Here is a 122,283-nt window from a genome sequence, read left to right as displayed (position 1 = left end):
ATGTTAAAAAGCATTATAAGCAAAAGAAGTTATAATGCTTGAAGCAAAGTAGATTTTATTTTAATTTTATGACCGATTTCATACAGACAGCTCAAAGGTTTCCGAACTTTTGTAGCTGCCTATGCGGTAAAGCGTCGACTGCGCAGCTGCAACCGCTGCCACAATGTTGGCGACGTAAAATGGCTGTATTGTTGCTCCTGTTATTGTTGCTATTGCTGCTGTTGTTGTTGTTGTTGTTGTTATTATTATTATTGTCGCTGTTGGCTAGTTCACAGCGTTGGCCCCAAATGAGCTAAGGAAAATAAAAACCCGTACTAAAACTAGAGTACAGTAAAAGCCGTGTTCTGTTTAATTCTATTAATTGGCATGGTCAAGCGACCAACAACGTAAGCCGTCAACTGTGGCAAATACAAATACAAACAATAAACAACATAGTGTGCTTGCAACTGTATCTGTGTCTGTGTCTGCGTATTTGTGCCTGTATCTGTGTGTTGTTCACGTTAACTTAAGTAGAGCTTTTGTGATTATTTTCGTGTGCAATTTATTCTATTTTTTACTTGCGCAGTCATATTTGCCCAGCCAAGAAAAAAAATAAAAGTTGATTGCGACAAGTGGGTGTTAAATCGTATGGAGCAACTTTAAAAGAGATTGAGACCATGAGTTGAGCTTGGAAGTTCTTGCAGTGGGCATATGGCTGGTAAACAGCTTTCGAAGTCGTTCTATATAGTTTTAGTACTTCCATATATACAGATATTTAGCTATGTACATACATATTGAAATGGCAGCTCGAACTTCCGTTCAGTGTTTCAAAAATTAGCATTCGATCGAATGAAAGTTTCCCATTTAGTCCGGCTATGTGGGAAGCTTTCAAAGTTGTAGACAACAACCGACCTGTTTTAAATGATGAATTAACCAGCCATTAAAACTTACACACAATATCCATTACTAGACTATAACGACTACCTCTGCTATGTATATAGCCATGCAGGTAGAATTAGGCAATACGTAGCGCTCATGCATAGTTTCGAAAATGCAATGGTCCGCTCTATGGTTTGTCATTTGCTTTTGTAAATCAAATAATAATAATAATGTGTTGTTGTCGTATGTGCACTCGTACATATGTGTTATGCATCAGTTGGCAAATATTATTTAACATTTTGCAAATGAAATATAAAAAAGAAAAAAATTGAGCGATTGAATTCAAATTTACGCAAGCAATATGCATGAATATGAACTGCTTCTGGGTCTCTCAGTGCTTTTAAAGTTATGCAATCTATATATAAATAGAGTATTGTAAACTATATGCCAAGGTGGAAATTTAATTATACAGTAAACATTCTAAATGAACAACATTCTAATGTGGCAAGCTCTGTATTAGCAATTTTTTTATTCCAAAATTTAACCCTCATTGACAATTTAATTGAAAACTAAATTTGAATTAAATAAATTGTCTTGAAAAAATTATTTAGTAAATTTTAATTATTTTAATTTCATTTAAAATATTTATTTGAATACGCCAATCCCTAGTAAGAGTAATGCTCTTGAGCTTCAGTTTAGTCGATAGTCAATTTAAATCAAAATTGCATTGATACTGATATGATATGATAATTTTAGCTGGTCTTATATTATTAAGTATACAGATGTTATGAATATTTCTTCTATATAAAGTAAAATATGTAAGGCTATGTAAAGTTAATATCGTTGCGTATGACAAACACTATATAAATACTGATAGACATAATATTCTTGTGCTTTGGCACCTAACAGAAGAAACTAGATCGTTACATAATACAAAGAAAGAAACTAATAAAAAAATAGAATTATTCTATTGTAATATTACAGCTCATTTCAATTATTTTGCTTTCTTTCTTAGAAATAATAAATTATATAGAAAAGGGAAAGTTCTTCACTGCGTTTACAAAGAATGCCGCCAAAGATATAAATCTAAGAGCTTTTTTTATTTTGTTGGGCCTTTTGAATAAGGTTGTTAATATTTTTGAGCAATTTTCTTAAGCCTTTCCCAAAATTTAGTCACATAATTTGTAACACCATTGATCTTGATGTTTGTTAAAATTTTTGAATCAAGATCTTGAGGGCTCATGTGAACAAAGAGAAGAATCAAGCATGGGGAGAAAATCTGTAGAAATAATAATAAATGTGAAAATTCCCAAGCCGCTTAACCGCTATCGTGAGCGATCAAATGCTCTCGCTTTTCTCTCAGGCGCTCACAATAGCCAGAGAGACAGACAGCGACAGAGAGAGAGAGAGAGAGAGAGAGAGAGGCACAAGCGTTGTCACACAGTTGGCCATTAAGATAAATGGCTGGTTTATCTGGTCTTGCCACGTCTGCTACATGTTGCAGCAGCAGCAACAGCAGCAACAGCAACAACAGCAACAAGCAAAACCCAACTCGCAACCTTCGCTATGCCACAAACAATGCAAACTAACTTTGTTAACTCCATAGAGAGTCTAGACAGGCAACAAAAGACGCTACAAGTCAGAGTCAGAGCTAGAGTCAGACTCGAGCTGAGACGACGCAAGAGAGAGAGAGAGAGAGCGCGCGCGCGAAAGAGTGAGAGAGTTACAGCGTAGTTAACTGAGCGTTGTATTGGCCTGTTGCTTCGCTTGTTGTTGTTGGTGTGTTGAGCGCAAAATGTAAAATGGCTCGCTTTAAAGCGGGTACAACTGCCGATCGCTGCGAGTTTTTGGTGAGAATTATTTTTAGTTTGTTTTCACCTTTTGGTGCGTACAGTGCAGTTGTAGACGCTTGGCGTGAATTGTTTGCTTTTCTTTTTTTTATTGAGTTTATTTTAATTCGTTGCTGTGTTTATATTTATTGTTTTACTCCACACACACACATACACATACACGTGAGTTTGTATACATGTATTTGTCGCATGTTTATTTCAACTTTCGTTTCGGCTGTAAATTTGGTACAAGAGCCTATGCTCTTTAAAGTTTCTGCTGCTGCTGCTGCTCTGGCGCTTCTGTAAATAAATATACATACATAACATACTGTATGCATGCATATGTGTATGTATGTTTGTATGTATGCTTATTTATGTATGGCTTTAAATAGATCAGAAAGCAAAGTTTGGCAAGAGACAGAATAAAAATTTATTGCTTTGGTAGACTTTAAACTTTACACAACTCTAAACGGAAGTTCATATAGCTATTATATATATGTTTAACGGTCCGTAACGTCCATAAATTTTACACACACACACACACACATGCACACACACTCACGTAATTTGACAAATATGCTGGTGAGTTGGTGATTGTTGTTGCTGTTGTTGTTGATCTCGGCCATCATGATCTGTGGCTTAGAACGTGGCTAAGCTTTAACCAAAAGCTGCGTTGTATGTGTGTGTGTGTGTAAGAGAGCACCAACTGTGTATGTATTTGTTCATTTGTCTATTTATTTACAGGTAATGCGTGCAAAATGAGCATTTGTTTATTGCTGTGGCCAAGAGCGTAATGAAAATGCAACAGCAACAACAACTGAATGACGTGCGTCCCATAAGCACCTATGACAATCTAAATGCCAATGCCAGCAAACAGCAACAACAACAACAGCAACAGCAGCTAAACGCTGGAGAAAGTTCAGGACAGTCAATGTCAGTCATCAACGCCCCACACCAGTCCCGTTACAATAATGAAAGCTCACACTTGCATTGTGATTTCCCCACCAATCCAACCCACACATACGAACTACTGTCCGGCGAGCCGGGCGCGGCGGCAGAGCTCAATGAAACCAGCAACAGCATTGCAGCTGTTAAGGCCGCCTTAAGCGATGCCAAGTCAAAGTTTTTTGGCCTCAACAGCCACGAGAGCCACGAGGCCGAGTCTGAGCCATTGACGCTAACGAAGCCAGCTGCTATTAAAGCGCAGCCCAAGTACCAGAATGTGCCACCAAATGCGCGCATTGCTCAACTCGCCGAGGCAGCCAACATGCAGCTCATGCAGACGACGATAACAACAACAACGCCAGCAGCAGCAGCAACAGCAGCAGCAGCAGCAACAATAACAAAGACACCCTCGCCGGATAAATCGTTGCGTTATGGTTATGCCACCTACGAGCAGATTCCATTGAGCGACTTGGATGCACCGCAGTCATCGCAGGTAGGCCTAACTACATAGCTACAGCTACATAGATATATGAAAACTTACACTATGCTACATAAAAAGCAGGCTGTCTATATGAGCACCACAGTGCCGCAGAACATAAAGGGCATGAAGATCGCTGGACGACATACACCAACCCGGAATAGTCTCAGGCACAGTCGCATGATTGTTGTAAATAATAAGCACCAAGACAGTAAGTGTTAACACTATGCTACAAGCAACAACAACTTGGAAGCTGTCTAAATTCATTTGATTAGTTAATAACAATTACACTTAACGTTATTCTCGATAAGCGATGTTGTTGGTTTTTGAGTAATTTTAGTAATTAAATTATAATTTGTATATATTACGAAATTTGTTCATAGGGCACACCCATGTAACCCGTATATCAATGTTTTATAATTTTAAACTATTCAAAGCAGTTAGCAACATTTGTTGCTGTTCAATTCCAGCTGCAATGATTCACGATTAGCTCATGCAAATTGTTTTAACAAATTCCATTTAATAACGTCACATTTTGTTCTAAAAGTCACGACAAATAACTTTTTCGACTTACTCACAATCAGATGTTTGAAATCGCTTGCACAACTGTGTTGTCTAGTGTAAAATAACGCATTACTAATTGTCTGGTACTATGTCTAACAGGTATACAGGATGCATATTCGACGCATATACGCCAATTGAATATGTCGCGTCAGCTGTTGATATTGCAATTGGCCATTGGCCTGTTGATCGTTGGACTGGCTATATGGGTGCTCATACTGGCGCCCAATGCATCCATACTGATCAATCCCTATTTGAGCGGTCTATCGGTGAGTAGTAGCATATCCATTTGGGAATTACGATTATTTATTTTCTCTGTATTATGTTGCAGCTGTTGCTCGCCAGTATTTCGGGTTTAATACTGCTGGGTCGAGATCGGCGGTCGGATCAGCAGCGCTCACAGAATAACTGCTATAGGGTGCTGCTGGCTGAGTCTTATGTATTCTCTGCCTTGGCGCTCATCTTCTGCTGCTTGGCCCTGGTCTGTGCCGCCATTGAGTTCGCGGAGCTCTCAAACACGGCCACCCTAACGTCTGGCGATGGCGCTGGCTGCGGTCCGGCGACCAGTTCGCTGCTGAGCTATCGCAACTGCACCTGCTTGACGTCATCCGAGCAGCCGGATACTACAGCTGATGAGCTAGTAGCGGAGATCGAAGCCAGGTAACTAGCTATAGACATATTTAATTTCAATTGTTTTAAATAGAACATTTAATTGCAGTAGCAGCAGCAGCAGCGGCAGCGACAGTGCGGAGAGCTGTGAGTCTCTGCGTGGCGAATGGAAGTATCTGTTGGGCTGCTCCATGGCCTTGAACACCTTGGGCATCATTGCCACCTTTTTATACATAACGATATTTATTTGCTGTCAACGCAGCAGCCGCAAACATTTCAATACTTCCGTCTAATTTAATTTCTAAGTATAGTGCATGCATCACGTAGTTAATCTAATTAATTAATTTAGCTCTAGCATCTGGTGGTTAATTACAATACAAACAAAACAAAAGCACTTAATAAATTATTAACAAACATTCAAAAGAAAATATACAAACAATCATACACATAACTCTTGAAGTTCGCCATGAAACCAATTGCTGTTTTACTTTATCATCATAATTACGCACATTGGCCTGCGTTACGGATTAGAGTCCGACGTAATTGCTGGACTGGGCGTCTGGGGTTTTTACTTACACTTGAAAACCTGACTGATTGATTGATTGATGGGGATTATGGAAATCGAAAATACGCATTTTCATTTATTGATTTTATGGCGATAAAAAAAATGTAAGATATTTGTAATACATAATTTGTTTTATATAAAAAATACAATTGGGCACATCCAACCTATTTGATACACTCGACTAGGGCATCGATCGTGCTCGTGGCTACATACAAAACGAATTTGGTGTCTCTAGCTCTTATAATTCCTGAGATCTTGCTGCTCATACAGACAAACAGACAGACAGACAGAGATAGACAATCGGCTTGTCTTGCTGATCAGAAAGATATCAGAATTCTTTTTGCATATTCTATAAAACTTTAAGATGTATAGAAACAAACGTACTAAGCTCCAAGCAAGACAACAGATATTTAAAAAAATATATACTATATATATATATATATATATATATAATATATGTAATAATTTTTTTAGTTACCCGTCGTTAGATCCAAAGATTGCAATCGTACTCATCAATCAATTCACATATTTTAAGCTAAGCTGAGAGCGAGCGAGAACATGAATTAGAGCGAGATAGCAATAGTTTTATAAGCAGCAAACCCAATCCCCAATTTTGAAGATACAAAACAATATTTATATATACATTTTATAGAATTTAATTTCGTGCAGATTTATTTATTAAATTTTGGTTGGTTGGTTGTGTTCTCTTCTCTCTCTCTCTCTCTATCTCTCTCTTTCTATTTATCCTATCAGACAGTTTTGAAGGCTTTTACAATATGTATGTATGTATTTAACTGTTGAACTTTATTTACTTTAAACTATTTAATTATTTATTTATTTAGTGTGGTTTTTTGTTTTGTTTGTTTAAGTACAGTTGAATAAATAAATTGCGGTGGTTTTTGTTGTTGTTGCTTTTGGGTATTCAAGTTGTTTGTTTTAGTTTCGTTGATGCTGATTTGTTTTTATACATTAGTTGTAGTATTATAATATATATTATTATTATTCATAAAAAATTATACAATATTTTTTGGATGATGTTCACTCGCTTAAGGTCTAGGAATTTGATTTAAAAAAAGCATTATCAATAATATATTAATAGTAATAGTAAAAACCTACTGCGATTAACTTATATAATTAATGTAGTTACAATGTCTCTGGCTGTCTGTGTATAAATTTAGTATCAATTTATAGTTTTTGCTGTTAATGTTGTGTGGTGTTTGATAAGCTTTGATTCATATATTACAAAATGAAATGTAAACAAATTAAGGGCAGACATGGGAGCTTATACAACTAAAACCAAAGTGTTAATGATATACATTGTATGAAATGAATAGTTAGATGCCAGGCTTGTGGCTCGCTAGCTCTTGCTCTGGCTGTCTTGTGGTCCACTTGCTGCTGCTGTTGCTGCTGCTGCTAGTCGGGGGCTCGGGGCTGCTGCTGTTGTTGCTGTTGTTGCTAGTGGCGCCTGCACGCGTGAGCAGCGCCTCCGACTTGGACGACTGCAAGCGACGCTCGCAGTGCAGGCGATAGCCCATGGACTGCAGACTGGTGGTGATAAACTTGCAATCATCCGATTCGGGCGACAATGCTCTGGCATCGCCGCTTAGCTGCATCTCTGCGGTAATCGGCATGCTGACCTGGCTGCGATCTCTAATGGGAAATTTATTCTTCGTGCAGCTGAGCTCCAGCGTTTTCATATATTTCCGATTCGCATTTGTTTTTGCTGTTGTTGCTGCTGCTGCTGTTTTTTCCTCTGCTGCTGCTGCTGCTGTTGCTGCTGCTTCTGTCGTTGTGTTTGTTGCTGTTGCTGATGTTATGTGATAACTACTATCGCCAGCATGGAGCACAGTATTGGCTGTGTTAACGCTGCTGGTTTGGGTTACAGCGCCACTACCATCGCATACATCCATCCCATCATCAGACAATGGCTCCTCCTCCCCATCTTCGTGCTCCTGCTCCTGCTCGTCGGCCTGCAGCTCTCTTTGATTTGCAATCAGATCAAGATCATCGGAAAACATGTTATTAGTGAGATCTTTGGCCAACATGTTTTTGACAGCCTGCTCCGCAGCATTGGGCCAGCTGGAGGTGCGCGATCGGCGCGTAGTTCTGCTCCCACTGCTGGCATTCAAGCGTGGCGTCGAATCCAACAGATTCTCCCAGCTGGTCTCGAACACGCTCGCCAGCTTCTGCTGCATCTTGTTGGCCGTCACCATTGTCGGCGCTATCGTCACTGGCGTTGCCGTGCCGCCGATGTTCATGGGTGTGGGCATGCTCATCACCGCCATCGCTATCGTCAAGTTCTTGCTACTGCTCAGCATCGATTCGATTGGTTCATCCGCATGCAGCTTGCGTGAGCTTATGATCAGCTGCGGCTCCGTGTAAAACGTATCAAAGTTCAGATCGAGAAAGAGCTCCTGGAGAAATCGACGGGCGCTCATGCGATAGCTGCTGCGTCCGAGTGTTTTGCACGCCTCCGAGTAGAGGCAAATGTCCTGGAAGGCATGCGGATGCTTTTGCTTCAGCTCCAGCAGTGCCATCTTCGACTGCTTGGCACTCACCGGATTCGCCAAGCGTTGCACATTGTACAATATGGAGGCGGTCAGTTTGTCCGGCAAGTTCTCCTCGCTCAAAATACTCTCCGGCGAATGGAAGCTCATGTCCGCCAGCTGTATGGCGCCACCTTCAGCTCCGCCTGCGCTGCTGCTGTTGGTATTGCTGCTCTTGCGCGCCAACGCCGGACCCGCCTGCATGCCGGCAGCAACCAGCGCTGCCGCTGCGCTGCTATAAAGCTCACATGGCGCTGGAATGCCGCTGCTCAGATCCTGAGCCTGACCCTGACCTTGACCCTGGGCCTGGGTCTGCGCTTGCACTCGCTGCTGGCGTCGCGAGCGGGTGCAGTGGAGGCACTGGCTGCGCGCATGCTTACCACCTTGCTGCCACTTGCTGGGGGGTCGTCGACTGGCCAAGGAGCTGACGTCGGAGAGCGAGGATATGACAGAGGACTCATCGCCCGCCTCGTTGTTGATGGAATCGTTGAGAAACATGGAGACGTGCGGGCGCACATTCAGCAGATTGAGTCCCGTTAGATCCTGGTCCAGTATATCGCAGCTCACATAGGTGCGGTTGAGATTGCGCGTGGGAAACAAGTCGAGTGCGTTCTTGGGCAGGCAAATGCCCGCATAGCAGGGACCCCTCAACACGTTCGGCGGCAAAAAGATGGGCGCATTCAGCGCCGGCAGTGGCAGTGGCAGCTCCTCCGAGGAACGTTGGCTGTGCAAAAAAAAATTCGAGTTGTATTTATGATGCGAATGCGAATGCCAATGGGAATTCGAATGCAACTTACGTAATCATATTGAGCATAGTCTGGCGGTCCAAGCTGCGCACCTTGGTGCGTCGACTCGACTCGCTCCAGGAATACTTGCGCGGTCGCATCTCCGAGCGATCCACAATGTCCATAAAGTCATAAATCTCCGCAGCCGACTCCGAGAACACCGGACGACTGTGCGCACGCAGAGAACGCAGCTGAGTGTAGCCTTTAAGCGAGAGCGGACTGAGCGCATGGGACTGAAAGCTGGTGCCCAGCAGCGAGGTGCGGCGCAGTAGTTTCGTTGGCTGTAGCGTGGGCAGTTCCAGCAGATTGGACATGCTCTGTATGGGGCTCAGCGGGAATTGCTGGAAGTCACCCAAGTTGCCCGCTGCCACAGCTGCAGCGGCTGCAGTGCGTCCGGTAACAGACTCGCAGCTGCTCACCCCCGAGGTATTGGAATCTGTGCAGGAATTGTAGCGTATGCGATGCTGCGCATGCGGCGCCGAGCCCAGAACCAAAGTCCCGCCATGTCCATTGCCGCCAGCGTGCAGACTAATGACATCTGTGGTCTTCGACTCGGAAAGCGAACGCTGATGCTTGCCCTGGCGCAGATTGCTGCCCTCCGGCAAGGTTTTTGACTTGGCAGCCACCCCTTGGGGGCGGCTGGCCACCGGCACGTGCTGCAACAGCTACAGAGGATTAGCAACATTGTAACATTGCACGCATCTGCAGCAGGGCTTACCTCATCCCCAGCGGTGCGCACGCTGTCCGTGGTAGTGGTGGTGGTGGTGGTGGTTGTGGTGTTGACATCCTGCGCCTGCTGCCCACCGCTGCACACTAGCAAATTCCAGAGGCTGCCATTGCCATAGCTGGAGCCATACAGGTGATCGTCCATGCCGATATAATTGTACGGCGGCATCTCCTCATATTGATGACGCATAGGCGTAAATTGACCCGACATCCAATCCTCCGGCTGATGCACTGGCCACATGGTATTGCGATCATGCCGCACGCTCAGCCAGTCTGCAAAATAAATGTACATAAGGCTTTAGCTTTCCAACTTCCCACTTCTCCAAGGGAGAGACCTACTCAGCTTGAAGAGCAGATTGGCGCCCGCTTGAGTGCCTGCAATGAGGCCCAGACCGCTGTAGCAAGTGGCACGCACGGAGTACACCTCGCATTTGGTCACCAGCAGTATGAGCTTCTCATAGAGCCGCGCATTCAGCTCAACGAAGTAATCAATGCTGTCCGAGTGCGTGGAGGCGTGGCAGAGCGCCCAAATGGCCGCTTTCAGCTCGAGGCACTCGGCATCGTCGTGGCACTTGGCACGGGTGAGCACCTCGAGCAGATGAGGCAAATCGCCATGATCGCGCAATGCAGTGAAGCCTTGGCTCGTCTGCACCAGCTGCCCATAGAGATGTGGCGGAATATTTGGCGGCAGTGTCTGCGCACGCTGATTGCAGTTGCGGCGGGAATAGTGGCCATCCTCGTTGCGCACGTGGAGCGTTAAGCTGGCATGGGTGTCCGCTTCGAGGAGCAGCACATAGCGCTTGTTATAGCCACTGGACCAGTACTTAATCTCCGCCTCGACGTGAGCTTTGCTGCAATTGAGGCCACGCGACATGGAATAGAAGCGCGTCATAAGCAGCCGGCCCACATCGCCCAGCTGCTTGAGATTGGGCCACAGCATGATGACCTCCTCCAGATACAAGTTATCATTACAAGCCTCTTCCAGCACCTCCATGGCCGCCAGCACTACGCTGCGATCCACGTCCTTGGTCTGCTGTATAATCAAAGGCAAGCCCCAGACCTCAAAGTTGGGCAGACGTGCACGCAGCAGCACGGCCAGAAATTGCGTAGCATAAAGGCGTCCAGCACGCGCCTTAGCCAAAGTCAATGCCTTCTCCAGCACCTGCCGCGGCTGCTTCTCATACGCGTAGTTCAGACCCGAGACAATCAGCTTCACATAGCACACATGATCCGTCTGACGCACCAACGTAATCAGACTACAATGAGTAAAAAGCAAATATTTAGACTACTACCACTACCACTACCAGTTCATTAAGCACTCACTATTCGAATACGGTTGTGTTCTTGAGCACCTCGATGCCCTTGCTGCTGTGGCACATGCGTCCAATGTAGAGAAAGTACATCTGGCACATGGTATTGTTCATATGCTGCGGACTAAAAAGACAGTCATGGGCGCGACTCGATGTGGTTACCGCCAGCAGCTGCTTGCTTATATCCGAAAAGTAATCCGTTATGCAGCGCATGCATTCCAGCTGAAATATAAAAAATTATTATACATTTGCGACAGTTGTGGAAACAGTGAGTGAGTGAGTGAGTGAGTGAGTGAGCTTACCTCATTGCTGTTGAGCAGCACATCGATGAGGTCCATGCCAGCGCTCACATACGCCGGCAGACTGTGGCCCGGCACGAGCTCCTGGTGCGAGAAGCGTTGATTGCTTGGCTTGAAAAACTCCACCAGACGCTTGAGGAACTTGTTGAAGAACTTGCCGAGCGTAAAGTCCAGTCTGGTTGACTGTACAGAGAGTGATAGAGAGCAATGTAAAATTTATGTGGCCATATGTCAACTTGTATACTTACACGCAGTATGGTGGAGATGACCTCCCAGTCCCAGTTGAGCGGATCCACAGTAAGCACTTGTGATTCAATGAGCAGACGATTAAAGGCGCGAAAGTGATCCAGAAAGAAGACGCGCGGCAAGAACTTGCGCTTTAAGCGAAAGCTCGAGCGCAGCGAGTTGGTTGCCTGCGAGTTGGACTCATCGCTGGAGGACACCGAATCCAGTCTGGGGCGTTCCAAGGTGGCGCTGCCTCTATATGTGGGCGACAAGGAGCTGGATGTGCCCGTTGCACTGGCACCATTTGCGCCATCGGTGCCGTCTCCGCTCCCATCAGCCATGTGTAGCACCTCGCCGCTTTGCTCCGGCAAGGCACTAATGTGGCGTCGAAACAGACGCGTATGGATCAGTGCACCACCCTGTATAATACTATCGAGAAATAGGCTGCAAGCAGCAGGACGTTGTCGGAGCATCTTTTGATAATTCTGCAGCGCAGCGACCGCTGCATTCGCCTGTTGATTGCCCTGTGTGGCATGCGCCACCAGCGTTGGCAGCGCCGGACTAGTGCTGCATATATCCGCCGGCAAATGCGTATGCATCAAGTGCACAATTTTTCCCATCAAAATTGTGGCGCGCACCGACACAAACTGATCGCTGCCAACGGCGACCTCCACAAGTGCATTCAACAGTCCGGTTTCTAAAAAACTATAAAGCAACAGCGCCAAATGCTGTTCGACCACATTAGGCGCACGCCCCGACAGGCTGGGCAATATGGCGCGTCCCTCGGCAGCAACAAAGCCATTGCTCAACAGCCAATTGTCCTGGAAATCCGAGGGATCAACTGTTTGCAATGCCAGCGCGTAGTCATCCGTCCAGCTGGGTTGCGGTATTGAGAGCAGCTCGTAAAGCAAGTCCAATATTGCTTTCTAGAAGCAACAGCAAGAGTATTTCATTTATTTAATGTTCAATGTAAATGCGTATTGGAAATTGTACTCACTCTAACTTCTATTTGATTTAAATATAAAGCGTCAACTATTGCTTTTAAGCCTGAAGGTTTGCTTGGATCACAGAATTCAAGTGTGCCGGTCCAGCTGCGCAGCACCGAAAGCAGCGCCAAGCGACAGCTTGTGTAGCGTAACTCGCGTGCATCTCTGCAAGGAACAAATTATGGTAATGAGCATTCCATTGAGAGCAAGTGAATTTGGTATATACTTGTTTTTATCCATGATGCCCAGTCTATAGGTAAAGTCGCAGTAGGGCGCTGCCAGGCAATCGAGCCGCACGCCGCAGATGTTGCGCGTTTGCGGCCACTCGAGCAGATAGAGGAGCACGCCACATAAGCTTTCTGCAATGCGCGGATTGTGGCACTCGAGCACGTTGCGTGTAATGGAGGTGACACCGCCGCAGACAATAAGCAGCGCCGGATGTAGGACAGCGAATTCAGCAAGCGTTGCTAGGCAGGCGCGCAGTAAATTGTCGCTCTCCTCAATGCCGCTGTCGGCCAGCGACACCAGGCAGCGCATCACAACCGGACTGATCTCCTCGGGCGCAATGGCCAGCATTTTGCGCACCAGCTTTAGGGCCTGCACGCGCTCATCATCGTTCTTCAGCATCAGATCGATGGAGCGACATAACAAATGCTGCAATTGCAGCGAATTGAATGCTCTCACATCCTTCCCCGTGTTCAGCGCATAGCGTATGGTGCGCAGCGATGCGGCACGCACTTGCGTAAACGTATGGACCAGCGATGCGCTCAAGCTGCAAAGGATTAGCTGCATTAAATAACTCTCCGATTTGAACACTTGGCAGTTGGCTTACCAGTAGAGCAGTTCCTCGGTGCTGAAGCGCAGTTGATTGTTCGGCGAGCCGCTGTTGGCCGCCAGGCAAAGTGAAGCAAGCGCATTGAGCAGAAAAAGCCTCTTGGTGTCACGCGTCTCCTCCAGACATAGCTGTCCATAGATATCGTGTGCATTTTCGGCTGCTGACTTTTTTGGGTCCAAGCGATAAAAGTCCTCCGGATCCTGGGAGACTGCAAATGCAATGCAATAATAATCAGTAAATAATTGCTCAAGGTAAGATTGTTAAATGCGGCTTCGCCGTCGCACGTGAAATTGTTGCGTTTGTTTACTGTTGTTGTTGTTGTTGTCGGTACTGTACTTGCCAACGAAATTAATAATAAATGCTATTGTTGTTGTGGTTATAGGTTTTTACGTTTGTTTTTAGAGCTTTGCTGCGTCATCTTTCGAGACACACACACACACACACAATCAAAGACAATAACATATGTATGTATTTATGTATGCACATTTAGCATGGATGGCCATGTACTAAATAGACAAGCTTGTTGTACAAATCTACGTATGTATGTATGTATGTAGGCCAAAATATTTGGTCAAAGTAAATATATAAATATACACAATGGCATGCACGGGTTGATGTACGTTTGCACGCATGTACATGTACATATGTATGCATGCATATGTTTGCTGCTAACAGCAATGCGTGTCGCACTACATTTGTACCGTTATGCGCAATCGACTTAGTGCAACCGTATGCATGCACATACACATGTATGTACATATGTACCTTTAATGCGTAATTGTAATTTGCTTTTCCTTTTGCCTAAACCCCAACTGGAATGTAGGGCGGCCATCACTTAGGTCAGCTGCGAAGATGTTCTACCGTTAACCGATAAATGCGCACGTTAAAAACAAAAATATGTACATATATTGCTTTTAATTTCAGTAGAAGGGACACTTTTTTACTTGCTACATTTTAATAGCATATTTCATCGCACTATTGTTTTTTTAGAGTTGTGTCGTTTCTAGTGTTGCCATTACAGATATATTGCAATCAGATCTGGCGGCTTACAAGTGATGACAGCGGGAAAATTCACAGAAAACGGTTGGTGGCATTTTTTAGGTTTTCCATCTTACAGAAATTGAAATTGTTGTAGATGTTAATATACACATATGTATATCCTATAAACACTCTAATTTTCTACGTAACAATGTATGCATTAAAATTGGCTGAAATGTAATTGTTTACCCATTTACCACTTTGTTTGTTTCATGTAAGTCATATTGGCAGCACTGAAATTTTTCTATATAAAACACCCTTTACATTATTTGTTTGTTTAACATAATTTTATTTTGTGTTTACAGGTCTTAGAAGCAGATTGCCAATTCAGCCAAAGTGAAACTGTTTTAAAATTGCACAGCACTGCTTCGATGTTGCCAGAAATGCATTTTGGTATTAAGCAAAGTATAGACTACGGTCACACTACCAAGTTCAAAAGCGACGCTAAGAAACAAGTTAATGGATTTTAAAATATATATTTTGTTATGAATTTCGATAAGAAGAGCGATGTGCTTATAGCTGTACGCGAGGCACCCTTTCGTGCCAATAAGCTGCAGCAAAATCAAAGTGTCATCCAATTTGCCACTGATTGTAAAAATGTAAGTAATGAAAACTAAATAGTAAATACACATATGTATGTACATCTTTGTTTGAACATACATATGCAAGTGTGTATGCTGTAATAACGGTTGTACCGCCATTTTTTTCAACAATATTGTATTGCTTTTAATTTATTTAGACGCTCGTTGTAAATAATGCAGTACACACTTTCGATGCTGCTTTTAACTCGAGTGTGTCGCAGGCGACGCTTTATGAGACATTGGTGCAACCGCTAGTATCCAAAGTGCTCGCGGGCACCAACTGTACGGCGCTGGCCTATGGGCAAACAGGCACGGGCAAGAGCTACTCCATGGGCATGGGCGCTGAGCCTGTAACAGAGCAGCAAATGGGCATCTTGCCGCGTTGCGCAAAGGACTTGCTAATGCGCATACCCCTGCTGAAGGCGGACAAGGAAAACAATCGCATACCAATGCAGCTGTTTGTCTCGTTTTTGGAGATCTATAACGAAAAGGCCCACGATCTGCTGTCAGCTGAGCCCCAGAAACCGATCGCTGTGCGTGGCCAGCGTTTTACGGGCGCCACAAAGCAACTGCTAAGCAGTTTGAAGGATCTGCAGAGCCTGCTCGAGCTGGGTGCCAAGAAGCGACATGTGCGTGCCACCAATATGAACCAACACAGTTCACGCTCCCATGCTATCGTCACATTCTCTGTGCAGCGCGGGCATCGCGTTAGTCGACTCAACTTGGTGGACTTGGCCGGCTCGGAGGGCGTGCGACGCACCCAAAATGAGGGCATGGCACGCGATGAGGGCGTCTTTATCAATATGGGTCTACTAGCCATAAACAAGGTTCTGCTATCGCTAACAGCGGGTCATGCTGTCATACCCTACCGAGAATCTATATTAACAGCCGTGCTGCAAGGTTTGCTTTCTTTGTGCTTTACAAAACTAAACTATTTATTTAAGCCACTTTTCTTTTTGTAGACTCCTTCATTTCAGATGCTTTTATAACGCTGCTGGCCTGCGTTAGTCCACACGCTGAAGATGTATCTCAGACAAACTCAACGCTTCGCTTTGCCAAGGATGCCAAACGCATGAAGCTCTCGCCCCGGCTTTCGCAACAGCTGCAGCAGCTACAAGCGAAACTGGTATGTGTAACTGCAACTAAATATAATTTAAGTCGACGCAGTCCAGGATAACGTCACGCATGCGCTGTTTATAGCACAACTCATTGCTGGAGGCCAAGAAACCTGCACCTTGTAGATTTGTTGTTGCACCACCTTCAATAAGCTCGCTAATGGCTTGAAGATCAGGCGCTTGCGCGGCACTTAATGTCACTATGGGCAGCACCATCATGGCAAATAGCAAGCCAGCAGCGCCCTTGTCAAGCAGCTGCTGCTCAAAAGCTGAACGCGGCAGCAGCTGATCCGCTTGCACGCCAAGTCGCACCAGCTGCTGGCTGAGCTCCGCATAATAAAGTTGCAGCATTTGTTGATAGTGTTGCTGGCGAAAGTCGCGTGTGGTGCAGCAAAAGAGAAAGTAAACCAGATCTGTAATGGGCGAGGCATAGCGCATGAGCTGCCAGTCAACCAGACGCACCTCCAACGGGCATGGCTGCTGCTCCTCTTGATCCCGCTGCTTACTCTTGTTGTAGCTATACAGAAAATTGTTGTTCCAGCCATCGCCATGGCATACCACGGCATAGGGCTCACAGTTGCTGCCACTGAGCAGCGTGCGCAGCAGCTCAGGGTAGCTGCCACGTTGGAAATAGTTTTGCAGGCGCTGCAGTTGTGTGCCATGTTGTCTGGGGCATAGAGTTGCCAGCGCGCTCTGCTTTAGCTCCTCCAGATAGCTGGCCAGTGCTGCGTCCTCACGTCGCTGCTCGAATATGTCGACCAGCTGTTGATAGTGCTGCAGCACGCTGGGCTGCTGTTGCTTCAAGGCCAAGGAGCTGGCATGCAGCTTAGCATACGCCCGCATTACCAGACGCACATGCGCCGGCGTAAGCGGCTCAAAGCGACTGTGCAGCTGATAGCCTGCTTGGCATAAGTCCTCCAGCACCAAGCACTCATTGGGCTCATCCTGGCGAGTGAGCAAGCAGCAGGCATAGTGCTCAAAGCACTCAGAGGCAGGCACTGATTGCTGCTCCTGGTAACGCTGCAGCAGCGGCAGAAACTGCTCGTAGGCCAAAATCTCGCGCTCAAAGCAGGCACGCGCAAAAAATTGTTTGCGCCTTATGGCGTTCTGTGGCGGCAGCTTTAGCACTAAACTGGGTTGCTGCTCAGGCAGCTGCAGTCGCCATAGCACGCCCAGATAATTATCGCCTCTGGCGCAGGCCAACTCCAGCTTGTAGTCGCTGTGGCCCAGCAGCTGCTCCAGCGTCTGACGCACACTTTCATTCGGCAAATCTTCCAACTGCGACATTTTGATTCAACTACGCGCTAGCCTCAGTCTCTTGGCGCTTTTATAGGACAGCAAGCGACAACCGCAAACCACAGTTTGAGCTCAAGTTTCTTGGTTTATTTTGTTTCTCATTGCAGCGCATTCAGCGTTCCACACCTGGCACGGTGAAACGCCTGCAGTCAAACGTGGAGCTCAGCAAGCGACATGAGCAGGCAACGTGCAAACGGCGCGTGCATAGCACGCCGTTTAAGCGACGATCCATCAATCTTACAAACACCGATGAAACTCCGATGAGAGATAACGAGAAGAAGAAGGAGCAGCAAGTGGATCAGCACACTCTGCGGGCAGTTTCTCCACACTTATCTTTGCTAAACTATAGCAACAGCAATTCGAATCTTGGCTGTATTCCAGAAGAGCTGAACGCGCAACATAACGAGAAGAAGAAGAAGGAGCAGCAAGTGGAACAGCACACGCTGCGGCCAGTTTCTCCACACTTATCTTTGCTCAACTATCCCACACGTATCTTTGCTCAACTACAGCGATTTCAATTCGAATCTTGGCTGCATTCCAGAAGAGCTGAACGCGCAACATAACGTGATCCCCCGAAGGACGCAGCCACAGTGGATCAGCACCCTGCTTGATCTAAGCGGCATTAAGAGATTCTCGCCGTCCTTCTCGGAAAAGCAGCGTGTTATGCCGGCGGCGGTGCCGCCAGTCCGCCGCTCAGTCCGTCTCTCAATGCGTCTTCAAGCCGCTGCGCCATCGCGTCGCAGTCAACGCTTGGCCAACCGCACGCTGTCGGTGGATTTCGTTAAGCCCGAGGTGCCGCCGCTAAAGACTGCGTCCAAGCGGCGTACTACCCGTACTATGGATCTGAACGGTCAGGTTTTGGAGCAGCTTAGCGAAACGAGAGGCAAACTAAGCGCTCGGCTCAAGCTCCATCGCTCCAATATGCTAAGGATGCTAAATAGTGCAAAACCCGAAGATCTTAAAGCACTGCCACAAATTGGAACAAAGACAGCACAGACGCTGCTTATTCAACGGTAAGCGGAAGCAAATAAAAGTTCAGAGTTGCTTTTACAATCATATTTATATTTCAAGCATGCTATTCGGGTCATTTGAAAGCTGGACGCAGGTGCAGAAGCTGCCAATTTGGAATGGTAGGTGGCAACACTTTGCCCTTGCCAACGGACTGGAAATTCCCAAATAAATTTAAGCCAACAGTTTTTTTTTTTTTTTGTGTTTATTAAATAATATTATTTTAGCTATATTTAAATTAAGCATTGTACAAGTTTTCACAAAGTTTCGAATGTGCAATGTTTTAATTGTATTTTATAATGAGTCCAAAGCATAATTTAGTATAGGAATCTCTGTTTATGAATGTATTTTAAATTTGACAAAACTCAATCCAAATAATTATAATAAATACTTAGTTTTTATTCAATTTGAATTGGCAGTGAAACTAATTAAAACAACCAAGAAAATGAGCGCACCACAGTTTTAACTTAAATTGTCAGTGATGTCCACTCCAAAGATTTGGTTTAATTGAACTGTGTGAACACATGTAAAAAATGCGAGATATCACAGCTGTAGCTTAGATTACCTATTTGGCAGCCGAGAAACAACGTCCTCGATAGTATAGTGGTCAGTATCCCCGCCTGTCACGCGGGAGACCGGGGTTCAATTCCCCGTCGGGGAGGAGCAACAATGTTGTGCGATTATCTTTTTTTATTTAATATTATTTTATTGAAATAATAACTGATTAACGTTGAGTTATAATATTTAGTGTATTTTTAGAGCCATTATTATTAGCTTTAATAAATATGTATGCACATATTAATGGCACTGCTGCATACATTCAGGTGCATAATCCGTTAGATGGCGCTGTATCAAAATTGTAATGATATCAAATGCATTTTATAACATTTATTAACCTATTACTTATTATTGGCTTGTGCAACTTATTTTAGCTGCAGTTAACTTGATGTACATATGTACTATTTATTTGTTTTCTGCTAAACAAGATAACAAATAATATGCATAAACATGGACTTTTACATGTACATTTATTTGTATGTATGCAGTATGTATTTAAGAGGTTGAGTACTCAAGCATTTCAGATTGCAAATCGTTAACAGATAAGGTGTAAATTTTTGTGCTAAGTAATTGAACTGAATGACAACAAAAACACAGGCCCGCAATACGTTATTATTGTGGTTAACAAGTGCGTTTTGTGCGAAGTACAAAGTATAATCGTGCAAAGATATAGTCAGCGCAACAACAACTATATATGCCAATAGCAATAAACATAATAAAAATAAAAGCTAAAGAGCACAATCAAAAGAAAACGAAATCAAAATAGCCCCATGAATGACAACAAGGCAAAAAATGAAGTCAAAAGCACAACAAAGACAAAAAGTCAACCAAAAATATTGAAAGCAAAACAAACAAGCGCAAAAGAATGTGTACAACAATGCGAAATGCAGATACGCTGCCCGTTACTCTTTTATATACATACATACATACATGTGTACGCATGTTAATCAGTACGAATGTATGTACTTATTAACATGATAAGCGCTAAGGTCGATAAACTGCATTGCAATTGTCGTACATCACTTGATTTATGTATATTTGTATGTATGTATGTACATATATACGCTTAGGTATGCTAAGCTGCAGGCCACACCCATTTGATATCTCATGATCGGCTGTCGTAGAAGCTTATCCAAATTGGTGTAGGGTGTAGCAACAACGATAACAACATCATCTATTAACTACGCCGCAAAAACCAGCCGATCAAAAGGCAAAGCAGACAAACGACGACCGGCTTCTCTTCGTTTTCTTTTTCGGTTGCTGCTTCTACACACAAGCGTTGGACAAGAGCGCGCGCTGCGCTCACAACGAAGCCACTGGCGGCAGCGGCAGCAGCGCCAATAGCCTCCACTGTTACCCCACATACAAGCTTACCCTGCGATTCTAGCTTGGATTACTTTCCTACACCAACTAGATAGACATAGGACTGATAAATAAATTAGCTTGGTTGTGGCATATAGATATAATTATTTTCTTAATTAAAATAAGATGTTCCATTAACTTAACTCATTACATTAAAAAAGTCATAGCCATGGGGTACTGCTCTCCCAGTTTACTTTTTAGTCAAGAGAACTGCAGGGTTCTGTCTCTCAAAAACACACACATACGTACGCATGCATGCTTTTGTTTGTAGTTGTATGTGCATATGGAAAAGCGCAGGCGCAGCCGAAGAGGGCAAAAACAAACGGCAAACGGCAAACGCAAACGCAAGAGCGATGACGATGACGTTAGCGCACAGTGGGCACACAGTTTAGTCCACTGTGTAGCGTCGGCGTTTAAAATGTCGCATTCACCAACGCGTTGAGCTCAGTCTACAAGCAGCAGTCAAAGCGGATCGTTCAGACAGACACAGAGCTGCAGTACGCTCAGTAATTAAAAGCTAGTCACAGTTGTTGTTGTTATTATCATTGGATGTTGTTGTGATTTTCTTTGATGGCGATTTGAAATACATTTGAGTTTTTAACTTTTGTGAATGTTTTGAAATTTTGCGTTTTTCGTCTGCAAATCAACGAATCTCAAATTCAATCAATTTCAAATCACGAATTAAATAGAAAGACAACAACAAAATGACGCAACCCTTGAAGTTCTATTTTGATTTTCTAAATCAGTCGAGTCGCGCGCTCTACATATTCCTAGAGGCATCCAAAATACCATTCGAAGCGATACCCATATCCATGCTCAAAGGTAAGTCTCGTAAACAGTTTGATCTATTTATATAAAATAAATACATACATTTTATTTATGTACGTGCCTAAATGCACGTACATGGCTCAAAGGTTAAGTAGCTGGCACACATACAGGTACACAAATGCTCTTTGACATGCATGTGTGTGTGTAGCTTAAGTCTATTAATATCTAGCCCGAGTTTTCAAACCAAATTTTCCACTTGCTTAAAATTCAGTTTGTCAACTTTTCAAAGGGGAAAGTGCATTGCGTATTTGTATTTGTGCGTGCGTCTGTGTGTGTGTCGCAATCAAAGTGTTGAGCAATTATAGCAACAAATGATTTATACAAATCGTTAACGAAGCAGTAGCTAGCAATAATTTAAAAACAAACACACAGATTTTCTTAAACATATTTATCTAAAATGCAATAATATCAAGTAAATAATAGTTATTTAAATAGGATTTGTGTTATATTTGGCACACAGCTGCAAACTCTTGTCAAAGTGCAACAACAAAACCAACAAATTGTTTATTTGTTTATTCATTTCGCTGCGCGTGCGTTTAAGCAAAGATTATAGATTATTTAGCGGACCCGGCTTGCCAAGCTAAAAGCCGTTAAAGCCAAGTTTAATATATGGGTGACTGTTTTGTTGCTTGGCCAAGGTTAAACAGGCGGCCGGGCAGACAACTGATGCAGGATGCAAATAGACATATTTATTATAGTTGATGTCGTTAAATAAATAATATATACATATGCATATATATGCAAATTATAGCTAAGCTTAGCTTATGGCTTCCTACTTGATGTTGTTGTTGTTGTTGTTGTTGTTGTTAATGCAAGTGCAATAACAAAAACTGGCTTGCAAACTGGACTTTAAACCCAAAACAATATCAAAATAAAAAGAAGTCGGCAACATTTGCACTAACAATTGGCAACTGGCCCCGAACCAGTGCATTGAGCCCAGCAGCAGTAGCTTAGACAACTAGAGAGAGAGAGAGAGAGATAGAGAGAAAGATAATGCACATACACAAATAAAAATCAAATGTAAAACTATTTTTTTTTTAGATTTTTAATACATTTGTTTGTTCAAATGAAAAACTTGTTAGTTTGTTATACATTACAACTATGTAGACAGGCCTTGGACAGGTTAAAGACACGACTCTGGCGACTGATTTTCTATACTATAGATGCATGCAATACTATAAATATGTCTACTATAATGTTGACTCTCATTGTTGTTGCTGCTGCTGCTGCGAAGCATGACGCTTATCTAACTGTGTATACATTGCTATGCATGTTAAGTGCTTCATAAAAAACGCACTTTTAATCTTTATATATGTACAATATATAGGATTGAATGTGTTTGCTTATCCAAAGCCCACAATTGATAGCACTGGCTATTGAAACAATGATAAAATTAATTGCTGACTACACAAGTTTGCGGCGTTTATCAATTAATTGCCATCGAGAAATAAATCACGTTGCATATTAGTGAATATTTCGAATTAACTAACGATGCTTATCAGCAGCCAATGGCAAATAATTAAATTAATTAAATCGCATACATATTTTTTGAAAAATTACTTTGAACTGCATGCACCAGAGACGAGTGCATGTCGCCTGCTGCTTAATCAGATGAATTTTAGTGCCTACCATATTTAATTATAGCCTTAAATATATACATAAACATTTGTAGCACTTCCTTGTGCTTGTTTTAATTGCCTTCTTGTGGGAGGCCCTACAATTAATATTGGCTCTTAGTTAATTATGGCCAAAAGTTTCTCACATGTCAGCTCAGCTCTATCAGCCAATGATCTCAGATTTCTGCTTTGTCTGCCTATCTCTGAGTTATAAAAATATATAGAACTCATTATTTATCAATTCAATTATCATATACATAGATCTAGCTACAAGTGTATTTAATCTTCGACATAAACAAAGTTCAGCTGTGTTTGTTTTGTTTTCTTTTCTTTTCGTGAGTTTTTGACATTGCCAATGACATTCAAGCAAGCACTTTAATTGCCATACAAAATTCAGTTTCAGTTTTGATAAGAGCTTTGTTTTCAACCCCATTTCGGACTCGGGCACGTTTTTAACTGCTGCTGCTGCATATACATATATAAACAAATATGTATGGATGTGGATTTTGGGGGGCTTGACTGCGTTAGTCACAGACGATATCGCTGGCGCTTTATCTGATTCTTTATGATCACGCCATGCTTGAGCTTTTTCAATAATTTTATTTCTATTTCAATTTTTTTTCGATTTGCAGGCGAGCACTTGACTGGCGAGTTTCGGGATAATGTGAATCGCTTTCGCAAGCTGCCGGCGATCACCGATCATGGCTATCAGCTGGCCGAGAATGTGGCCATCTTTCGGCATCTGGCACGCGAGAAACTGGTACCGGAGCATTGGTATCCACGTCGCCACTTGGGACGCAGTCGCATCGACGAGTATCTCGCCTGGCAGCAGTCCAACATGGGTGTGGCCTGCACCGATTATTTCCAGCAGAAGTGGCTAGTGCCGTATCTACAAAAGACGCGGCCATCCGATAATGCGGTGAGTTGGCCTGGCCAAGTAAACATATGTCAATAAGAGATATCAATAAGCTGCTAAGTACACATAAGTACACAACACAACTTTGATATGATAACACTATGCAACAAATTACAGGCAATGGCTGCAAAATTAGAAATACACACACAAACACACTTAAAGCTTAAGCTTTGACTTGTTTATTGTTCACTTAATAATACATAAATTAGAACGAATTATAGGAATATCAAAATAACGAACTGTCCGTTAGTTTTGGCTATAAAAGTTAAATATCCTTAGCATAAACATTTGTTTATCCAATTCAAAATCTATAAAATCAAATTGATTTCATACTTGTAATATATAAATATTATTTTAAAAATAAGATATACAGGAACAATAAAATAATACATTAATTTTCAATTTAAAAATGGTTAGCATTAAAATAGATTTCTTTCTATGAAAACTCGAGCTAAAAACTTTGTACGTTATCAATTTGTTCAGATCTGCAGAGTATCTTTCTTCTAAAGCATATAGTTAAATTTCAAAATCAAAATGATTTAATAAAAACACAAATTTGAATATATTAATATTATTATTGCAAGTGAATTTAAAGCTTAAGACGGAATTCCAACACTATAATATAATATAATATAATGAAAGCTTATCGGCGTACGTATAATATACATATATGGTAAACAAGTGAACGGATGTTTAATTATAACACAAACACGAATAACACTTGCTCTGAACTTTAAATATAGCACAACTCGATTTTACATGTTTGTACACAAAAAGAAATTAACGCTCTTAAATTGGCAAACAAGTTACCGTACTATGGGAAAATAATAAATTCGGCATTAATGGATTTTAAATTGAATATTGTTGCAGGTAAACGTGGCTAGCAAACAATTGGAGCATACACTGAACGACTTTGAGCAGCTGTTCCTCAATTCGCGCAAGTTCATGATGGGCGATAATATATCCTTTGCCGATCTGAGTGCCATCTGTGAGATTGATCAGCCCAGTAAGTAGCTACACAGTACTCAGCCCAGTCATTGGATTGTTGCCAACTTATTAATTGCAGAGTCCATTGGCTTTACGGCATTCAAGAATCGCAATAAGCTGGCCCGTTGGTATGACTCGGTGCGTGAGGAACTGGGTCCCTACTACAAGAGCGTGCAGGAGGAGTTCGAGACGAAACTGAAGCTGGCCAATGGGCAGCAGGGCGAGGCACAGGCGCACGCCTTGAAGCAATAGTCCGTACTCCCTTCCAGGCTGTTTGTTGTATTTATATAAATATTTGTATATTATGTGAAGCGAACAGATTTAATTGTAAAATTCTTCTTTTTTTTTTTTTGTTAATATGTATATGTACTTATGTATAGCTTAGCTTTTAGTTACTAAACGATTATTATATACTCACCATAAAAGACAGAAATATACGAAAAACAAAACATATTTAAGGTTTTCTGCATTTGCATATTTATTTTCATTGTTTAAATTGTTAATATCTATTTATCATTAATGTTGTTTGGTTTGTTTGAACAACAATTCGCTTGCTTTTTCGAAAATTTCCTTTTGTTGAATTGAACGTTGAAATATTTGTTAAGCTATGTTTGTTCGCTAACTGCATTATACTGTTGTTGTTTGAAATAAGCTAAAAACTAATATTGACAAATAAATATTAAATATATTATACTATATAGTACATATACATAGTTGTTTCAATTTCAATGAAAGCGAAATTCAGTTATCATATTTCGGGTTTTAGTCGATGGTTGTGTTTATCAAGTGATTTGTAAATGCGCTTTAAAAATTTGTTTATAACTATTTGTATATATATCAATACATACATACATACATGTATACACTTTATGTACATGTGTCTGCAATGTCGATTAATCTTGTAATTAACTTATTAATAAGCTTCTCCTTTTGCTAAATATTGCCCTTTATTCTTTTTGGATTGTATCTGCGTGTTGTTTTTATTATAATTTCTTTTTTGTTTGTTGTGTTGCTATCTCTGTCTGGGTCATGCTTATTAAATTTAATATTTCGTTTTTGCTATATCTGTATATACTTTTTTGTTTTATTTTAAGTCGAAAGGCACTGCTGCATTCTAACGCTTTCCTTTTGTTTGCTTCATTTATTTAATGCTCTCTCAATTTTTATTGATTTTTGTTCAAGTCTCATATAGATTTTGTTGTTGTTATTATTCCTGAATGCCTAAACAGTTTTTCTAATATTCCTGCGGAAGAATAAACCCAATGTAAACTATTTATCTAAGCTCTCTACTTGGATTGGTTTGTTATTATTTTTGTTTTCAAGAAGCACATGTATTTGGTTTGTGTCTTAGCTAAGTTTTTTTTATTTAAAAAAAAGTGTTGTCTGCCGTGTGTTTTTATAACTTTATGGCTTGCTTGTTTTTAATTTTAATTGTGTTTCATTTTTGTTTTTGTTTGTAGGAACACGATCGATCATTTGCAGTGTGTGAAGCCCAACATTTAATGCATTAACACATATTTGTTTTCAATTTGTGCATTTGTTTTTTTTATCACTATAACCAAAAAATACCAAAAACAAATATCTGGGGAAGCAGCTCTTGGGAAAATACCCTGTTAATTTGCTAATTGACTTGGGTATTTTTTTTTTGAAATACTGAAACGGTTCCAAAACAGAATGAAAATCCGCATAAGTAATTAATTTGAAATTTTGGTATTTCTGGTAAGCATTTTGACTACTACAAAAACATTTCTCGTTCGCAGCTTACAACTAAGGCTGACCCTAACCCAGCTGCCGGCATTATTCCAGCTGCTCACCCTCCGGGCCGGACTCATCGATGGCATCCTCGTCATGCTCATTCAGCAGCGGACTATCATCGCCCAGGCGATTGGGCGGCAAGCTGCTGCCGGGCGTCGTCGGAGCCGAGCGTGAGATCCAGCCCTTGCGTGCGACGCGGCCACGGTTCACAAAGAAGCTGGCGCCGCTGACGACGCTGCTGACGGGACTCTTGAGCACACAGCGCTGGGCAGCGGGTGTGGCCAACGCTGCCATCGGTATATAGAGCGCCTTGTTGGGCGGCTTAGGCGGCGCATAAAACTTTTTGCTTTTGCTGCCCGCGGCGGCGGCGGCTGCAGCTGCAGCTGCAAAGCTGGAAGCGGAAGTGGAAGCGGAGGTGGAGGATGCAGATTGCTGCTGTTGCTGCTGCTGTGGCATTGGCGTGGACAGCGTGTGTTGCAGTCGAGGCTTGGCGCCACCGTTAAGCAGCAGCTGCTCATAGCTAACTCCCGCCTGGAGCTGACGTATCTGGTCGAGAATCTCGCGCACCTCGCCTGTCGGACTGGTGGCCTGTGGCGGCGAACCTGGCGTGCCAACGTTCGCAAGGCTGCTGACGCCGCTTACCGTGCTGGCGCTGTTGGGCGCAGGAGCCACTGCCACGCCCACACCCGCCGTGGCAGCCAGCTGGCAGCAGTTCTCCAGGCTATGCAGCGGATTGGGCTGTATGCTGCCATGACTATAGATCACAGGCTGCGTCTGTAGGCTGCACAGCGAGGCCGCCTGACTTGCCCCATCGACTGCTGCGGCGCCGGCACCAACGCCAACTCCAGTGCCACCGCCAGCGCCAGCGCCACTGAGTCCTGCCACACAGCTGTTGTTCACAAATATATCACTGAGGCTGCTGCTGCTGTTGCCCATATAGCGGAAGTGCTGATCGCTTTGCGACTGCAGGAAAGCGCCGCCTCCTCCACCCGCTTCCATCGAATCAGCCGGCGAGCAGTGGCCGCTGTGCGAGGCGTGCAGCCGCGTGCTGTAATGGGGCGTGGCGCTGCCTGGGGCAATGGCGTAGTGCGCCTGCAGCGCCTGACGCGGCTGGTACTCCGTCTCGACCAGCTGAGAGGCGGACCGTGGCAGTCCGTGGTATTGAGTGGCGCCCAGCTGAAGCGTGTGCATGCCCAGCTCTGGGCTGGCGGCACGCGAATAAGGCGGCGGCACCAGTGTATTCGCCTCATTGGCATGACATATGAAGCTGGAGCTGAGCGAGTCCACTGTGCTGGCCGCGCTCAAGGAGCCAGCCGGACGCACTATATAGTTCCGGAAGTACTGCACCATGAGGTAGCTCGAGCCGGCGTTACCCTTTCCATTGTCGCTGTTGCAGCTGAAGACAAGCGGATAGAGATCCGGTTTGGAGGTGACCTGATGAAAATATCAATACATCAATAAAAGTTTGGCAATATATAATCGTAATCAAATCAAATATTATATAAGTATCTAAAAATTACGACTCAGCAAACAAAGTATTTGAATAAATGTTATATTTAATTTTAAATCAAATCAAATATGAGCAACTAATCTAATCTATAGCCTACATATGTTTTCGAGTTTCTTGTATAAAAAAAGTTGCGTATTTAGTCTGAGTTGTTTTATAAATTTTATAAGTTAAGATATTCGAATAATATCGTTTAATATTTCTATTTCTATAAGTAACTACAATAGAATTTTGATATTTTATATTGCTTTAATATATTATACATAATTAAAGTTGATATTTATTTATAGAAAGTAAGCTTCAAGAATATCCCAATAATAAAATATTCAATTTACTTTAGAGTTTGGTAAATGTTAGTTCTAAATTAAGAACTTGGCTTACTATCAAATGTGATGAGATGAGGGAAAAACAATTTCCAAATGAGTGCGACTACAGCTTATAGATTATTCCTATGAGGCTTAACTAAATTTAAATTGCCTATGAAAAATGCGAATCTCGAATATAAGAAAATTACCTCTTACTTAGTTTATGACTTATTAATTTTTAGAGCTTTTTACCTCAGTGTATGGCGGCGGCGGATGATGAAACGAATTGCAGCGACTGTATTGAGGCGGCGCATAGCACGATCCGGCGGAATCTCCCTCGGATTGGGTGTGATGCTCATTAAAGCCCCAGCCGCAAAGTGTGCGTCGCTTTTTCCACAGCGAGTAGGCGCAAAGTATGGCCAAGATGACAGCAACAACCACGCACCTGAGCGAAAGAGAGAGAGAGAGAAAGCGGGCATTGATTAGTCGCAAGTTAAGAGTGTCTTGAGCTCCAAGCTTACTGCTCCGTTTGCAGTTGGCGCGACTGTATGAAGAAGCCCATGGTCAGGTCAGGACGCGGCCTGCTGCTTTGCTCGTAAGCGAATGCAAACTAAATGGGCTCTGGGCACACGCTTGGCTTTTGGGTGACTCGAGATTTGATTATGTGACTGACTGTGTATGGCGGTTGCCGATAGGCGAAGGGGAAGAGGGGGTGAGAGGCCAATCGGTTGCCCCCGTCTAGTGTCTCATTAGTTGGCAATGCCATTTGGCGCTCTCTGTCTCGTCTGGGGACCCCAGAGTGCACTTGCATAAGGTCTCAGTCTCGACTTGACTTGACTTGACTTGACGCAATCCAGTCGGGGGTTGCTGCCAAGCATTAGGGGATGGCGCGGGGGGCAACATGTATGCTGCCAATAATAATACTCTTGCTCATGCCACTCACACAAACACACACACACACACACACACACACACACAATGTCAATCAACCTTGAACGACCAAAGCAACGGTCGAGCAACTTACCAGAAGAACCAGTGACTAATGAAGAACAGGTTGAGCACATGCTCCGACGACGGCGGCGGCGGCGGCACTAGCTGTCGTGGTCCACCCTGGTACGGCGGACAGCAGCCTTGGGTGCAGCATTCACGTGGCAGCGAACAGATGTTGCCGCCCTCGCAGAAGCGCGCCATCACCTGTAAAACAAAAAGTACGTAGCAATTAGCTTTCTATCAATATCAATGTCTTGCCCTACATATACATTTACATGTGCGTCTGTCTGTCTCTGTCTGTGTGTGTGTGCGTGTGCGTGTGAGTCGGGGCCAAGCAGCGAGGGGGCCAAATTGGAATGTCATTGTCAATAGCGCAACGCCAATGGCAAACAGAAACAACAACAAAACAAAAACGGCAAAAACAATCGGCAAAATAAATGTCAAACAAAGAAAAAGCTACAAATTATGCAAATGCAAGACTAAAGTTGTTCCTTAGCATAGCAAATCATAAAAATAAAAAGTACATATATTGAAACCAATTTGCAAAGCATATGCAATTGAAAAGAAAAATGTGTCGTATTGTATAATAAAAGAAATAGCAAGCTTAAGTAGCTTAAGGGTATAACAAGAGGTTAATGCATATATACATATATATAAACTTTAATAAAAGCAATGGCTATGTGCATTTGCTTGACTATAAATATATTCTGTATAAGATTAGGATCACAAAATATTTTGAGCAATCGGAATAAAATTATAATCAGTTGCTCCCTATTAAATAAATAAATTAAATAACATTTAATCTGCTGCATTGCGTGATATATGAAATCTATTTATAGCCTCTGGCTAGCGATCTGTTGCTTTTAAATTTCATAATATTGCACCTTGCGCTCAACAGTCCTCGATAGTATAGTGGTTAGTATCCCCGCCTGTCACGCGGGAGACCGGGGTTCAATTCCCCGTCGGGGAGTGCTGTCAATTGCTTTTTTTATTATTAATTTTTTAATCAAATTGCATGCGTGCACACCAAAATACGTGTTTCTAGTTATAGTGCTTGCTCTTGGTCCCACATTTATTATTTATATGTATGTATATTTAAATATTGGTTTTGGTTTTCTAGTGCTTACATGAAGGGGTAACGGCAACAGGAGCAGCAGCAACAGCACGGGTTGGAGCAGCGGCAGCATTATCGAAGAATGTAGCCACATGGTTACTGGCTGGCTTTGTTGTTCAACTGGCGCCAAATGTCGTCGGTTATTTTTTTGGGGGATGCCAGGAATGGGGGTTGATTTGCTAACCCCAGGGGTTGCTGCTTGGGCGTTTGGATGGTCGAGTGTGTTGCAGCCTCCGTTCTTGTTGTTGTTGTTGTTGTCGTTTGTGATGTGATTTGTCCTTTGGCTTAGCTTTGTTTTATTTTTATTATGCTTTTTTTCTTTCTGTTTTTTTGCTGTTTCTGTGTGTATTTTTGCTGCTGGTTGGCTTGTGCTACTTTCTAGCCTTGCTGCTGCTGTTGCTGCCTCACTTTGAGCACACACACATGCACACACTCACACACACTCACACACACGCACACGGACAGGATGCACGCTAGGCGCTACATGGCAGTACGTTTTGTTTTGTCCTTGACAGACAATGCAATTTTTCGCTGCATACTTTTAAGCGTCGTTTTCCAGTTGTTATCGCACACACATACACTCTCTTTCTTTCTCGCTGTCTGTCTCTGCCTTTATCTTTGCTGCTGTTCACCTACATTAATTATTATTGAATTGAATGCTTTATTGCAACTTTATCTCACATTTATTTACATGCATACATATGTATGCTTGTATGTGTGTGTATATGCAAATATATGACAGCATACACACACACACACACACACACACAGACGCAAACAATGGCAAGCAGCAAGTACATATGTATGTATGTGTTGCTTGTTATTGTTGTTGTTCTTGCTAATTGTGTACAAGTTTTTTATGTGAGTTTAGTTGCTGCTTTTTTATTATTATTTTTATTAGCTAAGCAAACACATACACGCTCAAATAACAACTAACATAATAGCAAAGCAAATGTTGTTGTTATTCCTTTGTTTGCTGCGTATGACGCCACTTCATGGTGTTGTACTTTTATTGAAAAACATGGATACTTTTAAATAAATGCAGGATGAAATAAAAAAAATCTTTATTGTTGCCCGCGCCTTGCGCTCAAAGCATACACAAGCACTAGCACTATAAAGCGGATGGCAAGTCACGGATACGAATGCGAATACGGATACGGCCAGCGTGTTATTTGCAAGTGCGCAAAGTTCGTTGTCGAATTTGAAATCCAAATGGAACAAAAACACACACACACACACACACACCCATACACATACATATATATGTACATACACTTTTAGAATTAAAATCAGTTTTTCACTCGTGTGCGTCTCTTTCCCTCGCACACACACGCGTACCCATACATATGAACGTACACACACAGCCGAATAGCAACAACTGAAAATAACTGCAAATTTTGGATATCGCCAAGGGACTGCCAATGGTTGCAGCGAGGAACCCCGCCTGTCTACCAGCTAAGCGCTAGCAGCCCTAACAGCTGTTCGAAAGCTTGGCTTGACGAGCTTCAGTAGCTTTTTAAAATTCAACAGTCCATAAAGGACAAGGGCTGTCGACAAGCTATCGATAGTAAGCGCATGCGATATTTGGTATTCGGCATTTCACAATACTAGCCGAATTGCAATCGATTGCAATCGATGGGTGCAAAGCTCGGCTGTAAATTGAATTGTAACTGTAAAATTTTTTCTATATACGTTTGCGCTCTCTATCAAAAAGAGTTTGTTCGTTTATTTGCATGAATTTTAATGAAATTAGTTGGTAAGTGCCAATTGCTGATACTTATAAGCTATGTATGCGTTTGAGTCTGTCCATTGAGGCAGTGCCCAGTCTAGGTTTATGGAGTTGAGCTTATTGGAAGCTCTTCTCGTTTTGCCAGACGGTGTGCATGCCGTGGTAGCTGCTCTGCTTCTGGGCAGGGGCGTTGCGACCGAAGGGGCTCTTGGGGTTGACCTGGAGCATGTAGTCGCCCTCAATGTCGTAGGCGGCATCGATGCCCATGTAGGCGCGCTTGCCGAAGCCATCGTTCTCCTTGTACTGCTTCAGCGAGTTGGCGGGTACGGCGGGGAAGGCGCGCTCATTGCCTGGGCGGACAGACTCGGCGAAGTAGCGGGTGGCACGCATGGTAGCCTCCACAACATTGTCAGCGCCGGGAACACCGGTCGAGGGGCCATTGGGGTAGAAGTCAACATCGCCGCTGCGGATGGGGGTGCCCATGCCGTAGACTGAGGTGTGGATAACATCAACGAACTCGGCATCGCCGCGGGCCAGGCCGATCAGAGTGTTGCGGTACTTGGCGATGATGCTGCTGGGGTCCAAGCCGGTAACGCGACGCAGCTTGTGTCCGGTAAGGCGGGTGAACTCATTGGCGGCAGCGCCGGCAACATGGGCACCAACATTCTGGCCGATCATGTGGATGGTCTCATAGGGCAGTCTCAGTTCGCTGGTCAGCTGAGCGATCCACTTGCCGATCTTGTTGCCGGTCTTCTCAATGTCGAGCATGGCGTAGCGCTTGAAGGTGGTCAGCTGGGAGCCCAAATCGATGACGATGATGTCGCCGGTGTTGGTGTTGGCATTCTTGGCCAGCTCATTGTAGTCCTCCTCGCTGGAGCTGCGCTGGTTCTTGTTCTTGGTCTCATCATCTAAATCGTTGGTGTACTTCTGGGCCTGCTGCTGCTGAGCCTGCAGGTTGTAACGCTGCATGTAGGCGGCGACAAGCTTGCGGTTGGCCTTCTTGACGGTCTCAACGGTGTTGGGCAGACCGGTCACAATAACGGTCACCTCATCCTCGCCGAAGTTCTGCTGCTGCTTCAGACGCTGGATCATCTCGTTGAAGGGGGCAACAATCTTCTCACCGTTGGGCTGGGGCCAGTACACCTGAATGTTGCTGGGCACATAGTTGGGCTCCACATCGTGGTTGATCTGCGACAAGTGGTCTGCAAAGCAAAATGCGCCACAAGTTAAACTCACACCTAATGTCACGATCTGTGGACTGCGCTATACTTACACACTTGCTGCAAAAGCTCGGCGCCCTTCTGGAGAGGCATGCTCTCCAAACGGTCCAGCGTCAGCTCATCAACAGCGGGAATAGCCTCCAGTTCGCGGGGCGTCAGCCACTCCATTGGCTTCAACGACTGGTTGGCGGTGCTTGTGGGCGAGGCCATTGCAGCCATCGCCAAGCAGGCGACCACGCTGAGCACTCTCAGGGGATTCATTTTGTGTTATTGGTAGACCGGTCACAACAAGGACTTCAACTAACTGCGGCGAAGCTGTAAGTTGAACTGCCCTCCACTAGCTCCAAGCTCACTTTTTATACCATTCTCAAGCTCATGAATTTTATTTTTTCAAAACATTTTTGCACCGTCAAGCGTCTTGCACACTTGCTGGCATTTTCCGCAGACGTTTGCAGTTCGTTTAGTTGCATATAGAAATATATAGCGAATGTATAAATTATATATAGAAATTGAATTAGCCTAATCAAAGTGTTTAAAGTGCGCTGCAACAAAATTGGAAAACTCTTGATAAGCTATGACTGTGTAAATTAATCAATCTTCGGCCTGTCATTATAATCTCTGACGATAATGATCAATCAATGAACTTGGCTTAAGTTTAGCTAATTAATGTCAACCATACAAACTTGCAGATTTTACTTTTAAAATAAATTTTAAGTATAAGTATAGTATAAAAGTTTGTTGTATGTTTGTATATGCAGAATATGTAGAATAAGGATAGATATAGCTTAAAGCTGCATTAGATAAAAATATGTAAATAAGTTAAATTTAAGAATAAAATTTAATTGCGATGCACTAAGTTGATATTTAAAAGCAATGCGTTCTAGCCTAATATAAATAACAGAATGCAATTTAGTTATGCACAACAAATCTTTAAATTTGAATACACTAAATTCAATTTGGTTAAAGCCCTGCTCCTTGCCTTCTAGAATACTTAAGTCTCTATATAAGTATATGTTAATTTCTGTAATTCATAATGAACTTTTTTTTATTCAACAGCGTACAAAATATGCATATTTACACTAAATTTAATTATAAGCCTAAGCGTTGTTCAAATATTAAAAAAAAAAAGCTGTTGACTTGGCAATTTCCATCACATTGATCACATGAATTACTCGTGATATATATCATGTTCTTTCTTTTTTTTTTTTGTTCTGCAGACATCGAATGCGTGAGAAAAAATAATGCGATTGGGAAAAGTTAAGAAAGTTCTAGCAGAGCAGCAGAAAAATTGATTATGGAGCAGGTAATCTATAAAAATAACTGATGATGATTTCTCAACGCGTGAGACAGTTCAATGGACTGATTATGTAAGCAGAGGTTACACGAGCTGGGGAGCTCAGGTATATGCACTGGGAACGGAACAAAGTTGCCAAATTGGCAAACACTGTTTGCTGATTAGGAATAAACTGAACTGATAATGCGAAAATGCAGCGTTCGATTTGAATGATCAGCAATTGGCAAAAAGCGTTTAACGGAAAATGAAAAAAAAAATGAAAAACTGCTGAGCTGGAGCTGGAAGCTCACTGAGTTGCACTATAAAATGCCCGAGGGCCGAGTGTGGATTATGCAGTTCAGTTTGGTACTCTGTGTCGACAATTAGCTCTGATCTGAAACAAGAATGAATCCACTGCGTATGCTCTGCGTTGTGGCGTGCCTGCTGGGCGCCACACTGGCGACTCCCAACGGCGGCGCCAACGTCCACAAGCACCACTTCAACTCGGTGGCCAGCAACGGCAATCCCAGCAACTGGGTGAGCCCCAACGAGATTGAGCAGCTGCCTATGCTTAAGGATGTGACGCTGCGTCGCCTCGAGGACATGACCAGTGATGAGGGCGCTACCCTTTTGGACAGACTATGTAAGTTTCCAGCACTCTAATCAACTAGCAGCTGTGCTAATAATTTGTTCTTGTTGGCAGACCACTTGGGCCAGTTCAACCGCGTGTTCCAGCCTTCATACACCCCAGAGCCCAGCCAGGTGCAGGGTTACATTGTGGGCGAGCGTGGCCAGAAGATCGAGTTCAATTTGGACAACTTTGTGCAGACTGTGAAGCGTCAGCCCAACTTTGGCAACGATGAGGTCACCATTTTCATCCAAGGTCTGCCCCAGAGCTGGACCCAAGTGCAGAAGGCCAACCACAAGTTGGTTGATGCCTATGTCCAGCGTTACAACCTCCAGCCCTATCCCGGCCAGCAGTCCGACAGCAGCGAGGAGCAGACCCCCAAGCGTCGCCAGCAGAACCAGCAGCAGGACGATACCAAGACCGGTGATCTGGTCGTGATCAAGCTGGGCGATCTCATCCAGGACTTCGAGCAGTATGTTACATTGAATGTGGAGCGCATTGGTGAAATCATTGGCAACCGTCTGGTGCAGCTGACCAACGAGGTCAATGTGCCACAGGAGATCATCCATTTGATTGGTCAGGGTCCCGCTGCTCATGTTGCCGGCATTGCTGGTCGCCAGTTCACCCGCCAAACCGGACACAAGCTGCGCCGCATCACCGGTCTGGATGCCCCCAAACTGTACGCCAAGCCCGAGAGCCGTCTGACCGGTCTGGCCCGCGGCGATGCTGACTTCGTTGATGCCATCCACACCTCTGCCTACGGCATGGGCACCCAGGCTCGCCTTGGCGATGTTGACTTCTACCCCAACGGACCCTCGACCGGTGTGCCCGGCGCTGACAACGTTGTGGAGGCTTCTCTGCGCGCTACCCGCTACTACGCCGAGTCTGTGCGTCCAGGTAATGAGCGCAACTTCCCCGCCGTCGCCGCCAGCTCCTACGAGGAGTACAAGCAGAACAAGGGCTATGGCAAGCGCGCCTACATGGGCTTCGCTACCAACTATGACATCCGCGGCGACTACATGCTCCAGGTCAACTCCAAGAGCCCCTTCGGCCGCAACACACCCGCCCAGGTCCAGCGCGGCTTCCACGCTGTCCATGAGCCATGGAACAACCAGCACCAGCAGAAGAACTTTGCTTAAGCTCAACACGTAGCATGATGACCCAATCACCACCTCAACCGCTAACAACAATAACAACAAGAACGAGCAAATACATTTCCTTTTACATTGACTAACTAACATATTTTACGCTTAGTTTTCAAATACAAATTGCGCATTTTTTACAACATTAAAATTGTTAAAAACTTTAACATATTCAGCCTCAAGTCTTTACAAAACAGTTAAGCTCCACAGAAATTCAAAATCGAACAGAGCCCAACATTTAATCACGGAATGGATCACTTTCGAAAGAATAATATCTCTAAAATGTTGCCAATGTAAGCAGTAAAAAGTTTTAGTAAGAACATTAATCCTAATCCGCAGAAGATGGCTGCCAAAAATAGAGATAGAGAGAGAAAGCAGCGATTATCATCGCTCGCAATTGAAGAAGCAAACAGCATTCGTTGGAATGCACTCTCAGTGCACTCTCTCTATCTTTCTGCTAAGATGACAGTGTGCGCTTATTTGAAATCTCTCTCTAAAAGCCAGAGTTGAAATTTTCGAAGCTCCTACTTTAATTGCTGAAGACACCAAACAAACGGCTGAAGCTGCTCGCTAAGTATACCAAAGTTAAAGTTTTTCGATTTCAAATTGAGTTCTTGCATTCAACATGAATTTACTTCCTTATATAAACGCAATTTTGTCAAGTTTTATTATTTATTGGCATAGTTACAAAAATATTTATTTAATTTACAGATTTCTTCTTTGCAAACTCTTTATATTCTAGAATTATATTCCAAATGATCCAGCTGACGACTGAAGCACTGATACCCTGCATCGCTGGGTGTGATTTGATTGGACAGCAGTTTGCATCGCGTGTTAGCTGATGTTACACACTAACAATAACATTTAACATAAATATTTAGCTAACATTTAAATAGGTTATATTATATGGGTTACAGGCTAGCTCCGTTGAGCCAAGCAGCAGCAGATTGGTGTACAGCTGAAGAAAGCAAATAAGCAATCTGAGCTTAAGCCCTTTGCACTCGGAGAGCGAGACAAGGATAATTAGAAAGGATAGGATGATCAGCCTCATACATAATGCTTTTGTTTTTGCTAAATGGTGAATGAAACAAATTTGCATTTTTACACTTAGTTTTTAATATTATTCAATTTAACTGTCAGTTTTATATTCATTATTCATTGAACTGAAGTTCAATTTGGTTCTTGGCAGTGGCTATATGCTAAAAAAGTTAAAATTATTATCCAGAGTAAAAAAAAATAAATTCAATTGTCCTTAGATTTATAGTTTTTTTTGATTTATTATTTATTTCCAAGAAGTTTATTAGTGTTTCTGCCTTTGAGATCTGAAATTGTAGTTAAAAAAAATTACAAAAAATATTGTAAATTTTGATTGAAGCTTTATGTAATTTTCTCGTTTATGTTCTGACATCCAGATCGCATACAATTTCTCATACATTTCATGTTTTTAAAGTTACGTTTATAACAAGCATTCTTAATTTGGTTCAACATCTTACATTATTATTGTATATGGATGGGTATCAGCAACAAGATTATATTAAAAATTACAAGTTAGTTGACAGATTTGTTTCTTTTTAATTTTATTCTTAAAAACGAGCAATATTTTAAGCTTATACATATTTTTATTCTGATTTCAGCTTTTTAATAAACAAAAAGCCATCTATGTTCCTTTGGGACAACAATATCTTAAATAAGCTGTAGATAAATTTTTGTAATTATGTACATATGCATATTTATAGAAGTTTTTAATCTTCTTCTTTCATTGAAACCAATGTTCACCATTTTAACAATATTTCTTTTTAAAATTTGCATTTTACATATGAAAATTAGAATAGTTTTCTGAGTTATAGATCACATTTTCATATTGATTTAGTTGCGCATTTAATATAATATAAATTTACTTATTTATTATGTCGATACAACAGTTTAACCAGGAGTTGGCAAGAAAGTCAGTCGATAATTAATATGTCTTATAAAGTCTTATGTTCAATTGTAGAATCAATTGTATTCAATTTGTAGCATCAAATTAATGAAATAGGGGCCGAGCTGACTTTTTTGGCAACCCAATAAATTGTATTTCGTATTTATACACTGGAGTCAAAACATGTCAGAAACGCACCTCTAAGAGCACCCGGGAGTTTATAAGGTTACATATACGAACCTCTCAGTCGATTTTCGGGGTGGACGTTGCGGGGCATTTCCAATACTTGGAGTACATGAGACTACGCCCTCTGACGAATGTGTGGATGATGTGGACGATAGGCGCTTTTTGGTCCGGGGTGGTACATATGGATAAGTGCTTTCATTGCTCTTAGCCCCATGGGCTATGCTGAGATTAACAAAAGAAACAATAATTATTAGCAATTGATGGATGCAAATAAATTTACCTGTTGGCTCGAGAGAAATCCGCTGGCGTCGCAACATGTCCCAGCAATGCAGCACTTTTGGTTCTAGGCATACCATTGGCCTGCCCAATGATTAAATCAATTTCCTCTATTTTAGTAGCGTGGACGTGATCCAGGGCAATGTTGCTTTGACCGAATTGCACCGAGAGATTGTCAGTGCCTTCGTCGCTGCAGGAGCTGTCCTCGGGCAGAAAGCTGTTTTGAGCTATGAGACGACTATTGTCGATTGCACCTACAAGTAATAGACTTTGTTCAATATAATAGTTCAGTATTGGGTTTGAAAAATGAAAGAGAAAAAATTATTGTTGTTTAACATATGTCTATGAAAATGGAAATGTTTATGAAAGCCAATTGCGGGAAATTCTGTATTGTTTGCTAACTAAAATTAATTTCTACGAAATAACATAGCTTAAATATAATGGAAAATATTAGCACAAATAATAAAATTAAAGCTGTTTTTTTTATTTATTCCTCTAACTAAAATTTACAAAACTTTTACAACTAAAACAAAAAGCAATAACTTTATGTTTTGTGGCTAACTGAGAGTCACTGTTGTGTCGTTGTCGTTGCTGTCGTTTGCTGTCATATTTAAAAGTCCCCAACTGCCTCTCGTTCCACGGGGGAACACTACGGATTACCTGATGGCAAGCAGATCCTTATGATCTGGACTCGGTTGCAGTTGCTTCTAGCTGGCTGAGCTTTTGTTGAGATGAAGTAGCACAAAACTCCTTGGCTAAAGCTGAGTTCACAAACTACAATAGCTATTGCTATATCATTGCACAATAGATAGATAGATATAAAGAACAACTCACCTTGCCACAGCGCCGAGAATATCTGCAATCCCAGAGCGAGCTCTTCAGCTGCGAGGTCTCTGAGAACAAAGTTAGTTAAGGACAAAAGTCTCACAATAAAATAATTCATGCCCATGCGCACACCGAAACTTACATGACTTATGCCCACATAGCTCTGACTGCATCACAGTCGCCTCTTTGAGCCCTTGATCCAGTCTGTCTATCTGTCCGCAAATGAAAGTGGCCGCTTTTTTTACTACTACAGAAGTAACCAAGAAGCAACCGCTGCAAGTTCGCTTTCAACCTATTGCGGTTAACGCCACCATTTAGACCTATTAGACCTTGTAAAAAGTCATTTAAGTCAGGTTATGCTATTCAAATGTGAATATTGAATATAAATAGCAGATTCGCTGACGAAACAGCCATTCGAGAATCGGGAACCGCAAAATTAATGAAAATCTTGCAATCATAAGCAAAAGCTCAAGTGACTGCTGTAAATTACAGCCTGTAATATTGTATTTTGCGAAAATAAAAAGTAATACAATTGATTTGTGTACTTTTGTTCATTGTTTTTATTATTAGTATGAATAAACCAACTTAGATTAAATTAAAGTGTATAAATATATAGATAAGAGATAAGAACATAAACTACTTTTAATACTAAACAAAAAAAAAATGGAAAAGAAATCAGCCACTGGCTGCTTAAAGTATTTACGCGAAATTAAAAAGAATTTAATTGAAATATACTCGTATACTCATTTCGTTTTGAAAATGGAAAACTGCACCTAGAAGCACAATATTTCTTCAATTGTTTTTTGCTAGAAACAACGACTTTAATACAATTTTATAAATACAATAATCACTTCGCCCGAAACCTTTATTTTTCAACTACCACAGGAGTATTCGAAATCTTTGAAACATAATACATCAACAACAATGACAAAGGCAACATAATTTCGAGAATAAGCTGAAGTGGACACAAATAAAATAGAATATGCTTAGAAATTAATACAGCAAGGGGGCAAACGAATTATTTTAGTCTAAATATTTGCAGAAAAACAAAAATAAAATAGGAACAATTAAAAGGAACCGAATGTGAGATTACAAAGATAGGAAGCAAAATGAAGTGCATTAGATTCCAATATAAAATACATGGAAGAGACAACAAGATATAAAGCCAATTTGAAAAACACAAATCGAACATAAGATATTACATATTATGAAATGATATTTAGGACGAAATTTGTTTAAGTACACACAAAAATGTAAATGTGTTTGCCACATTTATGAGAGGATAAGAGAGATAGATGTAGATTGGCTAGATAATAATATATGGAAGAAACCAATATTCTAAAAAAAAACATATAGATGAGCTAATTCAGCAACCGTTCGAATAAGAAAGTCGGAATATCACAAACCACACCTGACCTGACGAATTCGACACAAATATATATTAAGTTTTTCATAGATAATACGTATGAAGAAAAAATTGTGCTTTAGGAAACGAATCTTAGCTGCATAAATATTTCTTAAAAAAATATATTGAGAATGTAATATAAAAGGCTTGTATTGATTGATTTATATATATATATATATATTTATGCTAAAATTTTATTAACTTGCTTTTTCGTTTAAAACCTTGTATAACGGTATAGGAATATATATATATGTATATCAAAAATGGGTTAGTAAAAAAAAATATACCTCCAAAAGCCCATAGCTTACATATTTAAATATTGCTTAACTATTTTATTATTGCTTTACAGCCTTACTGATTTATTTATAAATATTTTAAGTTACTCGTTTCTCATTATTAAATAATTAAGCATTTTATATAATTTTTTCATGCATGAATAAAAGACACTTTCTTAATGCATCATTAACTAAGTTTTTCGAAAGAACATGATCATATATTGCTATTTTTCTCACAAGTACCGTTTGGAACGGTTTGTTTTTATGTTTTTTGTTTTCTGGTTTTGCTTCTAGTTTTAGACAAGCAGCTAGTAAATTTTCGTGTACATGATTCAAAGAAATAAATTTACATATTTGTATATGGTTCACTTAAATGGATTTGTCCAGTGGAAGAAGATTTACCTTCTAAATGCGGGCATGTGGTTATTCCGTGGCAAGCAGTGAAAAATTCTCAAAATTCAGCTTACCTTGTAGTGACTCATCGTCCAGATCATCAGTGCTATTTGTGATCCGTGCTGTAATTACAATACACATTAGCTACAGATATTTGCAATTCTATTAAAGTATAGCCTGCTAGTTACCTCTGGAGCCCTTAGTAGAACTACCCGAGCTGCTGCCAATGTTGCCATTACGATTATAAAGCACATTTTCCAAGTAAGACAAGCCATTATTGTTGACAATATTAATGCCTAAGCACGATTCAATCTGTTTCCAGCGATGCAGACGCTCCTGCAGCTCATTAGTGACTTCGCCCAGCGAGTTACGCGCCTCCACTATTGAGCGATCCACGTCATCAATGCTCTTGCCATGCGTTGATACAAACGCTCCCACCAGACTTGAACGCTTCTTGCGCAACTTTTCGCATGCCTCTCGCGCTGATTGCAGCTGCTTCTCCGCGGACACACGCTTCTTTTGATGATTCTTACTTTCCAGCTCATAGGTGTACTGCAGCCAGGACTGCAGCTGCTGTGGCGGCGCCCAGCAGTTATCAACCAGCTCGAACTCCGCACGTGATAGCTCACTACGCAACATTTCGATTTCTTTCTTCAGCTGCTGCACCTCCAAATCGGAACTGGACGAGCTAAGCGATGGCACTTCTTTCAAACGACGCTCCAGATCCAATTTCTCAGTAGCCACATTCTCCTGTTCCATGCGTGCCAGCTCAAGCTCCTATTTTAAAGACACATTTATGAATATATATTCATTTAGACTTGAGTGTTCTTAAGCAACCTTTTGCATTTCCTGTAGACTTTGCTCCGCGCGCTGTAGTCCTTCCATATCCTGTGCCATGCGCCTCAAGTGCCGCTTGGCATTCTTATTCTGTTGATAGGCATACCAACAGCCGATAATTGCGCTTAGTAACAGTGTTACCAGAATATAATCCTTCCAGCGAGTTCCAGTTTCTGTGAATTTACATTGATTGTGTTAAATGACGACAAAGCTTTAGATTCAACCTTTACATTCACAATATGCTTGGCAAATAATAATTTACTATCATTACATATCAAATATAATTTCTGAAACTTTTTTAATTTTGTTAATGTTTGCATTGTACTTACCTCTTGGTGGACCGAAAAGTACAACGTCCATTGCCTTTAGTGATATTTTTTGTTTATGTATTGGATCCTTAATGCCAAGCACATTGCTTACATAGTGTAAATTATTAACAGCCAACCTATAGCAATGAATAATGCTTATTAACAAATTCGTTCCTTTAATTAGTTAGTTAGTTACCTAGGCAATGCAGCACCAGTTACTTTGTGTAACCTGAAGAGATCCACATATTGTGGAAGTTGAACAGACTGAGCCAGCCAGTCAGTGGTTTGCTCAATGGTCCAGTTGTGTACTTCTGATCGGAGCCAAGCATTCCAAAGTTCTTTCACTGATATATGCATGTCATCGTTGAAATGGAATGCCTTCTGACGCTTCTCATAACCAGAATCATACTTCAGTTCCTCGCGCAGAAACTAAATGAATACAAAAATAGATACATATATTTCAGTAATATAGGTTTATAAGAATTTATATAAGTTATAATTAAATGCTAGTAGATTAAGAGAATTTTGTACTCATGGTTAAGCGATCCAGGGCACATCGTATTAAATGAATTCAACACATTTTAAGATTTCTAACATTTATTAATGACTGTTGTAATTTAAAGAGGCTTAGTTGATAAGCGCTTTGTCTAAAAAGCTTAACAACTTTATAACTATTGTCAGATGTTAAGAATTTGGAAACAGTAGGAAAATAGACGAGACGAGATAAGCATTTACATACGTCATCCGATTCGCTCAAATCGATATTTCCGTTATCATCATCATCTAGTTGGCGATGCAAGCTAGCAATTGCTTCCATGCCAAATCGATCCTGCACACTACCGCTATAACAATCCAGATCATCGGCACTACAGGCTCCATCCGCTGAGCCACTATTGACAGTGCCTGCAGAACAAGTATATGAAAATATTAATAACTAAATAAATTGAATACACTTAACATAATACTACAAAGTAGTCTCATGCAACTTACTGAATTCATTGCTAACCGCCAGAGACATCGCCTCACTTAGCAAGTTGTATGAACTTTTTGGTCTTTGTGGTTCTAGATTTGTACCACTACTGTCCCCACTTCCACCAGTTTGCACTTGGGTAGATATTGCTTGTGATCCTTGTACAACTATCGATGCTGCTGTTGATATTGGTGTGGCATGGTCTTCTTTATTTGTAGAGTGTACCGGATTGATTTGTTGCTCCGAATTTCTCTTATATAGATTTCGCGTATGTTCAGCTTCTGAATTAACGCTTTTAGCACTGTTTTCGGCCAATTGACAATTAGTTAAGGACATTGTTGACAATAGAACGAGCAGCATACAGTTCCAAAGACACTTTTTGGCCATGTTGAAACACAAAAACTTTCCTTAACTCAGTATCACAAAACTTAAAATATTTTTATTTACAACTATGTTTTATTTTTTGTAACTTTTGTTGCTTCTGAGCTTGTGCAAACTTATGTTTCGTTAATATCCGTGCCAAACAATAATCCTGTAAATAAAATGTAATAAACTGTTGAGCAATTTGTTTTTAAGTGTATATGAATGATCTCTACTTTACATAGGCATACATAAAAGATTCTTTTACCGATTTTAGTAAAAGCTGCATAAAATTTGAGCTTACCAGATCATTTTTTTTTATATTTGTTTTCATGCCAAAATTTTTTTACTAAAAAATAATGAGTCCCAATTCATTAATTTTGGATTAAAGTATCATGAGTTAAGTGTCAGTGCAAATATAAACAATATTTAGAAATGTAGCTTATCTAATAGCTATGCAGGCTTATTCAATAAACATTGGCACCATGCAATTATAAATTGCACAACTAGTTTGTGAAGGATCCAATAGACAATGCGAACAGTGAGGGAAGGCGTATTCGTATGCTATAAAGGATAAACCATAACAAATGTCGCGAGACGAAAGGACACGTGTCACTGTTGAATGGAATTTTCAGGAACAGTTTCATTCTAAGCATTCAGGCGTGGACAGCAGAATGAAAACGGCAGTTCAAATTGGATATTTGTTTAGGAATTGCAAGAGCACAGGTAAACGCAAACCGTAGTCTACAAAAAGGCGAATAAACCAAACCGGGTATGGTGAACTCTTCCGAATCGTTGGTGAATAGGGGAGTATCGATACCAGTTGCACATCGCATGTACAATTATTCGATAAAATGCAACGTATCCTTCAAAAAACACTGAAGGATTTGCCAGTTATAAAACTATTTAAATAATTAAATCAATTGATGATATATGATAGTCAACTAAAAAGTAAATTACCACACGTTTAATCAATTGAATTGAAAAAATAAAATATGGGAGGAAATTTCGAACTAGTGAAAATTAGAATTATGAAATATGTTAATGCGAAAAATTCGACTATCAAATTTATTTAGTTATGGCTTTAGCATTAGGACAGCTTGTGCTTTGGTTGTGGTATATAACTAGTAATTGATGGTTGTAGTAATTAAATGCTCACTTTAAATGTGTTCAGAACCAAACGTTAATATTATTTCCGTAAAAAGTCCTATTACGGTTTTAGTTTCCGAATACGTTTTGGACTTGCATTGGACTATGTGTTTGTTCGTTTGCTCAACAGCTGATATTTGTTGTCTTTGTTTTAGTATGTAGTTATGAACACTTAGTCGATATACTAAAACATCTCTAATATCGAATAAACACAATCGTAAAGCAGTTCTCTTTTGTTATTTTGCCACCACTGGTTTGGATTTCAAAGGAATAGTACAACTTAATAAACAACACAGCATTGTGGCAAAATATTAGTAAGGGTAGAAAAACAATAGTTAGTCTATAAGTTCCAATTGTTAAATAGACTGTCGCACCGATACGTATATAATGGCACCAATATCTACTCATAATTTCTTACCGTTCCTTTTGCCTTTTATCAATTTTTTAATATCATTCAAAGCTATCATTTATTAATGTTTATATCATACGATAAGACTTACTACCAAGCCCAAATGACGGAAATTTGAATAGATAGGCTGCATTTACTGATTTGCGTGGATTTCATGCTAAGGTCGTTTGTTCGTTATTGAAATACTCTAATTGAAAGGTCATAACAGGCAAATTGGATTCAAAACAAAAGCTGTCAACTTTCTCTATTAAAGCAATTGCATTTTATAATGGTTCCATGCTCATAAAATAAAAATGTAACAATTTAACATGATAGTTCATTATCTTTTTATATGAGAATTAACTTTGTTTACTTCAGAAATATTTATATTTCTTTATTATGTTGGGTTTGTACAATTATTTATCACTTAACCGCTTTTATGGCAATTGCGGTTAAAGTAAACACATTTATACGGCAAGTGCCACACTCCTATATACAATGCATACATGAACAAGTGACACATATGTATGTATGTACATGCATATGTATGCTTGTAAGATTTTTCACATACATATGTATATATATGTATGAACTGCCATATATAGAATTTAATCAATCATATAAACAAATTTCATTTAATTCTTTTGTAAGTACGTAAATACACTTGCGATAATGTAAATCTATATCACTTAAGTTCACTTGCTATTGTATTTATGTATGTACAAACTCATGAAACAAATTATACCTACGCAGGTACATACATATGTACGTGCATATGTATGTACATATACATATGTGTAAATATTTATACAGCACGTGAACATCCGAATTATTCGACAAAGACTTACGTATATTTGCAATGTTTTTTTAAGAATCTACGTTAACGCCTTTGAAACTCATGAATAAATCAAATTGCTTAAGCAAAATACATTACAGTGACATGTATATATGAACATATACATACATACGCATGTATTGTGGCTTTATGGTAGTTATTCTTATATAGCAGTATATGGTTTGACTTGCACACGCTATAAATTATCGTTTTTTGCTGGGATACTCTTATAATTATAGGTAACACAAATTGTTAATATTGCAATAAAATAATAAAATAACAATCAGCACTTTATGTACTAATGCATACATACGTATTAAAAACAAAAAAAACCAAAATTGTATAAGAGTTGATTTTCGATTACGGTAGCGGTGCTAGACATCTTAGTGAATCGACTTTTACTGGTGATTCAAGTTGTTGGTAAAGATAGCTGTGCAATATGTATAGAATATTGTTTAAGGAACGTCGGAATTGATATCAATTTGGATTTATTGAATGTTAATCGATAATGGTTTGCAATCCATAATAATTATTATGGAATGTTTACATATCAACTCAAATATTTACGATACATATTAAAATAGAGTATTTGTACAATCAAATCAAATTTTAAGTACTAAATATGAACGCAATTAAGTTGGGCTCGTTATGAACAGGGGCGAAATATCGATTAGAAAAATATCGATAGTGCCATTTTTATATTCACGCGCCACATCACTAATCAATTGATCATGCTCTAAGCACAACAAGTTAATAGAAAGAGCGCCAATTTATTATTATTTATTTTAGTCGAGTGTAAATAATATATGTATAATGGATCAAAATTTGTTTACCGATTCATTGGCACTCCATGTTTCTGAGACCTCAACACTATACGGTGTGTGTTTAATATGATAATCTCCATATTTTGTTTCAACTAACAAACACATGTATTTATGAGCAGCTGTTGGTAATCAAGCCTTTGCCAGCGATAGAAAATCAATAGTAAAATTGCCCCGAGGAGGCCGCCACAAAAAAGTGCATGGATTTGAACTTAGCCAACAAGTTGTGTTGGTTTATGGCGAAAATGAGTTCTCTCTCTTCACATATAAGTCGAAGTCGGAGTCGGATAACTTTCAAATGTTATACGAAGGAGAGACTAAAGATTGGATTGGCACGGCTAAATTTCTACCAGATGAAGAAGGCTGTCAGTTTATACTACATATGGCTCATAGTGCAATGTTGCGCATACAATTCGTGCAAAATACAGAATTGAAATATGTATGTATTATAATGGAGTTGGCACATTCTACCGACTTTTCCTTGTTGTATCATACCTGGGTGCAAGGTACACGCTATAATGATCTTTTAATTATGAGCGGCAATGGATTTGGTGAAATTCTGATTTGGCAACCAAAAGATCCTATTATTCTTGATCCAACTAGACTTTTGAAGTGCTATCGACTTAACTTGCGTGTCAAAGCCCATAATGGTGTCATCTTTTCCATAAACTATAAAATGAGTGCTAATCTCTTGGTAACCACATCTGATGACCGATCATTAAAGTTTTGGAAGCTTGACACTAAGCCCTTGTCGGTGAAGCCCATCTTAAGCTGCTTTGGACATACGGCACGTGTTTACTGTGCAATGATTGTAGATTATGGTAAGTTTTATTTATTGATTTGGCGCTTACATTTTTTGTGTAATCCTTATCTATATTGACATTTTGCAGAAGACCAAATGCTAATCATTAGCGGTGGCGAGGACTCATTTATATGCATTTGGAACCCCGAAGGTAAATTATTATTGAAACACCGTTTACAGTTTGGAGCACCAATATGGAAACTTGGATTCGATGCAGTCAACTCAATGATCTACTGCACAGGCGCTACAGGAAATATATTGGGCATAAATATACAAACGATATTTAAACAAGAGCAGCTGCATATATCACAGCTAAGCTCAACTGAATACATGCGCAAAGTTAAATATATTACCAAATCTGTAGCGATTGGTTTAAGCAACAAGAACTCTTTGTATCACATAAATGTAAACACAGAGTCAGCAATTTGGAAATTAGTTTCCGAGTTTCCAGCTTATAAGTGTAGTGTGTTGGAAGTTTTCGATGGCATGATTGCCACTTGTGGGGCCGAACGCGTTACCTTGCTGAGATTTAATGCTGACACTGGAAGTTTTGTAAAAGTCTATGATGGTGGCATTATGGAAAGCATTGTGCGTTCTTTTCATTTTCTAAACAAAGAGCTTTATCTAATATCAGATGAGCAGGGAAATTGCTTGCTGCTTAAAGGTGACGAATTACAAGTTGTGGGCAGGTTTAATAATGCTGCTGGTAGAGATGAAAGCTGTATAACAGCTGCAGTGCTTATATTACCCCAATGTATATTGCTTAGCCGACGTAATGGGAATCTCATGCTCTACACTCAAGAGCCAGACGCAACGGAATTTGTGATGAGAGACAAAATCAGACACTTGCATGGATATATGGGTTCGACTGTATTGCAATTGCTTAGAATCCATGGAGAACATGCTCACATCTTGAGCGCTGGACATGGCCCAGCTTTGATATACTTGCGTATAAATTTAAATGATTATCAATTGAGTGTCTTGCGACGTGAGTATGTGCCATTGGCCTGGGTGGAAGCCGCGCCCACTTCAGATATTTTAATAGGCTTCAATGACAATCACATTGTGGCATGGTCACGTCAGCATGGTGTGATTTTGCAGCTAAAATGTGGCGGTGGCCATCGTTGCTGGGACTTTGAGCTAACTAATGAAGCGCTTGATATAATATTTGTGCAAAAGAAGGAAGTGATTTTTTATCGCGAGCAACTTTACCCCGAAAGCAAACGCAGCCTATTGCCACGCAATAGTTGGCATACAAAGAGCTGCAACACTATGCAGCTGTTGCTGCCCAAAGCAGCAAATGGAAAGAAATATTTGCTTTCGGCTGGCGAAGATAATATTATCCAGATCAATCTAGTTATTGATGATTCGCTGTTCCCGCGCCTGGAACTGCATACACACTTGTCGAATGTTAAGTATTTGGCAGCAATTGCTGTCTTAGGAACTCCGGGATCTTGGCTTATCTTCTCTGTTGGAGGACGCGCGCAGCTGTGCATCAATGAATTTGATAGTGTCACTGGCAGCGTCACAGAGCTGGGCTCACACACGCTGCTTTCAATAACACCAAATAACAATGCACGTCTCATGTCCATTGTTGTGCTTAGACAAGAAAATACAAATGGTTTCTCATTATATGTAGCTAGCTCTGATGGCAGAGTACTCTTGTACACATGGCAATTGGCAAAGGCAGCTATGCTCAATTTCATACGGCTCATAGATGTAAAGCGTTGTCCACTGCAGCTCAAATGCTTGCCAGAGTTAGATCTAATGATTGTGGCAACAACAAGTGGTGAGCTTTATGGCTATAATCATACTCTTGACTTGCAGAAGTTCAAGCTTCAGTTGCATTCAGGCGGCATAAATGTCCTGGATGCATTTGTTGAGCAGCAGCACACTTTGCATATTGTAACAGGCGGCGATGATGAGAACGTTAAGCATACTACGATAAAACTGAATGATTTGCAATTAGAAGAAACCATTGAGCACGCCAAGCTACATAATGCACAGGTTAATGCTTTAACTATACAGTCGGAATCAGCAGGTTTATTTGTCTATACATGCGGCGTGGATAAACAAATATACAAGATTCATTTAAGCACTCAGCAACGGACTCATTTGGGCTACACTTGCATAGCCGACACTAAGGGCATGCTGCTGCATGAAAATGAGTGTTTATTTGTTTATGGCTCTGGCTTACAAGCAATTAAGCTAGTAGAATATTAAGCTATTCGAGTAATAGCAACTGTTACATGTTTATGTAGAAGCTAAGCTTACTTTACTTTTAAATGACAATTAAAGCTTGCATTTTTTTTACGTAGTTTAAGCCCACTGTTAGTTAAATGCTGTTACTGTTTCACAATTCATAATAAAAGCCAAAAAATATGTAATTTTATACATAGTTTTTTATTTATGTTGCATAGTGTAATTATAATTTTAAAAATTCTTTCCACTGAAATATACATATTTTTAAATATATTAGAAAAGTAAAATTCTTATCAATGTAGCAAAAGTGTTATCAGTCTGAGACTTCCGGAATTGAGTTTTTTCTTTTTTACATTTAGTAATATAGATACAAAAAAAATTTGGTTCTCAATTAATAAAAACAAGAGACACTTTTTGTTTAAACTGTTTTCTCGGTGAGACTTTTTGTGTGAGACAAATGTTTGGGGCAAAAACCAAATCATGTGTGAATGTGAGCGTTGGGGGCATGCATTACTCGATATTCAATCAATCTATCCAATTGAATCAAAACTTTATTTCCTGCAATTCCTTCTGGGCTTGTGCCTGCATTTTGCACGTCTGTGCAAGTTTTGGTAATATAGTAGTTTTCGGTTTCTGACGATGCAGCTGATACTGTTTATGCCGATACCGGCAGTTATAATATCCGTTCAATGAAGGCGAGTTCTCTGTATTGATTAAAAATGGCTGCAATTTGTGCCGGTGTTCGTCGAATATGGATTCCATTTGCAGCATGCATTCCTCAAGTTGATCCTTTAAAGAAAATAAACGTATATATATATATATATATAAAAATACATATACATATATATGTATTGCAAAACGGTTTGCTTTGCAGTTACAAACCTGTTCTGTATTGGTTAAAACAGTCAGACGACTCAACAAAAAGTGAATGTTATGACCTGAGCACAAATGCCATCTGAGTCCATTCATGGATGCGGCAATGCTAGATGCCGCTATAGTGCTGGGCGCATATTTTGAAAAATGATGTTCTGCGAGAATGAAAATATATGCATACTTAGAAACATAAGCAGCTTTAATTTCAAGTTGAATACATTTACCTTTGGCCGCTAATGATATAAATGCCTGTGCGTGTCGGCGCACTTTTTCAATTGTGAGTTCGGAGAACCTTTTGTTACTTATGGGTAGACGTATAATCAATAGATCTAAAAAATCTAAAGCGGTCACTGTTGAAAGATCCCAGCCTAGGAGGCTCAATACATAAAGTTCCCACTTCTGTCAAACAATGCAATTAATTGTATTTATAATGACAACAAAAAGACTCTATGTTTAAGCTTACAATTAAATCCTCTTTGTATATACTATTATCGGTGTAGAAGACCAAAAGATCCACAGACAATGCGCGACAATTGGGCTCGCGTAGTTTGGATGCAAGTAGTAAGCAGGCAGCGCCTAAAATTTGTAGATTTGTTTTTCGCAGTGATTTTGTTGACAGAAATCGATCAAAATAGTTGAGTGCTAATAAAATAACTCCTTCCTGGCACTTTTGCTCGGCGCAAACCTGTAAAAATTATTTTCAAACATTTAAGAAGTAATCTAAGCAGTTCATAAACTACTGCGTAAAAAATGACCGGTGAACTGTAGAATAAACTAACGCGTGAACTAAGAACTTCTTTGTAACTGGTTCACTGATGTTGATGCTAAAATTGTAACTGTAATATTGGTGCATTGCTCTTTTACTCACCTCCATCATCCATTCTACCACAATCTTGCGCATCGGTGGGGTTATATCCTTTTGAACCGTGTGAAAATAGGTTTCGGCATTCTGCTGGTGATTTTCTTCAGATTTTAATGCGTTTTGTAGACAGCGATCAGATTTTAACATTGAATAATCCTTTACAGTATTGCACTGCTCTTGGCTTATATTTATAGTGCCGTTAATATGGTTAGTAATCAATGGACACGTTATTTCTGCATCGCTGTCTGCAATTATCGCATCCGCATTGGCATTTTCATTTGTTGTAACTTCTAATTTCGAGCAACAATCTGGCTGATCGGCATTTTTCATGTTCTCTTTTGAATTAACTTGTGGGGCATCAGTCGTTGGTTTATTATGTATGTATGATAGTATTTCCGAATCACCAACTAGGCTTTCTGAACAAAGCAGATCCATGTTTGTCGATCGAGCCGTCGCCTTTTGATTTATGTATGTATTGTTATGTTAAGAAACGTATTTACATACATAGTTATATACACATTTTCCACAGTATTTAATAACGTGTTTAGATTCGCCTGATATTTTTTATTGCTCTTTTGTACATATAAAAAATGTCTTGAGCATGCTTTACTTGCACACTAATGCATGTGTTTATGTATGACCATACAACATACATACATAAATATGTATTTAAGTATAAACGCACGCACGCACGCAGGTATTGAACAATATACACTTGTTCAATTTACCAATTCACTGCACTTTGCAATGTTCAAGTAACTAAACTGGTTAATTATTTTGACGATGTGAATATTTGTAATACTTTTAACCGATTACCGGTCCGCTATATTTTGTATATATATGCATGATTTAAGAGCAAATAACCTTAGTCTTCGTGATGGGATATTCACAACGAAAATGCATGAATGCTTTTAAATGTAAATCGGGATCTTTTGTGACAATGTAACCGGGCATATCACGATTAGTTGGAAATGAAACAAATTCGATTAATTATCGGTTAAATTTCTTGTACCGCACCGCACTAATTGTATTTGAATGAATTTGTTTCAAATAATAATAATAATAATAATTAAATACCTGTTTGTCTATTGACAAGATAAGCTTATAAAATGGTCACGAAACACATAAACGCATCGAATTTTTGTTAGTATGAATTAAGAACTAAAATCAGTAACTTTTTTATTATTAAACATAGTTCAGGTCTAAAAGTGCACTAATTGAAAAAAAAAAAACAAGTCCAATTTTTGAATTTTTCTTGTCATCACAGGCTTTGTATTCGATCACACAAAATGTTGATGCAACTTCCGTGGACTGCAATGACAAGTGTTCCAAACTTCTTTTTAATTAATTCATTAAAAATATTAATTTTAAATATATAGTACTATAAAATAAAAAGAATTTTGTATACATATAAATTTATTGACTTACGGACAAAAAGATTTTCCTTAATATTTAATTTCATTGTAGAAGCTGCACTATTACTGATAATAGTTACTGCGATTCATTCGATAACGCTATGCAATATCATATTTTTGTCACAATTTAAAAAGCACACACTAACCGATTTTTAAATTTCAGTAAAATTAGAGAAACAACCTAAACAGTTGCTTATAAAAAATAAAAGCAATCTTTATATTAATTTGTTCTTTCAACAAATTGCAAATAGGAGATTGAATTTAAAAATTTGTAATAAAATAAATACATTAAATCATTAACATATTATTATTGTTTTAGTAAATAGTTTCAAGCAGGGAAATATAATATTTTATTTTTATATTATATGTATGGCAATACTTCTTAGAAGATTTCATTAATTTTTGATATTAGTGTTGTCAGGACAGCAAAATAAAAATACTTAATCTTTCACATTACCATAATGTTCCATATGTATGTTCTCTTAAGTAGTGCTGCTAGTTTATGGGATAATTGTCGGTTACAGCTTTAGACATGCCTGTTAATTAATTAATAAGGAGAATACAAAACGGGAAACGGAGTAAACGAGTAAAAAGACTTTTAGACTGTTATTAGAAATAATTCTATTATTATTATATTTTTGATTTATATACATTACCGGTATAACAAATATTACACCTGGAAAAACACAATTCTGGATTGGAATGTGGTATAATTTCATAAGTTGCTAGATGGTAGAATACAACAATTTTATTCAAAAATTGATTGCGTATTTTATGTTAAACGTATGCATGTGTATATATATAAATATAATTATATTTGTATATATTAAAACGTATGCCTATGTATGTACAATCTAATTATCAGTATATATGCTCGCATTACATATATGTTCATTAAATTTTACATATTACAAATAATACAAATGCACGAAATTTATATACGCAAAACTAAACAGCTCATCTAATAGGTTTCGGTGTTATAAGATTAAAGACTTATTGATGTATAAACGAGAGTATGAATGTGCTGTTTGCTTTGTTTCATTGTTTTTTTTTGTATTTTTTTTTTTTTTGTTTTTTTGTAATTAATATTTTGTTGTTTTGTTTGCGTGGGTAGACGTTAGTGGGAAGCAATTATTACCCGAAAGATTATGGCTCGCAGAAAAAATTCGGAGAAAATGGAAAGTGGGTATTTCCATCATTCTAATAATTTTGGTTTTATAGTATATATATATGATAAAAATCTAAAATTTCTTATATGCGACATTATTAACCTTGCCGTATTAAAAATAAATTAATAAATATAAATATATATTTTATATATTACAACAGCTTATTCGCTTATTATCTCTGATTTTCTTTTCTGTGTCTATGTGTATGAGTGTGTGGTATTTGCTTTTCTTTACGTTTCAGGCTAATTATGTGCTGGGTAGAGGTAGGAGATAAAATAGTTCTGTTACAACATTTATTGACATTGCGGGGTAAAATGGTAAATGGTAATGGTACGTGGTGCTAGAAATTTTACAAATTTCTGTGATTTCTCTGATTTTTATTTGCTATTTATAATGATGCTATTGCGAGAGTACTCATCGACTTGGCGTGACCGGTGAGGGTGATATACCAATGACATTACCAGGCATACTATTATGGCTGCCAACATTACCAGGCGCGTTCACCACAATGCCGATGCTGTGGTCGGGCTCCTTTTTGGCCGTTAACGGCGCATGGCTAAGAGAGTCAACAGTTATCATATGCTGCACTGACATGCCCATGGGTGGAGGTGCCTGCAACTGCACCTTGCCCATACCCATTTGAGTACCCATTTGCGATTGCATTGATGGCGGCGGCGCAGATGCACTGGAAGCGGCGATCACACCCACACTGGATGGTTGCATGCGTAAATGCGTAGGAGGTGGACCTAAGGAGCCCACTGATGGCGGCGGTATAGGACTGGGCTCCTTACCACGCAAGTGTGCTGTGGATTGCGCAGCATATATGGCCTCCATCATAGGATTGTATCTCAGTATTTGGCCATACGGATCGCGGCCATATGGATCAATGCCCCACGAGGGGCCAGCAGAAGAAAAATGCGTCATTGGCCCACCAACACCCAGGGGCATCATGCCGCGCGACATATGTGGTGAGGGCGGAGGTATCCCATGTGGAGGTCCGTGTCGACCCGTCACCATAAAATTGGCATGATGATGTGCTGCAGCAACAGCATTCGCTTGAGCCGCCGCCAGCGAGGATGGATGATATCGCGGATCCCCAACACCTGCCGATGAGACTGACGCGGCGCGCATCATCATGACATCTTGTTCTTCTTTCGAGCGCGGATGTTCCTCTTTGATGCGTATTTCGACATTATGATCGCTAAGGCTACGATGGGGCGAGCGATCTCGTGGCGTGCCCATTGAGGCAGCCACAGCTGCTGCCTGTTTGCTACTTTCATTGATTCGTTGTTGCTGCAGCATTCGCTCACGTTCCATTTCTCGTCGTTCCAGCTCGCGACGCTCGCGTTCCTTACGCTCCCGTTCTCGCTCTCGTTCGCGCTCTCGCTCCTGTTGCTCACGTTTCATTTTCTCTTCTTTCTCCTTGCGATCTCGTTCCTCGCGCTCTCGTCTCTGACGATCGCGTTCGCGCTGCTCCCGTTCCCGTATCTCACGCTCCCGTTCTCGCTCCTCTGCTTCGCGACGCGCGTTTTCCAAAGCTGGGTCCCCTTTGATGGACCAGCCACCGGGACCAACGGACGCTGCCGGATGGTAAGCTACAGAGCGCGGTATAGAGCCGGATCTGCAAAGCATACATGGGAAAATATTTATTTATTAGTATGATTGTATGATCTTTAAGCATTTCATTTTCAATTACCTCCATGCATCTAAATGACCGCCCAATGAAATATCTCGTCCGAATGGCGACAGACCGGGAAATCCGAATGAGCCAACGTAGCGTCCAAAGGGCGATACCGCCGTACCTGTAAAAAGGTTTAGTTTTAGTTTGGTTTTATTTCAAATTTTTCGTCATTTACCTATATGACTGGGAGGTGCACCAATAAAACTGGCAGCAAGTGGCGACGCTTCGAAGGGAGATCTCGTGTAGCCTGGCGTTGATGTCATCTCTCCTGGCCTATGCATTAAATGAGGCGATGTTGAACTGAGTGCCAATGCTGGTGTCGCCTTCATGCCAATTGACGCTGCCGAAGCACTGACCGATGTCGGCGGCCCACTCGCTCCGGCGGCAGAGGGACAAAGATTGCTTGTGCCCACAGAACCGCTGCAACCCGGACCAATGTTCATGTTCATCGTACTGCCTGGTGCACTGGAGGTTACGCATATGTTGTTGCAATTCATACTATTATTGCCACCACTTCCGCTAGCAGCAGCAGCGGCAGCTGCAGCTCCGGCCGCTGCAGCTGCACCAGATTTCTCTGAGCTCTGCTTATTTTGATGGTAATAAATCTCCCAGGCAATGCGAACATGCATAGCATTCCAGCGTCCAGTTTTCTGTAAAGTTTATTGAAAGAACGAAAGCCAGTTTATAAAAGTTCCAAGCACGCAAGTGTTAGCCACGCTCACCTTTGGCGCAAATGATGTCAAGTGGTTGGGCGGCATAAAGGGTGTGGGTCCGCCCAGGCCAGCGTGCAGCAAACTGGCCGGATTGTAGCCCGAATAGCCGGGCGGCAGGCCCATGCCTGCGCGATAGATTTGCGAATCGACGGCTGACAGTTTGGGGATGTCTTTGTAGAGTGGCGGGAAGATTTGCGCTGGAGTTGGCGGTGTGGGCGGCGGTATAGCGGTTGTGGCAACTGACATTGGTGTCGCCGACAGCATCTGTGGATGCTGATGGAGATGCGTATGCTGATGCTGATGGTGATGTAACTCTTGCCGCAAATACGAGGCAGCCGTGGAAGTGGGCGGCGGCGGAGGAGGCTGTGCCAGGCCCGAGCGATCCAAGAACCGACTGTCCAGCTCGCGGCGTAACAAATCTGCTTGATCATCTGCAATGCAAATACAAATACATTAATTATTTAACACACATGAGAGCTTTAGATAAAATACTTTTGTTTGGCTGGAAGAGCGACTCGGCTGAGAATGGATGCGATGCGATTGTCGCTGCGCTGGATGACACCGTTGATGCTGTTGCCGCCGCTGCTGATGAAGCTTGTTGCGTGTTGCTGCTCAAGCTGCTGACCGATGTTGTTGTTGTTGTGGCAGTGGGCATGGTCGCAATGCCGGCGGATGTTGTGGACGTTAACGGTAAATGCGTTGTAGAATTATTGCTAATAGAAGACGTTATCGAAATAGTCGATGCTGGCGAAGATTGCGAGGGTCCCGGCGGCGGCAGAAATGTAGCCTGGTAGTTGGATACAGGTATGTTGTGTGCCGTGGCTAGTCCAGGATGCGGCGAAATAGAATTTCCAGCTATTCTCGCTCCTCCAGGCACACCAGCATTCAGCGGAGATACAGTTGGTCGCGTATTGCCGCTGGACATAATGGGCACCGATGAGCTACACGCAACCGCTGTCGTTGGCATTCCCGAGGCGCTGCAAGAGGAACAGAAAAGTTAGTTAAGCTGTAGGCTGGAATGCTTGGCAATTCATCTACTCACTTAAGCCAGGTGCCCGTTTTGGGGGAATAGGATTGTATTTGATTCGCGCCCGCTGCTCCTGGCAGCCCAGTATGCGTTGCCGTTGACAAAATCGTGCCCGATCCACTGCTATATGGTGTCGAAGGCACAAGGCTGCAAAGTGGAGGCACTAGCGTCATGCCCTGCGGCATGCCGCCCATTGATGCTGCAGCAGGATTGCCAGGACGCATGTTTGCAAGGCTGCAAAATAATTGAAAATCCAATTCAAAATCTCCATCAATAATTATATAGCAAAAACACACTTACCTGTTGTAATTGGTTTCCCGTTCTCTGCTGTTGCCCTCGATCTTGGGCGAGAGCACTTTTTGGATCACAGACGAAGATGATGACGACGAAGACGAGGATGATGATGATGACGCTATCGCAGACGTTATCGATGACGTGGGCATGGCTGTTGTTAAACTCTTGACGGCAAGCACTGCATTGGGGGCATTGCTGCTGTTAATGGCTGCTGGACCGACGCCACGTAAATTCGTCGGAGCGGTCGACGAAACAAATTGTGGATGCGAGCCTGAGGATGCGGAGGAGACTTGTATCATCTGCTGCACGGGCAAAGCACCGCCAGGTAGGATTTGCATAGGCGCCGACAGTAACAATTGCTGCCCACCGGCAGCACTAACCGTTGTGCTCGTCTGCATCGGCGCCATAATGGAGGCGCTGGAGACACCAAAGCTGCCCGCGGTATACAATGGCATTTGCGCATGCTGCGCTCCATGTGGATGATGCGTGGCGAGCGAAGTGCTTAGCGCATGGCCTGCTGCATTCATTTGAGGTAATACAGTTGCTGTTGACGAAGACACAACGGCAACATTGCCGTTGTTATTATTGCGCATCATATAGCTCAGCGGCGTCATGGGTCGCAGTCCAGGCGAGCTGCTTACAGATTGCTGCTGCTGCTGTTGCTGCTGTGATGTTGGATTGCCCGTTGGTGGCGCTTTGAGCGTTGTTGTTGGCGCTGCTGAGGACATATCACGACCGCTGCTGCTGCTGCGTTGCGGAGATTGCGCTGAGATTGTTGGCGCTGCCACGGGCAACACCGACGACAGGTACTGACCATGTGCCAAGCTGCCATAGGGAGCATAGAGCGGATAGTTGGCATAAGGCGTGCGATAGGGCGCTGCTTGTATTAGCATTGGCAGACCCATGCCCATGCCCACGCCCATATGTGGTCCCAGCGGCGGCCCCGGTGCAGCACCATGAAAAACCAAAGACGAGCCGCCGATGCTGTTCGCTGCCGTGCTGAACGTTGGCTTGCCACCCATTACGCCCATTGGGCCCATTGAGCTCATCGAGCTCATAACTGTCGCCGCATTGGCACTTGTGATGGTCGCCGCATGCAGCTTGCTGGCATTTACGCCATGCGGCGATATGCGCGTCAGCATGCCACCAGACATGCTTGTGGCACAATTAACGGGCGCATAGCCGGCAATGAATCCGTTGGGCACATGCGTTGTAGTCGTCCCCGTGCTTTTCGTGCTTGCTTCCACTGCTGTTCCCGTCACATCTATCAGTTGCTGCTGCTGCTGTTGTTGTTGTTGTTGGTGTTGCTGCTGCTGATGTTGATGCTGTAGCTGCAGCTGTGCGCTTTCATTCGCTTTAAGTAACGCGTGCTGCTGCGCCGCTCGCTCGCTGACAAAGCCGCTGCTCATTCCCATAGGCGATGCCATCGTCGCTGGCGTTAATTGATTAGGCATTAATGAAACCGTTGACCGCATGGCTATTGCATCCAGCTCGTGTCCGGGTGGTGCGCCTGTTCCAGCTCCCGCTCCTGCTGTACTTGTTGCCATCTTTGTGCTTAAAATTACGCCCTGAGCATTGGTAGATGAAGTCAGACTGAGTGAGGATAATGCTGTCATATGGCTATCGCAGTTAAAGGCCTAGAAAACAAATTATAGTTAGTTATAAGCATCAATGGATAGACAGCTACTGTATATATCGGTTATAGGCAAATGCATAGCATAACTATCAAGTTTATGCCCAAAAGCGATTACTTTTGACTGCACGCTTACCTGTCCCGCGGCGCCGTCCGCTCTCCCATGACTGAGCATGAGATTATGCAAGGAAGTGTCTGTGGCAGCTTTGGGTGAAGCAACGTCGCACTTTTCCAGCATCGGGCTTGTGGCTAAGATTGCATTGGGATTAACAGCAGCTTTGCACTTTGTACTAATGCCATTACCATCGCTTAGCTTCTCGTTGCCATCGGTTGCCATGGCGGCAACGGCAACAATTGCGTCGCTTAAAGGACTCTTAAGCGCCACTGGTGATGTCCTTGAAACGGAATCATCATTATCACTTGGCGCGCATTCCGTTCGTGCCATCTGGTGTGCATAGTCTGAGGATTTGCGTTGCGTCGCACTTTGTCGCGGTGAAATGAGCGTTTGTGTTGGTTTTGGGGGAAAAACAAAAGCTAACATGTTGTCCGAATTCTGTAAATTGAAAGCAAGCAGACATATATAATATTAATCATCATAGCAATAATATGCACTAAAGTCTATTGGGTTTTAAATTTCATTAAACTAATATAAAGACAAAAAATTTAAGCTTTGCTTACCTTATTTTCGCCATTAGCATTATCACACTAAACAGAAAGAAACAAAAAGAAAGAAAAATATGCTTAGTTAATGTTTGCGAATTGAATAAGTCAATTAACTTACGATATTAGTTTCTTTGTTGTTGCTGCTACAGTGAATTGAATTCTGTAAAAATAATTATATAACATAAAGGGATTAAGATTAGTTTTTAGATTTGACTCAGATGCTAATTGCTAATAAATTAAATAATTAATATTATATAGCCCAGCAACTCAGCTAACTGTTCAAATGTAAACACAAGTAGTATAGTCTAGTGTTGTTCATTCATATTTCTAAGAATTAATATCCACGTGACATAGAAAGAGATGCATGACTATTAGAAAGAGAGAGAGACAGAGATACCGGCCGGCGCGTGTGTAAAACGGATTACAATTGCTTCACAGGCGGTCGTCGGTCCACCTTGTCATCGGTCCACCCCCCCGTTTTTGTTCTCAGAATTGTGAGTGATGAACTTGAAAACCGGAACATGCGGATGCTCGCAGCATCTCGTGTTACATTAATTGATGAATGTCAATGTCAATAGATAGTTTCATTCATAGGTGCGCACTTGCAAGGAGTTCGCTAAGTGAGTGGATGAATGAATTTTGTAGCGAGTGCGAATCTAATATATATATATACCCAAGCTGTTGTTCAGCACTACTTAACGCTTGCTTTAATTAATTAATATGAAATTAAAAGCATACAACATATAGATTGAAAATTAGGTGAGTTTTTAGCAGTTTTGAGCGAGTTACTTACATCCAAAAAACGAACACTTAGATCACTATCCTTTTGAAGTAGGATGCTGGCCTCAGCGACCTGCGCTGTACCATTTACCAGATTTTCAGCAGCAATCTCCAGCTTCAGATTGCAGATTGGAAGTGTGGCAGTCGTATGCATTTTAGATTCGCTGCTTTCTAAACTGTTTAACTTCTGCAATGGGAATTAATTTGCAAATTATAAGAGCAACTAAAAATTGTGTATTTACTCACTTTAACTTTCGGACATGAGGCAGATGTTAGCATTACACTTAAATGATTGTTAACTGTTGCAACAACAGTTGCCTCAGTTAATTTTGTGTTCTTTAAACTAATATATTCGGCAACCATACTCTTGGTTTGATTATTTGTTGCATTACAAAAGGAGTTTTGAGATTTGGCAATGTTGTTGTTGCTGCTGCTGCTGCCGGCAACAGTTGCAGCTGTTGCATCCATATGCGACGGCAACATTGTGCGGTTAGCAGTCATTAAGTCATTGCCACCATTCTCTAGTAAGCTGCCCCTCATCACCACTGGGCCCGCTTCAGTCTGCTTAATGTGTGAGTTTTGTATTGCATTGTTGCTGTTTAGCAGATGCTGCTGCTGCTGCTGGTGTTGCTGCTGATGTTGCTGCTGCTGCTGCTGCTGCTGATTTTGATATTGCTCTCCTGTCCAAGACATTTCGTTCTCAGCATCGGGTGCTGTGCACATGTTCGTCAATGGCACGGGATAAACTACGCTATTGCTGTTATTAATTGAAGTACTTTGTGTGTGATTGTTGTTGTTGCTATTATTATTGTTATTATTGCTTATTGATGCTGCTGTTGCGGCAACCACAACGTGGTGGTGACGATGATGATGATTGCTATTATCCTTGACGGACATACTATGATTGTTATTATTATTATTGTTGTTGTTGTTGTGTATGTTGTTCGGGCGTATTGGATGCGGCTGGCCCGTATCTATAATCTTTGGCATTTTCATTTCTTCTATGCTATAGGTGCAAGTTAACTCCTCCAGCGCCGAGAGCCGCTTCTCCTTGCGTTTTTGTCCCAATTTCATTGCAAACTGTGTAAGTGTAAGTAACAAAAGTCAAATCATATGCAAATAAATAAGCAAACTAATATAATTGAATTGTTCGCTTACCTCGAGATCTTCATATGTTTTAAACTCCAATATGGCAAAGCCATCAATGATTTCCTCTTCGAGCACAGGTGAACGCGGCAATTTGCGTCGCACTGGAGGTGGCGGACGCGGCGGAGGCTTATCGCGCGGCAGCAATAAAGTGGATGAGGATGATGTGGAGAGCAAATCCTCGTCCAGGGATTCACCCTCGCTATCGCTTGGCGTTGCCATGAGACCTGAGTTACACTCCGGCGAATGCGGCGGATTTAACAGCAGCGAGGCTATGCTATCGGTTGGCGGTAGCAAATTATTGCTGCCATTGCTGCTGCTGGTGAAATTGCCATTCGAATTATTGCTATCTTCGCCCACGCTCCCAGCGCTATTCAGATGATAGAGTATGCCATTGCCTGGACCCAAGACACTACTTGTATTGCTTAGCATAGCAGCTGGCGCCATAGTGGCCACAGTGCCATTGATCGTGGGAGCAGGATTGCTCAAACCAACAATCGTCATAGCACCGCCACCGCCAACACCAACACCACCGCCTCCGCCTCCGCCGCTGCCAGCGCTCGCAGCAGCACCAACAGCTCCGCCCGTTGCTCCAGCTGCAATCAATGCATTTGATATGCAACGATTATCGCGCTCTGCCTGCAGACGCTGTGCACGCTCACGTCGACGTTTCTGCTGACGCTGCTGTTTACTATTGAGACCCGATCCCGATCCCGTTCCTCTTTCCGTTCCCGTTCCTGTTTGGTGTGTATTGTTGTTGTTGTTGCTGCTGCTGCTGCTGCAGGTGTGACCATTGGTGATAGCGTTGGTAATACCACTCGGTGCGACTGCAGCAGCAGCAGCAGTCCCAGTCGATGCTGCTAACGTTGGCGGCGGCGGCGTTAGAGACTTTTCCCTTATCCCGTGCCCGCCTCAGTTGGATCAATACTGTGCTTGTGCATCTGCCGCTGCGCGGCTGCTGCCGCGACAACAGATAGCTCCGTATCTGAATCGAAATCGCTGGCACTTGGACCTATGGAAGCTGGAGCTGAAGGCATATCTGTTGTACTGGATTGCTCTAAAGATGCTGCTGCTGTCGCCGTCGCTGTCGGCGTCGGCGCTGATGCTATTGTCGGCGCTGGCAGTAAAGCAACACAACTTAAGGAAGCAGCAGCTGCCTCGCCTGCGGAACTAAAAAGTTGTGGCGTAGGCGGCGGCAGGTTAAGCGTTGCTGCAGTTAAACCTGCTGCTGATGATGATGATGATGATGCGGCAGCTGCCGCTGCTGCGGACGTTATTGTCGCTGCTGCTGCTGCGGCTGTCATCATCGTCGTCGTCGTCGTCGTAGTCGCGCAATCCATGCCAGCGGTAGTCTCAGCCGCCGCTAGACTATCCTGTGGCGTTGTTGCAAGCGACTCCGTCTGACTGCTACATGCAACGCTAGCAACGGCCGCACCGGTGCCGGCAGTGCCGGCACTAGGCGGCTTCAACTCCGGCATATCCGTGTTGCTGTTGCTAGAGCTATCCATTCTTATAATGCAGCCACCAAATACATGCGTACGCTGTGTGTCTGGGTCGGCGGTGGCGATGTCTGTGTATGTGCCAGTTTGCGTTTGTGTTTGTTTTTGCTTTGATTTTGCTTTGTTTTGTTATTATTTGTTGTTTGTGTTTTTTGTTGCGTTTGCTCATCTACAATATCAATAATACTTTCGTGTAACATTTGCTGCTCTGCTGCGACGCCTGCAATCAAAACTGTAATCAACAATGCTGTCTCTGTCGTTGTCCATGTGAACGTCCATTGGGTTTCACCACAAATTTCTTGGCTGAAATTACATACATACAAACATTATACATAGACGTTACAATCATGCTTGTCGAATCTTATTGCTTTTTTATACAATATGCATGCATAAATAGTATACACACATACACACACACACGCAGCCTCAAACAATTAATTTTCCTTAAAGTTGCTCATTTGTCCATAGAATTTTGTTGCAAAAGTATGCAGTTTTTTTTATTTTTTTTTTAACGAATATAGCACATTAGTTAGTCGCATGCCGAAGGCTAACCGGTATATTATACATAGTATGTATGTATATGTTTTCACTATTATCAATATTCACAAACACACAAAAAAAAAACACTCAAAATAAACTTTGAATTTTGTGCGTTTTTTTATTTAATTTTTTTTTTTTTGTAAATCGCTTGCGAACGCACATAAATATTCGTACATATATACATATTGAAATATATCAATACACGAGTATATTGTAATACACACACTTTTGTATACTTATCTATGTATGCACGTAGTATGTAGTATGATGTATGTAGTATGTACATACATATATACATACGCAAGTATGTTGCTTGGTTTTGCATTCATATGTACAAATGTACTTACAGCTTTCAAAGTATATGCATACATACATACGTATGTATATAAATATATATATGTATATATATATATATATATACGGCATGTTTATTACATGCACATGTACATACATGCGTGTACATGTATAAATAAATTTGTATATATTCCTATTTCATATGCATAATGCTGCATTAATTGTTCACTATGTCATTCGGCATTTATGTAGTTTAGTACGGTGTTCATTTGTCAATATTTCTCACATATATGCAAGGAGTGCACAAAACGTTTTTTTAATTCATTTAATTTCTTTTTTATGTTAAGCAGTGCTGACAAGTCGGCTGCGAGAGCGCTGGCGCGCTACTTGCTTTGTTTTATGTATGTATATATGTATGTATACAATGATTCTAGCAGCCAATAGCCATCTCGCTTGCACTTTATAAGAGTAGTCACTATCAAAGTGCTCCCGAAGTGTTTTGTTCGTAGCAACAGCTACACTGCCGCAAGTTAGCAGCTTACTTTGAAGGACTTGTTAATAGGCTGCAAATTATGTTTCATACATTTTCACTGAATTTACACAGCACACGTACATTCATTCCGATTAACATGAACACATTGAATTTTGCATATTTGCTTTAAATGTGTTAATCTTCAGCATAGAAAACATTAATGAGTTCCGAAACTTTTTACCACAAATCGAAAACACTGCAGTAAATACACAAATATCGATACCCCGCTGTGTTACGAAACTAATCGCTATCGCTTTATTATATCTATGCTTAGTATATTTGCAACAGGAATACGGAATCGAACAGAAAATGACTTGATATTTGTTCCATTTTCATGTTCAATTTTCAATATATCCACGACCATATGTGTAAATTATTATCTATAAGAACAATTTACAAAGGAAATTAATATTTTCAACAGTTTGCTCGAGGGTTGTATTTAATTCAATATGATAAGTTAAAAACCTTCAAAAGCAACATCAACTTCATCATTAAAAATTTTTGAAAACTTAAAATTTCTAAGCAATATTATGATAGCAATGGTATTATCATTTAATTTGGTTAATAAATTTTACTTTTAATTTTTATATACTCTATAAGAAAAAAATTTACATGAAGCAATATTCAGGATCTACGTCAGACTAGTTGCACTTTTTATACGAAATGATATATCGATACAAATCAAAAATAAATTGGGGAAAGTCCTTGATAAATCTGTTACATGAAGCAATATTCAGGATCTACGTCAGACTAGTTGCACTTTTTATACGAAATGATATATCGATACAAATCAAAAATAAATTGGGGAAAGTCCTTGATAAATCTGTTATATGTAGCTATAGTACAAAATTCAGATCTGTTTCTCATTATTTTCTTCCATATTGGGTATTAAGTTTTCACTTAATTTGTTTAATATCGATAGTTATTTATAAAGTTACTCCTTAACGCAGGCTTTTGATCTATGTATAATTCTTGATTATTAGGTATAATATAACTGCTATTTATGGTACATATTAAATGTTTGCAATAAAAAGTGCTGCAAGAAGGTATTTATGAGGAATATTTATTCTATACATTGTGTGTAATTGCGAAACCCTAAAAAATTAATAGTATATAGTTATCAAAAAATGTTTATATTCATTTATACAGCTGACTATAACAAAATAATGAGTTTCTAAATTAAAAAAGGGTCACAATAGGCTGTAAAACGTATTTTCATGTGGCAACCTTGGTCTCCCATCACTTCGGAAATAATGAATATATCGATAATTCATAAGTTCTGAAGACAGACAAAATATATGTATTCGACTGCGATAAGAACGTACGATTAGTATTGTAAGAGACCATCACTAGATATGCGAAAAAGACAACTAAAATTTGATAAGTATTATTATTGATGGGCAATACATTGGCAGGGTGCGAAGAAGCAAGGACATCTCAAATAACTGAGAGTGTAGTAACAAAAACCTGTCCTCCAAATAATGAATTAATCGATACTAAGAAAAGCATTGCCGAACTAGCAAGAAAAATACATGAAAACACAGTGATAAAGGAGGTGCAACCATTAGAACAACAAACAAGTGTAATAACAATTGCCAGCTGCTCAAGCAGCGCCAAATATCCACAAAGAGCCAAAACAGTTCACTTTGCACCTTTACCTAACGCTGATAGTTGCACGCCCACTGTTTTAAATATACATCGTTTACACCAGGTGAGTCAAAATATTGTATCTCGCAATGCGCAATAGCTGTTAACACGTAAATAAAAGGCTTGAAAGTAGTCTAAAAAGTACTTAAATCATCCAAAAAGGATAATCTTACAGCTCAACTCATTTGTATTACTAAAAAACTTGTTAAGCTGCAAATCCTAAGAGTTGTATTCCTTTTGTTACATGTACATATGTATGTATCTATCAATGTAACATGCGTACATATAAATACATATGTATGTATGTACATACTTACATACACATGTGTACGTTAGATTAGCGTGCTCTTCAGTAGTATATAGTAAATATATATGTATATGTATATGTTTGTTTTCGCTGCGATTTGCGAGTTTCATTCAAGTACACAATGTGTAACAAAAATTTGTATAGAAGTAGAACAACATTTAAATGTATATAATAGATATATTTTTGACTAAGATAATAAATAATTAAATATTTAATTAATGTGTTCTATTAAAAAATGTCTTTCTTATGTTTAACAATAATGTAATAAGCCATTATCTAAATTGATAGAAGTTTGCACGTGTGTTGTGCGAATTTTAAGAGCAAAACAAAATAATGTAGAAAACAACATCAAGTGCTAGCTTTTGAATCACAACAAATTTTGCTTATGCGCTTAACAATATTTTATATTATATTTTGCAGATTTCATCTCTGAGGCGCTGCCTAAGCTTAAACTTCTTAGATAACCCCATACAAACGCGTAGAGAAAAACAAAACATAGAGTAAGCAGACTAATTCTCTGATATTGATTTTTATTTTTTAAATACTAATTAAACTATTTTTTTTGTAGATCTACACAATTACGAAGCTCGGGAAGTCGGTCCACAACTCGTTGGCATCGACCAATTACTAATATAATCTTCAGCTCTCACTTCAAGCAGTCACAGCGCATATTAGAGTTTCCAGACAAGCAAATAATTGCAAAAGGTGCTTTCGGTGTAGTATACAAAGTGAACGAGGAAAGCAAGAGCACATGTTATGCCTTAAAAGTGTTGAAGAAATCCAAGGTATAGAGACACATCTAATAAATTAAACACGCGCTTAGTAATTGGTATGTAAAACTTGTTCTAGATTATTGAAGACACTTGCGTGCGTCAGATTAAAAACGAGGCTGATATACAAAAGGCGTGCGGTCATTATCCATTCATAGTCAAACAAATAGATCTTTGGCAGAACCGCTGCAATCTTTTTATATGTAAGTATACTGAAACACAATGTTAACTAGAACTAACTTAATCGATACATAATATATAGAGATACCTTTTTAACAAAGCAAAATATTTTCTATAAATTTCTTGTAGTATCTGAGTACCTGCCCAATGGTGAACTGTTTGCCAAAATCAAAAGGTTTTCCCTCGATTTAGTGCGGCTATATGTGGCAGAGATTGCTTTAGCTATAGGTAAGTAATGCAATAGAGTTATTCAAACAATTTTAGTTTTATTTAGTATTTGTATTTTTGTTTATAGATTTTTTGCATAATGCTGGTATTATATATCGTGATGTCAAGCCGGAAAACATTCTAATAACCTACGAGTTTCACATCAAGTTGACGGATTTTGGTTTAAGCAAGTGGCTTAAACTTGGTGCTAAAACACGCACAATCTGTGGCACGCCTAAATATATGGGTACGATTTAAATAATGTAAAACTTGATATGATCAGATCCTAATGTGTAAGCGAGGCTTAAACCAGATAGTAACTGAGAGCATGTGAAATGAAAATACAAAAAAACCCAATAACAATAACTAATATTCTCAATATATAGAGCGAGATACACACACATACGTATATATATATATATATATATATATATATATAGAAATATAAAGATTGTGCGTAGAAACTTTAGTAATAGCCTATTTGATTGCTGTAGTTGTAAGAGTTTAAGTTAAAGTTTAGCCATGAACGCGCGTTCGCAACTATTTGAGTTAACGATGGAGGGCAGACAGGTGGACGAGGCAGTCGCGAGTATCTTCCATACAGTGCTCTTCCATCGCTGCTTGGGGAAATATATGTACACAGGAGATGCTCAATATTCGATTGGCACTGTCGGTTACACAGACGTCGACTGTGATTTTATGGACCTGACCTACGTATGTTGCACCTCCGATAGTCTGTCCAAGAAAGTGAAGCGTGCTATTAATTTGTTTAGCGAAAAGCTGCGATCAAATGAAAGCTGTGGGTCGGGACAAATTAGTCTGGAGTTCTTTCAGAAAAAGAAAACACGCTGGCCGTTCCAGCAAGAGTCCATACCCTGGGAGGTGTGGACAGTGCATTTGGATTTAATCAAACATGAAAATGAAGATGATCGTCAGCTTTGTCGAGAGAACGTGTCCGATTTACTTACCGAGAAAATTATATATATAACGGAGCTAATGAACCGCTATGACTATGTGCCCAAAACTCCTAGTCAAAGCGAGCTCGACTTAATTTTTGATACTTCATTCCCCGATGTACAACCTTATTTATTTAAATTTGATTACTCTACCTCTGGCTCCACGGCGCCATCCATGGGTAACGCAATGAAAAAGATTATTAAAGAGACGCTTGCAATGTGACGGGATATGTTCATAATGCTGACAATAATAATCTTTGCCCAACCCCATTACCTGGCGCTAGCGATACTCAATTCCGTCTCTTCATACACTGCAATATCAACTTTCACACTTCCTTAAACATATTCCGACTGAATATATATCAAATATTACACGTACAGAAGTGTGATTTACGTTTTCCAAAATAAACTAATTACTCTCAGTTCTCATTTTGAATAAGATCTCTCTCATATTGTATTAGATAAAAACACTCGCACTTTGAGAGAATTCCAACTAAAATGCACATAAGCCAAAGATAATAGTAATCTTTGTTTTAAAAAAAACACGCGATGCTGATGTTGGAATTTATATATCTAGAAGATAACAAGCTTTTTGTGGAACATGAAAATATGAAAAACAAAATATAAATATGTAAATGTCTTCGTGTTCACGTCACATCATAAAGAACAAAAGTCAAATTCAATTAAGTTGTCGTCTTAACCCACCAATAGTACATTAGTTTATAAATTTTCAAGTAAACGTCTTCGATTGGCAGCTGTGAGAAACTGGGTAGAAACAATATCAATGAATTTGATTAAAGCTACAGCTTAAGTTAGTTTGCTCTTTATTTTATGTAAATATTATATAAATCATTTACACTAAGTTTATATGAAAATGTCTCATTTTTATTGTAATCATTGAGCAGAAACAGAGACATTAAAATTTGCCGGTAAAGCTAAAATTATAATTAAGAGCTTGTTCGTTATATAGTATATGTCTACATATATATTTATATGTCTATCTATATAAAACGAAGAAAATAATAACTTTATTGTGATTGAAATTAATAACTAAACTAAACTATAAAGAACTGTATGTAAGAAAGAAACAAACATATTCATTTATATATGTCTATTATGTTTAAGAACTGTAAAATAGAAGAAATCTGTGTTTAGCTGTATGTCGTAGTATATATGTATATGTACTATTGTCCACGTTGTAACTGTTACTTTGGGGGGGCAAAAATTAAGTATAAATTACAAATTTATTGTTGTTGTAAACTTTTAATTCAGCAGGAAAATAAATATTAAGAATGCAATTTCAATCCCACATTTATTTTTACTTAGTATCCATTTCACAAACCTACCCAGTAGTAATTATTTCCTTTTTTTTTGTTTATTTCACTATTTTCCGGGTGGGTAAAAAAAATCTTTGCTTTTTACTTTAATTACAGCTCCGGAAATTCTCTTAGGCACACCCTACGGCCATTCAGTGGATTGGTGGTCCTTAGGCGTTATCGTCTGTCAAATGCTCACACAAGAGGTAAATTTGTATAAGCTCCCAAATATGTATATGAATCAGATAGGAAAAATCAGATAGGAAGTCCTTCTTATCATTGGCCGCGTACACAACTTTTTTTTATGTGCTTTCTTTCTTTTTGGTGAACAACTTCAATGGTAACATGACATAGAAGAATGCAGAGAATCCTGTAATGTCTCAGTAACTTACCCTTCTTTTCCATAAGCCTTTGTACGTTTCTGTTTTTGCATTTCTTATTGTAGTGCCCCAATATTGATCCTTATTTACGATATGAACGTCATAAGGCCTGCAACAATGATATAATACCAGGCCTTGTCGATGATCACGATGCACTCAAGGATATCAATATTCTGCCGCTTGCTGTAAATAATCTAAGGCATGAAGAGCAGGACGTTATACGTCGGCTTCTCGTAATAACGGCGAATGAGCGCATAAGAAGTATTCTGTCACTTCAGCGCATAGCACTTTATATGGACTATAAAATAGACGCCAAGCGATTGTCAAATGTAAGAGCACATTGCCCACTTTTTGCCAAACTATATCCCACAGCGATATCCTGCTATATTAAATTGTCATATTATATTAATTTCTCATAGGTTTCCGCATTGGAGATTATTAAGAGGGATCGCATTCACATTAGAGGCGTAAGTTCCCCACAGTTGAACAACGACAATGCATTCCAGAACTTTTAAATCTAACATAAGTCACGAAATAAAGCAAGATAAATGTATTTTTAATTACAACACTCGTTTATTTATTTGGGTTAAGTAATTGTCAGAAAAAAAAACATAGTCATGTGCCACACGATGCTTAATAATAAAGCAGGAAAGAGGATTTTATTTTCAACGGCACTAATTGGTGAGGTGAGGTGAGATGTTGGTATTGCTATTGGTATAATTTTATTGCTGGGGAGAGCTTTGTCATTGATAATAAGTGGACACATTATTTTCCGGAATTTGGTCTTACTATGTCACTTTCGCATCTTATCATTAAAAGTCTTTCATACACAGGCCTGTTCCAAATAACAACTCGAAAATGAAAACGAATCGGTTCGAAACCAGATTTCAAATAAATTTCATATGAAATAATTTGATTTAAAGGTATATTTATGATTAAAATCGAAATCTAGAACAGGTCTGTTGCATGTACATGTAGATGAAGAGATTAAAATTATTTTTATATATTTTGCTATACATTTTAATTAATAACTGAATGATTACAATAAAATGTTTATATACTTGGAGATATTATGGCTTTACAATTACCTAAAAATAAATATGTATGTTGCATTAATATCTTACAATATTATAACTGTAACTTACTTTAAAGATAACAGTAAATGTATATTAAAACTAATGCAAGCTGCTCAATTAGGTTTATTCTACAGTGAACATAATAAACGAATTAAATAAAATATTCACATAAAATTTACAAAATACAGCAATTTGTGGAACAGCATCGTCCAGAGCCCCCTTTACTCTTTTGTCTTTGATCTGCAAGCAAAATCCAAGATAATCAAATGCTTTATAATAACGATATTTAAGCAATACCTTGTGAATTGGGCTCTGGTAAATTATCACGGGGTACTAAATGCATAACAGTCGTTTTACCCAGTGGAAGTCCCAATGCACCCAAAGTCACATTGCAGTGTAGAAAACGGCCTTGGTAAATTAACCTTAAGATTTCGGCCTTGGAAACAGCTTCCTGTGACCAATCTAAAATACAAATAATGTCAATGTCAATATCCCAAATTGCATGTATCAAACTATCTTAATGCTAAGGTACTTATGGACGAGATAAAAGTTATTATTAGACAAACTATCGTAAGCTTCCGTTCAAGTTTAATTTTAAAACGCATTTATTTACATACCTTCTGGCCAATTTTCAAACACTGTTTGGGCTATATCACCAGCAGAATCAGAGGGATTAAATAAAAATTCTTTCGTTTTACCGCAAACTAAGATTAAGCGCAAGTTGATCTGTTAATACAATATAGTTATTTAATATGTTGTTTATTTATTTATGAAACATTAAGTTTTTACCTTGTCGGATGGTATAGTCCGCATAGCTTTATGAGTAATTAAAGGAATTACGTTGGCATTAATTTTATTACAACAGAACTGTGTGGGCGGCAGCTGCAAAGGAACATCAACAGAGGCTGAGGCTGATGGCGATGATGTAAATGTTGCTTGTTGTGAATCCTTTACCAATTCATCATCATTATCACAACACTCCATAGATGCTTGCTGCTTAAGCATGTAGTGGCGATGTTGTTTGTGTTGTTTGTTTTGCTGCTGATGGTGCACGGCCGCTATTGTGGGCTGCCCATTTATGCACGTTGCCAAGGATGATGAGGAGGAAGGAGTAGTGTATGAAGAGCGTGTTGTAACAACAGATGCGTTCATGTCAAGGGCACCAGAGAATGCATTTGGTAATTTATCGTGCTGTTTTTTTTCAACTGTCGTCGTCGTCTTCGTTTGATGATACACAGCCTTTTCTCTTGCTGTTTCTCTTTCTCTGCTATCACTTGTAACTATAACTGTTGTTTTATTAGTTGCAGTAGTAGTTGACATGCTATTACATATTGCTTTTGCGACGATGACGATTCTCTTGTAAACAGCAACCTCTAAGCACATACATTTGTACGTGCGTATGTATTTTCAAAGTCATTTACATGAGCATATTGTGCTCGTTGGCCTTGCAGCATATGAGTAAATATGAAAACGAATACACAGCGTACATATGTACATATATTATAGCATTAAGGAAAATTACACAAAAAGTTAAAAAAATATTTATGTTTACTTTTATGGAGCAAAACTTTTCAGTATTAGTTTTTATTGGTTCGTAGGAATCACTTTGTATTCACATTGTAAGTAAATTTGTTTATGTTCAAGATGTGTGTATGTGTATGTATGTATGTCAATTTGTATACACTGAATAATTATTTATGTACGTATATATATTTTCTTTTGTTTATTTAATATTTAAATTCATATAAGCATTCAATGTACACTGCTTGTAATCGAAATGGGGATATATATACTCTCACGCTTGCGCAGATTGCAAGTGTTATGCTAAAGTTATAATTGTCACAAAAATACAAGTAGTATTATCATACTACGTTACTTCACATTAATCACATCAATATTCGCATTCCCACGTACCCGTTGTACTCAGTTATGTACATTACATAATTCGAAAACAGTTTAGCGTTCAAGAAGTCAATTTAAATAACTGCTTTCCCCGACGATGAAAATAATTTCACTGGGAGTCAAAATTTACACAGATTAATGTATAAATTTAGTTCAGGCTCTGAGCTGCACATCTATCGAGCTATGCATATATCGATGCACGAAATATATAATCGATAGCCCAATTACAATCGGTAAAAGTGAAAGCTTGTCTTAAGCGTTTTGTTTTTTTTTTAACTCAAACTAAATTTTCATAAATTCCAAAAACATTATTTTAATAGGTAAATGGTTTCATATAATATGGACCAGATTATTATGAGAAGTCTTTTATCGATAGTCATTACATTGGGTCTAGAATATTTCTACGTAGAACTAATCGATAATCATATCGTATACATAATCCACCGAAACATTGAGTACCAAAAATCTTAAAAAACAATAACTATTATTAGAAAAATAAAAAACAATGTACCCAAAATAAAAATGCTTTGTAACTTTTTAATTGACCTTAAAGTCAGAATGTCGTTTCCTTATTATTTATTTTGGTCCAGGGATTTTCTGTATTGCTCTTCTGTTACCATTACACCATTCATATCAACAAAACGTGTGTGCAGGCCTCGAGCAATAAACCGTTGTGTTGCCTGAATATCAAGATGTTGCATGGATTTACTATCATTTAGCTCCTTATCACGGGCTAAACAATCCTTAGCACGAGCCAAATCATGTAAAATATAGTGCTGCAATTTAAAAATGGTTAATAATATTTTGAATAACGTGTAAATTTATTGTCCTACCTTTGAAATATCAACGCCTTTTAATTTAAGGTGCATCCAATATAATGTACTAGTCGCATAAGCAATGTAGGTATCAATTTTAATTTCTTGATCAGTTGTTAATCTTTTAGATTCACGCGCTTTTATAGCTTTCTTTAGATCTTTTTCCAACGTGTTCAGGGCTAAAGCGAAATTGTCCTCTATGGCATCTATTTTCTCATTTTTTAAGTCTTTTGTTGATAAAAGACGCATTCCATCAGTACTGAACTGATCTCTTAATTTAGACATGTTTTCAATTCGCATATCTTCTAATTTTATCTAAACAACATCTAGAGATATATTTCATAAAAAAAACTAAAAGAGATGATAAACTCTCGATTGCTTTAAAGTATCGATGTTTGGTCTTAGCAAATATTTTCCTAAGAACTTACCATCAGTATTTTAACAAATCCAAAAATCATGCTACTATCAACTATCGATGTTTAAGCGTGAACTTGAGCATTTTCGCACCATCGAATAATGCCAAGGTTTCTTTTTTTCTAAGCCTGCATATAGCTTTACATGTACAAAATTGAGCATAAGAATTTGTGTATTTTAAGAAATAATTTTTTTATTTCATCGTATATACTAGCACTCATAACATTCATATTTTTATAAAATACTATTGAAATATTCGCTTAGTAATACATTTTTATTAAAAATTATGTACTTATTATTATAGGAAATATTGAACATATTGCATATAAATGCAGATGCGGCATTAATGGAGAAGTTCCATTCTATCGATAAGATTGTATTAATCTGCTTGTGGAAACGAGAATGTTGGCATGTAATCGATAGTATAGGTTATGCCTGCGATTGTTTTGCTATAACATTAGCTTGTTATGGCTAAGTGCTTGAACTAACTAATTTGATTGTTTTTGTTGAAAATATTCGCACGGCGTCTAAGAATTTTTGCGCGTTGTAGGTGGTTAAGAGCCACAGAAAGAGATTTGTTCAACATACAGCACACTTTAAATTCATAATGGTACAGATTCAAGTTATAAAGTTAACTACGTATAATTTATTGTACAAGCAACTACAATTATTACAATGCACATATGTATTGCATACGGCATATAGAATAATACAAAACAAAACATAAAACAAACAACGAATTTAATTTATTATTTTTAAATACACTGGATTAAGCTTATGTTTACATACATCTTTATTTACATGCGCTAAATAAACTCTTGTTAACATATGAGTTACTCAAGCTACGAAGGAACAGTCCAAAGTAAACATAATTGCGACTTACGATGCTAAAAAATGAAGCTGAAAGCTTTATTTACATGCAAAATATCACATAAATAGCACATATGCATTTTTGCGCAAGTGTTTTCACCAACGCGTATTTAAATTAAAACCCTACCAGCAAACATGTATGTACATGAATTCTTATTTATAACTTACAGGAAATTCAACAGCTTGAAATTTTGTGCAAGCAACTTTACGAAGCTACGGACTCTATTATACGGTCAGATGCTGAAAAGAGACTTGTTACGTTTGTAAATAGTCAGGATGCATTACCCAAGTGTCAGCTATTGTTGGATCGTGCTAATTCTAGCTATGCGCAGCTACTTGCTGCGTCTACACTCACCAAGCTAATACAAGGACTAACACTAGAGCAGCGTATTGATATACGTAGTTATGCCCTAAACTATTTGGCCACTCGGCCAAATTTACAACATTTTGTGGTGCAAGCACTTGTTACTTTATTGGCAAAAATCACAAAATTTGGTTGGTTTGATTCCTATAAGGGTGAATTAGTATTTCAAAACTTGCTGGAAGATGTCAAAAAGTTTTTGCAGGTAATGAATACAGTCATGTACAGATTTCTTATATTTGTTAATAATTTATTCATTTTTAGGGCTCTGCCGAACATTGCACAATCGGAGTGCAAATTCTCTCACAACTTGTTTCTGAAATGAATTCAATTGTTGAGCCGGATGGTCATTTATCATTTTCAAAAAATCGTAAAATAGCTACATCCTACCGAGATCAACAGCTCTATGATACCTTCCTACTTTCCTGCTCACTTTTGATTACAGCACGTGAAAATAGTAAAAACTTGAATTTTTTGGACGAGTCTCAAAAGTCGTAAGTTAAATATAGTACATATAACAATATTAAGAAACGACGCCAAGAATTCTGAATTCAAAATGTATATTATTTAATAATTTTAGGTTAATATCACAAGTTTTGCGACTTACAAAGAATTGTCTGAGCTTTGACTTTATTGGTAGCTCTACAGATGAATCAGCAGACGATATGAACAATGTGCAGGTAAAGTAAATATGCAGCTTCTCAAAGTGGAAACATTTAAATAATACGCCTTAATTATGCGCAGATACCGACAGCCTGGCGTCCAGCATTTCTAGATAGCAACACGTTAAAGTTGTTTTTTGATTTGTACCAAATACTACCGAATGGACTGGCGAGCTACTCATTATCGTGTCTGGTGCAAATGACATCTGTAAGACGTTCTTTGTTTAGTAACTCGGAGCGTACGAAATTTCTAACCAATTTGGTTGAAGGTGTTAGAGATATACTTACCAATTTACATGTAAGTATATTCGAGTAGATTTCTATACTGCTCGCGTACTAACATGTTTCTAAACAGGGCTTAAGTGATCCTGATAACTATCATGAGTTCTGCCGCTTGCTTGCGAGATTAAAGTCCAACTATCAGTTGGGTGAGCTAATTGCTGTACCTTGTTACCCTGAAGCCATAGATCTGATAGCCAAGTTCACCGTACAATCGTTGCATGTAAGTACGTATTAAATGTAGTTAATTAAAAAAAAGTTCCTTATATGCATATATGTACGCAGATGTGGCTCTTTGCACCAAACAGTGTGCATTATCTGCTGACACTTTGGCAACGCATGGTCGCTTCAGTACCGTATGTTAAATCACCGGATCCACATCTGCTTGGCACATATACGCCTGAAGTCATTAAAGCCTACATTGAGTCGCGTCTCGATGCGGTGCCGCTGATTGTGCGTGATAATATGGAGGATCCTTTGGATGATCTGTGTATGGTCCAGCAACAGCTTGAACAATTGTCCGTTATCGAGCGCTGCGAATACAACAAAACCTGCAATTTGCTAGTCCAGCATTTTGATCAAAAAGCACGCGAGTATGAGAATCTTATACAAACGCTCAACGCCAATCCGATTGATGTAACGGTGCATGAGTTGCAGCTAACGTGGCTGGTTTATATTATTGGCTCGGCTATTGTCGGCCGACTATCTGTGACGACTAGCGATGAGCACGACAACATGGACGCTGAGCTTGTCATACGCGTGCTGCAGCTGATGAGCTTAACTGACTCACGGTTACCTCAGACGGGCTGCGAGAAACTCGAATTGGCCATACTGAGCTTCTTGGATCAGGTGCGCAAGATGCACAGCAGCGATCAGGCACAGAAGGCCACTGTATACAAGCGACTGAGTGAAGTATTTGGACTGAATGATGAACAGATGCTCCTGAGTTTTATAAACCGCAAAATGTATGTACATATGTATAAATCTTTAGACCGTATTTTAAATTTTTTATATTTCAGCATAACAAATTTAAAGTTTTGGGGTCGCTCTGAACAAATAATCACAAAAACTTTAATGCTATTAACTGATCTCTCTGTGCACTTTAATTCAGTGCGCAAGCTGGCGCGCCTGGAAGAAGTGCAATTCATGTTAACTCATCACACAAGCGAACATTTCCCATTTCTTGGCACGAGCTCCTCACCTAACGAAATGCGTTGCCGCACAATGTTTTATACATCACTTAGTCGCCTGCTAATGTTTGATTTGGGCGAGGACGAGGAACGTTTCTACACCTTCTTAACCCCACTTACTAGTAAGTCCACTCAGCTGTACAATGTTAGTTCATAACAAATATAAAATATTTCCTTTTTGCTACAGATCAATTCGAGTCATTAGGAACTGTACTAATGGACACGAATAATATCCCAAATGAAGAAGCTAAGAAAGCAATTATTGGCTTGGCGCGGGACCTTCGCGGACTGGCATTGCCCTTAAATGCTCGTGTACAATATACGATGCTTTTTGAATGGCTGTAAGTAGAATGAAAGTATGAACGAAAGCATTTCTCAGAGTCTCTAACATCGATTACAGTTACTATACGGACTACCTACCAATTCTGCTACGCGCTGTTGAGCTGTGGGCACATGAGCCGGCTATAACAACTCCAGTTTTAAAGCTATTCGCTGAGCTCGTACATTGTCGCACGCAACGATTAGCCGGAAATGTATCCAGTCCCATGGGCATTTTGTTGTTCCGTGAGGCATCAAAATTGATTTGCATTTATGGCAATCGAATTTTGCATCTGGAGGTCGCAAATGATCAGCTTTATCCCATGAAACTAAAAGGCATATCAATATGCTTTTTGATTTTAAAGAACGCCCTTGGCGGTAATTATGTAAATTGTTGCGTTTTTAAATTGTATGGTGACGACACTTTGCACAATGTGCTTGACATTATAGCCAAGCTAATACTTTCTATACGTCAGAGTGATTTATTGGTAAGCAAAACATTACATTACATATAAGTATTAAACTTAATCAACTTTATCCATTCATCAGGAATATCCAAAACTATCATCGGCTTATTATAATTTATTAAACTGTCTATCTCAAGATCATGTCACATATCTTGCTGCATTAGAGCCTCGTGCCTTTGTCTATATATTGGAAAGCTTGGCTAAAGGACTTGCAGCCTTAGGTAAATATTATATGCATACAGCTCTTCGAGTTATAAAATATTGTTTATTTGTTTATTTACTTGCAGCCATAGGTAAAATTAATAATGATATTATATGCGTAAATTTCTTCAAGTTATAAAATATGGTTTATTTTTACAGATTCCTCCATCTATATCAGTTGTTGTACAATTTTGGACAGCATTGTTTCCTACATATTTAAGCAGCTTCAATTAAAAGGTTTAAACAATAAACTAAGCTTATTTGTTTGGATTTTATTTACAAGTTTTTACAAATTTTTACAAATTGCAGTTTCCACATTTCCAAACAAAAAAATACGCAATTTAACTCGTGAAAATTCCCAATTCCTAAAGGCAAGCTCTAATTGTTAATATTGTAACTTAACTATATTTGCTTAAAACATATTGTTTGCTCCTAGGTGGTCGAAATGAACTCTGAGCTCCTACAGAACATGATGTCAGTGTTGTTAAACAATGTACTTGCTGAGGATTGCCGAAACCAATGGTCCATGTCCCGCCCTTTGCTAGTACTGATACTTCTCTATGAAGACTATTATCGGTAATATACAATTTGCTTATACACATGGGGAAATTTAATAAACAAATTTTGAATACAGGGGTCTGAAAGAAAGCATAATACGTGGGCAGCCGCTTGAAAAGCAGCAGACAATGGCGCAGTGGTTCGATGACTTAATGCTGGGCATAGAACGCAATGTTTCCAGCAAGAATAAAGAAAAGTAAATATGCACACTTATTTATTAAATACTACGATTTACCTAAATACGTATTATTCAAATTAATTTAAGATTCACACAAAATTTGTCAACATTTCGACGTGACGTAGTTAATCTCCCAAAAACATCGACTTATGGAGCAGGTAATAATATTTCCAAATTATGCATTATTATTATTTATTTATTTAATGCATTTTTTCCAGAAAATGCATACCAGGTGTACACAGAAACAAGCTATTCAATATCGGTGTAATAGGCGGGATACAATAACAAGCTGCTTCCCCACTGGTGTTACCTGCCAACTACCGTCATTATAAATTTTCCAGAGTTATTATTAATTTTTTATTATGTACTGCGTCTGAACAATGTATAGATAAGAAAATAAATAATTTTTAACATCTCTGAGCAACATACGTATCGACAACAAATGTTAAATAAAAGAAAATATATATTTTAAAAGTATTAGTTATTTTTAAATTCAATTAATTAACAAATCGATTAGTCAACGACACCAAAAAGTTGTTATGGAAACTAATGAGCTATGTGATTTGAATTTTGCATATCAAACATCGATAAGTATCGACTGACATTTTTTGCAGCCCTACCGCGAAGTACATATGCTGTTTGATAAAACTCGCGTAAAGTGGATTCTAATATGTTTAAACAATCTTTTAAGTATTATAAGCAGAAAACACCGCTGCCCGATCTACAGGATGTAATTGATTTAGATTCATATGGAGATAATCCCGGTATCGCTGCTCGACCATGGTTCACTGTGAGTAAAATAGTTGGCTATCATATTTTGCTGCTAAGGCATGAATGAATGTATGTTTAACTGTCCATCATACATAGCTGGTAAATCCCATGAGCATCTGTGAATTGAACAAAAATAAGGCTGCAGAGCTAGCACTACCTGTTGGTTTGAAACCAACGCACGCATGGCAGTGTTATACGCTAATGCAACATCCTGGCCTGATTGTCATACGGAATCCATTTATGGCCTTGGGCCAGCGTTATTGGATGAGTCGCTGTCTACGTGACTATCCGCAGAAACCAAACATATCCAACTTGGATGCAAATCCTGCAATGGCAGATTTTTCAACGGACTGGTGGATGGAGCTGCAGCGTTCTACGGACAAGCAAGCAAAACAACGTATTAAAACTTCTATGCGTTGGACGACATTGGGCTATCACCACAATTGGGATACCAAGGTGTACGATGAGGCAATGCACAACAAATTTCCAGATGATTTAAAAGCTCTATGCCAATTCTTTTCACTTGCCATTGGATTTGCCAATTATGAGCCACAGGCTGCTATTGTCAATTACTATCCAATTGGTACTACTTTATCTGGGCACACAGATCATTCGGAGTTGAACCTCAAAGCTCCCTTGTTTTCCTTTAGGTAGTATTCCATGCGTACACTAACATTCACACACATATGCTATTAACCCGCTTGCAGTTTTGGACAAGCTGCTATATTTCTTATAGGCGGCACCACCGTAGACGAAAAGCCCTCAGCGCTGTTTCTTCGTAGTGGAGACGTTTTAGTCATGTCGGAACAGTCCAGACTCTGCTATCACGCAGTTCCACGCATCCTACCAACGGACTTAAAGCCCTGGAATGACTGTCTACCACCAACCAAAGATGATGATAAGGCTGTAGGACATTGCATGGATACCGTGTTGTACAGCAATGTTTATGACGATCAATTTTGGCTGCCATTTGAGGACTATATAACTGACTCGCGTATCAATGTAAATGTTCGTCAAGTACTAGAATTTGGCAAAACCGAATTTAAATAACTCATAAATCGAATGTGTGTATGTGTCTATATTTATATATTTCTGTGTGCCTATATTATATATGTATATATGTCTATATTTAACCAGCAAAGCGTAAAGGTTGTGACTACAGTTTAGGAAATATGTATACAAAATTTTTTTTTACTACCAATCATAACTTGATTAGTAGAGGCTATATTCTAGTTGGGCAGCATCGAATGTGACCTCAAAGTTATTATTTAGTATTAAATTATTTTTAGTATATATATTTTGGAATATATTGTATTTATTAAAAAACAATTTTTTGTTTTTATATTTTACTTGTCACGAAGTAATCCCTTGAAATTTACCAAAGTCATGCAAATATAAGCTGGATATGTGTATGTACAAAATAACTCGTGTTTTTATTCAAATTTTATTAACTGGGGTGAGAGCTTCAACAAGGATATACATATGGGATATGTGAAGAACGCATTTAGAATCGAATTTGGTTTAGCATTGGATCAGAAACAATAAATATGTCTTGGTGTGTCGCTGACGAATATAATCGATGTAAAAAAATAATGTATTTATATATGTACAATACAATGTAGAATATTAGGCTTTTATCGTTTATATTAAAATATAATTTTTCTCTGTTTTGTACGTCTCCAACTCCGTATACATACTATGATACACATGTAAAAACTCTACTCATTCGAAAAAGTAACTTGTTTTTTTTTTTTTGTGAGCACTGAAGGTACGAAATTACAAATTCTACTTCTGCTTCTCGAAATTCAAAGAACGTGGCGCCAACGCGAAATTCTCTAGGCATGCATAGGCCTGTGCTTCCATAAAAAGTTGATCTTTGGTTTTGCCGCAAGCCACTTTAGCCCACTTCGGATCGAGCAATTGACGATCGTTTGACAGATTGCGCAATTTATGACAATATGGACGATTCTCTTTCTTGCCCTCATCGAAGAGCATACCCTGGTCATTGCACAATGAGTCCTTGATGAAATTACTTGGTGAGAATGGTGCAATCGATTGGCTCGATGTAAGAAACTTGCTCGGTGTCTCTGTCTCAAACGGCTGAACTTTCTTCCCATACGGCACAAAGTTGTTGCGCCAATCGGACAGCAACGATTTCCGTGCTCGCTTTGGTGCCGGAGACTGTGATCGGAGACTGCTGGAATGCTCGGACAAATTGCGACGTTCTAGATTCTCATCACCGCCGCCTTGACTGTAGTTCGCTTCAGATTCTGACATCCTCTCCTCATGCAAGATCTCAGCAAGATCCTCTGCCAGACTGGATGGGCTAGACGGTATAAGAGCGCGACCATTATGCTTTTTACCAAATGCAGCAAGCGCATTTTTAAATGGAGTCGGCGTGCGTGGACCAATTAAGCCTAAAATAAAACAACAAATTAATATGTATGTATAATATATTGGTTGCATTTCGCTTACTCTTATGCGGCGTTTCAATTGACGAGGTCTCCAGCTCCTTTTTGATTTCCATGCCAACGCGATTGTATACTTTTTGAACTGGCGTGCTGGCTCGCAGATTCATATCCTCGAATGTCGTTAGACAGGGTGATTTTAAGAATTGACTGGGCGAAAACGGTAACGTTTTGATGGGTGTTATTACTGGTGAATCTGGAATTTTTGGCTTAACATCAACAGTTGGGTCGTTGTTGTCAGCATCAAGCGATTGCAATGTTGTATCTGGCATTTGTTTGCGGGCGCGTTTAAGTATATTCGGCGTTGGCCTGCTGAGCTTCATATCTTGTGTATACTGTATTGTAGGTAAAGCTAGCGAGGATACACTACTCTGCAGATTAGAAAGCACAGCTCTACTGACATCAACTGATGAATCTTGTGATCTTGAAGAAGAATCGCATGCAAGCTCTTGCAAGTCAAGCTGATGCACAACTGATTCGATGCTAGGTGCTTTTGGATTGGAATTATTAGAGCCATTTATGGTAATTGGTTTGCACTTGGGCTGTAGCCCACTATTGTTCATGCTGGCACCGGCTTTAATTAGCGATATAAGATGAGTGCGTGAACTCTTTAAATCGCCACCAGTTGATGTTCCACCGCAAGAGCGCTCGGCATCGTATTTGCGTCTCATTGTGGAGTTCCAATGATTTTTGATCGCATTATCCGTGCGTCCCGGCAGCAGCTTTGCTATTTTGGCCCACTGATTGCCTAGTTTCATGTGTGCATTGTATATAATTTTATCCTCTTCCTCAGTCCAGGCGGTTTTTTTTATGTTCGGATTGAGATGGTTGTGCCAACGTTCGCGACATTGTTTGCCTATGCGTCCATTAAGAAAGCGCGCTATGAGCGTCCATTTTTTGGGGCCAAAGCGACGCACCAGCTCTATAACTTTCTCATCCTCATCACGTGTCCAGGGTCCCTTGATAAGCTCGGGATTTAAGACCTTCGCCCAACGCTGCTGCACTTGCTGCTCCAGACGATCTTTAAAATGTGGCCCAATAAAATCCCATTTTTCACCGTGTTTTTCCACCAACGACTTGAGCAATATATCCTCCGATTTAGACCAGCGTTTACCAAAGCCATAGTTCACCCCAGAGCCAGTTGCTGCTGCTGTTTTTGTTTGTGTCTGCAATGGTAAGGCATCTGAGCTGCTACCGCCTTCTCTTTGTACTGTGGGAGCATCATGATCGTAAGCACTACGGCTATCCTCATTGTCCTGATCGGAATATTCAGATGCATCCGATGCTTCAGATCCAATATCATCCAAGTCAGTATCAGCCAGTTTGTTCGTCATATTCTTTAAGAAATAAGCTCCTCTGTTAATCAATTTTAGGCACTCTTCGTGGCGAGCAAAAGTGAAAGATTTCAGGTTTCACCTTGGCAGGATGTATATAATAATGAACGCTGCCCTTACAATATAAGCACTTCTCCAAACTTTCTATATGTCTTTTGAATGTATAGTGTGCGCAAATATCACTAAATAATGTTGAAGAAAACCTCTCTTTACAAGTTAAGCATTGCAAGACGTCGACGGCTTGCCTATCAGATCGCAATAATGGGTGTGTCGCATCACTTTCAGTGCAGCCGGGGTCAGTTGTAGCTTCTCCAGAACGTTCACTTGTTAATTTGAAATTATTCGACTGCTGTTTTGCATTCAAATGATCATCCATTTAACTGAAGAATACATTTGAATATTAACATGGCACTGGTTTTGTTGCTATATTGCGCATGTGTTTCCAAACACACATTTAATTAGTTTATTTAGATCTCGTTTTGTATTTTACACAAACACAGAATTCATGTGTAACTTTGATTTCGTATATTTGCGTAACTTTCTCGATTATGTGCTGCCCTTAAAAGAGTGAATAATTTCTTTTATTGTTTAATATTAATATTTTTTAGACTACAAGTGATAAATTTGGTTTTAACTGATTGTTGCGGCGTCGATTATTTTTTTACTATCGAGCTCATGGCTTTATTGAGCTACCACTCTTTATATAGCAACGTAATTTTGTTCCAATGGAATTGAAACGATACGGTCGGTTGATATATTTGCCGATTACACCGATACTTTAGGATTGTAAGTTACCATTTAAACAGCTTTTTATTTTCTTATTGTATAACCCAAGATTTTATGTAAAATGATTAAAAATAATATGAAGACTAATTAACGAAATCAGAAGACAAAACGAGAATGACATTGGGGTCTTAATCGAGAGCCGTCTTTTCGCGTTGTTCACCCATTTTAAAATATCCCGAGTTCCTATTTTACTGATAAAATCTTTTATGATTTTATATAAATAAGACGTTATATTTGACTTTTGATAGCATGATATTCTAATTTTATCTTTTATTAAGTATTTTAATTTTTCGGTATCGAAATTCGATTAAAGTGCTAAATCGATATGACGCTGTATAATCAATATTTAAGATCCCAAAGCAAGCCTGGGCATAAATAATATCGAAAGCCAGATATTAGTATGGTCATCGATAGTAGTTTCACGATAGTTTTTAGTCTGCAGCCTATTTTCGTGAAAATTCAATTTTCATACAAATAAAAATATAAAAAATTGATAATTTGAATAAACAAGTGAATGGAGTGGCTAGTGACGTATGACATATAAAGCTTGAACTATGCGCAATAAGTGTTGTCCAAATGGTGAAGTTTGTTTTGAAGAATAAGTGTTAATATTTTCTTGCAAGTGTCAACAATATGTGTGGGCGGTACAAAAAAATAAGAAGTTCTTACCATGAGCACTAAAAAACATACAAACACACATATTTATGTAAAAATAGATGCTAACGTATGTAAGTGCTTGAAGAAGAAAAAAGAAAAATTATGATTTTTCACTTATACCCCATTTACATACATGCATACATAAGTACATACATATGCATGTATGACTGCTGTTATGTCTGCATATATGTATGTATGTACATCTGATACACATCTGTTTACTCAAGTGCAAACATACATATACATTTGCATATAGAACATAAGTTGATAATTATTTGTCACTATTTTTTTTTATAATTTTTTGTTCTTGTGCAGAAGTTTTCATGCGTTTACATATGCGCAAGTGCATAAACAAAAAAAGTATATACGTATGTATATATACATTTTCAATGGCACGATGAATACTTCATACATATATGTACATACATGCAGTATGTGTGTAGATATTTATGCACAGGAGCATTAATTGTAACTATGGATGTGGATATATGTACGTATGCATGTATATACATATATGTATATGCACCCTATGTGTGTGTGTGTGTGTATGTGTATGTGTGTAATTTGAGTGAAATCAAAGCGAGTGTCGACAGTGCAGACGCATTTTAAAATATATAGGTCATGTTTTAGTCAAATTCAATAATAATAAAATTGGATTAATTAGATTTGAACTTGTTCCAATTGGAGCCCAGTGATTTCCAATTGCTTTTTGATTGACAATAATATGCAAATATTGTGCATTTCGTTTTTTTAATAGGGACTTCATGGACAGCAGCATTCGATATTTTACGTATCGCTGAATCCATTGGGGATTGACGAAATCGCGGATATTTAAAGCCCATTTGCCAAAAGTAATCCAGCAAAATGGGCGCAAATACCTCCAACGGTGGATATCCAATGGCAGGTGCTGAGCACGCAGCTGGCAGTGAAAATTGCACGGGCTCAGTATCTGTGCTGCTGCCAACTAGTACGACTAATGTGTCCACAGCAGCGGGCTCAACTGGCAGCGGTGGCGGACCTGGTGGCAACAACAGTGGCAGTGGAGCAACAAGTCTTGCATTTAACGGTGTGCACTTTCATCGAGATCAGCGGCGGAAGCGCGTAACGGGATTTGCGACGCTAAAGCGTAAATTCATACGTCGTCGACGTTCATCCAAAGCCTGTGATCATGCACGTGTCCTACGTGACTTTGTCTCAGACTGGACACCGCTTGAATTGGCTGCACTTTGCGAGGAGTTTGAAGCATTGGCAGCTTTACGGGATTTATCGGTAAGTAAACGGCAATTATGTTTTTATGTTTATGCTTCATATCTCCATATGCTATATATCGATGCTCAGTAACATGCATAATCCTTGCATCTTTGCAGGTACAAGCAGAACTGGCGCGACCACCAGCCACAACATACAAACAGGATTTAGCTGCGTTATATGACTTGAATGTCTGTACCGATTGCGATTTAGTATTTCGAGGCACCGTCTTTCCGGTACATCGTTCCATATTGTCATCACGTTGTACATATTTTCGTGATCTGCTGTCGGGCTGTCCCGGCTATGGCGCACGCATTTGCTTGGAACTGCCCACATCCCCAATTGATGTGCAATTGTTTTCATCGTTGCTACGCTATCTATACACCGGTGATCTTTGTCCACACGATCCGACTATAAACATTAATTTGCTGCGCCAGCTGGGCGAAGATTTTGGTGCTCCCAATCCGCTAGAGCACGATCTAAGATATTTATTGGAAACAGGCGATTATGCAGACGCTGCCCTCGTATTTACAGCCGAGGCCGGCAACGATTATCTGCGCCAAGATTCTGGCAACTCTGAGTATGGCTTTCGGCCAAAACTTGAGCTTCCATGTCATAAAGCGATACTGAGCGCACGCTCACCATTTTTCCGTAATCTCATTGCCCGCCGCACGCGCAACATTGATGAATATGTTGAACGCTCCATACATGTGCCCACGCGCATTGTGCTCGACGAGCTGGTCATACCAAAAAGATATGCACGCGTGCTACTCCATGCCATATACTTGGATACTGTTGACCTGGCGCTCATTATGCGTGGCGCTGGCTCTGGCACTGCGGCAGGTTCGTTGGGTGAAGTGCACGCATTAACCAATACTGGTCGCGTTCGACCCACCACCATTGAGGAGGCCATGGAACTCTATCAGATCGGCCGCTTTCTCGAACTGGACATTTTGGCGCAAGGCTGTGAAGATTTAATACTCGAGTGGCTATCACTGGACACGCTATCAATGGTACTCAAATGGGGCTGTCAGCCACATGGCTCCGCCTGGGTCTTCCGCCAGGCCTGCCAATACTTGAGAGAAGAGTTCGCAGCGGTTAGCGCCTCGCCAGTGCTAAATCAGTTGGACAAAGGGCAGCTAATTCACATTTTGCACAGCAACTTTTTGCAAGCCTCGGAGCTGGAGGTGCTGCAGGCAGTTCTTAAATGGGGCGAACAAGAACTCATACGCCGCATGGAGGATCGCGAGCCAAATCTATTATCGCATACAGCGCACTCGGTGTCACGCAAGGGGATCAAGAAGCGCGACCTGAGCGATGTGGAGTTGCGTGAAATATTGTCGGAGCTGTTGCCTTTAGTGCGCATGGATCATGTGCTGCCACCGAATAGCGATATACTCTGCCAGGCGATACGTCGTGGCCTGGTGAGCACACCACCCTCGCACATGATTGGTGATGAGCGTGAGAACCTGCGCGTCAACGCTTGGATACGCGGTGGCAAGAATCAAGGGCTCTTTGTGCGTCCGCGTCTCTTTATGCCCTACTACGAGGAAGTGAAGGCCTTGCTAGAGGATCGCATGGCCTCGTCGCACCATCAAGTGGAGCTCATGCGCATGCGGCGGCCCAAGCATTTCCCCGACATTCCCGATACCCTTTATATGGTATCGCGCATGAATGCTGTGGCCGCCGCTCAGCACGGCGGCGTTGGCAGCTCACACGAGGCGGAGCAGCAGGGAAATGAGCCCATAGCCATACCACCACCAGATAGCCATACGCTGGCCGCAATGCGTAAGCGCGAGCACAAGCTACGCCAATCGCCCATGTGTCAAAGAGCTTTGTTGTTGCCCTTGTCGGCCAAGCATGAGATCGACAGGCAAATACGTCTGCGTGTTGTCAGAGAGTTCAATCTGCCGGATGAAGTATCCAAGCTGCTGGATAATACACAGCTGCGGAACCAAACAGGCGCTAGCGTCGGTGGCGTTGGCACAGGCGGCGGCGGCGTCGGCGGCATCAACGAGGAATGCTCCACGGGCGTACCAACGACAACTTCCCAAACCGAGAACTGTCTATTGGATGATGAGAATCAAAGTCCGCCACCATCACCAGCGGCCGCTGGTTCTGCGCGGCATACCACAGTGGGTGCTTCGTTTCTGTCGACCTCATCCATGGCCTCGTCAACATCATCCATGTGCGGCACAGACGGCGTGCAGCCGTGCTATAGTCAAAATTTAACATTTCCACGTCAGCATCCAAGCGGTTTGCTTGGTGTAACCAATCTGTTCACAGGCAGCTCCGGTTCTGGCTTGCAGTCAAGCTATGCACGACTCTCGGCTTCAGTGCACCATCGCAACGAATTGCCCGCCTTGATCACTGAAGGTGATTTTCGTTTTCCGCACGGCAATGCTTTGAATATGGGCGCTCAAGGTGCCGGTGCCTGTGGCCTAGACACGGGCAACGGACATCTATCGGATATGATGCCAGATGTGGCCATGGCAACGGCCTCTTTGGGGCAACTACATCTCAATGCAGGCGTGAGCAGCGCTGCCAGCAGCAATCAGCCCAATGGCAGCAACAGCGACATGTCCGAGAGTCTGCAGCTTGATTTGGGCGATGGCCCAACTCCGCATATAATTAACAATGCGCCGGGCATAGTATCTTTTCGCAATTTACAGGCAAGCGCAAACTTCAGTTCACCCAACCATATTCATTTTGCATTTATTTATAAATAACATTTTTTTATTGCAGCAGTACCAAATGCCGCAGAGCAACTATCATCGTATGATGCAACAGCGCTCAAACTCACCGTTTGATATATTACGCCAAGAACAGCATTCGCCCGATCCTCAACCGCCCTCAGCAGGATCATACAATTCCGGGCCACCTAGATTTTTATAGAGGCTGCAAGTTGCTCCCGACCAGGGGCTTTATTTTAGCACGCCTTTCTAAACACTCACACACAGACACACACACTCAGACACACAAAACAAAATTAAATTAATATTTCAAAAATAAAATTCTTAGAAATTAGATAAATTAAATACAAAATAATGTAAGTAGCGTGCAAATATTAAGTTGCAACAAAGAAAAAAACAAAAACGAATAATTACCTTCGCAAAAAAAGAAAACAAAACAAAACAAATATACATATACACTTTACATCCAATGACTTGTTAATCTCAATACTCTTTTCATGCAAGTGGGTCAAAACCGAAGTAGGGGTATGCCTCAAACTGATTGTGAATTGGCCTATGGATAAATAAATGTGTAATTATAATCGTTTTGGGCATACGCCTTATATTCATGTGCTAAACTAAAATATCAATAGTAACCGACGCAAACGCTAGTTTTCTGTACACTTTTGGTTTTTATATTATATTATTTTCTCTTTAGCCAAGCCCAACAAGTACAATTTAACATTCCTCATTTTCTTAATTTCAAATTAAATGCCATTTACATATATGAAGTTACTGCAGAGATCAAAATTAAATCAACATAATTAATAGTTATTATTAAGCTTATGCAAAAGACTTAAATTTCAATGAGACGAAAAATTAAACAAAAGTTATTTAAAAAGAGACATTTGAAATCTATTAAGCATTTAAGTTTCCTTATTGAATTCAGCTAAAGGAATATTGCGAGTTTGCACAAATAAAATAAAAATAAGTTATTGAATGTACTCGACAATACCTTTTAAATTCAAACTTCAATATTGTATTGTTTCTGCTTCATCATCCAATAACAGTAATAATATACTTACATACATATAAAGTCGACGTTGTTCAATCTTGTAAATGGGCCAAAAACGATTTCTCTTTTTCGTCCAAAGATAGCTATAACAAAATTAAATTATAATAAACATTAAGCAAATAAGGACTTGCGAGACTTGTTTTTAGCTTATAAACTATTGGCATTGCTACCTTAGTCCGAGTTAATCAAATTTCGTGAGTCGACAATGAGTTCTCTCTGTTCTCTCATTCAATTTAAACCAATGTACATTAATATCGATGTGAAGCTCCTGAAAGCAGTACTATCCCGAAACTCCCGATAATTGAGGGTTATAAAACATCCATAGTAAAAGGAACTACAAAATAATCAATTTGCAAATCGTCGTCTATGTAAAGCGCAGTAACTCCGGAATTAGAGAGAGTGCACAATAGACCTCTCTCAGTAATAATAAAAATAAAAAAAAATTGTAAAAAAAAATACAAAGCAAATAAATAATGTACCAAATTAAATTATTTAAGTTGATAAATGAACGTTGCGATACAAAAGATAAATAAATAATACAAATTATTTGAATGAATTGAAAATAAAAACAATGAAAATTAAAAAATTGTGCTTATCCTCTTCTTCTACCTTTCTTGTTTGTAGTGGGATATGTCCTCAAAAATTTGGATCGACTACGATAATTATACGCTTTGATAAATATATGGCCAGTAGTAGTTTCCAAACTACTTTCGTATCATTTGAGTATTGCTCTGACTACATCGCTCTAAATGTTTTTGAGGGAAAAAGAGAAAGCAAGAAAGAAAGAGAGAGAGAGAGCGATAGAGAGCACCGAAATGAGCAGGCAAGAATTATATAGCAACAGTCACCAGGTGCCAGGATAAATGATACAGCTATACGTTGTTTAATTTTCACTTCCGTAATGCTGGTATATACATACTTACATATATGTACATTTGTATATGTATATGTGCAGGCATAAATATATATGTATCAATGTGTATATAAAGATGCATGGGCCTCATATACTTTCTTATATCGCCATCAATTACATGAATAGCTTGTTACTTAACTGCTAAGCTAAAATAAGCAGGTAACATGCATTCGGCTTTGAGTTATACGTTTTCTTACAATATGTATGTATATGTAAAATAAAACTTCGTTACTTTAACTGTCTGTTAATCAGTGTTGAAAATTTTGTAAATGAAAAGGAATGGAAATTGGATAAAATATTTACAAGCTTCATTATTTTTAATTTTACATTACAAGCTTTTTTAAAAACGTCGTAAACAAAATTATATAATAAAAAGGCATGTAAGAAATCGATCAATATAAAGGTATTTAATTTTATTTTTATAATGATTTATTTAAGGAAGGTTTTATTATTTTTAATTATAATACTATCAAAAAATTTAAAATAATTTTGTAAGGAAATAATATTTGAATACAACGAAAATGTTCTTAAGTTCCATAATTTACGCTCGTATGCTTATGTGCCAATCGAAATTAATGTATCGTTATTTCTTGTATATGCAACCTGGCCACACCTAGAGTCAAGGCTGTGATAAATAGGCTGATTTTAACCGAAGTATATGTAAAAATTGGTTAATATCTGGTTTTACTTTTAATAAAAATGTTACATTGTCAGTAAACATCATCTGGAATGACGCGAGCAGAATAAAAATTTAAAAACATAATGGTGAATTTGCTTAAAAATGTACTCAAAAATACCAATACATTAAGCATATCGGTACTCCCGAAATACTATCGATATTTTGAAAATTGTGAGTACTCGATATGGATTTTCTTTTCTCTCGCTCGCGCTTACTAAACACTTTGTAATGCTGCACTGCTCGCACGAGCTTCAAACAATAAAATTAGTTCTAGTTGTGCTGCTCACACTTTATTATTCTGGAACGCTCTGACCAATCAGAATCTTCTTATTAGTGTACTGCTTGCACACTATATTGTGGATAATAAATGAAAATTCCGGCACATACGGTATTTATACTAAGCTTAGATTCAAAAATCTGACTCTCGATTTTATTGCTTGCAAACGTTTGCAAGCAATAAAAATAAATACAAAAATAGCTAAAATTCATTAAAGTCAAATATTTAATAAAGTAAAAAGCGTTAGAACTTTTTGAGATATATTTGTTTTCATTTTAGCTTAAGAGATTGTTATTGTTTATGTAGAATTAGTAAGAAAAATACAGATTTTGTTCGATAGTTGATCGATGTTTTTCCCCAGCCCTGCTCGATATATAATCGATATTTGAAATGCATACCTGAACGCTTGTAGGTGTTGGCTGCCAATTGTAGAGTGCAAATGAGAAGTTGTGGTGAGTTTGGCATGCAGTGAAAATCGTCGGATCTGCTGGCGATTAGTTGACAATTATCAATATCTATATTAATAAATAAATAGCTTTTATTATAAAGCCGATTGCAGTGTATACGGATCTTATGTATGATAATGTATATACTCCAGTGAAGATACAGACAAATTTGCGAAGCGACCGCTAGGTATGTGTGTGAGTGGATGTGGTTCTGTGTGTATGTGTACTAATAATGCGTTTAATATATGTATGCATACATATATAAATGTATATGTATGCATGTGTACATATTCTTTTTTTTATTTAAATCACATTGAAACAATTTAGCATGTTGAAAAAACATACAATGTGTTTATTGATAAACAATTTGCGTGCTAGTGTTAAAATGTAAAGTGAACAATCCGGTGCGGGTGCGGAAAAGTTAAAATAAGTGTAATCCTAAGTAATATTTTAGTATTTAAAATTGATTTTTCCCTTTTATTTCTCTCTCGCTCTTTGTCTATTTCATGGAACGTCACTTTGCGTTGGTGCAAACGGGATAACCGGCGCATTCACATTACTTGCCTGCTATATAATTCGAACCTGTTTTCGCGCACATACATCTACAATATGGTTGTACTGCTCGCTCCGATTAGTTTCACTGCTATTAACATCGGTGGTGCGAAAATTGCAATTTTGGTGTACCAAAAAAAGCAAATTGAGCCGAGCCATCTAGGAAAAGGCAACGGACCAAACGGGGAGCATACAAGATCAAAAGGGAAAAATTATTGTTTCAAACGCTGCAATTAAAACATCAAGCCTAAAGTTCAAATACTTAAAGGCCGCTGTGCAAATTCCAAGTGTGACTAGTAGTGCTTAAAAAAAGTCTAAATCTAAAGCTAATTGCTGCTTAAATGACGAACAATTGACAATTAAAAAAAGAGTCAAAAAAAAAGGAGAATTCACCGTATTCACCGTCATCCAACCAAAAATCTACGAAACGAATATATACAAATAAAAGAGGTCACCAAAAAAAAAAAAAAAAAAAAGCAAAAATTGTTATAAAAAAGTCACACAGCTTTATATTCTACGAGACCACAGAACCAAAGAAAACAAAGAGAACAGACCTCCCAGGCGCACAGAAGTTGTGTGTTTAGAAAATTTTGCACAAAAACCCCAAGTGAAAACTCATAAAACTTCCGTATTTGCTAAAGTCGGCTGGAAAAAACACATATATAAACATATATATATATATAAAATTTATACGGGCCGCTTATATGTTTAAATCGTCAACCTGCGGAATTTACTCGCGTTAACAAAGGCGGTAGCAATCAAAATATTTTAAAAGTGAGTTGAACTTTGTAAATATTTGTAATTGTTTTAATTTTGTGATAACACTGTTTTATTTATTTATATTATTAGCTTTGAAAGCACGAATTGCCACGTCGAAGCAGGAGCCGCTGCGACTCAGTGAGAGGACAGACAGACACGCGAAGAGCGAGCGAGAGTGAGTGAGAGAGCGCAAGCGAAACGAAGAAAATTATTAGAAGCAAAGCAAGAAAGGAAGGAGCCAGACTCTTTGGAAATATAAGATGAATGAGCTAGACAGTCTCAGACAAGAAGCGGAATCTCTTAAGAATGCCATTCGAGATGCACGAAAGGCGGCATGCGACACGTCCCTATTGCAGGCGGCATCAACACTGGAACCAATTGGCCGCATACAAATGCGCACACGCCGTACACTGCGCGGTCATTTGGCCAAAATCTATGCCATGCATTGGGGCAATGACTCCAGGAATTTAGTTTCGGCCTCACAGGATGGTAAACTGATCGTCTGGGATTCGCATACCACAAACAAAGTGCATGCCATACCGCTGCGCTCGTCCTGGGTGATGACATGCGCATACGCTCCATCGGGAAGCTATGTGGCCTGCGGTGGCCTCGATAATATGTGTTCAATCTATAACCTAAAAACGCGCGAGGGTAATGTGCGTGTGTCCCGCGAGCTGCCCGGCCATGGCGGCTATCTGTCATGTTGCCGTTTCCTGGACGACAATCAAATTGTGACCAGCTCAGGTGATATGTCGTGCGGTCTATGGGACATCGAAACCGGCTTACAGGTCACCTCATTTCTGGGACATACGGGAGATGTGATGGCTCTATCTCTTGCACCCCAATGTAAAACATTTGTATCCGGCGCCTGCGATGCATCCGCCAAATTGTGGGATATACGAGAAGGTGTATGCAAGCAAACGTTCCCTGGCCACGAGTCTGATATCAATGCTGTCACCTTCTTCCCCAATGGACAAGCGTTTGCGACAGGGTCCGATGATGCCACCTGCCGTCTCTTCGATATACGCGCCGATCAAGAGTTGGCCATGTATTCGCATGACAACATCATATGCGGCATCACCTCCGTTGCGTTCTCAAAAAGTGGACGCCTCTTACTAGCGGGCTATGATGATTTCAACTGCAATGTCTGGGACACAATGAAGGCAGAGCGCTCCGGCATCTTGGCTGGCCACGATAATCGCGTCTCATGTCTGGGCGTCACCGAGAACGGCATGGCAGTGGCAACAGGATCGTGGGACTCGTTCTTGCGCGTGTGGAACTAAGCTCGCTCTTGGTCCTTGGCACAAATATGCGTATTCATGGGCAGAAGAGCAGCAGAAGTAAAATATAATAGATGAAGAAGCAAAAATATAAGAAGGGTAGGGTCAACGTGATGGTGGTTGCACGTAGTCAGCGTTTAAGCAGCAGCAGCGGCAGCAACGTCGGCGGCAGCAGCAGCGACAATAACAACAGCAACAACACGACATCCCCCGTTTATGATGGGTTTAGAATTACACACATATGTCGCACCACACAAAACATCATCATCATTGTGCTTTGGTGTCAATGGTTCCTCGTTACTGTTGTTTGTCTATAAAACAGGGACGCATAGCATACATTTATTAAACAAATACAACAAAACAAAAAAAAAAAACAAAATACAACATAAATTAAAAAAACGTTTGGCGCCCCACAATGAATAACAGCAGCGATTATAAAGAAGAAACAAATATATATAAATATATATATATATGTATATATATATTTATATATATATATATATATGTATATGTATATGGAAAAAACGACGTTGACTGCAACGTAGACCACAGCAAAACAAGAACTTTATATACAAAAAAATTATTTATATTACTATATACTTATTATACTTATACAACCAACCAAAATCACAACCACAGAGACATACAACGGCATACATACAACTACACACACACACACACATACGCGAATAAAACCACACACACACGCAAGTATATTATTATATTATTAGTGTAAATGAAACAATTTATGCAGAACAAACAAACAAACCAACATACGTCTCGCATACGTCAGTTGTTTAGTCAGAAATTGCAGTAAGTCAGACAAGAGAGCGAGAGCGGCAGATAGAGAGAGCTTCATATACTACATACATACATACATACATACATATACATTTATACCTACATAGTAAAGTGCACCACACGTTATTACTATGATAGCACCAGCACAAAAACAAAACAAAACAAAACAAACAAAAACAAGAACAACAACAGCAGCAGCAGCAACAGCATAAATATATATTATATATGATGGTGATTAAACTGGTAAAGCGCATTGAATGCGGTTGATGCGTCAGTCAGTCTTAATCGTCAGATTTCAAAATCCTTACATGCATGTATGTGTGCATGTGTGTGTGTGTGTGTGTGTGACTTCATCTGCATACACGCATACATACATCATACAAACAAACGCACACATAAACACGCACACACAAACAAACAAACACACACACACATAAACACGATTACAAGTTGGTCTTAATGAAGCAAAGTCAAATAAAATTGAGGCATTTACAAAAATAAATAAAAACAAAATGAAAAAAAAAACAAAATAAAAAAAAACAAATTTAGAAAATAAACAGCAACTAAATATTGCGTAAATTACAAAAAAAAAAAAAACTTAATGTAATCCAGAAGAATAGAAAAACAAAAAAACCAACAAGTAAATCGAAAAACACAAACGGTAAACTTTATAAAACATTTTTCTTATTACGTTTAAGTCCTTAATTTATATACAAGCAAAAAATAAGAATGATTTAAATAACATACTTATTAGTGAAAATAAAACTATTTACATATTAATTGAATGCCATATAAGCTACAATAATAAATGGAAAAAAACAAAAAATTAACTAAACCTAAAAAAATTTATAAATGTTTAACGAAATCTTAACATATAGACTAACAGAAGTAACGATCGCGAAAGTTCAACAACACTCACAGCATGGATATATAAACAAGTATATATGATGACATCTCTCGTGTATGAAAATATATATTTTGTATTTATTGTCGCTGGCACATAAAAACAATTTATCAATCGTTACAGGATAAGTGTATTCGAAAGATCTGCAACTAGGCTCCATACCATACAAGTGGAATGGTTTGCAATTTATAATTATATAGTTTTTGTTATAGGCTTTTCTTTGTCTTTGTTATCTCTTTGTCTTTTTGTTTCTTTTGTTGTTGGCTATAAGACAGGACTATCTAAATTAATTACAACAAGCTCTTAAACATAAATAATATACTATCATCTATAACTACTTGTGCATTATTTTGCAAAACAAACGCGCAAAAAACCAAAACAACTGAAAAACTAGTACTTCTTGCTAATCGTATATATATGTATATAAATATATATATATATTTATATATATATCTATATGTATATCGTACATCTATCTGTATGTATGTAAGCCGCATTTCCTTCCGTAACTTATTTTATATACTACTTGTATTATTTAACAACAAGAACAAAAACAACATAAGAAAGCTGGTGCACACCAAAACATAAACTTTGGCTTTTCCTAAGCGTGTTGGTGTGAGCATATATATTAGTATTGTTTTTAATATTTAAAAGTACACAATATATAGTTACGCATAGCTAAACCTCATACTATGGCAAAAAAAATAAAGAAAACCAAAAAAAAATTTATAATGATCATAGTCCTGCCTTGACCTAAGCTATAAACATAACATTTCAACAAATATGAACACAATTTAATTTGTTTTCGAATATAAAACGTGCGCTGTGCTAAAGTTTCTGACCCAATTTTTTTTTTTTTTTTTGTTATCATTTTGTTGTTAATTTCTGTATGGAAAGCAAGCCTAAAATTAAAGAAAATAAAAAAATCATTGTGCAGTGTGTATGCTATTTATCATATATTTCAAATTATGTAAAAATCAAGTTGATCAACAAGAGCGTGCAAATTAATAATAATGTTAAACGACATGTAACGCTATTCGCAATTTAATTTTTATTTTTTGTTGTTGTGGGGTCGCGCAGCAAACAATTTAATAAATTGTGTTTCTTTATCCGGAATCCTTTCATATGCATACACATACATACATATACGATGCGTATATTTATATACAAATAAAAAACAAAAAAAAAAATGAAAGAAAGAAAAGAAAACACACACATGTAAATGTAAAGCTCTAAACGTACATATACATGAAATATACTTATACAAATACATACTTATTAAGTTTTTATATACATACATATATGCCACAAACAAAAAAATTCACGAATGCATGCATAACATACATACATACGTACGTACATACTTACGTACAACATTGATTATGATTTCTTATGTACAATTTATACCTAAATCAAAAGTAATAAATAAAATTAATGTCTGTAATTAGCTGAATTCATCAACAAAAAAAAAAAAACAAAACAAACAACTCAATAACCAGATGCTTATGGTATTATCAATAAAAAAAAAAACAAAAACAAATAGATAACGAAATTAAAAATACATGTTCATGTTAAAACAACATTAAAAAACAAAAAAAAAAAAGAAATACAAATTTTTTTGCTTACATACGTTTGTACACATGTATGTACCACTTATGTCAAATGCTTGAACTTGGCATTTACCAAAACAAGTGTAAGAATTTGATTTTCGTTAAGTAAAAGTGGAACCCATTTCTTAGCTGCTCGGGAGCTAGTTAATTAAGTTAGTATGTTGTCATTGATGATGATGGGCAGAATTGGGGACTTAAGATGTATGTGAAGTATGTAGGTATTTATAGCAATAAATTAACATCCCAAATACACTTACTCGTATGTATATGTAACAACAAACTAATTTTTACATTTTGTGAAATTGCTTAAAGGCTGGCGCCCTCTTTCATACTGTTCCATATGTAAGTACTGACATACAAATACAAATATACATATACATACATGTATGTATGTATGTTCATGCGTACTACTGTTGCTGTTCTAGAGGTTTCTTTGGTTTCGTAATGGGAACAAGTGACTAACAAGGCTACTATAAATTATAGTTGAAGGCGAGCCCATTGCTCCTAACATAAGTTTGTATGTACATATGTAATGATTGCAATGCACTTTCGTATGGGTCAACGTATGTATGTATGTATGTTTGTATGTACAGAGTACACGTAAAGTTTTATAAATGCTGATACAAGTTGTGCATTAAAAATTATGTATGAATAATCAACAGCCATGCACGCATACATACGTACATGTATAAGTAAACTCGAGTATAACAAATTTTGTTTAAATCTCAAATCAACTTTAATAAATTCATACAAACTATGCTACAATTTTGGCACTTTTTTTTTTGCAACTTGTATGCCAACCGGTTTAAGCAAATAAATGAAAAATTTATTGTACGGGTAAATTAAAAAAAAAATATATCACCGGTTGTCTTAAAGTTAATTGTAACTGAACTGGGCTAACGGCTAACCTTTGCTATGAATTTTGCGGTCGAATCAACTGAATTGGTAATTTGATTTACAAATCACAAATTCAAAAGCGGGGCGGATACTTAATATTCGTATACGTATTATTAAGTGTTAGATCTATAAAGAGTTGGGCGTAAGTAATGGCTACTAATGTGCAAATTTGAAGACTTCCATGCAGATGATATGATAAAGTAAACATTTATTGGCTTGGCTAAGAAAAATAAACAAACTAAAATGATGTTGCTAGCTCTAGCAGTCGTAACGGACAGCGTTAAAACATATCGATGTATGATCGGCTTACATATTAGTAAGAGTTTGTGTAATTAATCTGAAATCGATGATTTTTATTTTGAATATCAGTATATTTATCGAGCAGCATACTTTTCTCAAAGCTTATGTTAGTTTACAGAAGTTATCGATCTTGTCGATTCATTTGCTAAGGTTGGCACGAGATTAACTACTTATATGTAAATATCGATACTTGGATTTATATGCAACACTGCACTAAAACGAACAAGATCAAATTTCAAGTTTCTTCTGTGAATGAGTTTTTATTTGGATTACATTGAAACTTATTCACTTAAAAATTCAATTGCATGTAGGTATGTATAAAAACGTATATTATAAAAGGTCATAAAATTATAAAAACCAAATGCAATGCATGGTAAAGCTGTCTAGCTGACTGTAAAGAATGCATTGTTAATCATGTACTCCGTTTGCCACATTAACTGTTTTGATGACATACATACAAATGTTGGTATGCATACATACATTTGCATATACATAAGTATGTCTGTAACTACGTGTAAATGTAGTTTAACAAATAAACTCAAAGTTTCAAATTGTGAATAGTTTAATCTTATTAATTGTATGTTTTCTGATTAGAATTTACATATGTGTGTATGTTATCAGTGAAAGACTGGCCAAAGTGAATCATCTTGCATAAATTAAACAAAGAACAAAATAAACAATTATCACTTTTATGAAGCAATTAATATTGTTAGCTGACTTTTCAAGAGAGAAGGCGTGAGGGGTACATGAAAACTGTCAAATACATATAATGAAAAGTTTATTGAAAGGCCAGTAGCTGGTGATCGGTAGGTAGAAATATATCAATGTAGCTGTTCGTACAAAATTTCTTAAGTAATAGTTTTTGTGGCAACAAATTATCTTATGCAGTTATCACTCTTGTAACTTAAAACCAACATTACATAAAAAACTGTTATATACAATAACAAATAATTTAACGAGCAAATTTAAACTGCGGTGCTAATTGTCTTCTGATTGTGTTCATCAGATTATCGCTAATTGAACTGATTGTGTTTTATTCTGTTAATGGTAAATATAGCGTCTTATCAGAATCAGCTGTTAGAAATGTTATCGTTGTGGCACGCAAGAATTATCGAGCAAAAGGACAAGCATTAGTCACAGAAACTATCATTTGAATTATTTATAAGCTGAGCGTGTTTTTAACAAAAAATATAAATATTTATATTGTTTAACAACAAAATTAAGTCGCACTGCACTTAAATTTAATGCACATCTTTGTGATCTTGAATGTAGTAAGTATTCTTTTATATCCTAAGCTCTGCAACGCAGCAGGTTGTTTGGACAGGTGTTTCAGTTCCTCATTGGTCTCTATAGAGGAACTGCAAATGTTTTGGCTGTGAATTAGTGCCCATTAACATTGCTCTCTAATCGACGAAAGGAATTGGCATAGAAATAGCCTAATAAAATGACAATCCGAATCAGATGTATAAAAGAACACAATTAGGTCGAACGATGAATAACTTGTGTTTTTTTTATATTTTTAACGATCACCGAAACTTATGAATGCATTAATTATTTTGTTTGCTTTTAGTTGGCGTTTTTTAAATATTTATCAACATGACAGAGCTTCGTGGCACTAAAGCATTGGAGATGTGGTGTCGACGTGTGACAAAAGGTTATAACAATGTTAACATTGAAAATATGACAACATCCTGGCGTGATGGACTTGGATTTTGTGCAATTATTCATCATTTCCGTCCAGATTTAATGTAAGTTCGATGCTTCGTGTGCCTAATGTACACTGATAAAGCTATTTATAATTATTTTCAGTGATTTTGATAAATTACAAAGCTCGGACATTTATCATAATAATGACTTGGCCTTTACAACAGCTGAAAAATATCTCAGTATACCAGCCTTACTTGATGCTGCCGACATGGCTGCCTATACAGTACCTGATAGACTATCAATACTTACCTATTTATCACAGCTTTATCAAGCATTTAGTCATGCTCGAGGTAAGCTAATGGAATGTTATTGTTGATTAGAGCTTGCAACAATTTTAATTTCAGTGCCAGATGTTGACAAAACAAAATTGAAGCGAGATTTCCACGAAAGCAACGAACAAAGCCATACTTCGGACATAAAAGTAAGTAACTCCTTGAGCCTAATAATAAATCTTTCTATTCATTGTGCAATTGCTTTTAGATAAAGCCCGAGATCAATCAATTGAAACGCAATTGCTGTCACGAATGCATGCTGCCGGTTTATTTAACGGAACGCATATTTGTTGATAAACAAGTCTATCATCGCAATTGCCTAAAGTGCAAGCACTGCTCAGCACAATTGACAATCGACAATATAATTAGAAGCGATGATCAAAATATGTATTGCTCCAAAAAATGTTCTCAGGCGACAATGGGTGGACTAAGTTTTAATTATTCAGATGATGAGGCTGCATTAAAAGATGTAATGCACACAAAATCCATTGACGAACCAAATGATCAAAATGCCATTACATATACAGATATGCCAGAAATACAGTCACATACTACTATTAAGGAGTCGCCTACAGAAGAAACTGTTGTTCATACAAAAGAATCACGTCATATAGCACATTTAAATGTACAGCTTGTACGGCAAGCGTCGCCAGTAATATTCGAGCACAAAAAATACTCAGAGATTGATGGAAACTATGAAGGCAAGGAAGAGCTAACTGAAACAGAAGCACCACATAACACAGCAGTCGATTTACCCACTGAGGAAACAACAGCTGAAATTGAGGATGCTGTGCAGTTAGAAGCGGAAATTCCACAACAATCTCCAACACTTGAAAGCTCTAGCCATATTAATATAACTTTACATCAAGTAACTGATGATGATCTCATCGAAGCAACTAAAGAACAGCAGGATGATGAATTGAAGCCTGTATTTGACACTAGCATAAAAACAGAGGATAATCTCACACTTGTGCCTGAAACTACACCCCATGAAATGAAAGCAGAAGACCAGATTGATATTAAAGTTGAAGATACACCAAGCAAAATTAAAGCAAAGGATAATCTAAATCCGTTTGATAGTTCAGATGATGAAGTGGAGCTGGAAAAGCCAGACAATGATAAATCGTAAGTGTAGATTGTTTTAGGCTTGTGAAGCAAATTAACTTTTTAATTCTCATAGGGTCTCCAAATCATCCGAGACAATCGACGTACGGCATAAGCGCGAGCAAGAGGTCAGTAAAAATCCATTTGAAATGGATGATGATGATGAACAGTCCCCACATAAGAAACATGTTTACAAACGCAATAAAAAGCCAGCTCCAGCACCGCCTAAATCTGCGCAAAAGGAGACACAATTAGAAAATGATACAACAAGCTCAAAGAGTGCTTCCTTGGAGAGGGAGAGTGCTAGAAGCGCTATTGAACAAATACCAACATTACCTGCCGTTGAACGGCCACCACGCGGTCAGAAGCTAGTGCCACTGGACAAGAAACTTCTATCCGATATGAATCTTGAACATTCAACTACTAACATTCCATTACATCATTCCTACATAAACGAACGTCAAACATACAAATCGAGCAATGAGAAGCTGTCACAACCTAAGTGGGCGCATCGTAAAGGACCTGCCCCGCCCATACCAATTTCAACGCGCAGTAAACTGGACTCTATTAATCTGCAAGGCATTGGCCATGAGCTAAATATTATCGAAGTGCAACAGCAGGGATTGGAGAAGCAAGGTGTTATTTTGGAGAAAATGATACGCGAGCGTTGTGAGGCAAACTCCGAGAGCATGCACTTAAATCCAACAAAATTAAAAGTGTCCTCTGCGAAGAATACAAAAGAGGTGGAGGACTTGATATTACAACTCTTTGAGTTGGTTAATGAGAAAAACGAACTGTTTCGGCGACAGGCGGAGCTAGTGCATTTGTAAGTTACTCCCCATTGTAAAAATGTGCATATTTTTATACTATGTATATTGTATTTGTAGGCGTAAGTTACACCGTTTAGAGCAGGAGCAAACCAACATTGAGCAGCAGCTACGCACACTTATAAGCCAGCCTGATCATAACAAGACCGATTCGGATAAAGCACAAGAAGAGAGTCTTATCTCACGACTTATAACTCTTGTAGACTTGCGCAATAATGTAATAGATTGCTTGGAAATCGATCGCATACGTGAAGCTAAAGAAGATATGGTAAACTTACAATTCAAAGTTAAGTATTTAATTGATTGCATGTACTTAATATTATATTTGCAGAGTATTAAACAAACCCTGGCCGAATATAATGCGGAGCGTGTTCCACCACCGCAGGCATCGAAATTTAAGCTGTCAAAAAAAGTAAAACTGCTGAAAAGAGACAAAAACAAATCTTGAGTGTGTGTGCGCCATGGTAAATATAATTCACCATACAATGTAGTTAATTACCTTATATCAAAAACATTGTCATACTTTGTGCTAGGCAACAATTCTGTCGCGCTTTTGTATGCACTCAACAATGAGATAGGTAAGACAATTTTTTATGGCGTAGCGTTTTTAGATTCTTATTTGCATCTAAATATAATATTTAACTTGACAATAGCGTATGCATGTCTGAAAGTAAAATAGAGCAATTATAATGTTGGCTCCGTAGATATGAAATTTTTTGAAAGCAAGCGAGCACTTGGAGTGCTTATTTTTTATTTGGTAGTCTCGTGTCTATTTCCTGTTTATCTCTGACAATTTTCTGTGATTTCTGTTCTTATGTTGGGTACTTAATTTCTATTTCATTTATTTTTTGTAATACATATTTTATTTGTTGTTGATATGCTATGGCCATAAAGAATTGTTTAGCCATATTTACTTTCTCTGAAATGCGAATACAAAGTGTAAAGATTGTTGCATTGTTATATCAACGTAATGCTGTATATAAACTTTATAATAGAGTAATGTTGACAGCTCACAAAGTGTATTTAAAATAAAGCCATAAGCCGAGCTTGTCGCTGTTCATTCCACTTTCATCGAATGTAATTTTAGTTTGCTTGCAAGAAAAAATTTTTATATATTTTTGTTTATTGATAAGTACCCCGCCCTACTCTTTAAAATAATAAACACAAATACGTTATTTGCAAATATAAAACTGTTTTTATAAATCTCATTTATGATTATATTTGCTTGTTAATCTTTACAAATATCCTGAGAAAGTTAATCCATTTCACATTTTTGTAACTGGCTTCAAGCCCAAAATATTAAAGCAGCTGCGCAAAACTGTGGCTGTTGCCTCGCACAGTAAAATACGGCTGTGATTAATTTTAACAATTTCGCCAGCCTTGTTCTTCTCAATACAATAGCAACTGTCATAGAATTCTGTAAATACAATGCAGATTTCATAGCAGAACTCACAAAGGAAATGCAGATAGAGTCCATTGGCACACTTCACGAGCACATCGTGCACCTTAAGCAGTGTTTTGGCTAGCTTCCATTCCTTTTCATGGTCCAATGCAAGAGCGTGTGTATTCAGGACATCACTCAAGTTACTAAAATCTGTACCAGAGTTGCGAGCTATAGAGGCAATACGTGTGTAGGTGTACAACAAATATACGGCAGTATTTCCACGATCGTCCAGCATCTTTTCAAAGGAGAACACGTAGTCACTTATGCGATTATGACACAGATCTGTGTATTTAATGCAACCATATGCTACGGCTTCTTGTGCGTTGAGCAGCTCTTCGGGTGTTAGCACTTGGTCACGGCCTCTGGCCTGTAGTTTTTGCAGCGATTGCTTCATGCCCTCGTCGAGCAAGTCGGACAGCTTGACGGTGTCGCCCGAACGTGTCTTAAATTTCTTGCCATCCTCGCCCAGCACCACACCAAACTGCACGTGATCGACACGATGCAGTGACGGGTCGACAATACCACAACGTTCGGCTGCCTTAAAAATGGAATTGAAGTGCGTACTTTGACCAGAGTCCACAACATAAATCAACCAATTAGCCTGCTCCTCTTCAATACGATGTCTTATGGCCGCCATATCTGAAGTGTCATAGGTAAAGCCACCATCAGACTTGATGATTGTTAACGGTATGCCGGTTTTCTCACTATCCTGCCACATAATCTCTCGGCCTTCATCCAATTCCAACAGCTGTTTGCTACGCAACAAATCGACCACAGACAACATGCGCGATTGGTAAAAGGATTCGCCGCGTTCCTTGAGTGTGACATTTAAACGATCATAAATCTTTTGAAACTCCTGCCTCGAAACATCACAAATAAGTGTCCAAGCCTTGATTGAATTGGGATCACCGCTTTGCAGCGTAACAACGCGATTGTAAGCACGCTTCTTAAAGGCTTCATCCTCGTCAAAGCTAAAGCAAATATCAAATACAATAAATATGTTAAGCCTAAGTGAATTGTGCTCACCGTTTTTTAGATTCCTTGTAAAATGCCTGCAGATCGCCAATAGGCGGGCTCTCATTCAAAAAGTTGGGAAAGCGATCTTCTAAGTGTGCAATAAGCATACCAAATTGCGTGCCCCAATCTCCCAGATGATTTATGCGTATAACATCATGCTGCAAGAACTCAAGCAGGCGGCAAATGGACTCACCAATAATGGTAGAACGCAAATGTCCAACATGCATTTGCTTTGCGATGTTTGGCGACGAAAAGTCAACGAGGACACGTCTTTTAGGCACAGCTGGTGGCTTCAGACCATTGCGCAGCAGGTTTGTTAAAGCGTCCACTGCATAATTCCTAAAAATTCATATTGAATTAAAATAATTCGCGAAAAAAGAAAGCACTTGAATTACTTATTCAGAAATATGTTGACAAAACCTGCACCAGCTACTTCAATTTTTTCAATTATTGGCGAGGCTGGGCAGCACTTGAGTATCTCTATTGCAATTTCTCGTGGTGGCTTACTAATGCCCTTCTCTTTCATCTGCTTGGCCAGACCCATGGCATTGTTGCATTGATAATCTCCAAATTTTGCTGATACATTATTCACAGGTGCAACCAGCACGGGCACATCACTGTATGCAGGATATGCAGTGGCTATGGCTTGTGCAAAGATCTTTTCCAAGTGCTCAGTAATAGACAGAGTATCTTCAGAGTGAGAATCTCCCGTCATTTTTAACTCGTCCGTTATTGACTGTAAGTAATTAAAATAGTAAGTACGTAAAAATACTACTGTATTTGTAGGCTTGCTATACTGATGCAATTTTAATTCTAAGTGCAAATTTGCAGATTTCATCATTCCGATTAGATATCATTGTGAAATGTCTGCGATATATTCTCTTCCTTATCTATATAAACAAACCTGATTAATGACGCTAAGGCGAAGCTTAAGCTTGTTATTTTCCATACGTAGCTTCTGAAGATCATCGGGGCTGTCATCAATGCTTGGCTGCTCTGCAGATGCAAATTTACATTGGAGCTTAGTCGTTGAAACTTCCTGTTAATTGTTCACATTGATAAGCACATGTTTTGTAAGCAACTAATTTAAATCAGCTAATATACATACCAACTCAGAGAGTTTGCTTAACTCAGTATCCATACCGGTGTGCGTTTTAATATACTCAAAAATTCACCGAATTATATTCGTGCCACATGTCAACAGGGCTGTCAATTTAAGAAAAAGTAAACACTACAAGTTCTATCGATAGTAGGTGTTATAACGATAAGGTGCTGGTTTCTGTAAGCTGCCGACGCGAACAGTAAGCATTACGATAGTTCGTGTTTTGTTTCAGCTTGGCTGAACATTTTATATTTAACGACTTAACATAGGGCATATTGATATTCACTGAAAGTTCTATCGATATTTTGCCAATCGCTACCGATATTGTTCATTCGCAATGAAACAGACTCAATTGCTCAGCTCAATGAGCCGGTGAAATGAACTTGTTCTACACGAAACGACACGAAACAACCCTACTACTTTCCAAATAATTTATAAAGAATTCACTTGAGTCATAAGTTTAAGACAATCGGTTTTTTTTTTTTAAAGAATTGTAAGTGTCTTCCAAAACATATGCATTGTGCTGTGTAATAACATTAATGCAAACAAGTAATCTGAAAGTCGGTTTTGCAGCACTAACAACACCATATGCATGTCTTACTGCGTGCAAACATTTATATTTGCATATTTATGTATGCGTACGAATATTTTTATTAAAGAATGTATGCTATTTACATTCCGATATGTGCAATAAAACCTTCCGTGTGGATAACGCTCGTACATTATCATTTCTTTTTGGACAATCAATATCGGTGTTCATGAAATAAGTATACATATTTTTTTTTTGTATACATTAGATCATATGTACATATGGTGTATACACGCACATAGACACTGCAAGTAACATACATACATATGTATCTAGATACTTAGGCCTATGTTTTAAATGTGCTAAAATTGTTGCTTAATTAATACAAATGCAAATTTGATGCGAGTTCAAGTATAAAACATTAATATTATTCATATATTTGTAGACGCTGTTAATAGTACTTCAGCTGTCGTTAGGTCAAGCAATGTTGAAGCATTTATACGCCATAATCGTTGGTTAAATAAATGGCCCCATATTGTTTATAATTAATCAATATAAAACGCATTTGCCATGGACACATCAAACGCAACCGGCAGAAGACGAAACAATGTGCGTGTCAACGCAGAGGATAATGCTCTCGATCAAATTACAAAAGAGGTAAGCGGCATAAGTGATATCATTAAATAAATTTAATTAATTTTAGACGAGTAAGCAACATATGTACATGCATACAATTTAGAATGCTTAAAATAGACTAAAAAGAAAGCATTTAGCCTGAGCAAATAGGCATTGTAATGTGCCGATGAACAGACACATACATACATGTACATGTACATTGAAGTACATACAAATACTATATTAAATATTACAATTACTTATACTATGTTTGTATTATTTAGGCCGAGGCACGCCTCGCCGCTCGTCGTCAAGCGCGAGCCGAGGCTCGAGAGATACGTATGCGGGAGCTTGAACGTCAACAGAAGGAGCTAGAACAGAATGCTGACCGTGCCTTTGACATGCAAAATATAACGACAAATGTTATTAGCGACACTCATTCATCACATCCATCGCGTCTCGTTTATGGTGGACTCTTAAATTTGTCACGTACTGCAGCATCGCGACGCAGTAGTGAGGATTCACTCGAAGACGAGGGTCGCAGTTTGCGTGATATTAAACATGAGCTTAAAGTGAGTATATCTATATATGTTAGCATGGTAGTGTGTACAGTAAATCGCATTTGTTATCAGAGTTCTTTCGATTTCTATTTCTGTTGTTGCGCTATCTGACAAATGGCATTACCAAAGAACTTCGGCTATGGGGCTGACTAATTTTGTTTTAAAGTACATCTACTAACTCTTATTCTTTGTTCATTTTCAGGACGTTGAAGAACGCTTCCGTAAAGCAATGATTACGAATGCCCAGTTGGATAATGATCGCTCATGCCAAACATATGAAGTCAAACTACTTAAGGATAAGAGCGAAAATATGCTAGAATCGTTTGCACAGCTACAGCGAGAGCTGAAAAACAAAACGAAGGATTGCAATGCCCTCAAACGTAATTTAGATCGAACAACACTTGAACTGAAGCTTGTGCAGGGTCAGCTCAATGAGCGAGATACGCTTATAGAGGAACATGGGCTTGTTATAGTTGCCATTGAAAATAGTGATGGTAGTGATGCCAAACGTGCTTTAGTTAGTGTGGAAAATGCCAATATACTAGCATCGGTGCAAGGATCTCTGGGTAAGTAGCCGAGCAGCATATGCAAGTGGTATGCAATAAGTAAACGGTTTGCTTTTCAGATGTAAGGCTTCATCAGTTTTCCGAGGAAAAGCAGCGACTTGCAGTGGAAGTGCAGAAATTGCATGAGCAGCTGGATGCTTATAAGGCGGAAGGCAGAGGAGGACGTGGCAGCTTAATAAACGGTACTCTAGACAACGACGATGATTATGAGGTTCAAAGTGAGTTCTCTTAACAATATAAGGCCAATATGTGTACACAGCTAATATAACTTTATGTTCTGCAGGAGAAGCAAACAAGATCATATCAGATTATAAATATAAATTACAAAAGGCTGAACAGGAAATCGCTAGTCTTCAAGCAAGCTTAGCACGTTCAGAAACGCAAGTTATACGTTACAAGAGCACAGCCGAAGCGGCGGAGAAGGCAGAGGCTGAACTCAAAGTGGAAAGGCGTAAATTACAACGAGAAGTATGTCACATTATTTCCAATATAAACAATTGATTTTAAATTAGAAATTCTTTGATATGCGCAGCACCGTGAAGTTTTGGAGCGTCTGGAGGAAACTGAAACAGCCAACAATCATTTGTTAAAGCGTTTGGATAAGCTTAAAACGGCTAAGAGCGCGATTTTGAAAGACTTATGACCGCTAAGGGAAAGTATTCAATGAGCAACGCAAATGCACGAACATTGGACAGCGCCGACTCAATTGCCGCCAGTGATTGTTGTAAGCAATCCAGCATGAGCATTTAAAAAGTGGATATTAATTAATGAGAAACAACAAAAAACAAATATGCATCAACTTTTACTAAAACCAATATCTACTTTTTAATTGGATACAATTGGATGCTCCTAACATGTTCAGTATATTGTAAATCGATATAAAATAAATGCATTCATATGTACGCCCTCATACATAACTGTTTGACAAATAAAAGACAAGTGTTTAGCTCAGTTTGGAGTTGAAAGTCCAACAATAAAGCGATTATGTCAATGATTTGTTATATTTATTTAATTCATATTAACTATATTTATTTACATTGAGTTAACGTTTAATTTTAATTGTGCAATCTGAACTTTTGCTTATATAACTAAGGTGAGCATGGCTCTTAATAGAGGACCATTGCTCTCAATTAAAGGAACATACAGAGTTTGCTTATGCAGATTTGCCTCTCTAGGCTTCTCTCAAATCTTGTTCAAAATTCTCTCACGATAAACTCGGAACTGGAAACTCTGACGTTTCTCAAAACTTGGTTCCGGTTTGTTTACTTCTAACACTTATTTGAAATGTGGTTGCCACAACACAAGAATAAATCGAAAAGTAACTCTGTAGCATTGGTTCAATTGTCAATTGTCATTGTGAAAACACACGCCATATATTTATTATATATATAGCAAAGAAACTGTTCAGTCGTATTTTTTGCTGTTTTTATTCAATATTCTCTTAAATTGAGACTAACAATAAGTTTAAAAATCGTATAACTAAACATTATCTAACAGTTCCTTTGGAATGTTTTAGAAAGGCACGTTCCTAGATTCCATTGCTGGAAGACACAGCCTTGTCAGCCCTCGCGCGGATTAGGATTCGAAGAAAGCTTGCTGTAGTATTTTTCCTTGTGCTCAGCTATTACATCTCTGACTGAAACCTAATGCTGCACAAGGGCTGACTACAGACAATGAGCTGGCTAGTGGCCTTGCTGCTCCAAGGCAGAAAAGCGCCGTTTGTCTTAATGATGCAATCACCAAAGTTTATCTCACGCAAATGTGGCATATCATCAAAGGCTGTGGTCACCTTTGCAGAGTAAGTTTAAGGCCCTCGGCCAGCGCTCAACTCATTTGAATTCTATGGCTTGAATACTTTTGATATAGGCGTAGCATCCACATTCTCTAGGCGATTATTCCGGCAAGTGGTGTGTCCGCCGCTTTGGCATTTGCATGCAGATCCAGCATGACCCACAGGACCCAAGATGCGTCTCATGGAACTCTTAAATCAGACGCCATTTCGCTGACATACAGCTTATCAACTAAGTGTGATATTCAACAGAAAGTTGTCTTGTTTGTTTACTCTTTTGTTCATAACTTCGCCAATTCATGTTGATATTATACAATTTTATACGCTAGAATAATGATATATAAAATCTCTGAATCGGATTTTGTTATACATTCTGAAAGATTGAAATTAAACAGATTTGGTTTTATTGCTATAAAATTGCCAAACAAATTTTTCATTAATCAAACACAACAGCATGTTTATTATTAATTAAGCCTAAAAACTCTGTTTTCCGATTTTTTTTTAGTTTCAAGTTTTCAACTGATAGACGGTAAAATTTTTAGCAATTGTTGTTGCAAATGTTGAGGGACTAACGACACTTTAAAATAAATTGAGAATTCTTTTTGGCATGCCAGCTGCTTAGTAGCATTTTATATATTATATTAAAGAAAGAAGGGAGTATAAAAAAATAGCAGTCCAGGATAACAGTAGTTGAAAATTGTACTTAAAATTGGCTGCACTACACAGGCGAAAAGTGCAAATTGTGTAAATTGTTTAATGGTCACTGCCAGAGCCAGAGCCAGAGCCAGAGCCAGAGCCAGAGCCAGTGTGGATTGCAAAATGTTGCAAAGTGCCACAACGAAGGAAATGCTGCGTTAAATATTATGTTTGAGCTACCCCCAACTATTTCCAAGCGAATTTGCCGCTGCCGCTACCAACGAGCTCAGCCATCCAACAAGCAAAGTATATTCATGACATTTATAAAAGTCATTTAGAGCAGTCGACGTTATGAAGGGCAAACGCAAACCCAAGCCCAAACCAAAGTCCAAGCCCAACCACCCGCTCCACCCGTTTGACTTCAGTAACCTGGCATATGCAAAAATGCGGCCATTATGTAATTTAGTGCACTACAATCCCAAAATACAGAACAAACAGCATTATAAATTCTTAATCATATCAATAATTTATTCAGTGGTGCCACAGAAATAGTCGGAAATACTGGAAGACAGAGCTTTGGAAATAATTTATTGTTCAGAATAATAAGTGAAGAGTTGCTTCGATTCATACAATTTTCTTAAAATGTACGTCTTGGCTCTAAAAGAGAAATTCTGACAGCTTGTAGCTATTTTTGTTTTGCTTTGAGAATGATTATAAAATTATGTTTTAAACATACATTTTCATATAGCTAATCAGTTTGCATCAGAATGCTGCTGCTATAAGCCGATGTTGTTTGCCTGTAGAGTGTGCAAGGCAAATTACTTTGACTTTCGTTGCGCTTTTCGACAGTTTTTTTTTATTTTTTTATATTTTATAGTATACACTTTGCCATTAAAAAAGTTAGAAGCGGCGTACAGTGTGCACTAAACAGCTTGCAAGCTTCGACTGTGTTTTTAAATTGTTTGCTTAGCTCAAGTCTCACTTAAGTGTATTTTGTAGTTGAGTGCGTGCGACTACAGCCATTATGCTTGTTTCTTTTTTATTGCGTTGTGGCCATTTTGGCACATTTCCACAGCCAAGTGCTGGCGCAAAATGTTTATAATTAAACTTTAATGCGTATTTAATGAGCTCTGAATTGGGCCTTGAAAAAAATTATGCAACTTTATATAAATGCGAATATGAATCTGAAAGCATTTTACAGCGTCCCACAAATTGTGAATTATATATACAAATTATATTATATAAAAATACAAAAAAAATTGCAGCAAAGAATTAATTTCTTATGAATTCACTAATTATTTAAAATTTTTATGCATATCTAAATTCTTTGCTGACTTTAAGCTTTGTAAAACTGTAGTTACTTTAATTTATTTTGATTAAAATTGTTAACATTTTTATTATTTTTATTTCAAATTATTGCCGTTAAAGCTAAAAGATTAGCGCACACAAGCAATAGATGGCGCCACCAGTCTTAGATGCTGAGTGACCTGTAGCTACTTTGAGCAGTACAATGGCCACTTCATAATCACATTGATAGTATCGTTAACAGCAAATATAAGTAAAAGAAGAGAAAAGTATCTTATGCTTCTTTCTCATTGCGTAAGGCGAGAAAACTTTTGCCAGCTACTTTCACAGTTATTATTGAAAGCTGCAAAAACTTTGGCTTATTTCATTACGCCAAACTTTTCATTGCACACTCACACACACACACACACACCTACGCAAAATCTACGCGCCAAGGAGACATTACTCATATGCAACGCTTTCGTTGCTCATCTCATTGTGCTGCTCTCCTTGTCAGCTCCTGCCCCTTTTTTATAACATACATCCATGCCAGTTATCAATGCGAAAGTTTGGGCTTGGAAGCAAAAACTTGAATGTATACGAGCACGAGTAGTTTGTGGTGAGGACTCATTTAATCGCAAATAAGCAGGAATGGGGGGAAATCCATTTGAAACGTCAGAACAAATTGAATTGTGATTCTACTTCAATAGACCAAACACACACACACACACACATAATTGGGCTTAACGCTTGTCACTTTGGCTAAAATATCACTCGTCACACACACATGCATATGAAAGAAGCAGAGGTTGTAGGTGCTTAGGTTATCAGCTTGAGCTTATAGAACTAGCTAGGAGTTATAAGAAAGATTTTGAAATTACACAAGTTATTGGAACTAGTGAAATATTTTTGTTAATTCGATTTTTGATTAAACAACATTTTACACTTTACAAATTCATATCACGTAAACGAATAAATTCTTTGACTAAAGCTTAAATTGATTGATTAAATTTTGTTATGTGACTTTTTCAATTTAAGTTTGTTAACTGAAGTTTAAAAATATATATTTTTTTACTATATAATTACATTCTATGTTTACTTGGCGTATACGTAACAATGCGTATTCGTTCAAAGAACTTTTAGCTTACACTCATTCAATTAAATTAGAAAATTATTTTATTTATTTTATTTTCTTTATATTACTTTGCATAAGCAAGCATTTGCTACAAAAAGAATTATTTTATATAATCATTAGTCTTGTGGACGTTATCAAAGTGATTTGCAGTCAACTAAAGCATGCCAGTTATTGCTTTTATCTTTCTCTCTTTTCTCTTATATGCACGACACATGCTCGTTAAGTTACTTATTTTGTTTTGTTTAGCTTGCTTTGCTTTACTTAAGCGAAAAACTGAAGAGACAATTGGTATGAATTGTGTGCTGTGTAGAAATTGAGTGTCAACCGCTAAAAGGTCGTTAAGTGTTTTATTTCCCCTCGAAATATAATTTATATGCTGGCGCCCACAGACCTATCGCTCTCTCTCTCTCTCTCTCGCTCTCTCTCTGTTTATGCGTTTAAAGCGTTGGATTTGCGTCGCTTTGGCTAAAATGATTTGTATTTTAAGTACTTGCAGCTTAACGCGGCTTTGGGTTTATTCATTTGTTTGTCTTTCCACTGCGTCTGACATGATTACTTTTCTCATTTCGCAAATTGACTTGATGACATTTTTGTGTAACTTTGTAATTTGCGCAAACTGAAATTTGCATACAAATGTAATGTGTTTTTCTCTCAGTAATCATTGCCAGTTAATTTGTAGTGCAGCCGACCACTGAATGCGAGCCTGGCTAATTATTGAGTTGAAGCGTTAAACGCCACTTAAGAGACACACATACAGTGCTAGACAGCAGTATTGTGATATGCAATGCTTTCTGTTTTCCAGGAATTGCAAATAACAGTTATGAGCTCACGATAAAAGTTAAATGGCGAAATGCGAGAAGCAAAGATAGAAATTATTATTAAAGTATAAACTAAAGATGTTTTATTTAAATTTTTGGCTAAAATAAAATCAATCTGCATGCGTATACGTAATATATGTTGTGTGCATACAAAATTGCGTATACGCAGCAACAATTATATTATTTAGACATGCCAACGCTTCTGCTTTTCTCTAAATACCTTTGTTTAGTTATAAGTCAGTCCTCCTTGTGTATTCTCCCATCCACCATCCCCACACACTTTTCTCAGTAAATTAAAATATTTTAATGAGCGCAATTAATAACGCGCCACCGTCCCGTGTTACAACTTTAATTTTGGCTCGCACATCTAAATTGACATTGTGCTAGCTTCAGAGTTATTTGGTGGCTCTTGTCAACTTGTTGCGACAACATTTAATTATTGGTGACAGGATAATCAAGTAAACTTTGCAAGAATTTCAATTTCGTTTAATCGTTTAACACGACCAAGCAGCAACCCAGAGAAAGGACCGCACTGGAATGTGGCACGCAGCATGCGGCATGTTGCAAGATGTTGCTGGTAATGGGAGCGGGCAGCAGGGAGAGCGTTAAGCCCTAAATGTAATGTTAACGCCAACAAACGCAAAAATAAAAGGCTTAATGCTTAATATTGGGGCTGCTTTGGGGCTTAAGCCCTTTGCTTCTTATCATTTGACAATTAGCAATGAAGGCAACAACAACAATTAACACACACACACACACACAACCATACAAGCACAAACAATAGAGTTTTATGATTGCGAATGCGTGTGAAAGGGATAATAGAGTTAAATTGAGTAAAGGGGCAAACGGTGGGGGCTGCTGCTGTTTGATTGAAGCCTGACTAAGGCTCTGAAGCAATTATGAATTATGAAATTAGTATAAAGCGTTCAATTAATTAGATTATAAAGCAACATGTGGGCGTAGTTAGCCATTAATTTTAGGGTGAGCTTTGGGGTTACACATTATCATTTATTGCTTTAATTTTTATCGTATCCTACACCTGACTGGGATACAAACAAAATAAGTCGCTAGCATAGCAATTTACAACATTTAAAATAAATAACAGAAATAATTGAAAGGTAGAGAGGCTATGCCACTTACAAACTATTTTGTATGTCAAAGTAAACTAATTAAATGCATTTGGAAAACGATTATTTGTCGTAATATTCTTGCTGTGAAATTATTTTGCAAATTCGTTGTTAGGATTATCAGCTGCGCTGACTTAAGCTTTAGCTCTGTTTGCTGCTTTCAGTTAACCAACATATTTGCCATGGTAATTATATATTTTGAAACTGCACTTCGTATACGTAGACGTATTTTGATTTTATTTTTGTTAGCGCCATTGCCTGCTTGGCTAATTCAAATAAGTATTTTTTGGTTAAAAACATTGCCAGCTAACACGTCGACGCCTGAGCAGACGGAAGTTGTTACGACAGGCAGCAGGAAGCTCTAACTCACAGCAACAGACGAAACCACCCATGTGAGTTGAGCGTCTGGGGCCAAAGGTAGAAGTAGTGCTACTCAAAAGATTTCAAACGGATATGTTGGCTATATGTAAGTGTATGTTATGTTGCATACGCAAGTTGCCGAATTTTAAGGCTCGAGAATTCGTGGCAAATGTATTTACGTTACATGCTGTAATTAAGGTTAAGACATGGGCAGGGAACATCATCATTCAAGCGCAGCAGATTAGACCGGAACAGTTCCTTTATCTTAACCTGACTCTTCCTCTTGCTCACACTCATTTATATGCATACATACATACATACATATTATATCTTAACACATTCTGTTAGCCTGGCTTCCGTTCCATCACCCCTTGCCCCAACTCTCTCTCTCTCTCTCTCACTCTCTTTGCCCTTTCGCCACGGGCTGCGTGTACGCGTCTACTTAACGAGAATTTATGGATTCACTGCCGCTGACATATTTACCACTTCAGCACTGTGGTAGAGCCCAATAATAACCCACCCCACCCAACCTCCTACTGCTTATTGTCAGAACTCTAACCACACACAGAGACCCCGCCCCGCCCCCTGCCCGACACAGTTAGTGCAATTACAGCAGCGGAAAACCGTCTTGTCCAACAATCCATTGCTTGCGTGCTTACTTGCTGCGAGTAATTTAATGGAAAAATTGAAAGAAAAGGGTAGAGCTCAGAGGGCTGCGCTTACGATTAAGATTCAAGTCGAGAATTATGAATGGCAGAGCTTGACTGGTGCTTAATCTGCTCAGTAGTTTGCCATTGTCCAAAACATATAAACAAAAGCAATGGGCAGAGTACTGCTGAGCTCATGTAAATCTTAAGCCAAACCTGTGCCAATGCCAAAATTCTCACAACATAAATTCCGCTTAATAATATTTTAATTTAAAAAATTTTTTTTTGTTTTCCCACTGCCAAATAAATCGAACATTTCTTTTATGTAGCTCGAGCTCTAGTACAAAAAACTTTACTATCATAAATACTATTATTGATGTAAGCAAAAACAGTGAAAGGCAATGTAACTTTGTTTTTCGGAGAACAAAAAAAAAAGAAGAAGAAAAACGTTGCATTTTATGTTGCATTACACACACAGAAAAACACTCGCAAACATTACATTACATTACAAATATTTTGGGTTAATCTCTAGCACATTGTCTGGCGCTTCTTGCGTTGACTGCATCCGTTTTATTTTTTTCGTCGCTCTTGTTGTTATACACTTTGTTAGCTAAAACATGTAGTTGGGCAGTGCACAGTTAGTGCTAGAGCTAGATAAAGAATATGACTGAAAAGCTGTAAGTGCATTCTGTTTTTATTTAGATACATTTCTGATCATTGTACTACAATTTGTAGTAGGATGACAGTCACTAACATAAGACCTATCGATCATAAAGTATCGAACAGAGCTGGATAGGCTAGATATATCACGCTCTTGAAGTCGAACTGTGAAATATGCGTAAATAATTATATTAAGTTTTAATTCTATAATTTTTAAAGCTTATTGTTTTAGATTTATATATTTTTTATTTTATAAAATCTAACAAATAAATTTGAAAAAATTATGCCTAGAGCATAAAAATGTTAAATGTTAGACCAGGGACTAAATATTTAAGCCGCAAGTCAAGCTGATTGAATCAAGTTGTTTTACGACTTTAATATCTCAAAAGTGTATAACATATTTAGGCGCACTCGCTTGTGGCTCGCTTCCTTTTTTTCCGTATCTTGTTACCGCCGTTGTTAAGGTTGCTGTCTTATTTCTTTGCTTGTACGCTGCGGGCAGAGCACAAACATTTCCAGCATCAGTCAGTGCCAACATGGGGAAAAAAGCAAACACATGCAGGTATATACTATATACTAAAGATAATCAAGTTTCCGACAAGCATCAACATGACGCCTAGCAAAAACAAAAAAGTGTTTGACAGGCGTTGATGTTGACTTCAATGAAGCGCTAATAACTAATGTGTAATTGCTTAGCAAATCCATTTGTTTAAATCATTGTCATTGTCATCTAGCTAACTACTCACTAACTACATCTGTTACATTTGACTTGAGCTTATATTTATTTAAGCCATTTATGTTTAAAGTAAAGCAATTGGTTGCATTTAGCCCTTTCAATCTAAAAGTGCGATTCTATCAATTGCTCTTCGGCTTGAAACAATCTAGCCATAATTCTTTTTCAATCGAAAAAAATGCTAAAAGTTGTGCGCAGCCGACATTACGAGACCCGGTACATAGGTGGAATATGCTTAAATAAGTTACACATAATAAATAAAATTAAAAAAATTGTTCAACTTGAATTGCATCAGCCGAAACAAATGCTTTGCTAAACTTACAGTTTGAGCATTAAGTTGGAAATTTTAGCCAGTATAAAGAAACTTTTTAACATGATTATCAGCTTTGGCTGTATGAAAACGCAGTGTGAACCAAGCTTGGAGTCCTTAGTTCTTGTAGTTGCTGAAATCAAAACGTTCATACAGACATGGTCTGGCTGATTAGCTATATAGATAGACTTATAGACCATGTGACTAACTTTTGAGACTCTTTGTGGAATTTTATGTACCGGGTCTAAAAGATAAGGCGTTGCATACATTGAGACGCTGTTTGAATTTTTGCTGAATTTAATATTTTTATAATTCCATTAAGCGACTGCTCATGTGCTTATATGAATGACTATGTGGGTCTCGTTGGGTGTGTGTGTGTGTGTGTGTGTCTTTTTGACTGTATGCAACCGCCCCGAGGCTGCTCATGTCACACTGGCAACAACAACAATAATATTAGGGTGGTAACCAAATGGTTCCGCAAAGTTGGGGAAAAACTTTTTGCATTCATAAATCATTTCTTGCACACATATACACACAGGCACACACACCTTCGTTTGTAGTGTGGCGTTATCCCACTTTTAGAGGTGAAAAAATATTTTGTGCTGAGTTTGTAGAAATTCCAGGCAACGGCACAAGATGTAGCCCCAAAAGGCAGGTAGGTGCCACTTCTGGATTCAAGTGGCCAACAAAAGGAGGCAGCGCTACGTAGGCAGTTCTAGTGTTTCATTTGCCAGCCAGACACACACACACACACATGGCCAGAGATGGGCTGAGGGGCAGCTGTTGGCGTAGGTCGAAGCTGAACGCGAGAAAGTTGCTACTTGTTGCCCTTGCCTTGGAGTCGCACATGCTGGCAGCAGCAGCATATCCTTGTCATTTTTAATTTATTTGCAAAATTCAAAGAAGCTGAAACAGCAACAGAGCTAAACTTGAACTTTGTCTTAGCTTGTTACCAAGCCCAGATATGCAGCAATGTTTGTGGCTGACTTATGGCCAATAGAATTTGTAGGTCCTTTGTCTAAACCCTTGCCTGATAGTAGTGGCTTTAAATTTAATTGCGGCTTTGTGGCATTTGTCCCCTTGGCGGGCTGGGGGTGTTGTGGCAGCTATTAATAATTTCATTAAATTTGTACAAAGAGCGCTTCAAGTGGAACAAATGAAAATATCCTTTGGGCATCAAAGAGTGCGCATATGAATAAAAATTGTGGCGGGCAGAATAAACAATTTGTTGGAAGCTGTTTGCCATAAAAGAGCTGATTCGGCTCTGCAGCTTTTAGTTTCCAGCTTATAGCTTACATTTCTCAGCCGCGATGCACAGATGCAGTCAGAATCACATGCATGAGTGCGCGCCTATGTGTAATCCACGCATGCATCCATACACTGACAATAATCGGTTGTGGCCATAATAAAAAGAAATCCTCACTTACGCAATTGTGCGTGCTCAGCGGTTTTGCAGGCTGGAACATAAACTCATCACAACACTCACATTATCTTGCTTAAGCTGTACAAATTTATTTCAACTTAGCAGTCCTAAAGTTATCACGATCCCAAGAATTTAAATAGGCGAATCAAGAAGTGATTGTTGTCATCAACGTGCCAGCATATAAATAATTATATATAATTGTTCGTAGGACTGATCACCTATGAATTGCTTCTAGCTCTGGCTGTTCATTTTTCAGAGAGATCTGTTAATTCTGCACTGCTGCTAATCTATCATGCATTTGATAAAAACAATTGGACAAATTAAAGTTGGGCGCAACCAACCGTTGTCTTTATTGAAAATTAAAATGTGAATAATTCCTAATTTATTTATCCGAATGTTCTGAAATTTCGGCATCGGTCGAAAACATGACCATGATTTATTTCAGAATTTTATATATTTTTTTTTGGCTTAAAATCGTTTAATTAAAAAAAATAAAATAAAAACGATTTGTTCTGGGTATAGGACTATCTCTTATAGTT

At 39.0% G+C, this 122,283-nt stretch overlaps 25 protein-coding genes and 2 non-coding genes across 41 annotated transcripts; 15 read left to right on the top strand and 12 right to left on the bottom strand.

Moving 5' to 3' along the window:
• Positions 1 to 3,436: 3,436 nt before the first annotated feature.
• LOC108605712 lies at positions 3,437 to 5,845 on the top strand. Of its 3 annotated transcripts, none has more exons than XM_017995506.1 (5): positions 3,437 to 4,125; positions 4,192 to 4,321; positions 4,774 to 4,940; positions 5,003 to 5,331; positions 5,393 to 5,845. In XM_017995506.1, the coding sequence occupies exons 1-5, from the start codon at positions 3,481 to 3,483 to the stop codon at positions 5,571 to 5,573; spliced, it is 1,452 nt and encodes a 483-aa protein (XP_017850995.1). In that variant the 5' UTR covers positions 3,437 to 3,480; the 3' UTR covers positions 5,574 to 5,845. The 3 variants fall into 3 exon arrangements, with proteins under 3 accessions (XP_017850995.1, XP_017850993.1, XP_017850994.1); XM_017995504.1 differs by having other exon boundaries at positions 5,390 to 5,841; XM_017995505.1 differs by having other exon boundaries at positions 4,195 to 4,321; positions 5,390 to 5,840.
• A 1,045-nt stretch (positions 5,846 to 6,890) lies between these two features.
• On the bottom strand, positions 6,891 to 14,454 carry LOC108606843 (rapamycin-insensitive companion of mTOR). The gene is made up of 11 exons (XM_017997336.2): positions 14,323 to 14,454; positions 13,555 to 13,765; positions 12,949 to 13,494; positions 12,734 to 12,887; positions 11,760 to 12,662; positions 11,515 to 11,694; positions 11,226 to 11,434; positions 10,242 to 11,158; positions 9,895 to 10,175; positions 9,189 to 9,841; positions 6,891 to 9,115 (listed from the first exon to the last, which is right to left on the bottom strand). Exons 1-11 carry the CDS (start codon positions 14,387 to 14,389, stop codon positions 7,180 to 7,182), a joined length of 6,057 nt encoding a protein of 2,018 aa, XP_017852825.1. The 5' UTR covers positions 14,390 to 14,454; the 3' UTR covers positions 6,891 to 7,179.
• Positions 14,455 to 15,080: 626 nt separating this feature from the next.
• LOC108605370 (kinesin-like protein Nod) lies at positions 15,081 to 18,767 on the top strand. Its single transcript, XM_033294379.1, has 6 exons — positions 15,081 to 15,194; positions 15,335 to 16,076; positions 16,139 to 16,302; positions 17,695 to 18,076; positions 18,129 to 18,600; positions 18,659 to 18,767. Exons 1-6 carry the CDS (start codon positions 15,081 to 15,083, stop codon positions 18,765 to 18,767), a joined length of 1,983 nt encoding a protein of 660 aa, XP_033150270.1.
• On the bottom strand, positions 16,136 to 17,600 carry LOC108607251. Its single transcript, XM_017997934.2, has one exon. The coding sequence runs from the start codon at positions 17,576 to 17,578 to the stop codon at positions 16,319 to 16,321; it is 1,260 nt and encodes a 419-aa protein (XP_017853423.1). The 5' UTR covers positions 17,579 to 17,600; the 3' UTR covers positions 16,136 to 16,318.
• Positions 18,768 to 19,184: 417 nt separating the features above from the next.
• Trnad-guc lies at positions 19,185 to 19,256 on the top strand. The gene has a single exon. It is a non-coding gene; the product is annotated as a tRNA-Asp (tRNA).
• A 1,700-nt stretch (positions 19,257 to 20,956) lies between these two features.
• LOC108606462 (glutathione S-transferase theta-3) lies at positions 20,957 to 25,315 on the top strand. The gene is made up of 4 exons (XM_017996584.1): positions 20,957 to 21,337; positions 23,592 to 23,878; positions 24,746 to 24,881; positions 24,942 to 25,315. The coding sequence occupies exons 1-4, from the start codon at positions 21,220 to 21,222 to the stop codon at positions 25,112 to 25,114; spliced, it is 714 nt and encodes a 237-aa protein (XP_017852073.1). The 5' UTR covers positions 20,957 to 21,219; the 3' UTR covers positions 25,115 to 25,315.
• Positions 25,316 to 25,898: 583 nt separating this feature from the next.
• Positions 25,899 to 37,536, bottom strand: LOC108606461. Of its 5 annotated transcripts, XM_017996582.1 has the most exons (6): positions 37,527 to 37,536; positions 35,392 to 35,394; positions 30,547 to 31,013; positions 29,454 to 29,623; positions 28,682 to 28,874; positions 25,899 to 28,051 (listed from the first exon to the last, which is right to left on the bottom strand). In XM_017996582.1, exons 3-6 carry the CDS (start codon positions 30,625 to 30,627, stop codon positions 26,660 to 26,662), a joined length of 1,836 nt encoding a protein of 611 aa, XP_017852071.1. In that variant the 5' UTR covers positions 30,628 to 31,013; positions 35,392 to 35,394; positions 37,527 to 37,536; the 3' UTR covers positions 25,899 to 26,659. The 5 variants fall into 5 exon arrangements, with proteins under 5 accessions (XP_017852071.1, XP_017852067.1, XP_017852068.1 ...); XM_017996578.2 differs by lacking the exons at positions 35,392 to 35,394; positions 37,527 to 37,536 and adding an exon at positions 31,807 to 31,930 and having other exon boundaries at positions 30,547 to 31,165; XM_017996579.2 differs by lacking the exons at positions 35,392 to 35,394; positions 37,527 to 37,536 and adding an exon at positions 31,451 to 31,668 and having other exon boundaries at positions 30,547 to 31,165.
• On the top strand, positions 30,318 to 30,389 carry Trnad-guc. The gene has a single exon. It is a non-coding gene; the product is annotated as a tRNA-Asp (tRNA).
• On the bottom strand, positions 32,380 to 33,743 carry LOC108605371 (vitellogenin-1). The gene is made up of 2 exons (XM_017995040.1): positions 33,536 to 33,743; positions 32,380 to 33,464 (listed from the first exon to the last, which is right to left on the bottom strand). The coding sequence occupies exons 1-2, from the start codon at positions 33,741 to 33,743 to the stop codon at positions 32,380 to 32,382; spliced, it is 1,293 nt and encodes a 430-aa protein (XP_017850529.1).
• On the top strand, positions 35,107 to 36,522 carry LOC108605372 (vitellogenin-2). Its single transcript, XM_017995041.1, has 2 exons — positions 35,107 to 35,398; positions 35,459 to 36,522. The coding sequence occupies exons 1-2, from the start codon at positions 35,161 to 35,163 to the stop codon at positions 36,520 to 36,522; spliced, it is 1,302 nt and encodes a 433-aa protein (XP_017850530.1). The 5' UTR covers positions 35,107 to 35,160.
• Positions 37,537 to 37,757: 221 nt separating the features above from the next.
• Positions 37,758 to 47,053, bottom strand: LOC108606459 (stromal interaction molecule homolog). Of its 3 annotated transcripts, none has more exons than XM_017996575.2 (11): positions 46,964 to 47,053; positions 43,939 to 44,450; positions 43,688 to 43,851; positions 43,145 to 43,377; positions 42,970 to 43,085; positions 42,641 to 42,813; positions 41,992 to 42,580; positions 41,878 to 41,925; positions 38,910 to 39,159; positions 38,684 to 38,851; positions 37,758 to 37,847 (listed from the first exon to the last, which is right to left on the bottom strand). In XM_017996575.2, the coding sequence occupies exons 2-11, from the start codon at positions 44,303 to 44,305 to the stop codon at positions 37,826 to 37,828; spliced, it is 2,130 nt and encodes a 709-aa protein (XP_017852064.1). In that variant the 5' UTR covers positions 44,306 to 44,450; positions 46,964 to 47,053; the 3' UTR covers positions 37,758 to 37,825. The 3 variants fall into 3 exon arrangements, with proteins under 3 accessions (XP_017852064.1, XP_017852065.1, XP_017852066.1); XM_017996576.1 differs by lacking the exon at positions 46,964 to 47,053 and adding an exon at positions 45,438 to 45,503; XM_017996577.2 differs by lacking the exons at positions 37,758 to 37,847; positions 38,684 to 38,851; positions 38,910 to 39,159 and adding an exon at positions 41,544 to 41,815 and having other exon boundaries at positions 46,964 to 47,050.
• Positions 47,054 to 47,266: 213 nt separating this feature from the next.
• Positions 47,267 to 50,642, top strand: LOC108605575 (WD repeat-containing protein 6). Of its 3 annotated transcripts, none has more exons than XM_017995346.2 (3): positions 47,267 to 47,527; positions 47,594 to 47,910; positions 47,978 to 48,025. In XM_017995346.2, exons 1-3 carry the CDS (start codon positions 47,464 to 47,466, stop codon positions 47,999 to 48,001), a joined length of 405 nt encoding a protein of 134 aa, XP_017850835.1. In that variant the 5' UTR covers positions 47,267 to 47,463; the 3' UTR covers positions 48,002 to 48,025. The 3 variants fall into 3 exon arrangements, with proteins under 3 accessions (XP_017850835.1, XP_017850834.1, XP_033150207.1); XM_017995345.1 differs by adding an exon at positions 48,362 to 50,642 and having other exon boundaries at positions 47,272 to 47,527; positions 47,594 to 48,292; XM_033294316.1 differs by lacking the exon at positions 47,267 to 47,527 and adding an exon at positions 48,362 to 50,642 and having other exon boundaries at positions 47,853 to 47,910; positions 47,978 to 48,292.
• Positions 50,643 to 50,755: 113 nt separating this feature from the next.
• On the bottom strand, positions 50,756 to 53,058 carry LOC108605706 (G1/S-specific cyclin-D2). Its single transcript, XM_017995498.2, has 5 exons — positions 52,217 to 53,058; positions 51,812 to 52,033; positions 51,573 to 51,747; positions 51,358 to 51,503; positions 50,756 to 51,264 (listed from the first exon to the last, which is right to left on the bottom strand). The coding sequence occupies exons 1-5, from the start codon at positions 52,643 to 52,645 to the stop codon at positions 51,019 to 51,021; spliced, it is 1,218 nt and encodes a 405-aa protein (XP_017850987.1). The 5' UTR covers positions 52,646 to 53,058; the 3' UTR covers positions 50,756 to 51,018.
• A 1,623-nt stretch (positions 53,059 to 54,681) lies between these two features.
• LOC108606583 (mucin-19) lies at positions 54,682 to 63,628 on the bottom strand (the record flags this gene model as incomplete). Its single annotated transcript, XM_017996812.2, has 14 exons — positions 54,682 to 56,415; positions 56,491 to 56,596; positions 56,651 to 57,125; positions 57,198 to 57,619; positions 57,681 to 58,165; positions 58,231 to 58,449; positions 58,516 to 60,146; positions 60,279 to 60,391; positions 60,446 to 60,695; positions 60,821 to 60,847; positions 60,924 to 60,965; positions 61,599 to 61,772; positions 61,832 to 62,665; positions 62,744 to 63,628. Coding segments are annotated over 14 exons (6,870 nt in total), but the record flags the coding sequence as incomplete, so codon positions are not given.
• LOC117134912 (antifreeze protein Maxi-like) lies at positions 63,628 to 64,849 on the bottom strand. The gene is made up of 2 exons (XM_033294378.1): positions 64,641 to 64,849; positions 63,628 to 64,533 (listed from the first exon to the last, which is right to left on the bottom strand). The coding sequence occupies exon 2, from the start codon at positions 64,237 to 64,239 to the stop codon at positions 63,628 to 63,630; it is 612 nt and encodes a 203-aa protein (XP_033150269.1). The 5' UTR covers positions 64,240 to 64,533; positions 64,641 to 64,849.
• Positions 64,850 to 66,945: 2,096 nt separating this feature from the next.
• LOC108607212 (serine/threonine-protein kinase S6KL) lies at positions 66,946 to 71,898 on the top strand. The gene is made up of 9 exons (XM_017997880.1): positions 66,946 to 67,307; positions 67,971 to 68,050; positions 68,119 to 68,335; positions 68,400 to 68,523; positions 68,630 to 68,728; positions 68,796 to 68,954; positions 71,097 to 71,185; positions 71,425 to 71,688; positions 71,779 to 71,898. The coding sequence occupies exons 1-9, from the start codon at positions 66,993 to 66,995 to the stop codon at positions 71,872 to 71,874; spliced, it is 1,443 nt and encodes a 480-aa protein (XP_017853369.1). The 5' UTR covers positions 66,946 to 66,992; the 3' UTR covers positions 71,875 to 71,898.
• LOC108607213 (autophagy-related protein 101) lies at positions 69,171 to 70,635 on the top strand. The gene has a single exon (XM_017997881.1). It carries the CDS (start codon positions 69,230 to 69,232, stop codon positions 69,884 to 69,886), a length of 657 nt encoding a protein of 218 aa, XP_017853370.1. The 5' UTR covers positions 69,171 to 69,229; the 3' UTR covers positions 69,887 to 70,635.
• Positions 71,899 to 72,518: 620 nt separating the features above from the next.
• On the bottom strand, positions 72,519 to 74,467 carry LOC108605738. Of its 2 annotated transcripts, XM_017995535.2 has the most exons (5): positions 74,350 to 74,467; positions 73,225 to 73,879; positions 73,053 to 73,161; positions 72,733 to 72,897; positions 72,519 to 72,675 (listed from the first exon to the last, which is right to left on the bottom strand). In XM_017995535.2, the coding sequence occupies exons 2-5, from the start codon at positions 73,816 to 73,818 to the stop codon at positions 72,611 to 72,613; spliced, it is 933 nt and encodes a 310-aa protein (XP_017851024.1). In that variant the 5' UTR covers positions 73,819 to 73,879; positions 74,350 to 74,467; the 3' UTR covers positions 72,519 to 72,610. The 2 variants fall into 2 exon arrangements, with proteins under 2 accessions (XP_017851024.1, XP_017851023.1); XM_017995534.2 differs by lacking the exon at positions 74,350 to 74,467 and having other exon boundaries at positions 73,225 to 74,116.
• A 399-nt stretch (positions 74,468 to 74,866) lies between these two features.
• LOC108606121 lies at positions 74,867 to 75,488 on the bottom strand. Its single transcript, XM_017995974.1, has 2 exons — positions 75,171 to 75,488; positions 74,867 to 75,113 (listed from the first exon to the last, which is right to left on the bottom strand). The coding sequence occupies exons 1-2, from the start codon at positions 75,450 to 75,452 to the stop codon at positions 74,910 to 74,912; spliced, it is 486 nt and encodes a 161-aa protein (XP_017851463.1). The 5' UTR covers positions 75,453 to 75,488; the 3' UTR covers positions 74,867 to 74,909.
• A 553-nt stretch (positions 75,489 to 76,041) lies between these two features.
• On the top strand, positions 76,042 to 81,065 carry LOC108605485 (ran-binding protein 16). 2 transcript variants are annotated; one of them, XM_017995179.1, is made up of 18 exons: positions 76,042 to 76,176; positions 76,607 to 77,002; positions 77,062 to 77,291; positions 77,378 to 77,477; positions 77,542 to 77,757; positions 77,815 to 77,961; positions 78,024 to 78,703; positions 78,758 to 79,050; positions 79,116 to 79,269; positions 79,329 to 79,734; positions 79,796 to 79,934; positions 80,001 to 80,006; positions 80,074 to 80,151; positions 80,224 to 80,285; positions 80,351 to 80,490; positions 80,549 to 80,668; positions 80,738 to 80,808; positions 80,869 to 81,065. In XM_017995179.1, the coding sequence occupies exons 1-18, from the start codon at positions 76,174 to 76,176 to the stop codon at positions 80,916 to 80,918; spliced, it is 3,291 nt and encodes a 1,096-aa protein (XP_017850668.1). In that variant the 5' UTR covers positions 76,042 to 76,173; the 3' UTR covers positions 80,919 to 81,065. The 2 variants fall into 2 exon arrangements, with proteins under 2 accessions (XP_017850668.1, XP_017850669.1); XM_017995180.1 differs by lacking the exon at positions 80,001 to 80,006.
• Positions 81,066 to 81,175: 110 nt separating this feature from the next.
• Positions 81,176 to 82,671, top strand: LOC108605878 (nucleic acid dioxygenase ALKBH1). Its single transcript, XM_017995691.1, has 3 exons — positions 81,176 to 81,440; positions 81,518 to 82,071; positions 82,129 to 82,671. The coding sequence occupies exons 1-3, from the start codon at positions 81,321 to 81,323 to the stop codon at positions 82,469 to 82,471; spliced, it is 1,017 nt and encodes a 338-aa protein (XP_017851180.1). The 5' UTR covers positions 81,176 to 81,320; the 3' UTR covers positions 82,472 to 82,671.
• A 113-nt stretch (positions 82,672 to 82,784) lies between these two features.
• Positions 82,785 to 85,780, bottom strand: LOC108607227 (myb protein). The gene is made up of 2 exons (XM_017997904.2): positions 83,897 to 85,780; positions 82,785 to 83,838 (listed from the first exon to the last, which is right to left on the bottom strand). The coding sequence occupies exons 1-2, from the start codon at positions 85,221 to 85,223 to the stop codon at positions 83,207 to 83,209; spliced, it is 1,959 nt and encodes a 652-aa protein (XP_017853393.1). The 5' UTR covers positions 85,224 to 85,780; the 3' UTR covers positions 82,785 to 83,206.
• A 692-nt stretch (positions 85,781 to 86,472) lies between these two features.
• LOC108606946 (BTB/POZ domain-containing protein 7) lies at positions 86,473 to 92,108 on the top strand. Of its 2 annotated transcripts, none has more exons than XM_017997503.2 (4): positions 86,473 to 86,737; positions 87,424 to 87,935; positions 88,034 to 90,586; positions 90,663 to 92,108. In XM_017997503.2, the coding sequence occupies exons 2-4, from the start codon at positions 87,531 to 87,533 to the stop codon at positions 90,807 to 90,809; spliced, it is 3,105 nt and encodes a 1,034-aa protein (XP_017852992.1). In that variant the 5' UTR covers positions 86,473 to 86,737; positions 87,424 to 87,530; the 3' UTR covers positions 90,810 to 92,108. The 2 variants fall into 2 exon arrangements, with proteins under 2 accessions (XP_017852992.1, XP_017852991.1); XM_017997502.2 differs by having other exon boundaries at positions 86,474 to 86,737; positions 90,660 to 92,106.
• A 1,845-nt stretch (positions 92,109 to 93,953) lies between these two features.
• LOC108606369 (guanine nucleotide-binding protein subunit beta-1) lies at positions 93,954 to 96,941 on the top strand. 2 transcript variants are annotated; one of them, XM_017996418.2, is made up of 3 exons: positions 93,954 to 93,982; positions 94,612 to 95,302; positions 95,378 to 96,941. In XM_017996418.2, exon 3 carries the CDS (start codon positions 95,548 to 95,550, stop codon positions 96,568 to 96,570), a length of 1,023 nt encoding a protein of 340 aa, XP_017851907.1. In that variant the 5' UTR covers positions 93,954 to 93,982; positions 94,612 to 95,302; positions 95,378 to 95,547; the 3' UTR covers positions 96,571 to 96,941. The 2 variants fall into 2 exon arrangements, with proteins under 2 accessions (XP_017851907.1, XP_017851906.1); XM_017996417.2 differs by lacking the exon at positions 93,954 to 93,982 and adding an exon at positions 93,998 to 94,163.
• A 4,434-nt stretch (positions 96,942 to 101,375) lies between these two features.
• On the top strand, positions 101,376 to 106,140 carry LOC108606365 (MICAL-like protein 1). The gene is made up of 8 exons (XM_017996414.2): positions 101,376 to 101,390; positions 102,650 to 102,827; positions 102,889 to 103,076; positions 103,131 to 103,207; positions 103,267 to 104,183; positions 104,239 to 104,988; positions 105,050 to 105,257; positions 105,321 to 106,140. The coding sequence occupies exons 2-8, from the start codon at positions 102,676 to 102,678 to the stop codon at positions 105,435 to 105,437; spliced, it is 2,409 nt and encodes an 802-aa protein (XP_017851903.1). The 5' UTR covers positions 101,376 to 101,390; positions 102,650 to 102,675; the 3' UTR covers positions 105,438 to 106,140.
• Positions 106,141 to 106,169: 29 nt separating this feature from the next.
• Positions 106,170 to 108,666, bottom strand: LOC108606367 (probable arginine--tRNA ligase, cytoplasmic). The gene is made up of 5 exons (XM_017996415.2): positions 108,559 to 108,666; positions 108,355 to 108,489; positions 107,846 to 108,186; positions 107,460 to 107,789; positions 106,170 to 107,404 (listed from the first exon to the last, which is right to left on the bottom strand). The coding sequence occupies exons 1-5, from the start codon at positions 108,589 to 108,591 to the stop codon at positions 106,255 to 106,257; spliced, it is 1,989 nt and encodes a 662-aa protein (XP_017851904.1). The 5' UTR covers positions 108,592 to 108,666; the 3' UTR covers positions 106,170 to 106,254.
• A 295-nt stretch (positions 108,667 to 108,961) lies between these two features.
• Positions 108,962 to 111,803, top strand: LOC108606368 (leucine-rich repeat flightless-interacting protein 2). Its single transcript, XM_017996416.1, has 7 exons — positions 108,962 to 109,045; positions 109,527 to 109,738; positions 109,981 to 110,268; positions 110,459 to 110,822; positions 110,882 to 111,040; positions 111,106 to 111,290; positions 111,355 to 111,803. Exons 2-7 carry the CDS (start codon positions 109,652 to 109,654, stop codon positions 111,463 to 111,465), a joined length of 1,194 nt encoding a protein of 397 aa, XP_017851905.1. The 5' UTR covers positions 108,962 to 109,045; positions 109,527 to 109,651; the 3' UTR covers positions 111,466 to 111,803.
• The last annotated feature ends 10,480 nt before the right edge of the window (positions 111,804 to 122,283 follow it).

The sequence above is a fragment of the Drosophila busckii genome, chromosome X, assembly GCF_011750605.1.
Source record: "Drosophila busckii strain San Diego stock center, stock number 13000-0081.31 chromosome X, ASM1175060v1, whole genome shotgun sequence".
Taxonomy (NCBI): Eukaryota; Metazoa; Arthropoda; class Insecta; order Diptera; family Drosophilidae; genus Drosophila; species Drosophila busckii.
Note: the sequence above shows the minus strand (reverse complement) of the source record. Positions and strands in the feature narration are given on the sequence as shown.

Bases quoted from the DNA above. Each gene is read 5' to 3' on its own strand.
- LOC108605712 (XM_017995504.1), top strand. From the start codon at position 3,481: ATGAAAATGCAACAGCAACAACAACTGAATGACGTGCGTCCCATAAGC. The intron at 4,322-4,773 runs GTAAGTGTTAAC...TATGTCTAACAG, and splicing joins AAATAATAAGCACCAAGACA to GTATACAGGATGCATATTCG. The intron at 4,941-5,002 runs GTGAGTAGTAGC...ATTATGTTGCAG, and splicing joins CCTATTTGAGCGGTCTATCG to CTGTTGCTCGCCAGTATTTC.
- LOC108605706 (XM_017995498.2), bottom strand. From the start codon at position 52,645: ATGGATCTGCTTTGTTCAGAAAGCCTAGTTGGTGATTCGGAAATACTA. The intron at 52,034-52,216 runs GTGAGTAAAAGA...TAATTTTTACAG, and splicing joins TGGTAGAATGGATGATGGAG to GTTTGCGCCGAGCAAAAGTG. The intron at 51,265-51,357 runs GTTTGTAACTGC...TTTTCTTTAAAG, and splicing joins TTTTAACCAATACAGAACAG to GATCAACTTGAGGAATGCAT.
- LOC108606461 (XM_017996582.1), bottom strand. From the start codon at position 30,627: ATGTGGCTACATTCTTCGATAATGCTGCCGCTGCTCCAACCCGTGCTG. The intron at 28,875-29,453 runs GTAAGTTGCTCG...TCTTTCGCTCAG, and splicing joins ATTAGTCACTGGTTCTTCTG to GTGCGTGGTTGTTGCTGTCA. The intron at 28,052-28,681 runs GTAAAAAGCTCT...TATTTTCATCAG, and splicing joins CGCCGCCGCCATACACTGAG to GTCACCTCCAAACCGGATCT.
- LOC108607212 (XM_017997880.1), top strand. From the start codon at position 66,993: ATGGGCAATACATTGGCAGGGTGCGAAGAAGCAAGGACATCTCAAATA. The intron at 68,336-68,399 runs GTATAGAGACAC...AACTTGTTCTAG, and splicing joins AAGTGTTGAAGAAATCCAAG to ATTATTGAAGACACTTGCGT. The intron at 68,729-68,795 runs GTAAGTAATGCA...TTTTGTTTATAG, and splicing joins AGAGATTGCTTTAGCTATAG to ATTTTTTGCATAATGCTGGT.
- LOC108607213 (XM_017997881.1), top strand. From the start codon at position 69,230: ATGAACGCGCGTTCGCAACTATTTGAGTTAACGATGGAGGGCAGACAG.
- LOC108607227 (XM_017997904.2), bottom strand. From the start codon at position 85,223: ATGACGAACAAACTGGCTGATACTGACTTGGATGATATTGGATCTGAA. The intron at 83,839-83,896 runs GTAAGCGAAATG...GTTTTATTTTAG, and splicing joins AATTGAAACGCCGCATAAGA to GCTTAATTGGTCCACGCACG.
- LOC108605575 (XM_017995345.1), top strand. From the start codon at position 47,464: ATGGATCAAAATTTGTTTACCGATTCATTGGCACTCCATGTTTCTGAG. The intron at 47,528-47,593 runs GTGTGTGTTTAA...ATTTATGAGCAG, and splicing joins TGAGACCTCAACACTATACG to CTGTTGGTAATCAAGCCTTT. The intron at 48,293-48,361 runs GTAAGTTTTATT...GACATTTTGCAG, and splicing joins TGCAATGATTGTAGATTATG to AAGACCAAATGCTAATCATT.
- LOC108605372 (XM_017995041.1), top strand. From the start codon at position 35,161: ATGAATCCACTGCGTATGCTCTGCGTTGTGGCGTGCCTGCTGGGCGCC. The intron at 35,399-35,458 runs GTAAGTTTCCAG...TCTTGTTGGCAG, and splicing joins TACCCTTTTGGACAGACTAT to ACCACTTGGGCCAGTTCAAC.
- LOC108605370 (XM_033294379.1), top strand. From the start codon at position 15,081: ATGAATTTCGATAAGAAGAGCGATGTGCTTATAGCTGTACGCGAGGCA. The intron at 18,077-18,128 runs GTATCTTTGCTC...GCTGCATTCCAG, and splicing joins TTTGCTCAACTATCCCACAC to AAGAGCTGAACGCGCAACAT. The intron at 18,601-18,658 runs GTAAGCGGAAGC...TTATATTTCAAG, and splicing joins CAGACGCTGCTTATTCAACG to CATGCTATTCGGGTCATTTG.
- LOC108606368 (XM_017996416.1), top strand. From the start codon at position 109,652: ATGGACACATCAAACGCAACCGGCAGAAGACGAAACAATGTGCGTGTC. The intron at 110,823-110,881 runs GTAAGTAGCCGA...TTTGCTTTTCAG, and splicing joins ATCGGTGCAAGGATCTCTGG to ATGTAAGGCTTCATCAGTTT. The intron at 111,041-111,105 runs GTGAGTTCTCTT...TATGTTCTGCAG, and splicing joins CGATGATTATGAGGTTCAAA to GAGAAGCAAACAAGATCATA.
- LOC108606121 (XM_017995974.1), bottom strand. From the start codon at position 75,452: ATGCGAATTGAAAACATGTCTAAATTAAGAGATCAGTTCAGTACTGAT. The intron at 75,114-75,170 runs GTAGGACAATAA...TTTAAATTGCAG, and splicing joins AAGGCGTTGATATTTCAAAG to CACTATATTTTACATGATTT.
- LOC108605738 (XM_017995535.2), bottom strand. From the start codon at position 73,818: ATGTGCTTAGAGGTTGCTGTTTACAAGAGAATCGTCATCGTCGCAAAA. The intron at 72,898-73,052 runs GTATGTAAATAA...TTTGTATTTTAG, and splicing joins GTTTGAAAATTGGCCAGAAG to ATTGGTCACAGGAAGCTGTT. The intron at 72,676-72,732 runs GTATTGCTTAAA...TTTTGCTTGCAG, and splicing joins ACCAGAGCCCAATTCACAAG to ATCAAAGACAAAAGAGTAAA.
- LOC108605485 (XM_017995179.1), top strand. The intron at 78,704-78,757 runs GTATGTACATAT...TTTATATTTCAG, and splicing joins AGTTTTATAAACCGCAAAAT to CATAACAAATTTAAAGTTTT. The intron at 80,286-80,350 runs GCAAGCTCTAAT...GTTTGCTCCTAG, and splicing joins AAAATTCCCAATTCCTAAAG to GTGGTCGAAATGAACTCTGA.
- LOC108606459 (XM_017996575.2), bottom strand. From the start codon at position 44,305: ATGGCCAAAAAGTGTCTTTGGAACTGTATGCTGCTCGTTCTATTGTCA. The intron at 39,160-41,877 runs GTAAGCTGAATT...TATTACTTGTAG, and splicing joins GGACGATGAGTCACTACAAG to GTGCAATCGACAATAGTCGT. The intron at 38,852-38,909 runs GTAAATTTATTT...TGTTAATCTCAG, and splicing joins GATTTCTCTCGAGCCAACAG to CATAGCCCATGGGGCTAAGA.
- LOC108605878 (XM_017995691.1), top strand. From the start codon at position 81,321: ATGTTTAAACAATCTTTTAAGTATTATAAGCAGAAAACACCGCTGCCC. The intron at 81,441-81,517 runs GTGAGTAAAATA...CATCATACATAG, and splicing joins CTGCTCGACCATGGTTCACT to CTGGTAAATCCCATGAGCAT. The intron at 82,072-82,128 runs GTAGTATTCCAT...ACCCGCTTGCAG, and splicing joins GCTCCCTTGTTTTCCTTTAG to TTTTGGACAAGCTGCTATAT.
- LOC117134912 (XM_033294378.1), bottom strand. From the start codon at position 64,239: ATGGATAGCTCTAGCAACAGCAACACGGATATGCCGGAGTTGAAGCCG.
- LOC108607251 (XM_017997934.2), bottom strand. From the start codon at position 17,578: ATGTCGCAGTTGGAAGATTTGCCGAATGAAAGTGTGCGTCAGACGCTG.
- LOC108606843 (XM_017997336.2), bottom strand. From the start codon at position 14,389: ATGGCCGCCCTACATTCCAGTTGGGGTTTAGGCAAAAGGAAAAGCAAA. The intron at 13,766-14,322 runs GTACATATGTAC...TTGCATTTGCAG, and splicing joins ATTACAATTACGCATTAAAG to TCTCCCAGGATCCGGAGGAC. The intron at 11,435-11,514 runs GTAAGCTCACTC...TTTATATTTCAG, and splicing joins TGCTGCTCAACAGCAATGAG to CTGGAATGCATGCGCTGCAT.
- LOC108605371 (XM_017995040.1), bottom strand. From the start codon at position 33,743: ATGAATCCCCTGAGAGTGCTCAGCGTGGTCGCCTGCTTGGCGATGGCT. The intron at 33,465-33,535 runs GTAAGTATAGCG...TTTGCTTTGCAG, and splicing joins CGAGCTTTTGCAGCAAGTGT to ACCACTTGTCGCAGATCAAC.
- LOC108606946 (XM_017997502.2), top strand. From the start codon at position 87,531: ATGGGCGCAAATACCTCCAACGGTGGATATCCAATGGCAGGTGCTGAG. The intron at 87,936-88,033 runs GTAAGTAAACGG...GCATCTTTGCAG, and splicing joins CAGCTTTACGGGATTTATCG to GTACAAGCAGAACTGGCGCG. The intron at 90,587-90,659 runs GCAAGCGCAAAC...TTTTTATTGCAG, and splicing joins TATCTTTTCGCAATTTACAG to CAGTACCAAATGCCGCAGAG.
- LOC108606367 (XM_017996415.2), bottom strand. From the start codon at position 108,591: ATGGATACTGAGTTAAGCAAACTCTCTGAGTTG. The intron at 108,490-108,558 runs GTATGTATATTA...AACAATTAACAG, and splicing joins TAAGCAAACTCTCTGAGTTG to GAAGTTTCAACGACTAAGCT. The intron at 107,790-107,845 runs GTAATTCAAGTG...ATGAATTTTTAG, and splicing joins GTCAACATATTTCTGAATAA to GAATTATGCAGTGGACGCTT.
- LOC108606365 (XM_017996414.2), top strand. From the start codon at position 102,676: ATGACAGAGCTTCGTGGCACTAAAGCATTGGAGATGTGGTGTCGACGT. The intron at 103,077-103,130 runs GTAAGCTAATGG...TTTTAATTTCAG, and splicing joins AGCATTTAGTCATGCTCGAG to TGCCAGATGTTGACAAAACA. The intron at 105,258-105,320 runs GTAAACTTACAA...TTATATTTGCAG, and splicing joins GTGAAGCTAAAGAAGATATG to AGTATTAAACAAACCCTGGC.
- LOC108606369 (XM_017996418.2), top strand. From the start codon at position 95,548: ATGAATGAGCTAGACAGTCTCAGACAAGAAGCGGAATCTCTTAAGAAT.
- LOC108606462 (XM_017996584.1), top strand. From the start codon at position 21,220: ATGACGCAACCCTTGAAGTTCTATTTTGATTTTCTAAATCAGTCGAGT. The intron at 23,879-24,745 runs GTGAGTTGGCCT...ATATTGTTGCAG, and splicing joins CGCGGCCATCCGATAATGCG to GTAAACGTGGCTAGCAAACA. The intron at 24,882-24,941 runs GTAAGTAGCTAC...TATTAATTGCAG, and splicing joins CTGTGAGATTGATCAGCCCA to AGTCCATTGGCTTTACGGCA.